Source organism: Aethalodelphis obliquidens, unplaced genomic scaffold (genome assembly GCF_003676395.1).
Source record: "Aethalodelphis obliquidens isolate GAN/ISIS:26980383/991018 unplaced genomic scaffold, ASM367639v1 scaffold8, whole genome shotgun sequence".
Lineage (NCBI taxonomy): Eukaryota > Metazoa > Chordata > Mammalia > Artiodactyla > Delphinidae > Aethalodelphis > Aethalodelphis obliquidens.
The window spans coordinates 56107831-56222503 of record NW_020837952.1 but is presented as its reverse complement, the minus strand read 5'-3'; the positions used below and the strand labels follow the sequence as shown (position 1 = coordinate 56222503).

The following is a 114673-nucleotide window of genomic DNA, read 5'->3' as shown; positions in this document are numbered from 1 at the left end:
TAAAATCCCAGAAAAAAGAAAATGCTTTCTTAGTGAACTCAGCCCATAATATTACCCTTAAGAAAAGACAGAAGAAAAACTTACGCCAGGACGAGTTCTAACCCCAGCTTTGCCACAGTCAGGTGTGAGCTGGGGCTTGTTACTTAGATTTGGGGGATTTGATTTTCTCCTGAGTAGGTTGGACTAAAATATTTCTGGGATTTGAAGATTTTTCACGACCTAACGTTTTTGTCACCTTCAACTTCCTTAGCTCTTACCTTCAAATTTATAGCCAGCTCTCTTCTTTAAGCTCCTTCCTCCCATACCAAGTGTAACTTGCGAAGGCCTCTTCCTCTGTCTTTGCCCTTGTTAGAAAACGGATTGCCAACGTTGCATATTTTGCACAAAATTAGAGACATTGCTACGTGCTAAGTGGCACCGTTCAGCGTTGGGTGAACAGACCCAAGATAAAGAGGGAAGTACTGGCTGACAAGATGTTCCCAGTGTGAATCCCTTAAAGGCTAAGAAGGATGGTATCAGATAAGACAACTTGGGAGTCTCTGATTTAAACTTATTCTCCATTGTGAAATGGTATCCTTTTCTATCTCTTTGCCCCTTTATACCTAAACTTTGCTCAAGATTTTCTTTTTTGGGGGGGAATTTCTCCTTGGTTATGATCACTCAACATTTTTATTGAAATAGAAAAGAATCTGGTGTGGAGTCACTAGAGTACTTGGTCATAGTGGGTGCTCAGTAAATGATTGGTCAAATGACTTAAAGGAAGGAATTTGCTCCTCTTACGTCTGTAATAAAGAACTTTCTTTTTATTAATGCAAGTTTGTCAAATGTTCTTAAATCCAAATTGCATCTGAATAGGGTCCCCACTACTTCCACATGTTATAAAGACAGACTTTTCAAGATAACAACGATTTTAAAACAGCATCTCCATGTTGACCTCAGTGTTCTTCAGTCTCCAGATTCTAAGGGCCTTCTTGGTGGGATCACCCGACAGCTCCATCGCTAGTTTTCAAACACTGAAATCCTCTGGCCACAGTCCTTATCCCGAGCCAGTGGCTTTCAAGTGGGAAGGAAGGGGACTGTTGACTAGGGCTGTACAGGAAGTGCCGTGGTGTTCTGAGCACCAGTGGGGAAGCTGCTTTTCCACAGGGCAATGCCCCCAGGGAGCAGAATACAACCCTTTCCCCTCCAAGTATGGCGCCGACGGCAGAACAGGAAGATCTCACAGAGAAGTTATTTTGGTAGTAATGATCTGCAGACATGTTACAGAGCATATTGGGGGGGAAGCAAGGCCCCTTTAGTGGTTAATTTCATAGCAGCTCTGTAACTGAACTGGTGCAAAGGCAGAAACTGAGAATAAAAACCCTCATGTAAGATGCCAGCAACTCAGTCCTCACCATCACAGGACGCTCATAAAAATATAAGCAAAATCAGGAGGATTAAGACATATATGAAATCTGGACTTATCCACCATGGAGAAATTTTCATTTAAAACCATACTTGTTTAAAATTTTCCAGCAATTCCTTTTGACAGGTCATTGTTACTATCAGAACTTCTTATTTATAATTATGTTTAATTTAAGTAAAATGTGGTAAAATGTGTACTTTTCATCTAATAGTATGGATTCAGACATTCTGTTTTTATTCATTCAATAGATACTGTTTGAACACCTACTCCTCGTTAGGCCTGTTCCAGGTACTGGGAATGTATCAGTGAACAAAACATAGTCCCTGACCTCCTGGATTTCACATTCTGGTAGAGGAAGGAATAATACATACATCAGATGGCTGTACTGCCACAGAGAATTATAAAATGGAGCAAGAGTCATAGACAGTGTGACTGAAGCAGGGGTTGTGATTTCATTAGGGGATCAAAGGATATTTGAGCAAAGTCCAGAGCAAAGTGAGGGATCCGGCCTGATGGTTCTTTGGGGAAACAGCTTTTGCAGGTATTGAGACTCGCAGGGGCAAAGCCTGAAGGTGGAAGCAAGCTTGATGCAGTGAGTGAGGTGGCGAGGAGTCGAGATGGACGTCAGAGAGGGAGCAGGGGCCGAAACACGTAGGGCCTCACTGGCTGTTGCAAGGTCTTTGGATTTTATTCTTGAGTGAGATGAGAGCCAATGGAAGATTTTGAACTAGAGAATGATATGATCTGACTTGTGTTTTAAGTTTTTCAAGTCTCATGCTGATCACTGTGTTGATAATAGATTGTACAGTAAGAAAGCAAGAGAAAAAGCAGAGAGAGCAGGTGGGAGGCTACTGCAACGATCCTGGCAAGAGATGACAGTGACTTAGGACAGATGTTGGAGAGTGATTGAATTCTGAATATACAGGGTGACCATAAAGTCTGGAGCCATAGATATTATTATTATTTTATGTGTATTAGAAATGTGGCATTGATAAACCGTTTATTATCTATGGAGCACATGTAACCCAGACTTGGTAGCCACCCTGTGGCACAGGTGCACTCACGGACACGATGTGCAGTGTGAGAGACAAAGAGATACGTCAGCGGTGACCCCAAGGTTCGTGGCCCGAGAAACTAGCAGCAAGGATGTGTCATTTCCTGACACAGGAGTGACTGTGGGGTAGCAGGTCTGAATTCCAGATCAGGAGTTAGATTTCGGACATATTAAATTTGAGATGTCTATGAGACATGCCAGTGGGGCCGACAAGGGAGTTAGACATATGAGTCTGGAGGTCGAGAGAGGTTAGGGCTGGCGATGAAACCTTGACTGTTGTTGAGAGACGGAAGGGTGTTGAAAACTATGAGACTGGATAAAAACACCCAGGAAATGAATACAGACAGAGAGCCGACTCCTCCAAAGTCGAGAGGTCAGAGAAATAAGAGGAAAACTGCCAAGGAGATGAAAAGAAGTGATGTCCTGGAAACCAAGTGAAGAAAGCTTTGTTCTCTTTTATAGAACTCTGAGTTCAGGGAAAAAAAACAAAACAAACCCACACCAAGTTATCGTGGTAAAATGATGTCTGTATTTGGTGGATGCTACAGTATTGTAACTAAATTATGGTGCCCCCAAATGGAGGAAAGCAGACAAGAAGAATGTCTTTACACAATGTTTCTCTAGTGGAGTTAAATCCATAGGTTGGTAGCACGTGAGCCATTAGCCTGCCTGATCCACTCCGTCACTGTTACTGGCCTCTCCACCTGCATGGGGACCACCGTCTTCAAGTTTGCTCTGCCCCTTCAATCAACTCCTATATGCTGGCTACTCTCAAGTCTGTGAGCCCAGCCCAGAACCTTCTCCTTTATTCCAGTTATTTCTACTCAGCTGTCTCCTGGGCATCTTCCCATGGTCGCCCCCAGACACCTCGCATTCAAAATGTCCAAAACAGAATTCAACATCTTTCCTGCCAAATCTGTTCCTCAGAACGTGTACATATCTAGGTGAACTAGCGACAACCATTCACACGAAACAGAAACTTGAGAGTCACTGTAGACTCCTTCTTCTCCCTCACTCCCACATGTATCTGGAGCCAAGTCCAGTAAATACTACGCTTTAACGTCATATGCAAAAGTCCGCGTGTCAGAGAAGAATGAGCAGAGCGGAGTATGGCACCAGGCTGCTTTGGTTACGGCTTTCATCACTTATTGCCAGAACTATTATAAACTTCTATTCTATTTCCAATCCCTCTGTTCCTGCTTCCAATCTATTTTTCTGAACACACTGGGAGATTTGTTCTAAAAGGAGAAAATGAATGGGTTTAAAAAGAAAAAATTGGGGTCTCTGACCTCAAAATATAACAGGTAGACCTGTGACTGAGAAGGTCAATGAACCTCAACATCAAGGACAAAGGTTGGTTCTCAGCATAGGGGAAAGAGCATAGGATTGCATGCAGGAGATCTGGGTTCAAGTTCCAGGTAAATCCTTGCTAGTTGAATATTACTGGGGAAGTCATATAACCTATTTGTTCCTGCAAACTCAGCTCAGGTTCACTTCCTCCAGGAAGCCTTCCCTAACTGTGTGGTTTGGACAAATTCCTTTTTGACTCCCATAGCAATCTATACTTGCCTTTATCATGGTAATTTGTCACATTTACTGATGTATTCCTGTTTATTAGACTATTAGATTATAACTTCCTTATATTCTCATGGCTCAGAATAGTGCCTGGCTCTAATGTAGAATGATGGCATGTGCCTCAAACTTAGCACTATTATCTGTAAAATGGGATAATAACACCTACATTTCAGACTTCCTTTGAAATTTACATAAGATATGCATATAAAAAGTCTTCATAAACTATAACTCTAGGTAAAAAATACTTTTGGTTTATTCCTCACTCCTTTATAAGTCCAACACCTTACCATGGCATTCAAAGTCCTGAACCACCCATTTCCAGGTCATCTTTTCAATTTCCCTCTGGCTCCTACCCCCACCACTCTATATTACAGCCAGCTAAGTTGGTTATAATGTACCAACTTCTTTCATATCTCCTATCTTTTTAAAATATATTTATTTTTTTAATTTATTTTTGGCTGTGCTGGGCCTTCGTTGCTGTGCGCGGGCTTTCTCTAGTTGTGGCGAGTGGGGGCTACTCTTCGTTGTGGTGTACGGGCTTCTCATTGCGGCGGCTTCTCTTGTTGTTGGGCACTGGCTCTAGGTGTGCAGGTTTCAGTAGTTGCAGCACGCAGGCTCAGTAGTTGTGGCTCACAGGCTTAGTTGCTCCACGGCATGTGGGATCTTCCCAGACCAGGGTTCGAACCCGTGTCCCCTGCATTGGCAGGCGGACTCCCAACCACTGAACCACCAGGGAAGCCCCATATCTCCTATCATTTTGTATTACACTTACCTATCTACATGTCAGTATCAATAATGCAGGCTGTTATTATAATAATTATGATTGAAGCAGTAGGAACCAAAAACAAAGGTAACTTTCATTTACTAAGCATTTTCCTATTCTCTAAATCTCTTTCCTTCCATTCCAGTCAGTATTCCACTCAGCCACCACGGTTCTTTAAAACATGGGTTTGATTACATTTTCAATGTCTACTGGATAAAATCACCTGGTTGTACAGACAAGGTTCTTCATGATCTGAATTTCCTCTGGCACTTCATCTCCCTGTGCTGTTTCACTAATAGTCTGTGACAGCCATGGTAACTACAGTGCTTGTAGTTTTACCAAGATAATAGGCTCTCTCAGCTGTCAAGCCGTTACTTATGATGTGCCCTTTGCCTCTAATGGCTTCCTCTACTTTGCCTATCTAGAGAACTCCTGTCATCCTTTAAGATTCAATTCAGATGTAAGCTGTTCTCTGAAAACGGCCCTCAAATACTCCTTGGTAGAATTAGATGCTCTCTCTTCTCCCATTATGCTATACACATCTTGTCGCAATCTTCTGGGATGGTGCCTGTCACCTCCAATAGCCTCGAAACTCACCCAGCATCGAACTCTGTCCTATCTGAGTCCTTGCTGCTTTCGGGGGTGCCTGACACATAGTAGGTGCCCAGTGAAGGTCAGTCGAATATTTCAAGGACTACCCATCAGTGGTACCTAAGGCCCTCATCGGAGGCACTCCATCACTGCCCATCACACACACTTTTCATCTCTAGTAATCTACTACTAGAGATTACATTCTTTGTCCTTTGAGATGAAAATCAGCTGTGGACGTGGACGGTGTTTCCAGTCAGTTAAAATTACACTAGTAACACAAATTGTAAAATTTATTATTTGAATGAAGGATTAGGGCAGTGCCACAGCCCAACAGATCATGAAATGAAGGCATTTGCCGTCAAGCCGCGGGCAAGCGGGGCTTATTTTAACCCTCGAGATCCCTCTCCTCCGAAGCCCTGGGAGCGGCAGACTTTGCCTCTGGGAAAGGCCGGCAGCGAGGGGTCGGAAGTGAGGAAGCGGAAGTGGGAACAGGCGTGGGCGCTCTGGCCCGGTTGGAGGAGGCGGGGCTTGTGTTGAGTAGGGAAAAGCCCGGAACCCGGCGGCTGGACGTTCTCCTCCGGTAGGAGCCCCTAGTGTGGGGGTGGGGAGGGACGGGGCCTGGAGGGGACTGGAGGGGGTGCTATCCCGCTGCCCATCCCGTGCTGCTTCCCTGCTCCGGCCGGAGGCAGGCGGGAGGGCGACGAGGCCCGCAGGTCTGCGTGAGGGAAGGTTATTATTGTGTGACGCCATCACGTCACTCCCTTCTTCTAGAAGCTTCTCCAAGCCTCCCACTCGCAGTAAATTCCCTGAGGGCAGTCGCTGGGCTGAGTCGTCTGTGTGACCCAGTGCCCTCCACAGGGCCTGCCTGGAGCACAGTGGTCATTCTGAAAAGATTGTTGAATGAATGAAGCGAATGCCAAGGAACGACCCTGGCTACAGGCAGTTGATTCTCCCTCTGCCCTTCACGTTAGAAGTTCTTTACAGGACATCTCATGTCTTCCCCTCAACAGTCTTCACTAGGTGATTATTCCTTCTGCTGCAGACGGGGAAATTGAGGCTCAGAGAAGTCCTTAAGCCCTAATTAGGAAATGGCAGAGCAGGACCTCAAATCCGTGTCTCTGGAATCCTAATTAAAGTAATGAGATGAGGTACTGAGTGCCTAGGTGTGAACACGTTGTGAGCATTCAGTAAAGAGTAGCCATTTACTCCAGAGGGTGGGGACTGTGTCTTGTGCATCTGTTTCTCCATTTCTTGGAAATGGGGTCTGTCACATGGTAACTTCTGGAAAATTAATAGTTGAGTGATTTAATGAACACACAGGAGGGACTCAAGTTAGTTTGACTCTTGCAATGTTCTTTCCATCAAAACAGCAACACCTTCTAATGCTGAGATATTCTCTGTAATCCTTCTTCTATAATGATCTTGGCCAGAGCTTATTTTCTCCTGAGTTGATCTCATGTCTACAGGCAGAACCTGTATAAACACAAGAGCTGTGCTGTCCTCATAGCACTACCCTAAATGTGTCTTTCCAGAGATGCGTCTTGGTACTCAGCCTCTTAGATGCTGTTGTCATTGTCGTCCTAAATCTTTGGAAAACGTCAGTTTAGCTCCGCAATCTTTTATTCTCAATTCTGACATCCAGAAAGTTTGAAAACCAATTTTTTCCCCTAACTTATCTGGCCACAAGATCTGAACTGAAACAGCCATTTGTCTTTACTTATTCCAAATATTTGCAAATTATTTTTGCAGTCATGTTAATGTGTTTGATTGTTCAGACCTTGCTTAATTTACCCCAGATCTCACTGTGCGTATCATGTAATATGTGGTTGTAGGCATGGCATTACCCTTCAAAAGTTACCCCCCCAAAATTGAGTTTGAATTCCATGACTCATTTGGCCTCAAAAGATTAGATAAGAGATTGTGGACCCATATTTTAATGTCACTTGACAACTTAAATGCTCTCCTGTTATGATTCAGGTAAAGTTGGGGGAGAAAACAGCCTTTGCCAAAGAATTGTGGAAGTGGGTAAATGTAATAAGAAAATTAAGAGATCTTTTTATACCTCATCATTTGTTTATTTTAGAATCATTTAAGGGAGAAAGCTCCTTAACTAAATGATGTTTTTGAATGTAAGGAGCATGTTTTATATTTCTTATATCCTCCGCAAAGCCATATAAATGGTAGGTACTCAAGAAATACTTGTTGATTGATTTGAAAATGTTTGCTCAAAACTCTAGAGTTTTACTTGACAATTACAAGAGCTAGATTATATATTTTAAGTGTCATGTTTATAATTAAAAGCTGTAGAATCAATTCAGGTTTATCCCAAAGCAGTATCACTCCACCACTTGGTCATTCACTCAATGACCTGTTTCTTGAGTGCCTGCTATGTGCTAGGTACCTGTTTACACAGTAGGATTACACTGGTAAATAAGACAGTCATGGTCCCTGCTCTCAAGGAATTTCCAGTTTGGTGGTGAAGAAAGCCAAGAGAAAATAACAGACACATAACTACTCATCCTGATAAGTGTCATGAAGGAAGTAAACTGGGTGCTGAAAAGAGCATGATGGGTAGACCTAAGTAGTAAGTGTGGTGGGTGAAGGCCTGTCAGAGGGGGCAACCCAGGTTTATGATATGAAATATCTTACTTCTCTCCATTTCTAAATATTACAGGGATTTGGGTAGCCAGACAACCAAAATTCAGGTGTGAAAATTTACCCTCTTGGGCACTACTTTTGTCTGAGATGTCACATCACTGTATTTATTGATATAATCTCAAAATTTTGAAGGACTGAGTAAACTGAGCATTTGCATATAGTCAGGTGTCTAAAACACATAGTAAAACAACATATAATTTACAACTAACACCAATTTATTGAACACCTTGTTAGCTTGAAAAGATTTCATTAGTAGAATGGTGTCTTACATATTCTTTGTTCATGTCACAAAGTACTGTACGTTAGTAAATGATATTAATTCACTTATCCAGACATTTTTCCTTGTGGTTTTTCGAATGGTTAGGAATATGTTTAATTTTGGTATGATGTCCAGCACATCCATTTTAAACTACTCTATTGGATGGAAAGCTATTATGTAGATAGTTTTCTTGGGCAGAAAGTTCATTTATGAAAACATTTTTAAAAATTGTAAAATGAGGGTTAGAGAATAGAGGAAAACCTAAAAATTATTTTGTCCCTCCAAAATATACATAGGTATATGTATGGGTATATTTTCTGGATAGGTAGTTAATCCAGAAAAGAAAAAGAGGGTTTTAAAAACTGTTGTTTAATTCCAGCAAGTTATGATTCTAACAGGGTTTTGTTTTTGTTTTTGTTTTAATAGACTTGTGGAGAAACAGATCAATATTCGTTGCTCTAAGCCAGTGTCACCGTGTATCTCTGCATTGAGTGAGCTTGGTAGAGGGGGAGAAAAGGACAATAGAAAAAGAAAACCCTTGTGATTGAAAATTTTAATAGCTTATTGAAACACATTGTAAATCGAGTTTTCACTGCAGGATTGAGTCAGATAAAAATGTCTGTGTTTGAAGTGCAAACAAGAGAGAAAATCAGAAAATTGTAAAAACACATAAGTTCTCTTTTTCTTCCTAAGGTTGATGATAGTCTCTTCTGGAGAAATCTTAATTAAACAGATAGATTTTCTATCTTGTTTATTTGAGGATGTGTTGGACTTTTACCAAAAAAGATTACTTATCCCCGTCTCTTATTTTTTAAAAAAGAAGGGATAGTTTATTTAGGATGCTTCTGAAAATTTATGTCTTCCTTAAATACATACACAGAAATTAATCAGGCCTGAGCTAGGAATTGAGAAGGTCAAGGAAGAGAAACAAAACTAAAAATAACAGACAAATTTGTTATGGATTGTAACATTTTTCTTTTGTGTGTGTGCAGCGTCTCTAGTAAAATCTGATTATGGATTGTTGAGGCTTCAGTGGGTCTGGATGCTCATCAGGGCATCTTTTTCTAAAGCTGAGTAAAGAAAGTAATTTAACCTTTTCCTTAAAGTTACCAGCCTTACGAGGACTAAAATATTGGTTTAGGGTGCCATGAGTTAGCTGTGGAGTCCACTAAGGACAATTACTTGTCTTAATAGTTGATGACCCTCCCCTCTTTTAGATTAACAAGAAAACAGACTATATTTCGTTCTGATTCTAATGACTTGTAAGTTCTAAAAGGGATGCAACCATAGGGTCAGTTGATGATTCTAAGACTCAGTTTTCACTTAATTACTCTCAGGACATAATATTTTTATACATAACAACAAATCTTAAGCAAGAGATGTCACAGTGCAAGTTCCATTTTCTTATAGTAACTTGTCCACTCTCCATGTAGTGCTTTATAATAATTTTATTTCTGGCCAAAGAGGTTCAGTGATACTTTCAATGGAAACTTTTAGGTCTAGAAAGACCACCTATATTTCTTTAAATAACATAGGCCAGTCCCTTGTGAGAGATTTTCCCATATCAATCCTAGGAACATGTATATGGTACCCTCAATTCTGGCTGATGTAAGTGAGGCACTGATTTGGAAACTAAAGCTAGCTTTTTCAGACTGAATTGATCTTCTGTAGACATTTAAAAAAATATTTAACTTACCTATTGTTTGTGCCTTCCTTTGCAGGAAATTGATACCTTGTCAAGGTGGAGATTAATCATTTGTATTTGGGAGCAGCAGACCTGGGGACCAACTACCTCTCAAAGGTTTTATAAATCAATCACATAAACTCCTAGTCCATGGCTCTCAACCCCCATCTCACCTTCAAATTTGTCTTACCTATGGCATTCAGGAGGCAACTAAAAAACTTTGTGAAAAATTACTCAGATGCAGAAATAAAAGTCAGGGAAGCAACTTCTAATGACCCTTGGGGTCCTTCTAGTTCTCTGATGTTAGATATCAGTGACCTGACTTTCAACACAGTTTCTCTCTCAGAGATTATGAGTATGTTATGGCAGAGACTCAAAGACCGTGGGAAGAACTGGCGCCATGTGTATAAATCCCTTACCCTAATGGATTATCTCATCAAGAATGGATCAAAGAAAGTTATTCAGCATTGCAGAGAGGGGTTCTGTAACCTTCAAACACTGAAAGATTTTCAACACATAGATGAAGCTGGAAAAGATCAAGGTACCCGTTGAAGTTTATACATTGTGCCAGTAAAGATTAAGAGTTTGGGAGGGGATCATTTTAAAGCAGGAGCTGGGGGAAAGTTGTTCTTAAATGTACTAGCTGCCTTTCCTCTAGGACAGTTATGGTTTTCAGTTTAATCCTTTGTGTTGACTCTTGAGTGCCTTAGAGAACAATATTTTGTTTTTCAAAAGGATGTGTGAAACTAACACACTTATGTATCTGATAAAATGATGTCTTATAGATGATGACCATATAAGAGAGATCATATGGTATTTGTCTTTCTGTCTGACTTATTTCACTTAGCATAATGCCCTCGAGGTCTATCCATGTTGTTGCACAAGGCAAGATTTCATTCTTTTGGACCTGGAGGGCATTATGCAAAGTGAAATAAGTCAGACAGAGAAAGGCAAATACTATATGATTTCTCTTATATGTGGAGTTGAAAAAAAGCTCATAGAGAGAACAGATTAGTGGTTGTCAGAGGTGGAGGTTTGGGCGGGGAGAAATGGGTGAACTGATTTGTTTTTGTCTAAATAAATTGAATTTAAAAATAAAGTGAAAAAGAATACATATACCAAAAAAGTTAAAAAGTTGGACTTGAGATCCTACTAAATTTAAGTATAGCAAAAATAGTAATGAATAATTTTCCATGAACAAACTTCATGATTGAAGTCAAGGAACTATGTCCTTGGAGTTAATATGTTATTTTGGGGAGCTAATCCAACCTTTACCCCCAGTACCATTTTGTAAAGATCAGTATATCATACTAAGATATATATCTCTTTTATAAGTTAAAAGCTTAGGAGTCTGTCATCATAGAGTGTTGTCATTCAACCTGGGGTTGAATCCTGACTCTGCTACTGCCTAGCTGTGTATCCTCAGGCAATTTACTAGATTACTTGAGGCCTCAGTTTAGCTCTCTGTAAATTGGGATAACAACAGTATCTGTCTCATAGGATGGTTGTGAGGAGTGCAAATATGTTTGCCTATTTTTCCCCAATAGATGTCAGCTCCATGAGGGCAGGGACTTTGTCTACCTTGCCCATTGCTGGGTCTTGGCAGGAGAGGAGCCATCGACATTGGTTGAGTGAGAGAATAAATGAAAGAAAGAGAGTGAATATGCAAAATGGTCCAATTTTGTTTAAAAACTTATGTTTATGTATTTAAGATAAGAGTTTAGCAAGTGATACTGGTAGTATTAGAGATGATTTCTATTTTGTTTTATATAAACTTGTATATTTTAAAAAACATTTTATAATTAGACCAAATAAAACCAAGGTGGCAATGTGAAAAAGAAAGAACAGAATGAATAAAATAGGAAGCATGGTAATTTGATATAATAATGTCACTGTAATTATAATTAGACTGGAATTTAGTCATAAATGTAAGTGTTTCTAAAGACTATGGAATCTTCAAAAACTATGAAGGAAGTAGTTTTATGAATACGGAAATTTAGGTCATTAAGTAATTTTGTTGGGGGTGGAAGAGGAGAAGTAGGGAAAGGCTGTACAGGATACTGAACTGAGAAGATTCAGTAGTGCCTGATATTCTGCAATGGTAAAAGAATCAGCACTTCCTCCCCATCTAATGTAAAATTATAGTTTGTTAAAGTGAATAGTCTTATGAATTATGAGAAGAGGATAAAATTCAGTGCAATCTCTGTGTTAAGTATACATTTTTAAAATAGTCTTTTTTAGAGCAGTTTTAGGTTTACAGAAAAATTATGCAGAAAGTACAGAGTTCCTACATACCCTTCCCCACCCACACATGGTTTCTCCTATTAATATCTTGCATTAGTGTGGTACGTTTGTTACAATTAAACCAGTATTGATACATTATTATTAACTAAAGTCCTTAGTTTACACAAAGGGTTCACGCTTTGTGTTCTGCAGTTCTATGGGTCTTGAAAAATGCAGTGTGTGTGTCTACCATTCCAGTATCATGCAGAGCAGTTTCACTGCCTTGAAAGTGCCCTGTGCCCCACCTATCCATCCTTTCTCCCCTGCCCTGAACTCTTGGCAACCACTGATCTTTTTATTGTTTTTATAGTTTTGCCTTTTCTGGACTGTTATATAGTTGGAATCATTCCGTACATAGCTTTTTCAGAACGGTTTCTTTCACTTAGCAATATGCATTTAAGATTCTTCCATAAGATTCTTTTTACAGCTCGAGAGCTCATTTCTTCTTCTTTTTTTTTTTTTTTTGTGTTACGCGGGCCTCTCACTGTTGCGGCCTCTCCTGTCGCGGAGCACAGGCTCTGGACGCGCAGGCTCAGCGGCCATGGCTCATGGGCCCAGCCGCTCCGCAGCATGTGGGATCCTCCCGGACCAGGCCACGAATCCGTGTCCCCTTCATCGGCAGGCGGACTCTCAACCACTGCGCCATCAGGGAAGCCCTCATTTCTTCTTTTTTTTTCCTTGACTTAAAAAAAAAAAAAAGCTTTATTGAGATGTAATTCATATATCATACAGTTCACCCATTTAAAGTGCACAATCCTATGGGTTTTGGTGTATTATTTTTAAAATTATGATAAAATAAACATAACATAAAAATTGCCATTTTAAGTGTATAGTTCAGTCACATTCATTACATTCACACTGTGGCACAACCATTACCACTGTTTATTTCCAGAACTTTTTCATCACCCCAAACAGGAGCTCTGTAACCATCAGTAACTCCGTGGCTTGATCTAATCTACTTCCTGTCTCTATAAATTTGTCTGTTCTGGGTACTGGATATAAGTGGCATCATGTAGTATTTGTCCTTTTGTGACTGACTTATTTAACTTACCATAAAGTCCTCTAGGTTCAGCCATGTTAGAGGATGTATCAGAACTTCATTCTTTTTATAGCTGAATAACATTCCTTTGTATGTACTTACTACATTTTGTTTATCTATTCTGTTGATGGGTTCCTGGGTTGGTTTCACCTTTTAGCTATTGTGAATAATGCTGCAGTGAACGTTAGGGTACAAGTATCAGTTTGAGTCCCTGCTTTCAATTCCTTTGGGGGTATACTTAGGAGTGGAATTGCTGGGTCATATGTTAAGTCAATGTTTAGCTTTTTGAGGAACCACTAAACTGTTTTCCTTAGCAACTGTACCATTTTACGTTCCCACCAGCAGTGTAGGAGGATTGCTGTTTCTTCACATCCTTGCTAATCCTGTTATTGTCCATCTTTTTTTTTTTTTTATTATAGCCATTTTACCAGATGTGAGTAGTATCTTATTCTGGGTTTGATTTATGGTTCCCTACAGACTAATTATGTTGAACATCTTTTCATGAACTTGTTTGGCCATTTATATGTCTTCTTTGGAGAAATGTCTATTCAAATCCTTCGTCCATTTTTAACTGTTTTGTGTTTTTTTTTTTTAATTTTAAAGTTCTTTATATATTCTGGATACAAGACCCTTATCAGATAGGTGATTTGCAGATATCTTCTCCCATTCTATATAGGTTGTCTTTTTACTTTCTTGATTAAATTTTGAAGAAGTCCATTTTATCTGTTTTTCCTTTGTTTGCTTGTGCTTTAAGTGTCATATGTAAGAACTCATTGCCTAGTCTAAAGTCATAAGGATTTATACCTATGTTTTCTTCTAAGAGTTTTGTAGTTTTAGCTATTACATTTATCCTGGGTCCATTTTGAATTAATTTTTACATATGGTGTAAGGTAGAGGTCCAGCCTCATTCTTTTGCATGCAGATATCCAGTTGTTCCACTACTACTTGTTGAAAAATCTGTTCTTTCCCCCATTGAATTATATTGGCACCTTTACAGAAATCAACCATAGATATATGGGCTGATTTCTGTACTCTTAATTCATTCCATTGACGTATATATCTAGTCTTATGCCTGTGCCACACTATTTTTAGTAAGTATTTTGTAGTAAGTTTGAAATAAAGGAAAGTGACTTTATTTGCAACTTCAGCTTTGTTCTTTTTCAATATTGTTTTGGCTGTTCTGGGTGCCTTGCATTTCCATATCAAGTTTAGCATCAGCTTATCAATTTCTGCAAAAAAGGCAGCTAGAATTTTTCGAGATTGCATTGAATCTGTAGATCAATTTCAGGAATATTGCCATCTAAATAATATTATTTCCTCAAATCCGTGAACATAAGAAATCTTTCCTTTTATTTAAGTCATCTTTCATAAGTGTTTTGTAGTATTCATTGTACAAGTTTTATACTTCTTTTGTTGAATTTATTCCTAAGTTTTTTTTCTTTTTTTGGTACTATAAATGAAATTGTTTTCTTAATTTCATTTTCATATTTTTCATTGCTGATGTATAGAAATTCACCTGGTCATCTGAATTTTATATATTGATCTTGTATTCTACTACTTTGCTGTAATATTTTCTGTAATAATTATTAGCTGTAATAGTTTTTTTTGTTTGTTTGTTTAGATTCCTTTGGATTTCCTACATACCAGATTATGTCATCTGCAAATAGAGATACTTTTACTTCTTCCTTTCCAATCTGGATGAATATTATTTCTTTTTCTTGCTTAGTTGTCCTGGCTAAAACCTCCTGTACAGTGTTGAATAGAAGTGGTTAGAACAGACATCCTTGTCTTGTTCCTGATCTTAAGAGCATTCAGTCTTTCACCATTAAGTATGATGTCAGGGATGGGTTTTTCATAGATACCTTTTATCAGGTTGACAGAGTTCTCTCCTATTCCTAGTTTGCTGAGTGTCCTTATCACGATAGCGTGCTGACTTTTTGTCAGATGCCTTTTCTGCATCTGTTGATGTTATGTGTTTTTCCCCATTTATTCTATTACTTGGTGTATTACATTGATCTTCATAGGTGAACCAACCTTGCATTCTTAGCATAAATCCCACTTGGCCATGGTGTATATCCATCCTCTCTTTTTTTATGTGTTTTTTTAGGTCAGGTTTGAGGCTTAATGATGAAATTGGAGAATATCTTCTTGGGTTTTGAGCATGCTATGCTTCTTAATCCAGAAATTGTAAAGACATCAACTTCCGTTAGGGTTAAATTTATTATTAAAATTAAATATTAATTAAAATTTTCCATGCCCAAGAGTTAGGTTGTAAAAATGCATAATTTTTTGGATAATAGTGAATGAAATATAATCATTTTTGTACTTTACAGAACAGCTGTTTTATCACTGTACTGAGCAGAGCACTATGATAATTTCTTTTTAAGTAGAAAGAAAGGGTCAGCCCCTGCTTTAAAGAGTTTATGAGCTATTTTGAGCATAAAATAGATAAGCATGCAATTATAAATATACAGAAAAACCTATTTATTCATTTATACCTTTTATATGTACAGGTATGGTATATATGGGTATGTCTGAATACACTATCATAAAGGTCTTTCAGATTCCCTAATGGTTGAGCTTAGGATTAAAGAAGTACAACTATGCTGTGTTGGACTTTATAAATACTCTTGATGATTTGTTAGCATCGAGAGAGAGGAAAAAAAAAAGCAAGTTAGAACTGAATTGTCAACAGAAGCGTAGTACAGTTGACCTTTGAGTAATGTCGGGATTAGGGGTACTGACACCGCCCCCTCCCCCACAATGCACAGTGGAAAATCTTCATATAACTTTACAGTCCACAGTTCCACATCCTCGGATTCACCCAGGCACAGATTGTGTAGTACCGTAGTACATATTTATTGAAAAAAATCCACATATAAGTGAACCCTTGCAGTTAAAACCCATGTTGTTCAACGGTCAACTGTATATTCATTTGTTGATTATGGAAGGTTGATTGATAACATTGGCGCACACTATTAATTTAATAAATATTAATTAACGAAAAATGATTCCATTGGGGAAAATATTACTCATTTTATTTTTATCTTTTATACACTTCTCTTTTTATGTTTGTTCCCTAATGAGTGTAACATATTAGAATAGTAGCTCTTGACATAATTTAATTTATACATAAATAAATGTATATATATATTTGGGGGTGGATGCATGCACAAAAATTTGTTACTGATGGTGTGTTCAGTTGAAATAGTTCAAAACCACTGGTTCTCAGGACTTCCCTGGTGGCGCAGTGGTTAAGAATCCGCCTGCCAATGCAGGGGACACAGGTTCAATCCCTGGTTTGGGGAGATCCCACATGTCGCGGAGCAGCTAATCCTGTGTGCCACAACTACTGAGCCTGTGTTCTAGAGCCCATGAGACACAACTACTGAGCCCGCGCACCTAGAGCCTGTGGCATAGCACAAAAAAGAGTAGCCCCCGCTCACCGCAACTAGAGAAAGCCCACGCACAGCAACGAAGACCCAAAGCAGCCAAAAAATAATTAAATTAAATTTTTAAAAATTGTATAAAAAAAACCCCATTGGTTCTCGTGATAGAGTCAAGACTCTTAGTGTGTTCCCAATCTACCTTTCTACTCTTATTTCCTTAGTCTTCAATCTAGGACATTGCATCACCAAGCATTCTTAATATATTATTTGCTTATACATCGCTGTGCTTGTATTTAAGATGTTTCTTCTTCCCTGTAATATTCTTTCCTTGCTATCTGCTTTCTGAACTCCTATTTAGTCTTCAAATCCTAGCTCAGAGGCCTTTTCCTTTGTACCCCCAACTCTCGTCTTTTCTTCGCTGGGCAGAATTAATTGCTGCAACACTTTATTCATAATATAAGAGTGGTATTTTTTACAGTGTATCTTATCTACTATATATATCTCTCCTTAGCTAAATTCTGAGGGTGTATACCATATGTTAATCATCTTTTTACCATCAGGCCTTGGCACATAATAGATAATCAATAAATTTTTACTAATGGAAATCATAAAAACAATAAGGGACTTGAAGAAAGGAATGTGATCATTGAAAAACTAATCAGTAAGAATGATTTTGTTCAGTCCAAGAAGAAAAAAAGCAGAGAGTGAAGTCTGTAATGGGAAATTAATCGAAGAGAAATTGTAGTGATCCAAGTAATCAACAGCTGGATCCTACCCTAGAAACAGGTTATCAAGAAGAGATACAGAAAAGATAAAAGTAGAAAATATTATAGAAGAAAGTCTTTTTTTTCTCCATTGGTCTTTACACTTGCTGTTCCCTTTGCCTGGAGTCCCCAGATACCTGCAGTGCTTTCTGCATCCTCCGGATCTCTGCTCAAAAAGTCCTCTTGTTAGTGCGGCCTTCTAGATGTACCTTATTTATAAGAAAGCAGCCCCACCCATTCTTTGTACTGATATGCCCTAGCCACCTTCTCTGTTTTCTTTCTCTTCATAGTATTTCTTATCTGACGTAGGGTATGATTTATCTTATTATTTGTTTATTGTCTGTCTCCTCCTACCAGAAAGTAAGTTTCATGAGTGCAGGAACATTTTATGTCTGCTTCGTCCATGCTCCATCTCCAACATTATAACAGTGCCTATCATATAGAACATGATCAATAATTAATAATAGTGATACTACAGGGGAAAAAATTCAGAAAACAAGTCACAGTAGTTGGGAAACAGGAGAAATTTATTTTCAAATAGTACATTAGTTAACATTTTCAAATAATGTTTTCAATATGTTTTTCTTCAACTTCCAGACAGCTTTTCAGGTGAAGTAAATTTAAAGCAATGAATAATCTCAAAAAATTTACAATAAATACATGATTTCCCCTATGTTTTCAGACTTTTGGGACACTGTATTATACTTATTGTAGTTCTTTTTAAGGTTAACAGTTGGACACATTACTTTATATTTCACGATATTTCACCTGAAATACTGGAGGTATATTGTGAGGTAAAGTTCTTTCTTTCCTGTATGGTAATCTAGTTGTTTGAGCATTTTTAGATTTTAATAATAGAGCATTTCCATGTATGGTATCTCATTTGATCCTTACAACATCTTATGAGGAACGTAGGATATGTCTTATCTTTCTTACAGAGATGATGAGTTAACACTCAGATTAAGTTTTTTAGGTAAGGTTGCACAGCTAATTAATGGCTGAACATGATTAAAACATATATATCCTAATACTGTTTAGTTCTATTCTATTATTATGCTACACAGCCTCTCTTAATTTTTAAGGAGTTCTTAAAAATATCCTAATAGTTTCATTGAACTACCAGAATGAACTTAATTAAAATTGTCTGAAAAATACCTGGTTGAATGTTTCGTACTACTAAACAATTTATTTAAACAAATTATAGTATTCTTTTTATAAAACCAATTCAGATTCTCAGAAATGCATATTTATAACTTTATGTACTGTTTTATTCTCAATTAGGTAAGTCATGAAATTGTGGTTAATTTCACTTAAATGGGCCATTTTACATTTATATAAAGTAAATATATTTTATACACATATATTTAAACTAAAGGTAGATTTTTAAAAGGTACATTTTAAAAAACAAATTTTCAGTGTTGTTAAAAAGTTACATTAAGCTATTTTACTAGAAGTAGCATGCCTTGATGACATTACTGCCATTTTAGTTTTCTGCTGTCATTATCAGTCATCTAATTTAGGAAATTAGACAGTTCACATTTATGTTGATGGCTGATTTTGTATAGGCTGCTTCTCTGTGTGTCTTCCAAAACTTGAGGATGAACCCTTACCATTCACCTACCCATTTGCTCACTGAAGTCGTAATGTCTTGGGGTAAGAACAAAGCCTTTTAAGCCGTAGTTAAGAAATTAAAATGTGAAAGGTAAATTTTCTGGAATATGTAATACATTTCTTTATATTTACACTAGCTTATAAGTGATTAAAATCAACGTTTTTTGAGAGGGAGTTTGTTTTTTGAGTTCAGGTACTCGTAGACGGAGAGAAAAACTCAGGTATTTAGGCTTAGAGAAAAAGGGAGCCTGGGCAAATAGGAGAAAAAAGGAATGATAGGGATTTTCTTTTCAAGGCGACTGAAATAAACTGAATAGAGACAAGATACCTGGAAAGAGAAAGTTCAAGAAAAAGAAAACATTTCAAAGTAAAAATATTATTTTAGATCTTGGTTAGCTGTGTTAAGGCTCTAAAAGTCAAAAAACTAAAATTTGGAGGTATTACTTCTCTTACAGGAGGGACTGGATGTGGAGAGTAGGAAGCAACAGTTCCTAGGCAGTGTGATGTAGTGACTGAACACTGTGGAAAAAACTCTAGCTTCAAAGGGCTTAATTTTTTTCTACAGCTGTCAGACAGCAGTAGTCAGAATTCTCTAACCATTGAACTCACCTGCTAGATGTTGGTGGCTTGACTAATTAATGCAATGTAGGTGTGCTGATCTATCGAGAGGCTGGTTACTTAACACAATGCTGCTGAGTTCATTTATAGCTTACGTGAGCAAATGTGATTTCCTGTAACAAACATTTTTGTAGTCTTGATGAACAAATGAATTTCCTTTAACAACCATATTATAGACTTTTGGGTCACGATAAGCCTGTTCTGTTATTGTTAAAAGTTATATTACTGTGAGTTTAAACAAAACCTTTATACCTAGTTGAATATTTTGGATCGTCTTTCGCTCCTTTTCAACAAATAAAGTCATACTGATAATCATAGTAGCAAGAAGCAAATCATGAATTTATATAAAGTTAACTGTTCCCGTCCAGCCAGTCTTCCCACAGTGCTCTTTGTTTATTGTACTCATATGGACAGCAGACAGTAAACACAAAAGGGCCAGTAACCAGGTTAGGACTTCAGTGCTGTGTCAGCAGAATCATTCTCTTCTCAGATTCTCATCAAATAAAATAGCTTGCATTTGTATACTAAAGTCAGTCAAATTAAAGTCTATATTTTGTTATTTTTATAGAGCCAATCTATATTTTCTAGTTTATCAACTTTATGACTTTGGGAAAGTTTCTTACCCACCCTAAACTTTCTTTTCTCATCTGTAAAATGTACTTCATAAACTCTGAGGGTGGTTGTGAGGATTAGAGATAATGTCTGAAAGTCAGGCACATAGTAAGTCATAAGTCAATGTTAGGTAAAAATATTAGCCATTGACATATTTTTACTTTTATTATTTCCTGCAGTGTATATTCACGTTCAAGTAAAGCTTCATGCAAAATGCACCAGAAGTGCTTTCCCACTGCCTGTGGAGTTCACCCATCCGTAGTGCTTTGTCCACACGTCCGTGGTAGCACGCATGGCTCTGCTGTAATGACTTATTTTACCTCAGTCCCTTCACTGGACTGTGGGCGTGTGGAGGGCTGAGATTACTTTAGTTGTATCTCTGTTTCTTCACCTAGTTTGTGGAGGTGTCGAATAAATGTTTGCTGACTGAGTGGCCAGTGGGCTCTTGTAGGCCCAAAGAAGGGATTGGTAGCTTTGAGTTTATCTTACATGTTCTTCTGTTTTTCTACAGTGTTGCTAGGTATTGTTTTATTTTTATTTTTATTTATCCTGCTTGGTGTTTGGAGATCATTTTTGACGTGAGGATTCTATGGCTTTTCTGTAAAATTCCCAGCTCTTTCTGAATATTGCTTTTTTTTGTGTGTGTGATTACTGTATTCTTCTTTTGAAACTTCTGAGTGACTATTGGGGTCTTGTAATCTGTCCCTTATGACTTTTAGTTAATCTTTTTAATCTTGTTGCCTCTCTGTGCTGTATTTTGGAAGAGTTCCTTAGTACTATTCTTTGATTACCAATTCTCTCTTCAACTGTTAGATTTTGGAGTTTGCCTTGGGTATTGAGGGTTTTTTCTTTTTAATCCCAGTGACTATAGCTTTCATTTCTAGGATTTTAAGTTGGCTCTTTTCATATCTATCTGTTCTTGTTTCATTTCTGCCTATTTTTGTTTTGTTTCATAATTTCATATTCCTTGTTGTGAATGTGATTCCTGTGTTAATCTTTATTTAGTATTTATATAAGTTCTGTCTTAATACTTATTTAAAATCTTTGTTGTTAGATTTTTAAATCTTACAATAATATAGAATATTGATTTATAGAAGATCCTATAGAATCCTATAGAACATTGATTTCTTTTGGAGTGAATATATGTTTTTTTGTTTTTTTAAAAAATTTATTTATTTATGACTGTGTTGGGTCTTCGTTTCTTTGCGAGGGCTTTCTCTAGGTGTGGCAAGCGGAGGCCACTCTTCATCGCGGTGCGCGGGCCTCTCACTATCACGGCCTCTCTTGTTGCGGAGCACAGGCTCCAGATGCGCAGGCTCAGTAATTGTGGCTCACGGGCCCAGTCACTCCGCGGCATGTGGGATCCTCCCAGACCAGGGCATGAACCTGTATCCCCTGCGTTGGCAGGCAGACTCTCAACCACTGCGCCACCAGGGAAGCCCGAATATATGTTTTAATTGCTGCATTTCCTGGCCATCTTAAGATTTTTTAAAATCTATTTTGGAATTTTAGTTTTCAGGCTTATTTTGGGTGAGAGGTTCTTCCCCAGCTAACCATGTTCACTTTTCCATTTATGCTGATTTTTCAGTTTCCACCTCCAGTACAGCGTTATAAAGGTAGCTCAGGGGTCATGCCCTGTGATGATATGAGGGTGCCACAGATTCAGTTGCTGAGCCAGGGGGTGGCTTAGTTGAGTTCCAGGCCTTACGGCTGCATTGTGTCCTTCTATTCCCACAGCTACAAATATGTTACAGCCCAGGAACCAATTAGTGGCTGTTTATTTTTTTTCCTTTTCCTTTTTCTTTTCTTTCCAGCCTTCTCTCACAAGCATGGATACCCCCTAACATCAAAGAGTGAGACCACCTCTGGTTCCCTAACACCTGAGGGGCTGAACTCCTGGCCTCCAGATCAAGAGCCCAGCAGCCCTGTGGCTTGAGCCCTGTTCAGTGCTTTTTCATTTCTCTGATATTTCTGGTTCTCGGAGGTTTTTATCTTGTTTTTCAGAACCGGTGATGTCTATTATTGCTGTGCATTTGGAATAGAGCAGAAGGGTACTTTGAAGCATGAACTTACTGTGCCAACTTGACTGAAGGTTTTTTATGAAAATAACTTGATCAGCTATACCGTTTGGGATACTTCTCCTCTTCCTCCGCACTCCACCCCATCCCCACCCCTGAAGGCACTGTGGAGGGTAGATCGGAAAGGAGACTGCAGATGAATAAATAATTTACAACATCACAGGCCTGAACTAAGAGAAATGGAGAGGAAAGCATAGAATTAGAAGATGGTTAGTAGGTGCAATCAACAGACATGGATTACTGAGTCTGGGGAAGTGAATGTTCATACTTCTGGCTTAGAACGGAAGTAAAACTCACTGAGAAAGGAATATAGGAAGAAGAGTAGATCTTGGCAGGTCAGTGGGTCAGGAACGGAGAGAGGAGTATTATGATGTTTTATAACAAGAAGCCCAATATGTGTTTTTTGGTTTTAAGTCTGGTATGTGTCTTTCTTGCTGATGCATCTCAGTGCCCAATATCTTTGAATTTACCATATTTCCAAACCTTGTTACATGACATTCGGTTGTGAATTTATATAGACTCCTCCCCTGCATTTAGGAAATCTGTCCTCAGCATATTATTTAACAAACGTTTCTTAAGTATCTCTTAAGTGAACAAGTACACTTCTGGCATTCGTGGATGTTATACTCTAAAGGAGAAAAAAATATTTATCACATAGGCAGTTAAAAACTGTGGAAGCACTCTGAAAGACAAGTGTAGGTGCTGTGAGAGTGTGTGAAAGCAGAGCCTGGCCATCGAGGCCCTGACGTACATGTAGGGCGAGGCGGAAGAGCGGTTGTTATCTCTCAGTAGAAGGCTTTCCTGAAGAAGTGGAATCTGGGCTGTTCCCTCTGCCTGTATGTCTGCACAGCTGGCTTTTTCTTGCTGTTTAAGACTCAGCTGATATGTTACTTCCTCAGTAAGACTTTCCTTGACTGCACCCTGAATTGATGTTAGCATGTCCCTCTGCTTTATTTCCTTTAGAGCATTAATTTTTATCTGAAATTATCTTCATTAGGAACCTTGTCTCTTTTTTCCTCACCTGTGCCCCTACTACTTAGAACATTTCCTGAAACTTAAGTGTTCAGGAAATGATTAAATGACTGTAAAAGTTAACATCCTTGGAACTGGTCTGTTGCATAGTTGATCTAGTGATTTGTATGTCCTTGTCCTTTCAGTTTGGGAGGATTGCTCAAATTGGCTTTTTCCTCATTCATTTTTCTATCTTGTTGACCCTCCCTCACTCCATTGTGTCTTTCTAATGGGGGTTGCCAATGGTAGCATTCCACCCTCTGGCCACGGTGATGAGTATATGACTTTCAAGCTGGGCCACTCAGTGTCATTCTCCTGGATGTTTCAGATTTGAATAAATGAAGAGGGGGACTTTTCAGGTGGCAGCGTGTGAGATGAGAATCTGGAGCTGTCTGTGGTAAATATCTACATTCAGATTGAAGAAGTCGACCTGCGAAAGGAGAAAATAAAGGCATTACACAGGGAGAAACAGAGGTGGGAGGCGGAGGGTCCTGGTAGTTTTCCAGTCTCGGCTTCATTTGTATTTGAGGCCCAGTTGCAGCCCCTGGTTTTCCCACGGCCCGTTCAAATTGAGTTTCTGTCACTTATAACCAAAACATTCACAATTAAACAGTATATAGCTTTATTTTTATTTTAACCTTTACCTCAACCAACAAGCTTTTCATCTTGATGTGTTTTACATAGTGTCTTTGGATATTGATCTCTTAACATAGTTTAATTTCTTATTTCAGAGAATCTGTTTTCTCCCTCCCGCCCTCTCCTCTCTTTGTCTGTCTCCCTCTCCTTGCCTCCTTTTCTCCCTCTCCCCCTTCCCAGTTCCCTTCCCTAGCCCCCCTTTTTTCAAACACAAAGCAGTTGTTGCCTAAGTTTATTCTATTTTCGGTACTATTCTATTTTAGTACTATGTATTCATTCTTTTTTGAAACGTATTGGTAAGAAGTAAGTAGATGCCATCTTATTGCTATTGTTATTTCATATCTCATCTCTGTTATTTATCTCAAGCAGGTTTATTGGGCTCTTAGATTTTTTTCACTTTCAACTTTGACGCTTTAAAACATCCAGGTTCCCGCTCTCCAGCATCTCGAGGGTGGTGGGAGGTAGCTAGGGCAGCGGGCAGCTTTGAATGGGAAGTTCACTTCTGGGTGATTTCTCCTCTGTTTTCTGTAAACTCCCGTGGCCCCACCGTCCTGATGCTGCAGGGAGGAGCCCTCCATCATTGACTGGCATTCTGCTTGACATACCTGCTCATCCCTTGAACTACTGCAGCTGTCCTCAAATTCCACCAATCCATGCAGACTCCAAGTAGAATATTCCACATCTGTCCCATAATTTCTAGTTGTAACCTTTTCTAATTAGGAGTGTTGTAAGAAATTATTTCAGGCCAAGCAACTTTCTCAGGCAGCTAAGTTATAAATTGTCAATTAGTATTTTTCATCTATCTGGCTCCACTTGTATTATGTCAAGGAGAAAACTGAGACTTTTTTGGTCATTTGCTCCTTTATTGATTCATTCACTCAGTAAATGTTTATTGAGCATTTACTATGTGCCAATCACTCTTCTAGACACTAAAGAGTCTCTGCCTTCATGGAGCTTGTATTCTAGGCGAGAAAAGAATAAACACATAAACAGATAACTATATAGAACAGTATTAGGTAGTGATCAGTGCCAGGTTGAAGAGTAAAACAGGGTAAGGGAATAGAGAGTGATGGGGGTGAGGCTGTTTTAGAGAGGATGGACAGAAGGAAAGCTTCTCTGAGGAGGTGACATGTGAGTAGAGACCTGAATGAATCAGGGGTCTAGTCATGCCAAGAGTCCCTGGCAGAAGCAACGGCCAGCACACAGCTCTAAGGAGGTAAAGAGTGTGGTGAGACTGCAGAATAAGGTGGCCAAGGTGGCTGGAGTAGAGGGAGTGAGGGGGAAAGTGGAAGGAGATGAGTCATGAAGCAAAGAATGGGAAGGCAAGTCCCCCCACCAAATCAAGCTATGTTAATTATCCGGGAGAAGGTAGTATCTGGTGTGTTGTCCCCAAAGACTGATAGTCACAGCAGGCTTCTATCATGCAGCAGAGTGGTAACCCAAAACACGTGGGATTTTTTGGTTATTGACTGCAAGCCAATCATAGGAAATTAAGAGTGCTGAGTATGATGTGGTTTAAAGCAGTTATCAGAGAAGTTTGGAAGGAAAAAATGGCTAAGAAGTGAGATTAGATAAAATAATCTTGGAAAAGATGGCAACTTGAGCAAAGGTTTTTGACATTGTCCATATCAATCTTAATGAAATGACTGGCACTTAGAGAACATTGGTGGCCCCTGCCGTCTAAATATACCCTGAATTTGACTATTTCTCACTACTTCCACTACTGGTAAATTATAGCTGGAAATATTAACACTTTAATTCATCACACTTGGAGCCCAAAATGAGCATAGTAGTGAATCTTTAGGGACTTTCAGTTTACTTCTGGAAGACATGAGATGTTAATATGAGTTGGTCCCAAGATGTGGAGAGGTATTTCCTTTATCATTTCTCATGGGAGATGGTTGAGAATAGTACTAGTAATACTATATATTTGAATGAGTATAATTTTATATCTGTGAATTAACCTGAAGAGGTATACAGTTTTCAGATAGGAAACTCAGGCTTAGACAGACCACCTAACTGGCTCAGAGTCACTCCGATGGTTAAGGACGACAGCAGCATTATTAGAATTCTGGTCTTAGACTGTCCTCTGGCACTCTATTAATGGCATCATGTTATTTTGATAGGATGTTATGTCAGAGACAAGCCAATTGCCCTCCCTTGTCCTACCCTAATTGTATCCCTAAGTTATACACAATGTTGATTGTGTATATACACAATGTTGTGGGTACACCTGCCCATCCATCATCCATCCATCCATCCATCCACCCATCTTTGTATTTCTCTATCTGCTTCTCTCTTCTATCTATAACGGTTTATTTTCCCCTATGCTTTACAAATTTGGATCATGCTATGCATATTACTTTAAATCTTTAGCCATATGTCATGGTCATACGTACATACAGTATGTCATACATACATGACATACTGACCTAGAAGGTCAGTACATCTAGATCTGATTCATTCCTCTGTATGCCTGTATTGTTTGATTTATTGAAGAGTATATATTGCTTTCAAAAGGAAAATCCAATACCATATTTAAGGTGAAAAATGTAATGTCAGTGTGTGATATGATTTCATCATATGATTATTTACTTCTTAGAGCATGAGAAAAGGAGTACAGTTATTGACAATTTAATGAAACTTAAATTTCCCTCTACATTTGCTAGAGAATATTTTGCTTTGCTTACATTTTCATTTTTTCCTAATTTTCTTTAGAATAAAACTTAATTGTAGCCTTAATTAATATTTTCTTTTCTAACCCAATTAATGTATTTTTCAGGTTATTATATCCGGGAAAAGTCTAAGCAAGTTATAACGTTGCTGACGAATGAACAGTTGCTGCATAGAGAGAGGAGAGTAGCATGTCGGACTAGACAGCGTACCTCCTACTCTGTGACATTTCCTAAAAGATTACCTGGTACGGGTAACTCACCAACAGCATGTGCTTCTGCTCCCGCACCAGAAATCCCTGCTTCAGAGAAGAAGTGTAAGCTTCTTAAGGCGGCAAGGCTACATAATAAAAGTGCGTATAATGGGCATTGGCCTAGAGTGCAATAGGTATCATTTAAGAACAGCTAAAACATATAAAACATTAGGTTTTAGTACTGAAGCATTAATACTGTATTAGTACTACTATTACTGTATTAGACATTATACTGCAGAGAACAATGATGAAAGATACTATTCAGTAGAAAATTTTATGACTATTTTCTGAATGTGTTTATCTGGGATTCAAATAAAATGTTTTTGAGCTTTAAAGGTATGAAACTAGTGACTACCCTATTTGGCATCGTGATTCAGTTTTAAGATGTTAATCATAACTGGAGAGTGAAGAACTGTTTTCTGAGACTAGGGGTCTGGTTGTGTGTGCATTTGCACTATTTGATCCTCCAAATGAAGAAATTGACATTTTAAAAAATGTGCCTCAAAATTCTGAAAGTGCTCTAAAACTCTTCGAGGACAATACCCTGTGTTATATAACCCTTTCCTTTGCCTAAAACTTTAAATCTGGACTACTGAACCTGAAAAAGAAGGCACTTATTTATAATGTTATAATAGAAATCAGCAGGAAAATGCAGTTATCTTTTCTACTGAATTTGCTAAAACATAAAGGAAAGTCATTTTGCTCTAACTTCTCTAGTACAAACCCTGTTATTAAATTGTGTGTAAAGAATGGACAGTTTGAGGAAGCAAAAACATTAATGAAATGTGACTTACGTAGCTGTCCCTTGAAAGGAACTACACTTTGTGCCGTAAGTGAGGGGCATAGTAGGAGTAAAGTAGAGTTAAAAGCATTTTCAAAGGCCTGCCTCCCAGCTTTATCATGTAATTCTATTAAGCAACATCTTGAAAGAGAGATATTCCAAGTGTCAGTTAAATATTGAAATTTTAAAATGTTAATAGTAATACCAACACAAACCCATCCTGCTAAAAATCATTAAAGTACTACTGTAAGTCAGAAGTTCTCAAATGTTCACTCAATTTGTACTTGTGTGGACTGGGGCAGTTGAAAGATAGTAAAAGAGGTGGGCATTGTAATTACAATAGTAAATACCAACCAAATGCTTCTGAAAGTCACGGAACCTCTTTCTTTAGGGTACCCAGTACTTTGAAATAAATCTCGAAAGAGACACATTCTGAAATTTTCTCATAGAAGCCTTAAATTCAAACTGATACTAGAAAAAAGTAACAGAGTAAAATAACCAATTATGACTCATCTAGAGTTTCTTCACCTCTTTTGCTACTTCTCTGTTACCTTTCTTGTTCTTCCTTCCTCCATTTCTTTTCCTATTCTTTTCTTTCATTATAAACATATTTATTAAATTTATAATTTGAAATTTGGATATCTAGCAGAAATTTGGAGCTATAGCAGTGAGTAAAACAAAGTCCCTTTCATCATGGAGCAAATATTCTAGTGACAGAGATGGATATTAAACACACATAAACAAAATAGATATAAAATATTATGTCAGGTAGTGTCAAGTCCTATAAAGAGAAGAAAAGCAGTGACAGGACAGAGAGTGACAGGGATGCTTTATTTTAGGTCAGGTAGGGAGGGAAGGCCTTTTGGAGGAGGCAGATATTTAAACAGAGACTTGTATGAAGTGAGGGAACAATCCAGGTATATCTGGGGTGTTCCGGCAGAGGGAACAGCAGGTGCAGACGCTCTGAAACGGGAGCAAGCTTGGCTCACTTCACTGTAAGCTTAGGAAATGAGTCCCTAAATTGCTACAGAACTAGCTCAACTCTGAGCCATTATTATGATCCATATAAGAAAATCTAGCTTATTGCTTTATAGTCACTGCTTTTAAAAAACCCAAAATGGTATTTCCCCACTTGGTAACAGCTTCTTATTCACTAGGCTGAGCTCTGTATATCTTTTGACTATTTAAAAAAAAATCAATCTACTTGCAAATGAAGAAGTTTTGCTGCAATTAATTTTTTTTCATACCACAAACATGTACTGAGTACCTACTTACTATATGCCAGACACTGTTCTAGGCCTGGTAAGCAAACTGGGTGTATTTCTGCTCTCATAGAGGTTATATCTAGTGATGGGCTTTCAGTCTGTTTCAAAAACGGTGTTCGAAAAGAGTTTTGGTGAGTGAGAGCATCGTTGAAGTGCATCTGTAGTAAGATTTAAAGTGAGTAGTGAATGTTTGGATATAAAACTGTAGTAAGTTTGTTAAAAATCTGTTACATTATTTTAAATTTTCATTTATGCATTACTGTGTATAATACACATACATAGTAGACATATAGATGTGCGTGTTTGTGTTCAAAAAAGAGAAATTAGAGTAAGTAAGTTTGGCAGTACTAACCATATCCACGTAGGCATTTGAATCGGAAACTGTATTTTAAAAGAAGAAAGAAAACTGACAGTTTGGTTGGGTGGGGGGAAAATAAGAAAATTTACTAGGTGGGCATTATTAATGGGTTAGAAGAAGTAGCAAATGAAAATTTGAAGGTGGGTAGATCAGTTAAAGTTAGGTGCACCCACAAGTGACAGTATTAGGCCACAAAATTGGTAGTGGTGTAAACATAATAGGAATTTTGCTCTTCTAAAATAATCCAGAACTAGGTATTCTAGGATTGATGTGGCTCTCCATGATGTTAGGCCTCTTTCTGTCTTGTTGCTCCACCAAACTCAGCATGTAGCTTCCACTTTAGGTGGAAGGTGGCTGCTTGACTCCAGCCATCACATCTGCCTTCTAGCCAGTAGGAAGGAGGAGGGGTTGAAAATATGAATGCCCTTTCCCTTTAAGGACATTAATGGAAGTTGCCCGTGACATTTTGGCTTACATGCTACTGTTTAGCACTTAGTTACATGGACGCTCCCAGCTTTAAGAGAGGCTGAGAAATGTAGTCTTTATACGAACCAACATGTGCCCAGATGAAAGAAAATCTATTGTTAAGGAAGAAGGAGAGAATAAATATAGGAGACAACAAATGGTCCCTACCATAGTAGGAAAGAATACAAGAAATGAATTAATCGTGGTAACGTATGGTTGTCAGATTAAAAGGCATAGAGAATATAAATTTTAATATGTAGAAAAATGTGGGCAGATAGTTGAGAGTACTCAGTCAGCACAGTTTATAAAGGACATAATGAACAGTATTTGGAAATTTCAATTTGATATGACTTGCAACTAGGATCCATTGTAGGCCTTGGAGAACAGAAGGGATGTTTAGCTTAGTCACAGAACTTAGCTTTCTTATTACTGAAAACAGCTGTTGGTGGGAGATAATTCTTACTGCTTTGTGTAGACATGAAGGAGATACAAATTTGAGGGAAGCTTTATAAGAGACAGTTATTTCAATCCAGGTATCCAGGACCTGATCTAGGGTTATGGAAATGAGGGACAGGTAATGTTTAAAGACAGAATTTAGAAAGGAAATGGGTGGGTAGATGATGTATTGGAGAAGAAAGGGAGAAATTGAAAATGACTCTAACATTTGAGTTAGAGAAAATGGAGGCAAGTGATGGTATCATACAGGTAAATTTCCATCAGAAGGAATTTAAAGACTCCTCTAAATAATTTAGTTATAATGAAATGTAAAATTGAATGCATTGCTAGAAATCTGATACCCTGGCTTTAGGATCCAGAGCTGAAACAGCTGTGCCTCACTTCTTTGTGGTGAATTAGCAAGGGAAAAAAAGATACTTTAGGGAAGGTGTTATACACACATCACTACTTCTACTTCTTTTTACCTGTTCCTGGTTGTTTCCCCCATGTTAATTAATTCTGGTAGATAGCTTGGGTAGTTTTTGTTTAAATGATTTTGTTGTTCGAAGGAAGAGATGAGCTGAAGGATAATTGCAGCTTGATTGGTAAGGCAGAAAGCTATATAAAGCACAGTGGTAACTCAGCTTCTCTGAGCTGTAAGCATCAGACTTAGGTCCTTTCCTTAGAGGTAATAATTATAAAAACTATCACCAGAGACATTGCTTACAACTAGACTAGCAAAGCATGACCTCTGTGGATCATCCAATCTTCCATAAAGAGCTCTTTACTGGCATTATTCTTTGCAATGGAACTTTACCTGTATTAGAGAAGGATTACTCTGGCCTATGGTAAATGTAATAACATTCTACATCATGGAAGTATTTCCCTAAAAATGGTATATGATTTCTGTTGGACCAAAAGTTAAACTTCAAAGTAGTTGTCATACTTTTTTAAAAACTTTTTCATTGATTTTAATATCATATTAGTTGGAAAGGATACCTCACAGAGAGCAACATACACAATAAACTCATGGGAGAGGTTCAATAATGATATGAGATAGAGACCTGTATTTCAATTAGTCTCTTTAATATTACTGATTGGAGGACAGGGCTGACCTCTTTTCATATCCGCTTAGCTTTCCCTTATTTTGAACCCCATGATGTGGCTGATCAACAGCTTCTACTGTGGCTAGAAGTGTAGACTCTGCCATTTTCTTGTTCATTGCTGTGGCATTTTGGCATTATTTTCAATCCGGCATCATTTCACTATGTGAATCTCTAAACCACTTGTCCATCGCTGAAGATTATTTCAGCTAAAACTAGATCATATAATCCATAATGTCCTTTAATCAAGCACATGCATATGATCCTCCATCTTAAAACAAAACCTTCTCTTAACCCCATATTCCCCTCCAATTATTACCCCATTTCTCTGTGCCCCTTTTCATCTCAACTCTCAAAAAAAGCCTGCTATGCTCAATTTCTCTTTTTCTGTTCGTTCTTGAACCCAGTCAGGCTTGAGTTCTTACCATCCTACCAAAATAACATGTGTCAAGATCACCATCTTACTGGAGAAGTATCACACAGCTGCTAATCAGTTGTCATACTTTTATAAGGAAAACACCAGTGTTGATAGTACTTCCCACAGTGAACTTTGTACTTAGAGACTTGATGTAGAGTCGTACTTGGTTGCCTTGTCACATACAGTCTCAATGGCAGGGCTTATGGTATACAAATGGTGGTTGCTACTAAAACATTTACGTTGGTGAATGTTCAAGCAGTGATTTTTTTTAAATTTAAAAACAAATGTATAAAAAAGAAAATAATAATAACTTATACCCCTACCCACCCTAAACCAACTGCTGTTAACATCTTAGAATATTTGCTTCTAGTCTGCTTATTTTTCTTCTTTTGTTTTTGTTTCAGAAAAATCCCTCTTGTAAAAAAAAAAAATACAGGCCCATTGTAAAGAATTAGTCACTTCCAATCCCATCGCTGAGAAATAGCCATAATTAATATCAGATGAACATAAATTCTAGGCATCTTTCTATCCATTCATACATATAGGTATAAAGATGAATAACTAGAAAGAAATTGTTTTTATAAAAATGGAATTGTACTAGATGCTAAGTTTCACTACAAATATTTCAGGTCTACTTCTGGCAATAACACTTAACTAGGAGCTCCAAGAAACTCATTTATTGCACAACAATCAAAGACTAGAAATGATACACTGAGACATTTCTGGCCTCACCAGAGGTATGGGAAGTCCCTAAGGATCTCTTCTTCTAAAATTTTTAATTAATTAATTAAATTAAATAAATGAAATAAGAACAGGACACGTGAGCTCAGGTGAAAGTGACTTGGAGCTGGTGCCTGTGGGACACTGCAGGTGACTGCAGAGGTTGAGTTGCTTAAGGGCAGTTATTAGTAGTTAAGAAAATGAATTTTGGGCCTGCCTTTAGCATTGGGAAGGAAAGCATGGGATTACTGTGCTGAACCCAGACCCTCAAGAGGGGGCTGAATTGATTCTGGGTAGTTCTCTCTGCAAGAAGAAAACGTGTTCAATTCACAAGTTAGGTCCATAGGATTCACACCAATTAAAGTCAGGCAATGAGCTCACAATCTGTTTCACCAAACACAGGAGAAAGTAATTAGCAAAGAACATATCTAGTCCCCCACAGACTGTAGATATTAGAAAGGTTGAATACATAATGTAGAAGAACTATGTATTTAAATATTTAAATAAATAAAGGATGTAATCACAGTGTTGATAATGGGGGAGGCTATCCACGTGTGGAGCAGGAGGTATATGGGAAATGTCTGTACCTCCCTCTCAATTTTGTTCTAAACCTAAAACTGTTCTAAAAAATAAAATGTTTAAAAAAGAAATATACAAAAGCACAACTGTCAAAACCAGACTTGCACTTTTCTAAATTAATGCAATTATTCAAATGTCAGTTATGTCTCTCACAGCCTGGGTTCTTGGGCTGAACTAAACTCTTAAGAATTAAAACTGTTTTACTTCAAAAAAAAAAAGATTATTAGGATGAATGTATGAATTTGAAAAATGGGTACTTACAGAAATGAGAAATACCATCGAAATAAAAAACTTAATTTAGTGAACTAGAGGATATATCCAATGTAAATAGAAAATATGAAAGCAATGTTTAGACATAGAGGATACATCTACAGAGGAATGACAATTACCATGCCAGTAAAAGTAAACTCTTCTCCTCCATTACAATGGAGGCCAAAGGACAGTGATACAATATATTCACAGTGCAGAGAGAAAATAACAGCCTATATTTGTGTACTCAGCAAAACTATCATTCAAGGCTGAGAGTGAAATAGTCATTCTCAGATAAGTACAAAAACAGAGTTTACCACCATGAGACCTATAATTAAAGAATATACTTCAAAGAGAAGGAAAATTATTCCAGAAGAATGGTTGGAGATGTAAGGGGGTGTGATTAACAAATAGTCAACATGTATATAGAATAAAATAAACACTTTCTGTGTAAAATAATAATGTCTAACTTTCGAGTTTAAAAAAAAGACAGCTAAAATAGTGGATAACCATGGGAGTGGGTCTACAGAATTATAGTATTCTAAGTTCCTTGTATATTTTGAGAAATGGGTAAGGATATTATTTGATGTTAAACATTCAAAGGTAAATGTGCATGATAAACTTTCAAGGGTAAATGCTAAAAGAAGAGAAGTAGGGTGTGTAAATTCCAAAGTAGCAAGAAAAAAACGGAATGAAAAATATTTTTTAATTTTATAAAGGGTAAGAAGCGTAGATAAAGTGGGGCAAATGGAAATAAAAAAGTAAAATGGTAGAAATTAGTCCAAATATATTAATAATCACAATAAATATCAGTGGGTTAAATTCATCTGTTAAAAGGCAGAGATTATCAAATTGGGGGAAAATAAATCCAGATATGTATATATGCTGCAAGCATAAGTTCACATAAAGGTTGAAAGCAAGTGGGTGGAAGAAGATAAACCAGGCATTATACTAAGGAAGCTAGTATAGCTACATTAATATCAGACAAAGTAGAATTTAAAGCCAAGAGCATTATTAACGAGAATGATAAAAGGTTTAATTCCCCAGGAAGACATAACATTTCTAAATGTGAATATAACCAATAAAATAACTTCAAAGTATATAAAGCAAAAATTGGTAGAACTACAGGAAGAAATGGAAACATCTACCATTATAGTAGATGATTTCAAAATCTCTCAATTTTTGATAAGTAAATAAAACATTTTTTAAAGTATGGATTTTATAATTGATTATATGTTATAAAGAAAGTCTTAACATTTCAAAGAATCTGTATCACGCAGAGCACTTTTTCTAGCAAAAATGCAATTTAGTTTGAGTATTAAAAACGTAAATAAAAAATTTTCATACGTTTGAATGTGGAGGTATTCTATTTAGAATCAGGTAGAAGAAAAAGTTCCCATTCTCCTTCTGTTCAGTTTTATACTGGAGGTTCTAGCCATGACAATAAAACAAGTAAGTGAAATTTAAAACATAAGTATTGAAATGGAAGAAATAAATTTATTTGCAGATGAAAAGATTTTCATACAGAAAACTTGAAAAGATCTACAGACATATTAGAAATAATAAGAGAGTTTTAGCAAAATGGCTGGCTGTAAGGTCAAAATAAATTGTTTATTGAAATAATCAAAAATATTAAGTATCAGTTGTCTCCAAATTGCATAAATTTAGTGGAGGGTTTCTCAAGCTTGGTACTATTGACATTTTAAGTCAGATAATTCTTTGATGTGAGGACTGTCCTGTGCAGTGTAGGATGTTCAGCATTACCTCTGGCCTCTACCCACTAGATGCTATTAGCACACATCCCTTCCTCTTGTGAGAACCAGAAGTGTCTGCAGACATTGTCAAATGTCCCCTGGGGGCCAAAATTGCCCCCAGTTGAGAATCACTGATTCAGTGCATTTACAATCAAAGTCCCAAAGGATTCAAAAATTGAATTTGATCAGCTGATTCCAAAAATTTATCTGAAAGGATCAGAAGCTCAAGCATATCCAAAATGTTCCTGAAGAAGAATAAGGTGGAGAGCTTGCCTTTCTAGATAACAAGAATAAAGCAACAGTAATCATGGTAGTGTGGTATTGATGCAGGGATGGGTGCATGGCCAATGGAACAAACTATAGAGCCCTGAAAACAGACCTGGGCAACTGTGTTATCTTAGTGTATGACAGAGGTGGCGTTTCACATTGGTGGGGAAAGGATGAACTGCTTAATAAATAATACCAGGGAAATTATTTATCCATATTGAAAAAAATGAAATTAGGTCTCTACCTCATATCATGCACAAGAACAAATCCTGGAGGAATTAAGAACTTAAAAGTGAAAAAATAAAACTTCAAAATGTTAGAAGAAAATATAGGAGAATATCTTTTTCACATTGGGATAGGGAAGAATTTCTTAAACATAACCAAAAATGATCAAACTATTATAAAAAAAGTATTTGTAACTTTGACTATTGTGGTAGGCAGAATTCTGTGAATAAACCCCAATGACCCTCACCTTTATTTAATGCCTTCCCCTTTGAATGTGAGCATAACCTGTGAAGTATGATGAATTATCACTCCCATGATTATGTTACATTATATGTCAAAAAGGGAGTATCCAGGTGGACTTAATGTAACCACATGAACCCTTTAAAGGCAGAGTTTTCTCGAGCTGGTGTTAGAAGAAGTCAGAGAGATTCTAAGAGTGAGAAGGATTTGATGCACCCTTACTGGCTTGAAGATGTAGTGATGAGGAATGTAAATGGTTTCTAGAAGCTGAGAGTGATCCCTGGTGCCACCCAGCAAGGAAATGGGAACCTCAGTCCTACAACCATGAGAAACTGAATTCTGCCAACCACCTGAATGCTCCTGGAAGTGTTTTCTTCCCCTGAGTCTCCAGATGAAAGTCCAGCTTGGCTGACACATTGATTTTGGCCTTGTGAGACTCAAAGCAGAGAACCCAGTCAAGCCTGCCTGGGCTTCTGACCTACAGAACTGTGACATAATAAATAGGTGTTGTTTTGAGCCACTAAGTTTGTGGTAATTTTTGGCAGCAATAGAAAACTAATAAAACTATATTAAATTTAAGAATTTTCTCCTCATCAAAAAACACCATATAAAAAAGTGAAAAAGATAGTCACAAACTAGGAGAAAATTTTCTGACACGTATAACTGACAAGGATTAGTTTCCAGAATATATAAAGAATTTCTATAAAACAAGAAGAACAGGGCTTCCCTGGTGGTGCAGTGGTTGAGAGTCCGCCTGACGATGCAGGAGACGCGGGTTCGTGCCCCAGTCTGGGAAGATCCCACATGCCGCGGAGCGGCTGGGCCCGTGAGCCATGGCCGCTGAGCCTGTGCTCCGCAACGGGAGAGGCCACAACAGTGAGAGACCCGTGTACTGCAAAAAAAAAAAAAAAAAAAAACAAGAAGAACAGCCCATTTGAAAAATAGGAAGGAGATATGGAAAGCATTTCCTAAAAGAGAGGAGGAAATATGTAAGGCCAGGAAACATATTTTTTTAATGCTTAACGCTGTGATGTTATATAGTACCAACAAACAATTATAAAATGAAATATATGAAAACACACAATTTACAATAATTTCAGAAACCATCTAATGCCATATTGTGAGGAATTTCCTTCTGTTCCTTGTGCTACATTTTCTTCTACATTTGGAATCTTTTTTTTTTTTTTTTTGCATACCATCTCTCGCTCTCTTACTCCTCGTCTCTTTTCTTTTTTTCTACTGGAATGTATTTGTTTAGTTGCCAGGTCATTTCTTTACATCTGATGATGCTCAGGCAGCTCTGACTAGGCACTGTTTTGAAAGCAATAGAGAATCCTGGTTAAGCACTCAGGTTCTGGAGTCCTACTGCCTGGATTGGAATCCTGATTCAGATTGTGTGGATTGTATGACCTTGGACATGCTACTTAAAACTTCATGCTGCAATTTCATCTTCTGTAAAATGGGGATAATACAGCTCCTATTACAGAGTTCTTGTAAGAAGTAAATGGGTTAATAGAGGTACTGTATAGCACAATAGACTTTGTTGGTTATTTGCTCAGGTGTGATTTCTTGACTCTTGGTACCATATCTGAGGCCAGTTTGTTTTCTCCACCAAGTTGCAGTTTGTGGGCTATTTATTTTATCCACTTTTCTGGAGCAAGGAGGAATGGGGGCCTTCATTAGACCATATGCAACCTTGTTTAGAATATGGGATTTCCGAGTCTTTTGTACAAGATCCTGCTCATTCTATCAAGTTGGGAAATGTGCCCCATTCCCATCAGGTGGGGAGAGACCCTCAACTTCAGATCCTTCACCCAATTCAATGTGAAACTATGGCTTTCACTTTCATTTAAGTGTCAGCATCTTTATTTACTAACTCTGTTACACCTATTTTTTTTCTTTAGCTGTTTCCACCTCTTTTCAGTCATAAGGAAGGAAAATAGCATTGTCCATTCAGTTCCTTTTTTTTTCCAGATATGAGAATATTGATGAGAAATCTCAGAATCTTGTCAACTCATCGGTATCACCTTTGGGAGAGAGGGGATGTCCTAGATTTTGTTTCTTTCCTTGGCCACCAGTTATTTATTTTTTTCTTTTAAAATTACCTTTAGGTACATCTGTTTCCATGTCAGATTGCTACTGTAAATTTTTTGGATTAGCTTTTTTTTTTTTCTTTTTTCATCTTTATTGGAGTATAATCACTTTACAATGTTGTGTTAGTTTCTGCTGTACAACAAAGTGAATCAGTTATATGTATACATATATCCCAATATCCCCTCCCCCCCCCCCCCCCCTTTCCCCCTGAGGGTGTTTTTCCCCGAAGGCTCTTAAAAAAGGGCAAAATCCCTTGATAAAGCAGTTTTGATGGTTTCTAATATATTTTTTTAAATAGATCTTTATTGGAGTATAATTGCTTCACAATACTGTGTTAGTTTCTGTTGCACAACAAAGCACATTAGCCATATGCGTACACATGTCCCTATGTCCCCTCCCTCTTGAGCCTCCCTCTCATCCTCCCTATCCCACCTCTCTAGGTCGTCACAAAGCACCCAGCTGATCTCCCTGTGCTATGCAGCTGATTCCCCCAACTCTATTTTTCTTTCTCAGCATTGCTTTGGCTATTCAGAGTCTTTTGTGTTTCCATACGAATTGTAAAATTTTTTGTTCTAGTTCTGTGAAGAATGCCGTTGGTAGCTTGATAGGGATTGCATTGAATCTGTAAATTGCTTTGGGTAGTATATTCATTTTCACAATATTAGTTCTTCCAGCCCAAGAACATGATATATTTCTCCATCTGTTTATGTCATTTTTGATTTCTTTCATCAGTGTTTTATAGTTTTCTGAGTACAAATCTTTTGCCTTCTTAGGCAGGTTTATTCCTAGGTATTTTATTCTTTTTGTTGCAGTGGTAAATGGGAGTGTTTCCTTAATTTCTCTTTCTGAGTTTTCGTTGTTGGTGTATAGGAATGCCAGAGATTTCTGTGCATTAATTTTGTATCCTGCCACCTTACCAAATTCATTGATTAGTTCTAGTAGTTTTCTGGTGGCATCTTTAGGATTTTCTATGTATAGTGTCATGTCATTGGCAAACAGTGACAGTTTTACTTCTTTTCCAATTGGTATTCCTTTTATTTCTTTTTCTACTTTGATTGCTGTGGCTAGGACTTCCAAACTGTGTTGAATAAGAGTGGCAAGAGTGGACATCCTTGTATTGTTTCTGATCTTAGTGGAAATGCTTTCAGTTTTTCACCATTGAGTATGATGCTTGCTGTGGGTTTGTCATATATGGCCTTTATTATGTTGAGGTAGGTTCCCTCTATGCCCATTTTCTGGAGAGTTTTTATCATAAATGGGTGTTGAATTTTGTCAAAAGCTTTTTCTGCATCTATTGAGATGATCATATGGTTTTTATTCCTTAATATGTTAATGTGGTGTATCACATTGATTAATTTGCATATATTGAATCCTTGCACCCCTGGGATAAATCCCAGTTGATCATGGTGTATGATCCTTTTAATGTGCTGTTGGATTCTGTTTGCTAGTATTTTGTTCAGGATTTTTGCATCTATGTTCATCAGTAATATTGGCCTATAGTTTTCTTTTTTTGTGATATCTTTTTCTGGTTTTGGTATCAGGTGGCTTCGTAGAATGAATTTGGGAGTGTTTCTCCCTCTGCAATTTTATGGAAGAGTTTGAGAAGGATCAGTGTTAGCTCTTCTCTAAATGTTTGATAGAGAATTTGCCTGTGAAGCCATCTGGTCCGGGACTTTAGTTTGTTGGAAGATTTTTAATTACGGTTTCAATTTCATTACTTGTGATAGGTCTGTTTATATTTTCTAATTCTTCCTGGTTCAGTCTTGGAAAATTGTACCTTTCCAATAATTTGTCCATTTCTTCGTGGTTGTCCGTTTTATTGGCATAGAGTTGTTTGTAGTAGTCTGTTATAATCCTTTGTATTTCTGCAGTGTCAGTTGTGGTTTCTCCTTTTTCATTTCTAATTTTATTGATTTGTGTCCTCTCCCTTTTTTCTTGATGAGTCTGGCTAAGGGTTTATCAATTTTGTTTATCTTCTCAAAGAACCAGCTTTTAGTTTTATTGATCTTTGCTATTGTTTTCTTCGTTTCTAGTTCATTTATTTCTGCTCTGATCTTTATGATTTCTTTCCTTCTACTGACTTAGGGTTTTCTTTGTTCTTCTTTCTCTAGTTGCTTTAAGTGTAGGGTTAGATTGTTTATTTGAGATTTTTCTTGTTTCTTGAGGTGAGATTGAATTGCTATAAACTCACTTCTTAGAACTGCTTTTGCTGCACCCAATAGGTTTGGGGCCGTCGTGTTTTCGTTGTCATGTGTTTCTATGTGTTTTTTAATTTCTTCTTTGATGTCTTCAGTGATCTCTTGGTTATTTAGTAGCACACTGTTTAGCCTCCATGTATTTGTGTTTTTTACAGTTTTTTTCCTGTAACCGATTTCCAATCTCATAGCTGTGGTCAGAAAAGATGCTTGATACGATTTCAATTTTCTTAAATTTTCTGAGGCTTGATTCGTGACCCAGGATGTGATCTATCCTGGGGAATGTTCTGTGTGCACTTGAGAAGAAAGTGTATTCTGCCAGTTTTGGGTGGAATGTTCTGTAAATATCAATTAGATCTATCTGGTCTATTGTGTCATTTAAAGCTTGTGTTTCCTTATTTATTTTCTGTTTGGATGACCTGTCCATTGGTGTAAGTGGGGTGTTAAAGTCCCCTACTATTATTGTATTACTGTCAATTTCTCCTTTCATGGTTGTTAGCATTTGCCTTATGTATTGAGGTGCTCCTATATTGGTACATAAACATTTATAATTGTTATATCTTCTTCTTGGATTGATCATTTGATCATTATGTAGTGTCCCTCCTTAACTTTTGTAACATTCTTTATTTTAAAGTCTATTTTATCTGATACGAGTATTGCTACTCCAGCTTTCTTTTGATTTCCATTTGCATGCAATATCTTTTTCCATCCCTTCACTTTCAGTCTGTATGTGTCCCTAGGTCTGAAGTGGGTGTCTTGTAGACAGCATATATATGGGTCTTGTTTTTGTATCCATTCAGTCAGTCTGTGCCTTTTCGTAGAGGCATTTAGTCCATTTACATTCAAGTTTATTATCGATATCTATGTTCCTATTACCATTTTCTTAATTGTTTTGGGTTTGTTTTTGTGGGTCTTTTTCTCTTTTGTTTCCTGCCTAGAGAGTTTTCTTTAACATTTGTTGTAAAGCTGGTTTGGTGGTGCTGAATTCTCTTAGCTTCTGCTTGTCTCAAAAGCTTTTGACTTCTCCATCGTATCTGAATGAGATCCTTGCTAGGTAGAGTAATCTTGGTTGTAAGTTTTTCTCTTTCATCACTTTAAGTATATCCTGCCACTCCCTTCTGGCCTGTGGAGTTTCCACTGAAAAATCAGCTGATAACCTTATGGGGACTACTTTATATGTTATTTTTGGTTTTTCCCTTGATGCTTTTAATATTTTTTCTTTGAATTTAATTTTTGTTAGTTTGATTAACATGTGTCTTGGTGTGTTTTTTCTAGGGTTTATCCTGTATGGGACTCTGTGCTTCCTGGACTTGGGTGACTATTTCCTTTCCCATGTTAGGGAAGTTTTTGACTGTGATCTCTTGAAATATTTTCTCAGACCCTGTCTTTTCCTCTTCTTCTTCTGGGACCCCTATAATTTGAATGTTGATGCATTTAGTGTTGTCCCAGAGGTCTCTGGGATTGTCTTCAATTCTCTTCATTCTTTTTTCTTTATTCTGCTCCTTGGCAGTTATTTCCACCATTTTGTCTTCCAGCTCACTTATTTGTTCTTCTACCTCCGTTATTCTATTATTGATTCCTTCTAGTGTATTTTTCATTTCAGTTATTGTGTTGTTCATCTCTGTTTGTTCTTTAGTTCTTCTAGATCTTTGTTAAACATTTCTTCTATTTTCTCAATCCATGCCTCCATTCTATTTCTGAGATTCTGGATCATCTTTACTATCATTACTCTGAATTCTTTTTCAGGTAGATTGCCTATTTCCTCTTCATTTATTTGGTCTTATAGGTTTTTACCTTGCTCCTTCATCTGTGACATATTTTTTTGCTGTCTTTTTTTTTTTTTTTTTTTTATGAATGGGATTGTGTTCCTGTCTTACTGGTTGTTTGGCTCGAGGCTTCTAACACTGGAGTTTGTACGCTATTGGGTAGAGCTGGGTCTTGGTGCTGAGATGAGGAACTTCGTGAGACCTCACTCCAATGAATATTCCCTGGGGTCTGAGGTTCTCTGTTAGTCCAGTGGTTCAGATTCAGAGCTCCCACTGCAACAGTTTTGGCCTAACCCCCAGCTCATGAACCAAGATCCCACAAGCCATGTGGGGCGGCAAAAAAAAAAAAAAAAAAAAAAAAAGAACAATAACAAAGTAAAAAAATTAGACTAGGAAACTACCAGATATGTTAGAAAGAATATAAAAATAAAAATATAGATGAATCAACAACTGGAACGTACATCAGTACCACAATAGTAAAAAAGAGGAGGAGGGAAAAGAAAAAAAGGGGGAGAGGCCTTGACTGTGGAGGGTGGGGCCTAAGCAAGGGCGAGATTTGCGTGGTGGCTGGGGCCTATGCTTAGGACCCACAGGGCTGGAAAAGGCCCTGAGGGGTGTGGGAGGTGGGGCTTAGGCTCAAGGAACAGAAGGGGCTGAGGCGTGCCCCTCACCCCTGGTCTCAGAGGGCAGGAGACCTCACCTGGGAGCCCAGCAGGCTTCCTGGACTCGAGTGGGCAGGGCAATCGCCCTCCACTTCTCTCCCGTTCCTCCTGGAGGGCCCTCCCGCCTGCCTCTCCTGATCTCCCCAGCCTCAGGGGTGCCGACCCTGTCTGGCCTCCACTTCTCCTCCCCCCTGAGTCCCCCCCATGTCCTGCCGGTTCACTCTGGGGTTCCTCCCGTCTCCTTGGGCGTCAGAGTTCCCCACCAGCGGCTGGCAGTCGCCCTAGTTGTGGGGAGATGCTAACTCTGGATTAGTTTTGACTTTTAAGAAAAACATCTCATTAAGTATTCAATATTTTGTGATGGAAACTCTGTATTGCAGCTTCACTCTGTTACCTTAACTCAGGAGTCAGCTACTGAATGTTTAGACTTGCTTTTGTAGGGACTGTTCATTTCTTCTTGTCCCTGTAGCTGAGTATATAATACAGTTGTGGGTTTTCCTGTTTACCATTATTATTGAGTAAGAACTACTGGCAGTGTCTCAAATTTTGTATGCTATTGTTAGCAAAATGCTGAAATAAAATTGCCTCAACTCCCTTTTTAAGATCTCCTGAAACATACAAAACGGCAGCCATAGAGTTTGGAGTGCTGAGGTCCTGCAAGACTAAGGCTTTCTTGCTCCTGGGCATCGTGGCCTGAGTCCCTCCTGACCCTGTGTTGCTTCTTTGAGGGTCCGGCAAGCAGAGCCTGGCTCTGGGGTGAGGCGCAGGGCGGGGTGGCCCTGGACGCAGCTGCAGCTGCTCAGCCACAGGCTTTCGGGTGCTCCCTGCGCACACACCGGCCTCCACAGCTGCGGCCCCTCCCTCCGCCCAGAGCCTCAGGGCATCAAGGGAGTGAGGAATGGCAGCAGAACCGGGGCTCCGATCCAGAGGAGGAAAGTGGCGCCGTCTGAGCTCAGGCCTGGGGGAGTGTGCCTTTCCCCTACTGCTTTCTCTCCGTGTACAACTCAGATTTTCACAACTGAAGACCTGATTTCTACACATACTCATCCACCCTTCATTTTTCCCAGAATAATATGACTCAAGAAAGAGGTTATACTTTCAAAGGAACTTTTAATTACCGTTATTAGGAAGTTTGTCATTAGGCCAGTGTCCATGGGGAGATTTTTAGCTCATGGAATGTGTTTTCTGGCAAAGATCCAGTTAGAAAATAAAATGCTACTTTGCAAAAACAAAAACAAACAAACAAACAAAAAGATCTGCTGAAACAAAAGTTTGTCCTTTCTCATTATTTATTAGCTACCTATTTCCAATTTAATTTAAAAAATCTACTTAAACATCTCTGCTTTCTTATTCTTTATCCTTTCTCTGTTTTCATTTTTTAAAAAAACATGCTTTTCTCCACTAATTTCAAAATTCACCTTTCAAAAAAGATTTATCAGACTCGCATCCTATCTCCTGTGCCTCTGAAGTATTTGTCATGAGTAAATAGGAGCAGAGTAATAAAGCGGAATAATAGAGGTGCCGTATGTAGTGGATGCTGTGGCGTTTCCCACATTCCCACTTCAAGATCAAGGCAATTATTCCCTCGGCAGCTGGGAGACTTGGTGCCCGAGGGGTCTCAGCTGAGTTCTTCTCTTCAAATTCCCAACAGCTGAAGAAAGCCTCTTTACCTAAGATCATGCCCTGTCCCTGAGAGAACCTACTTTCAATGACTTATGGAAGTGGGCCGTCCCCTTTGCTTCAAGGCAGGACAACGGGGAAGAGCCATTCCAGCCCCAGAGCTCCTAGTAGGACTGGCTGAGGCCTCTGCTGCAAACGCATCCCAGCTGAATTTCTCCCTTGGCCCAGTCCTGCCTCCCTCCCTACTCCCAGATGTGGTTTCTGAGAGTACTCCCTAATGAATCCCCTCGTACAAATCTGGGTCTCGGAGTCTGTTTCCTGGGGAATCCAACCTACAACAATGGCTTTGCCTCAAGATTTATGATATAGGACAAAGATACGTACATAAATGAGGAGAGAATTATAAAGCAAATGGGACAAAATGTTAACAATTGGTGGATCTGGATGAGAATTCTTTGTGCTATTCTTGCATCTTTTCTGTAAGTTTGCTCCAAGATAATGAAATTGTTAAGGTTCTAAACTCATGATTCTGCAAAAGTTAAATATAAACTTAATCACTATGAGGCTTTGAAATCTTATCAGTTCTTCATTAGCCCATGAATGTTTTCTATGATAGATATACTTGTTCATTTTTAAAAGTTAATTTTGTTAGGTAAATGACTTAGTTTACTTCAATTACACCTGAAAGGACACTGTCAATACATAGCAACAATGTCTAGTAGATGCTAAATAATACATAGAACAGTTTGGGTATTTATGGAGGGTTTCAACTCCAAAATGTGCTGTCACATTGTTAATGTCTGATAGTTTGAACGTCAGTTTGGTATCTCATCTGAGAAATATCAGAGGGTTCACCAGTTCTGCTTTGTGGTATTATCTAGTGATACAGGCTCAATGAAATCTATAGCTTCTCTCCAGATAGCTTCTGCCAAGTACCTACAGCCGTGGTATCTAAGCACTCATCTTCGAATGACTCAATAGCATTGTTTCCTGCAGCATCTTCGCTTTTTCCTTTGAGGTTTCTCGTTCACATCCTAGTACTCCTTGACTGTGACTTCACAGTCTTGATTGATAACTAGCTTGTGATACACAGGGTGCTTCATTTCCACTAAGGAACTAAATGTGTGAAGTGTGTTCTCCCCCTCCACTCGCTTGTGAAAACCCAGAAAGCAATGTTGTGTAATCACCTAATTTAATTAAGCACACCTCACTTCCAGTGTTGCGCTGATGCTAAAATAAATTTCTAAATGAATTTCTGTACACTCAGTATATTCTAACTGCCTTCCTGCTTGCTCCATAAGATAATTTATTATAGGCTTAAAACATTTTAGCTATTCTAGGCTAAAATGCATCTCCAAATATGCAAGATATTTTTTTCTTTCACAATCCTTACTATTCTTCAGTTTTCCTCACACTTTACTTCACAATTGACTTCCTGAAATTTTTATTAATCTACTTCTGTGATGTCTAAAACTTAAGTCCATATCATTTCAAGGATAATTTGTTGCTGAATGCTCAAAGAGTGATAATAAAGATAGTTCCTCATTAAATCACTTGAAAGTACATAGATGATCTAAGCCTCAAACTACTGCTGTTTGCCGGTATTACTTATAAAATCTCCAAGTCCAAAATAAGCTCACTTTAATTATTCATTTTCATGTGAAGTTACAAGAAAATGAAAAGTTAGAGCCATAAATGCAAAGTTCTTATTCTTCAGCATCTTTGTCTTATATCATACTTGCTCCTTTTGCCCATGTAGTTCCTTCTGCTTGGAATAATTTCTCCCTCTATATTTATCAGGATCCTAGCCATCCTTCAAAGCCTTCTTCACATTTTACTTCCTGTTTGAGGCTCTTTCTGATTACTCTGGTACACATTGATTTTTTTTCCTCCTTAGAATTTCTATTCCTAAAGTTAGTTATTTTAAGAAAGTTTGACCTGTAATTGTTCTCTTCTAATTTTTTCCCATAAGTCTCTGTATGTTAGACTTATCTCACTAGTCAGGCTATAAACTTTTTGAAGGCAAGGACCAGGCTATTTTTCTTGTATAATTCCTAAAATGATTTTGAAAAATTATATGCCTCCTAATATGTTTTTAACTGACATGTGAAATTTTGTCTTAAGTATAGTAAATGCAAAGGATATAATTCAAAATATTGACATTAAAGACAAAAGAAAAGAAAACAAGCAAAACTTTCATGAGTCTTTTAAGAGCATCTAAAGGAATATAAATACTATTGTGATTCATATCTGTAGTCATTCATTTGAAACAATACATGGTCTTCTTTAATTATTGACATTGTACATCATTCCCTTTTCTCCTTGAAGTCATATATCTATTCCACATCCCTCACAGAATTTTATCCTGATAGAAAGTATGTTTATGCTTGAAAGTTGTCTCTACATAAAATATGTATATAAATTGAAATTATTTTTCTAAGTTGTCTGTGACAAGAGGCTTTAAGTGGCAAAGTAGTTCTTCTAGATTGACTTACTGTTACAATTATTTTTAGTACAAAGTCGATCAAAACCACATAAATGGGGGCTTCCCTTGTGGCACAGTGGTTAAGAATCTGCCTGCCAATACAGGGGATATGGGTTCGAGCCCTGGTCCGGGAAGATCCCACATGCCATGGAGCAACTAAGCCCGTGCGCCACAACTACTGAGCCTGTGCTCTAGAGCCCACGTGCCACAACTACGGAGCCCACGTGCCACAACTATTGAAGCCTGCTCGCCTAGAGCCCGTGCTCCGCAACAAGAGAAGCCACCGCAATGAGATGCCCATGCACTGCAACGAAGAGTAGCCCCCGCTTGATGCAACTAAAGGAAGCCCGTGCGCAGCAACGAAGACCCAATGCAGCCAAAAATAAATAAATAAATAAAATTTTAAAAAAGAAACAACCACATAAATGTGGTTAAGTACTTATTAAACATAAAGAATAAAATTTTATTGGAAAGACATATTTTTATGAGCTACATGGAACTGTTCATTTACCCATATATGAATATTACTTAGTCCTTGAAATAAACAGGGTTTAGCATAAATTCTGTTTCTGTTTTACATTTTTAGAGATGTAAATGCTGAGAAGATTTGTTCACCTAAAATTGGGTGGGGAATAGAAGGTGTTTTATTATAGCAATGTCAATTAATTTTATGAATTCTTTCCAAATAATATGCCAAAAATTATATAGTGATTTATTATAAAAATGTTTTTCATCTCTTGTCAACTGTTAACTTGATTAGATCTTTCTTTAATGTTGTTGAAAGCAAAAGATTGGAAACACCCCACTTAGAAAAAGATTTGTTAAACAGTCATTGGGAGCAATTTATGTTCTCAATTTCTGGAAATAATACCAAAAACCTTTTGCTAAAATTTATCAAATGACTATTAATTATTCTGGTTACATTTTAATTTAACCCAATATACTCAGAATGTGTGGGAAAAATAAAAACACTAATTGCAGTGTACCCGTCAATACAAAATTTTTTGAGAAAGTGATTTTGTGTCATATGCTTTAAATGAATTTTCATCAAGTCTTCAGAACTGCAGATTTGTTTCATTCAATTATTGGAGAATATTTACCATATTTACCTAGTTGTCAAAGTCGGCCCTCATTGTGAAAACAACCAGTAGAATCAGATTTAAAGTTTCTTTCAGAAAACATCTAACATTATTTAAATAAACATGTAACCAGACATCACTCTGGTTGTATTCACACTCCTTAGTTTTCTTAAGATAAATAGCTAAGGCATGAAGACTTGCCCTGAGTATGTTGCGTTGGTGAAATAAGGTGCCCCTGCCTCTGATGCTTTCTGTGCTCTTCTGTTATGGGACTCTTACTCAGGAGCGATGCATTCTTCGACAGTACTGAGGAATGGAAAGCACAAGGACATTAGATGAGACTTATCAACTGTCCTGCTCCTCCACACTGTGATATATCTGAGTACCACACATCCTGGTGTGGACCAAAAGAACTGTTGCTTGTGCCATGCTTTGCGATTAAAAGAAATATGTATAAGACAGGACAAACTTTGAAGCTCTACTTTGGGTTTTTCATGCCTTGATTAAAGGAAACTTCCCTATACCAGTCGTTTTTACTATTGTTTGGTGCCTTAGAGACAATTATGCTTGTATCTTAAGGGAAGATGCACCATAATAATATGGGTAAAGAAAATGTCTTTCTTTGTAAAGTGGGAGAAAATTGATTATGAAAGGGAAAGGGGAAAGAACCAGCCAGATGCTTCTACACAGTTGCATTCTCAGGCAGATCAGTTTTTGGTAAGAATATATATAGAACTTGTGCATCTGGAAATTGAGTCCTTTAAAGCTATCTATGCCCATAAAGCTATCTATGTACTTAGACTTGGGAAGTCTTCAGGCACCCCCAGAGGTGTGCGTATACCAGTTTGAAGATAGATTTCTTATGCTTTTTGTGGTCTCCAATAATATGCTGAAATATAGTTACTGCTAATACTTTTGTTTACATAGTAATTAACATAGGAAGGAAAGTGATATTAAGACTACAAAAACATTAAATTCAGCAAATATATATAAACAGATATATCAGCTTATCTTCATTGGCATTTCTTTTTTGTTTAAATTTTGTTTCAATTTTCTTTTTATAAAATAATCTATACATTTCTGACTAATTTTGCCTAGAACACATGAAATTCACACTGCAGGAATAAAGTTCTTTTAAATATTATTAGAATAATTATAATTGTCATTCCTGCTTTGCTAAAATTTCATTTGAGTAATTTTCATTTTCAAACTCTATTTTCTACACTATATTATACTTTATTTTAAAAAATGTTTCAAATAATAAAACTTAAAATTGAATCATTGATGGGAGAAAGGGCTAGAATTGAATTTGTATTTTTAAAATCTGTCTGAACTTGTCAATTATGATAAAGGAATATATTAAATGATTAATATTCATAGGTAACCATTGGTACATGATGTATATTTTGTAGACAAAATGGATCTTCAGAAGTGATTAACTTAAAAATTGTGAGCTGATGTGAAAACATTACTATTTCCTGTCAAAGTAAAATCTTAGCTTTATGTTGTTGACAGAAAACACTTCCAAGGCAGGATTGAAACAAGAGCAGTGTCAAGACATTCAGTTGCCTAGCAGAAGTGTGTCATCCCAGGAAATACTACCCCTCAAGATTAATGCTTGGAAATCAGCAGAGGTAAGTCATTATAGTAGTTTCCTATGGCTGCTCTAACAAATTACCACAAACTTAGTGCCTTAAATCAACACAAATGTAGTATTTTAGAGTTCTATGTGTTAGAAGTCTGACCCAGGTCTCACTGTCCCGGAATCCAGGTGTCTGCAAGGCTGTATTCCTTTCTGGAGGCCCTATGGGAGAATTTGTTTTCTTGCTTTTTCCAGCTTCGTGTGTTCTAAAAGAAACTGTGCTTGTCTTTTAACTTTGTTTTTGATGTCTTCTGTTACACAGAATTTTGAATAAGAATAAGGTTAAATTAAAGTTTTCCTTTATAGTTCATGCTTTTTAAAATCTTATTTAAGAAATTCTTTTTTTTAATCCTAATATAATAAAGGTGTCTTATTTTTTCTTCCAATGTTCAAATTTTATGCCCTCTGGAATTTTACTGTATAGTGTAATATAGGGGTCTTATTTATCCCCCTGTGGATAAGCAATATTTAATTTTTTGAACAGTCCATCTTACTCTACGCATTTAAAAAAGGTTTTTATTGCGAAATAATTATAGACTTATAGGATGTTGCAGAAACAGTACAGAGTCCCATGTACCCTTCACCCAGCTTTCCCCTGTGTTGACTTCTATATAGCTATAGTAGTACAATATCAAAATCAGGAAATAAACATTGGCATGTTATGCTAACTAGACTACAGACCTTACTCAGTTTTCACATTTTCAATTCAGTATTCATTTTTTTAACCTGCATTGTGTGTGTATGTGTTCTATGTAATTCATCCTAAGTATAGATTCCTATAACCAGCACCAAAATCAAGATACAGAACTGTTCTATCACTACAAAAGAAGTTCCTCATGCTATTCACCCCATCCCACTCCTCCCAACCCCGTATATGGGCAACCACTAATCTTTTCTCCATCTCTGTTGTTTTGTTATTTCTAGAATGTTGTGTAAATGGACACAGACTATACGTAACTTTTTGAGATAGATTTTATTTTTCACTCAGCATAATGCTCTTGAGATCCACTCAGGTTGTTGCATGAATCAATAATTCATGCCTTTTTATTGTTAAGTAGCATCCCATAGTATAGATGTACCAGAGTTTATTCAACCATTCACCCACTGAAGGATAGTTGAGTGTTTCCAGTTTGGGGCTGTTTATGAATAAAGCTGCTGTGAACATCTGTGTACAGGTTTTTGTATGTGAAGTTTTCATATATCTGGGATAACTGTCCAAGAGTGCGCTTGCTGGATTGCATGATAAGTGCATACTAAGTTTTTTAAGAAACTGTCAGACGGTTTTCCAGTGTGGCTGTACCGTCTTACATCCACCAGCAGTGTATGAGAGATCCAGTTTCTCTGCATCCTCACCCACTTTTGGTATTACCACTATTTTAATTTTAGTTATTCTACTAGGTTTCTGGTGAGATCTCATTGTGGTTTTAATTGGTGTTTCCCAAATGGCTAATGATATTGAACATCTTTTTATGTGCTTATTTGTGCCATCATAACTTCTCTTTGGTTAAATATATATATTCATATTTTTTGCCCATTTTCTAACTAGGTTGTTTTTTACCATTGAGTTTTGAGAATTCGTCATTTATTCTGGATTCAAGTCCTTTGTCAGAGAGGTGACCTGCATATATTTTCTTCCAGTCTGTGGCTTGTCTTTTCTTTTTAACAGTATCTTAACAGAGCAACAGTTTTAAATTTTGGTGAAGTCCAATTTATCAATTTTGTGAATCGTGCTTTTGGTGTCATATCTAAGAACTCTTTGTCTAACCCAAGGTTGTGTAGATTTTCTCCTAAAAGCTTTATCGTTTCATGCTTTCCATTTAGGTCTGTGATCTTTTTTTTTTTTTTTTTTTTTTTTTTTGCGGTACGTGGGCCTCTCACTGCCGTGGCCTCTCCCGTTGCGGAGAACAGGCTCCGGACGCGCAGGCTCAGCGGCCATGGCTCACGGGCCCAGCTGCTCCGCGGCACGCGGGATCCTCCCGAACCGGGGCACGAACCCATGTCCCCTGCATCGGCAGGCGGACTCTCAACCACTGCGCCACCAGGGAAGCCCTGTGATCTATTTTGATTTAACTTTTGTATAAGGTGTGAAGTACAGGTTGAGGTTTTAAAAAAAAAAAAAATTTCTTTTCCCTACAGATATCCAATTGTTTCAACACCATTGTTGAAAAGACTTAAATTTTACTCTAATATGCTTAAGTGTGATTTTCCTTCTCTTTCTTCTTTGTCACCCAATGAGACTTTCCAGTGGAAGGTCTTTCATCTTTATTTAATTCTGAGACAGTTATCTCTGGTTCAAATATTTCTTACTTTATTTTCATTTTCTCTCTTTCTTATATGGGCTCTTCTTATCTGGATATTAGTAATTCCCTTTCTATCTTCATATCTCTTAACTTTTCTTTATAGTTCCTATTTATTGTTTTCTTTTTTCTTTCTCTAGAGTTTCTCAATCTGATCTTCCAGTTTAATAATTTGTTCTCAGCTATGTTCATTCCACTGTTTATCCCATCTGTGTTCTCCATTTCAACATTCTGTTTTTACATTTGATATTTAATATTTCTATTTCATTCTTTTTATTGTGTTTTTTCCTGTTTCATATTGCTTATCCCTTTCCTTATTTATTTTAGTATGTGTATTAAGTTTATTTTAAATTCTTGGTCCATCTTTTCTAATATCTGTGCTTCTGAAAAAACCTGTAATTCGGTTTTTTTTTTTTAATAGTTTTGATCCCCAAATGACTGGTTACCCCTCCGGGTTATGGCTGCTCTGTCTAGGATTGCTAGAGGTTGCACCTTAGTCTGTGTCAGCCCTATCAGCTTAAGTGGAACGTAGGGGAAGTGGACTCTACGGTGGAGAGCACCTCTCTCCCCTCCCCGTTCCCTCCAAGAATACCAGAGTTAATCATTCCTCACTCTGAGGATCAATGCCTCAAATTAGATCTTTATCCTTAGCACCCCAAGAAGAAGCAGATTTAGAGGGAGACACTCCTTAAATTGTAAACCACCTGCCCTGGGGGATTGGAAAAGGAAGTGTGAAGAAGCATCTTCTCAAGCCTACCTAGTCAGTCCCCACTGAGTGTTCTTACCTCCTCAGGGCTTCTGCACTCACCAGAAGCACTCCCTCCCGAGTTTAGCTCTCTGACTCACAGCAGGTGCGCAGGCAGGTTCCAAGGCATTGAGTGGGCAGTAATTCCACCAACTCCTTCCTTATTTTGTTCAACCATTGCACAGGCCACCTTCTGCCCCAGGCTAAAGCCAACTAGACACCCTCACACCCCTCACACACAAACATACCAGTTCAGAATAGCCACGCCATCTCTCCTGCGGCCCCTCACGGTTTTCTTCTCATTTTAAAAAACTTTTTTTATTGGGGTATAGTTGATTTACAATGTTGTATTAGTTTCAGGTATACAGCAAAGTGAATCTGTTATACATATACATGTATCCAACTCTCTTTTAGATTCTTTTCCCATATAGACCATTACAGAGTATTGAGTAGAGCTCCCTGTGCTATACAGTAGGTCCTTATTCATTATCTATTTTATATATAGTAGTGTGTGTGTGTGTCAATCTCAGTCTTCCAATTTACTCTTCCCCCCTTCCCCCCCAGTTAACCATAAGTTTATTTTCTACATCTGTAACTCTGTTTCTGTTTTGTAGATAAGTTCATTTGTAGCCTTTTTGTTTAGATTCCACATATAAGCGATATCATATGATATTTGCCTTCCTCTGTCTGACTTCACTCAGTATGACAATCTTTAGGTCCATCCATGTTGCTGCAAATGGCATTACTTTGTTCTTTTTTATGGCTGAGTAATATTCCATTGTACTGTATATATGTACGACATCTTCTTTATCCATTCCTCTGTTGATGGACATTTAGGTTGCTTCCATGTCCTGGCTATTGTACATAGTGCTGCAATGAACATTGGGGTGCATGTATCTTTTCAAATTATGGTTTTCTCTGGATAAATGCCCAGGAGTGGGATTTCAGGGTCATATGGTTTTAGTTTTAGTTTTTTAAGGAAACTCCATACTGTTCTCCCTGGTGACTGTATCAGTGTAGGAGTACACTGTAGCATAGGAGGGTTCCCTATTCTCCACCCCCTCTCCAGCATTTATTGTTTGTAGATTTTTGATGATTGTCATTCTGACCAGTGTGAGATGATACCTCATTGTAGTTTTGATTTGCATTTCTCTAATAATTAGTGATGTTGAGCATCTTTTCATGTGCTTTTTAACCATCTGTATGTCTTCTTTGGCTAAATGTCTATTTAGATCTTCCTCCCATATACCTAGGAATAAACCTACCTAAGGAGGCAAAAGACCTATACTCAGAAAACTATAAGATACTGATGAAAGAAATAAAAGATGGCACAAACAGATGGAGAGATATACCATGTTCTTGGATTGGAAGAATCAATATTGTGAAAATGACTGTACTACCCAAAGCAATCTACAGATTCAATGCAATCCTTATCAAATTACCAACGTCATTTTTCACAGAATTAGAACAAAAAATTCTTCTCATTTTGATGTCATCCCCTTATAGGATCTCCAAGCTTGATCCTGAGGGAGGGGGCCACTGAATCAGAACTGGAACCTGCTCTGTTCTTCAGTGTTCTCTGACCTTCCCAGACATGCACCTACTTACTTCTATTTGTACTTTCACATAAGAACACACATCTTTAATTCTGGCATATATAACTCCTCAAATAATATTTTTTTCTCTATTTCCTTGACATTTTTTTTTTCTGATTAATTTCTTTTAGGTATATATTGGGCCACTTAATCTCTCATTTTCTATGTCTTTCAACTGCTTTATTTTATTAAAATTTTTATTGAAATATAGTTAATGTGCAATATTATGTTAGTTTCAGGTATACTACATAGTGATTTGACATTTGCATACATTATGAAATAGTCATTGTGTTAAGTCTAGGAACCGTCTGTCCCCAACAACTGCTTTTAAAAGTAGATTTTTGTAAAAAAAATAAAAAAGAAAAATGGTCATGAAGAACCTAGGGGCAGGACGGGAATAAAGATGCAGACCTACTAGAGAATGGACTCGAGAATATGGGGAGGGGGAAGGGTAAGCTGGAACAAAGTGAGAGAGTGGCATGTACATATATACACTACCAAACGTAAAACCATAAAACCGATAGCTAGTGGGAAGCAGCCGCAGAGCACAGGGAGATCAGCTCAGTGCTTTGTGACCACCTAGAGGGGTGGGATAGGGAGGGTGGGAGGGAGGGAGACACAAGAGGGAAGAGATATGGGGATACATGTATATGTATAGCTGATTCACTTTGTTAAAAAGCAGAAACTAACACACCATTGTAAAGCAATTATACTCCAATAAAGATGTTAAAAAAAAAAACTTAAAAAAAAAAAGTAGTTTTTTGTTTCATTATGTCTCCATGCTGCATTTTAGGTAATTAATCAGAACCATCTTCCAGTTCATTTTCTTCTCCTTTCACCTCTGTCCACTCTAGAATTTTCCCTGTCCATTAAGTGTTTTATTTCGATAGCTATTGCATTGCTTTTTTACAGGATATTCATTTGTACTCATTTCATCTCTGCCTGTTTTGGCTTCTTGTTTTTTTTATTTCTTTAAATTAATGCTATCCTTTCCATTTTCTTTTTGAGAACTAAATATACTTAGTTTTATATGCTTTTTAGATTTCTTAGTTTCATTTTGTCAGGAGTGGGTTCAGTTTTCTTTCTGTGTTTTGGAAAACTGGTTTGTAAGCTCTCCTTGAGTGGCTCAAGTTTTTTATCTTTCTTATTCTCTGAGTGTCCTTAACCTTTCCTGCCTAACAGTTTTTCATTTGCCTCCTCCTGACACCTGGGACTACGTAGCACATTCAGAACCTACCCAGGCAGCTTGGGGCTCCTTTCTTTTGCTCATGTCAGAGATATTGCAGATCCGGTCCCCAGACCACAGGATGCTGTGGCTCAGTTGCTAGTGAAGTTTAGTTCTCACCTGCTTGTATACTACTTTTAGAAGCCATAGTCCCAGGCTGTGACTGATGCCAGGTTATTTCAGCTTCCTTTGTAAGTAGTGAAGCTCAATGCCCGGCGTAGTTTCAAGCAGTGAGCCCATATTCAGCACTCCTATCTTGGATGGTCAGAAACTAACACACCACAGTGGTAAATCTGTGTTTACCACTCTGGAATTGAGCTTCTGGTTTTCTCTGCTTTTTTCTGGACCCAAAGTCCCAAAGGTCCACAGCTTCAGCCTCCTTACCATCATGTGTTTTGTGTTCGTGCTCTCATCCATGAAGATGTTCATCTTGTCTTTTAGCATGACTGTACCTTTAATTCTCACCTTTGTATTTTCTCTTTCATTACTATGTGTTTGGAGAACACATATTCCTGAAATATGAACACATAGAACCATCTTGACTGGAAACCTGTTCCACTCAAGACTGTATGAAATTATCTCATTGATTCATTCTTCTGTTTTATGTGTGTTTCTCCTACTAAAAGGAAAGATCCTCTTCAGGTGCTTTAGAGACCTTTCTAGTCTTATTCATTATTGAATCTTCAGTTGTCAAATTCTTGTTAATGAAAAGTGAAATGAATGAATGAGTAGACACTCAGTATTAGCTCCCTTCCCCTCTTTTCCTGTGATACAGGCTTGTTTGGCCTTCTGCTCAGAATGCTTTGTTTAGTGTTCTGCCACAGTTCCTGTGAGGGAGGGTTGAAATTATTTCTTGGCCTTCTGTTCCCAGCCCTTTTCCCCAACCAACTAGGTATTGGATTTACAAGATTTTCTAGCAGCTCAGAAAAGTACATAAAATTAAAATTTCACTGTTTCTTAATTGCATAATAGTCCACAGATTGAAAATACATAGGTTATTTTCAAAGATATGACATTAAGTCAAAATGATTTTAAAATCTGTGATCAGTTTATTTGCTCCTGATGGCTTTTAAAGAAGAGAATAGACTTGAATAATCTTATGTGCTTTAGAGGGTAACAAAGACATAAAATATCACCTAGTGGTTTTTTTTTTTTTAATCAGTCTTTAAATTCTCATTATTATTGTTTTTTCTTACTTTAGAAGAACCCACCGTAATTGGCTTACATCATTTCACGTCTTATATCTGTGAGCAGAAAATGGTGCCCTTATCTCAAAAGAAGTTTAAAGCTAGATTTTCCTTTTTCAGAGCATTACTATATCAGGACACTATTCCATCATCCTACTGACAAGCATTATTGTTATTACTGTCATGAACATTTGATGCAATCCAATATGTCCTCTTCAGTAATCTGCTTTTGTAGCATAAGACAAAACCTACCAAGTTGAGTAGTAAATCTAATTGTTGTTGCCAAATGTACTGCATCTACGTTAAAATTTTCATGTTTTTAATACAGAATGAGAAAGAAATGATATCGTTGATTGCTTAGGAAAAACGAGGAGTGCTTAAAAAAATCTTTTAAAAACTTTAAATGGAAACTTCTTTTAACTATTTTCTTTCTACAAATGTGAAAATGATCTAAAAGCAGTAAATAAAATTCTTAACAGAATAGGGCTTTCAAAAGCAGAATAGTACTTGCCTCTGATACCGTCAAAACTAAGGAAAGCCTTTAAATTTATGACACTTGGATGAGTTTTCTCTCTGTGTACTGTCCAGAATTTTTATTATTAAATTTGCTAATTAATAAGACTATTTGTAGCTTTTCACCAGCTCAAAAGACCTTCCTCTTTTCTTGCTTGAGGAGATTCAACAATGAGGTTATGATTTTTTTGGTCTCAGTTGTTTCCATAGCAACAGTTAGGGATGCTATAAATTGGTTCACACAAAAGTAAATCTGACCGAAGCCTTCAGTGTAGTTGTGCATTACTAAATCGCTAGTGACAGAAGATAACTGTTTACGTCTTACTGCCTCTGTTTATTATTTGTTAGGTGAAGAGTAAACAGTTTTTATCCTTGGATCTATTAGCATATAATTTATTATATTTGCAAAAATTTGAACTCATCAAAGCTGTTAGAGAAATGGAAATTATACTTATTCTAATTATGTTAATTCACCATCCTTTTACCGCTTTTCTGCATCATTGCTTTGTGCTTAAAAGTCCTTTGTTTTCATGTTTGGGCTTTTATTCTTTTTAAGTTAGAAAATACTTGTTGAAAAAAGTTTAAACAATATAAAAGGGTAAAGAGTGAAAAACAAAGTTTCTTCTTACTTCTCTATACTCTTTCAGTTCCCTTCCTCAGAGGCAATCATTACAAAGATTTTTATGAATTTTGGGGGGGAAATTTTCTGTGTCCATACATTTTTTACCTAAATGGATTCATTCAAGATATACTGCTCATTCATTCAAGATATGCATACTTTTAACTAAATAATATATCTTCATCTTTCTCTATAATAAATGCAATCATTCGATGTAAATTGTTCCAAAATACGCTTTTTTCACTAAACTATATATTATGGACATATTTCTATATTAGTACATATAGATTGCTGTATTCTTTTTTCATTATCACCATTATTATTAATTTTTCAAAAAAGATTTAAACACAAGGAGGGAAAGAACAGGGGACTAATTCACACACTTAATAGAAGTCTCAATAATCAACCTACTGTTCGCAAATATTACAACTTCCCTAAGGTAGCTACTAGACACATGTGACTATTTAAATTTAAATTAATAAAATTAAATGAAAACTTTAGTTTCTCAGGCACACTAGCCACGTTTCAAATGCTCAACAGTCACATATGGCTGGAGGCTACCATGTTGGATGGTGCAGATGAGAACATTTCTAGTATTGAAGAAAACGCTGTTGGACAGTGAGGGTACCACCCTTGCTGCTTTAAGGCCTGGAGGTAGAGAACTTGCAGAGACAGAGGCCAAGATGTCAAGGGTATGTGGTTTTCCTTTAAAATTGTAAGGGATTTCCAATGCAGCATCAAAAAATGGACATTTAAAAAAATCTCTTTATCAACAGTAAACATAAAAATTAGTTCTTATCACAACTTCAAATAGAATGCATAGCTGCCAGGAATTTTTCTGTTTCTTTTCTTTTTACATCATGAAATGATTACCACGGTTAAGTTTAGTAAACATCCATCATTTCATATAGATACAAAATAAAAGAAAAAAACGTTTTTCCTTGTGATGAGAATTCTTAGGATTTACTTTCTTAACAACTTTCATATATAATATACAGCAGTGTTAATTATATTTATCATGTTATACATTACATCCCTAGTACTTATTTATCTTGTGCTGTATTCTTTTTTTTTTTTTTTTTGCGGTACGCGGGCCTCTTACTGTTGTGGCCTCTCCCGTTGCGGAGCACAGGCTCCGGACGCGCAGGCTCAGCGGCCATGGCTCACGGGCCCAGCCACTGCACGGCATGTGGGATCTTCCCGGACCGGGGCACGAACCTGTGTCCCCTGCATTGGCAGGCAGACTCTCAACCACTGTGCCACCAGGGAAGCCCCAAATGTGCCTTTTTTTTAACAGCTTCTAGATATTAAGTCATTTCTAAAACGACTTTCTCTAGCCTAAGACTTTATAAAATGTCACCTTGGCTTTTTATTTTAACAGACTATTATTTAGATCAGTTTTAGATTCAGCAAAATTGAGAAGAAGGTACAGAGATTTCCCTATATACGCCCATCCCCACCCCACACCCCACTATCAGTATCCCTCATCAGAGTGGTACATTTGTTATCATCAGTGAACCTAAATTAACACTTCAATATCACCCAAAGACCATAGTTTACATTAGGGTTCACTCCTGGTGTTGTATAGTCTAAAGATTTTGACAAATGTATAATGTTATGTATCTGCCATTATTATATAGAGAATAGTTTCATTGCACTAAAAACCCTCTGTGCTCCACCTATTCACTCCTTCCTTCCCACTAACCCCTGGCAACCAATTATTCTTTTACACTCTCCATAATTTTACCTTTTCCAGGAAGTCATATACTTGGAATTATACAGTGTGAAGTCTTTTCAGATTGACTTCTTTTACTTAGTAATATGCATTTAAGATTTCTCCATATCTTTTCATGACTTGATAGCTCATTTCTTTTTAGTGCTGAATAACATGCCATTGTTTCGATATACCACAGTTTATTAATCCATTCACCTACTGAAGGACATCTTGCTTGCTTCCAACCTTTGGCAATTATGAATAAAGCTACTATAAACAATGATGTGTAGGTTTTTGTGTGGACATAAATTTTTAACTCCTTTGGGTATATACCAAGGAGCGCAGTTGCTGAGCTCTGTGGTAATAGCATGTTTATTTTTGTAAGAAACTATCCCAGTCTTTTTATGCTTTAATTTTAAAACTGTATTTAAATGCTATCTATCAAGAATTTGTTTTGATAGATGGAGAGTGTTAGAGATCCACTTTAAAAAGAAAAAATTTATTCAGTTGGTTGTTCCGGGGCTTAGTTGTTGCACATGGGCTCCTTAGGTGTGGCATGTGAACTCTTAGTTGTGGCATGCCTATGGGATCTAGTTCCCTGACCAGGGATCAAACCCAGGCCCCCTGCATTGGGAGCATGGAGCCTTATCCACTGTGCCACCAGGGAAGTCCCTAGAGATCCACTTTAAAAATTTTATTTTTACAAATGATAATCAGTTGTCTCAGCATCATTTGTTGAATAGTCTATCTTTTCCCCATTGATTTGAAATGTGGCTTCAATCACATAATAAATTCCCATTTATATTTGGCCCCATTCCTGGATTTTCCATTTGTTTATATTAAAGAAGTAACATGTAAAGATAAACCATAACATTAAAAAAGAAAGAAATACAGAAAAAGAAAAAAAAGAAAAGGAAGGAAGGTAGGGGACAGAAGGAACAAGGTAGAGAGGGGAAATAGCTAGATTTCTTTGATTATACCTTGTTTTTAGATTTGTCATTGGAACCCTGGAAATATTTTGCACAATTATAAGACAAAAGTGAACTAAAGAAAATAATCCCTAAAAATGTAAAATAAAATTTACCTTTCATTCAGTTGGTATTTTTATTCTGAGATGTTGGTACTTTTTATCTGAGATTATGTGAGTATCATGTGGCGTGAATCAAATAATAATCATGTGGTACTTTATTTGCTTCATCTTTGGTGTCCTTGACACCTGGGATTCTGAGTATCAGAGAAAGAACATAGGGATGTAAATGAGAAGAGATTGCCGGAACCCAACAGATCAGAATTGAATTGGGTGAATTTTACCTTAAAATTTTTTTGGTAATTGAAAAACTTCTAAATTATCCATAGGTCAAAGAGGAAGCTCAGAGGAAATTTTAGAATACATAGAGCTAAATGAGAAGGCAACACAACATATCAAAATATATGAGACACAACTAAAGTAGAGGTGAGAAGGAAGGTTATAGCCCTAAACGCTTAAATTAGAAAAGAGGAATATAATTTTTAAAAAAAGAGAGAAAAGGTCTAAAATCAATAATCTAAGTTCCTTCTTCAAAAAATCTAAGAAAAGCAAAATAAACCTATAGGAAACAGAAGAAAGGGAATAGTAAGGAGCAGAAATCAGTGAAATTGAGAACAGGAAAGCGGTTAACAGAGAAAATGAATGATACAGAAAGCCAGTTCTTTGAAAAATATGTAATTGATGAACCTGTAGTAACACTGACAAAGATAAACAGAAAAGATCCAAATCACCAATATCAGGATGGAATGGGATATCACTGCAGTTCTTGTAGCCATAAAAGGACAATAAAGTATTACTACCAATTTTATGCTCATAAAATTGACAACTTAGAAGAAATAGAACAATTTCTAAGAAAGTACAAACTACTAAAACTCAAACAAGATGAACCACAACCTGCAGCTCTTACAAAAATTGAATTTATAAGTGTCCTGAAAAAAAAAAGTCTCTGGACCCAGATGGTTTTACTGGAGAATTATATCAAACTTTTTTTTTTGTTTTGGTCACACTGTGAGGCTTGTGGGATCTTAGTTCCCTGACCAGGGATTGAATCCATGCCCCCTGCAGTGGAAGCTCAGAGTCCTAACCACTGGACTGCCAGGGAATTCCCTACCAAACTTTTAAAGAAGGATTAGCATGAGTTTTACATCCAGAAAATAGGAGGGAACCCTTCCCAATTCATTTTATGAGGTATTACCCTGATACCAACACCAGACAAAAACAATATGAGGGGCTTCCCTGGTGGCGTAGTGGTTGAGAATATGCCTGCCAATGCAGGGGACATGGGTTCGAGCCCTGGTCTGGGAAGATCCTGCATGCTACAGAGCAGCTAGGCCCGTGAGCCACAATTACTGAGCCTGCACGTCTGGAGCCTGTGCTCCGCAACAAGAGAGGCTGCGATAGTGAGAGGCCCGTGGACCGCGATGAAGAGTGGCCCCCACTTGCCACAACTAGAGAAAGCCCTCGCACAGAAACGAAGACCCAACACAGCCATAAATAAATAAATAAAAATTTTTAAAAATATATGAAAAAAGAAAATACAGACTATTACCTCTCATGAAATTATACAGAAACCCTCAAAAAGACTTATCCAGTTGAATCCAACAACGTATAAAAAGAATTATATACCATGACCAAGTGGGATTTGATCTAGGTATGGAAGGCTGGTTCAACATTTGAAAATCAGTCAATGTAGTTCATCATATCTACAGATTAAAGAAGAAAAAATCAGGATTATGTCAAGTGATGCAGAAAAGCATTTGACATAATTCAACACCCATTTAAGATAAAAACTCTTAACAAATTATAAATAGAAGGGAATTTCCTTAAATTGATAAAGATCATCTATACAAAACCTACAGCTAGTATAATGGAACAGGACCCTATGGTCTATGCCCTCCATGTCCTCAGCCTGCCTTTTGTCTGTGGAAAAGCTTTAGCCAAAGAATAAGTTTAATCAGAGAAGTGAGAAAATGCAGAAACAAAGGAAAACAGTCAAAGAAGACCAAATAATAATAGTTTAGTCATCGAGCATAGTCAAGGACCTTTAAGCTCCTTCTCAAGGGCTATAGATAATATTCTGAGCCGTATCCTGTGAAGTGTCTTATAGGTACTGAAACCCCCACCAGGTGGAAGAGGTTAACTACATGATGACCAGACTGTAGCCATGACATAAGCTGGTACAACTCCAAGAATTGGCCCCAAGGAAATGGGAACAAACTGATCCTGGAACTGAAGATTAACTGTACTTAAAACAATCAAGATGACGCTGATCAGACCACCAATGACCAATTTCAAGATGACTGTCAGAGTTGACTGTGCTGTTTCTGCATGTAGCCCCCTCCCTAAGCCTATAAAAGCTCCTGCTCACTGATTGCCAGTGGGGGGGAGTCGACCTTTGGACAGACGTCCACCCTCCCCTCCCCAGTTGCTGGTATCCAAAATAAAGCAAACTTTCCTCTTCACCAGTATGGCCTCTTTATTGGCTTTTGAGCGGCAGCTGGACCCCACTTTTGGTTACACTGACATCATAAATAAGGGTGAATGCTTTCCCTCTAAGATAAGGAACAAGGCAAGGACTCTTATTCAACATAGTATAGGAAGTTCTAGCCACTGTAATAAGGCAAGAAAAAGAAAGAAAAAGCATGCAGAATTTAAAGGAAGAAATAAAATTGTCCTTATTTACAGGTGACATGATTGTTTGCATAGAAAATCTCAAGGAAACGATACAACAAACCTCATAGAACCAGTAAGTGAATTCAACAAGGTTGTAGGATATAAGATCAACATACATAAATCAATTGCATTTTTATATACTAACAGTGAACATATACTAACAGTAACTGAAATTAAGACATATGCCATTTATAATCACTTCCCTGGAATGAAGTCCTTAGGTATAATTATAACAAAACCTGTACAGGATCAGTATACTGAAAATTATAAAATACTGATGAAAGAAATTAAAACCACCCAATTAAACACCTACCATGTTCATGGATTGGAAGACTCCACAAAGTAAAGATATCATAGTAAAACTGCCCCTAATTACTCTATAGGTTTGATGCACTTCCTGTTAAAATTTCAGCAAAGTTTTTGTAGACATAGATAATAAGCTTATTCTAAAATTTGTATGGAGGGACTTCTCTGGTGGTCCAGTGGTTAAGACTCTGTGCTTCCAATGCAGGGGGCATGGGTTTGATCCCTGGTTGGGAACTAAGATCCCACATGCTGCACAGCATGGCCAAAAGATTTTTAAAAATAAATAAATAAATAAATTTTGTATGTAAAGGCACAGGGCCTAGAATAGCTTAAACCATCTTGGGAAAAAAAAAAAAAAAAAGTGGGAGTAATCACTCTGCCTGATATTAAAGCCTACTGCATAGCTACTGTAATCAAGGGAGTGTGGTATTGATAGAGAGACACTTAGGTCAGTGGAACAGAATTGAGAACCAAGAAATAGACCCACACAAATATAGCCAACTGATTTTTGACAAAGTGCAAAAGAAATTCAAAGGAGAAGGATAACTTTTTCATCAAATGATATTGGAGCAGCTAGACATTCATAGGCAAAACCATGAAACTCAACTTAAACCTTATACAGAAATTCACTCCAAATGGATCACAGATTTAACTGTAAAATGAGACGCTATAAAACTTTAAGAAAAATATTTGAGAAAAGTCTTGGGGTCTAGGGCTGGCCAAAAGCATGATCCATAAAAGAAAACAAAAATGATGTCAGACCTCATCACAATTTGAAAAATTTTGCTCTGTGAAAGACTCTGTTAAGAGGATGTAAAGGCAAACCACAAACTGGGAGAAAACATTTGCAAACCACATAACCAGCACAGAACTAATACCTGGAGTATATAAAGAAGTCTCAAGACCCAACAGTTAAAAAACAAACAATCCAATTAGAAAATGGGCAAATGATATAAACAGTCATTTCAGCAAATACAGGTAACAGATAAACAGATGGAAAGATCAACATCATTAGCCTTTAGGAATATATAATTTTGAAATATGAAATATCAAAATAGCTAAAATAAAAAACAGTGACAACACCAAATGCTGGTGATCATGCAGAGATACTGGATCCCTCATGTATCACTGGTGGGAATGTAAAATTGTACAGCTACTCTGGAAAACAGTTTGACAGTTTCTTATAAAACTAAATATGTAGCTACCATAAGACCCAGCATTTTCACTGTTAGGCATTTATCTCAGAGATATGAAAACTTATTTTCATACACTGTACACTGTGTTCACAGCAGCTTTATTATAGCACAATTCTGGAAACAATCTAGATGGCCTATAACAGGTTAAACCAACTGTGATACATCTATACCATGGACACTACTTGACAATAAAAAGGAACAAGTTACTGATACATGCAACAACTTGGATGAATCTCCGGGAATTATGCTAGGTGAAAAAAGCCAATCCCAAAAGGTTACATCCTGTATGATTCCATTTATGTAACATTCTTCAAATGTCAAAATTACAGAAATGAAGAATAAATTAGTAGTTGTGGGGAGCAGAGCATGGTAATAAAAAGGCATCAGGAAGGAGCCTTATGGTGATAGAAATGTTCTGTATTTCGATCATATCAATGTCAATATCCTAGATATGATATTGTACTATAATTTTGCAAGATGTTGCCTTTAAGGGAAACTGGATAAAGGATACACAAGATCTCTCTGTATTATTTCTTACAACTGGATATGAATCTACAATGACTTCAGAATAAAAGCTGAATTATGAAAAGTGGCAAATCACTTGGAAAGTGGTTTGACAGTTTCTAATGAAGTTAAAAATAAACCTATCCTATGACCTAGTCATCCTACTCCTGTGTAAATATCCAGGATTAATGAGTGCATTTGGCCCCAAAAAGATTTGTGCAAGAATATTCATAGTAGCTTTATTCATAATAGCTGAAATATGGAAACACCCCAAATGTCCATATGCAGGAGAATGGATAAACAAATTGAGATATTTTCATGCAATGGAATACTTCTTACAGAAAAACAAGCTACCGATACACACAAAATATGGATGAATCTCACAAATATTATGTTAAGCAGTGGGAATCAGATACAAAAGAATATATAGGGTATGATGACATTTATATGAAGTTCAAGAACAGGCAAACTTATTGATGGTGATAGAAGGTAGAATACTGTTTACTGGTGGCGGGGGTATGGTATCAACTGGAAAGTAGCTTGATGGAACTTTCTGGAGTCAAGGAAATGTGGTTATGTAAATATACACATAATGCTAAAAGTTACTGAGCTTTACACTTAAGGTTTTGCATTTACTATATGTTAATTATACCTCAATAAAGTACGGCAAAAAGAATTATCCCCCATTCATGGGGGAAGAAAGACAGGTCAACCCATTCATGGGGGAAGAAAGACAGGTCAACCAGTCCCACTGTGTAGACTTTGTTTGGATCCGTTTCCAGACTAGCTGTAGAAAAACCTGTTTATGATACTTAGGTTAAATTGAAAATCTGAACAGTTTATAATTGATGACATTAAGGAATTACTGTAAAGTTTACAGGTGTAAAATAATTATTATTGTTAAAGAGTTCTTATCGTTTAGAGGTACATGTTGAAATAAGTGATATATCTAAGATTTGCTTCAAAAGAAAACACATGAGTGGTAAACAAAACAAGACTGGCTGTGAGTTGATTGTTGTTTAACCTACATGATTGGATTATTGTCTACTTTTTACTCCGTGATAAAAAGTTTAAAATTTTAAATATGGATAAAAGATACACACAGGTAGCTTTGTTATTACCAATAAAACAGAATAATTGGCCTCTGAGATAGTACGTTATAAGGATGCTCAAGGAGTGGTAGGGAAAGTTAATGCCCCAAACAAAATCATTGCTTGTCTGTACCAGGTGTCTTTAGCAAGGAGTGAGAATCTTTTTTTATACTTGGAAGGTATAGTTTTTTATTATTTATTTATTTATTTCAATTGAAGTATAGTTGATTTACAATATTATGTTAATTTCAGGTGTTCAGCATAGTGGTTCAGTATTTTTACAGATACACTCCATTAAAAGTTATTACAAGATAATGACTATAATTCCCTGTCCTATACAGTATATCCTTGTTGTTTATCTATTTTATACATGGTAGTTTGTATCTCTTAATCCCATACCCCTAATTTGCCCCTCCCCCTTGCCTCTCCCCTTTGGTAACCACTAGTTTGTTTTCTATATATATGTCTGTTTCTGTTTTGAATATATGTTCATTTGCATTATTTTTTAGATTCCATATATAAGTGATTTCACTAAGCATAATATTCTCTAGGTCCATCCATGTTGCTGCAAAGGGAGTGGGGATTCTTAAGGGCAGAATACCACCCAACACCAAGTGGACACCCATGTGTGGATAACTTACGTGCAAGTTCTTTCAGTCAAAATGTATTTACGACGATGTTAGCACATAGAGGCACATTGTATCTCTATAAATTGTCCATTCGTTGTAACATATTGAAGCAGTGGGGTTAATTATTTTTCTACTTTCATGTGTGTTCTCTTGTTTTCCATAAGGACCTGATGTTATTTTATGAGGATGATCCAAAGCCAGTTTTGCCGACAATTCCTACTTCCATTATCTCGTCAACTACATGGTTGTCAGAAGGGCAAACAGATGTCTGTAACCTCTGGGATGCAGGTAAATTAGGTAAAGAATAAAATTTTTACTCAGAAACATGAATAAGAAACACTGGACAGGAATTGTTTTTCATCAGATTTTATTTTGTTAAATATAGCAACAGTGGCTTTAATTTAACTTTGGTCATGAGGGACCGGGTTAGCATGGATAAATTCAACCCACACAGGATCAAGATCCTGTAACCTTATTTTACCATTTGTTTCAATGTTTTTTTCTCTTTCATTGTTTTATTGCAAAAATTATTAACTACAAGGCTTAAATCTTTTATAAATTTTTTTAAAGCAGAAAATTTCATTTTAGTTCCTTCTCTTGTTTGTATTAATCTTCTCTTTGATGAAGAGTTTAAATTATGATATTTTTCAGAAGCAAGCATTAGATGAAAATATGAAAAAGCATGATGCATGGTATACCACAAATTGGTTAATCATCTCTTGAGTAATTAACATTAGAGAATGGCACAGTACAAAATTATCCAAAACTGGCCTCCAATAAATTACGGTATCAAATTCCAACTGGGCTCTACTGCTGCTCAAGGTCTGATTGATCCACTGTCGAGCCACTCCATCCCATCTATCCTCCATGAACTCTCAGTTTTCAATACATTCTTCCTCTTGATTTTCTCAGAAAATAGGATGAAAGATCTGCCAGGATGAGAACAAAACGTTCTCAGTAGCTTTTATTCCCTTGTATATCTTTGCTTTTATATCCATCCAGGCATCCTTTTCCTTTTCACAGAGTTGGCTCCTTACATTCTGAGTTACATCTTCTCCCTCATCTTTGGACCATGCACCTCAATTTTCCCCTTATATAGCACCCTGATATCCAAAATATTAAAACTGAAGTTTATTAGTATAGGTTTATATTACAAGTTCATATGTATATAGTTCACGTATATGTATATAGTTCATGGCTTTCTTATAAAGCCATTTGTGAGAATGATGAGGATATTTTAAATAGACCCCAAAACAAGAAATTGTGGGTTATGGTGATATCTGTAGTACAAGGTTGGCATTATTCACATGAATAATTGGTTATAAGTGGTTACAATACACTGATCCAGATCCAGAAGTTTGAAAGAAGAACAGTAAGGAAAATGTTTTTGTATTTTAATATCTCCTAACATTTCCACCCCCTAATATTTTTGAATAGACTTTATTTTTTAGAGCAGTTTTAGGTTCACAGCAAAATTGAAGGAAAGTACCAAGATTTCCCCATATAACCCTTGTCCCCAAACGAGCACAGCTTCCCCACTATCAGCATCCCGCACCAGAGTGGTACGTTTGCTGCAATCAGTGAACCTACTTTAACACTTTTTTTAATCACCCAAAGACCATACTTTTCATTTTGGTTCATTCTCAGTGGAGTACATTTTATGGGTTTTGACAAATGTATAAGACATGTATCTACCATTATAGTATTGTACAGAGTATTTCTTTGCTCTAAAAATCCTCTGTGTTCTGCCTATTCATTCCTCCCTCCCCTCTAACCCCTGGAAACCACTGTTATTTTAACTGTCTTCATAGTTTTGCCTTTTCCAGAAAGTCATATAGTTAGAATCATGCAGTATGTAACCTTTTCACATTGGCTTCTTTCACTTAGTAGTGTGCATTTAAGGTACCTCCTTGTCTTTTCATGGCTTAATAACTCGTTTCTTTTTAGTGCTGAATAAGATATACTAGAGTATTTATCTGTTTACCTACTGAAGAACATCTTGGTTGTGTCCAAGTTTTGGCAATTATAAATAAAGCTGCCGTACATATCCTTGTGCAGGTTTTTGTGTTACATGTTTCTCTCTGCCAGCATTTTAATACAAGTGAATTTGAGTATAAATGAGCATCAGAGGCAACCCTTAAGAGGAAGAAGTTCACAAAACATGTCACTTGAGGGATGATTCCACCATTTTACTTGTTTAGGACTCATCTTAATTGGAGGAGGTTTTCCTACTTTTGAGTCTTTCTTTTTTCCAGTCTTTCCTTCACACTGATCTCAGAGATATCTTGCAAATGTAGATCTTAGCATTTCATTTTCCAGCTTAAAAACTTTCAACAATTCTCCACTGCCCATAAGTCTGTTTTTTTATACTGTCATGTATGACTTTTCATAGTCTGGTCCCAGCCCACCTTTTTTGGCCTCATCACCCAGTACTGTCAGTATTCACAATACTTTATGACATTCTATTACTTTCTCTTTAGAATGTCTTTGTTCCAGTTACTTCAGCTGTGTAACACATTGCTCTAAAACTTTTATGGCACAAAATAACCATTTATTCCGCTCATGGATTCTCTGGGTCAAGAATTAGGACAGGGCACAGTGGGGATGACTTGTCTCTGTTCTGTGACATTATGTCTGGGCTTCAACCCGAGAACACAAATGCTGGGGACAGGAATCATCTGAAGCCTCATTCACTTACGTGTCTGGTAGTTGATGCTTTGCTGTGTCAGCTGGGGCCCTCAGTTTCTCTCCACATGCACCTCTTTATGTAAATCTCTCCACGTGGGTTAGTTTGGGCTTCCTCATAGCATGGTGGCTGGGTTCCAAGGTTGAACATCCTGTGAAAGAAAGGACCAGGCAGGAGCTGAGTAATCTCAAAGTCATGCTGTGAACTTCCTCCCCATTCAGTTTATCAAGGCAATAGAAAAGACTTGCCAAAGTTCAAAGGGAGGGTACGTAGATGCCTACCCCTCCATGGACAACTGTCAATGGCATATTGAAAGAAAAGCATATGGGATGGGATGTGTATTAGCACGGTCATCTTTGGAATATACAGTCTGCCACAGTTCTCCATCAAATAATGTTTAACAAAATCCTATTCAAACAGCAAGGCCCAGCTTCTTTCTCAAGATTATTTTGGCTATTCAACATCTTTTGTGTCTTCAAACAAATTTTAAAATATTTTGTTCTAGTTCTGTGAAAAATGCCATCAGTAATTTGATAGGGATTGCATTGAATCTGTAGATTGCCTTGGCTAGTATGGTCATTTTAACAATATTGACTCTTCCAATCCAAGAACACAGTATATCTTTCCATTTGTGTCATCTTCAGTTTCTTTCATCAGTGTCTTATAGTTTTTGGAGTACAGGTGTTTTGCCTCCTTAAGTAGGTTTATTCCTAGGTATTTTATTCTTTTTGATGCAATAGTAAATGGAATTGTTTCCTTAATTTCTCTTTCTGATATTTCAGAAAGTGTATAGTTAGTGTATATTATTAGTGTATAGAAATGCAACAGATCTCTGTACGTTAATTTTGTATCCAGCAACTTTACTGAATTCAGTGATGAGCTCTAGTAATTTTCTGGTAGCAGAAGTTCTCAGTTTTAATGAGGTAGAATTTTAGTCTTTATAGTTCGTACTTTTTTGTATCTTGTGATTTTTAAAAATTCTTTCTTATCTCAAGATCATAAGATATTTATATGTAGGCTAAAATTTTCATAGTTTTGCTTTCCACAACTCAACGCAGCTGGAGTTGGGTTTCGTGTATGATTGAAGCAAGAGTTCATTTTTACTTCTAGATGGATAACCAGCTGTCCCAGCATCATTTATTGCAAAGTCTGCCCTTTCCCCTGATGAACTGAAATATACCATCTATAGCCTAAAGCAAGTTTACACATATGCATGGATTTGCTTCTGGGCCCTCTATTCTGTTCCATAAGTTATTTGGTTATCCCTGCACCAACAGATAGTTTTAATTACTCTACCTTTATAATAATTCTTGATGACTTTTCACTTATTAGTGTTTTGTCTTTTTTTGACCCTTTGCTTTCCCACAAAAAACTTGTCAAGTTCCTCGAAAAAAACCTGTTAGAGTTTTTATTGGCACTACCAATCTTTAAATCAATTTGGAGAAGTGACCTCTTTACGATATCAAATTATTCTGTTTATTTAAGTCTTCTTCAATGTATTATATTTTATAGTTTTTTTTTCCCATACAACTCTTATATAGCTTTTGTTAAATTTAGTCCTCGGTACTTTATATATTTTTTGTTGCTACTGTAAAATATATAATTTTATAAACTGTATTTTCTAGCAGTTTGTTGATTGTGAAAATGAGTGGAACTAATTTTTGTATATTGATTTTATAACCAGTAACCTTGCTTAACTAACTCTTATCAATTTTCCTAATTTATTTGTAGATTCGTCTAGATTTCTTATGTTGAAAATCATATCATCTGTGAATGATGGCAGATTTGTTTCACATTTGTAAACCATACTTTGTATTTTATTTTCTTACCTTGCCATGCTAGGCAGAACCACTCAGGCAGTGCTGAATAGAAAGTGTGATTGTGGCCTTCCTAGATTTGGTCTGAATCTTAAAGAGAATGATTTCAGCATTTGCCATTAAGACGGGTTTACTGTATGTTTTTTGCAGATCTCAATTTATAATTTGTTAACAGTTTTATCATGAATACATCAATATGTTGAATTTTATCCATTTTTAATATCTATATTGATGGTTATAGGTTTTTCTCCTTTAAGCTGTTAATTTTGTAAGTTAGTTGATTTCCAAATATTAAAACAACCTTGAATTTCTGGAATAAACTCAATTTGGTGATGATATATTATCTTTTATATATATTGCTGGGTTTGATTTGCTAATGTTATATTTAGGAGTTTTGCATCTGTATCTGCGAGTGAAATTAACCAGGACTGTCTTTTCTCATATTTTCTTTGTTATGTTTTGATACTGAGATGTTGCCAGACTCATAAAAAGATTTGGAAGGTGTTTGCTCTTTTTTAATACTCTGGAATAGTTTGTGTAGGGTTGTTTGTGAGATGATGTGAAAGTAGATAAGGTATTCTGTATGTTCACTAATGGTGCTGGCAGAAGGGCTGCAGGCAGGGAAGACAAATCTGCACCCGGAATATGTGTGTCTCCTTATGAAGACAAAGGACTACTCCCTTTATAATGGAGGAGTCCAATATAATCAACCTGACACCAGGTAATTAATTTGCTGTTTTCCCTGGGAAAGGGTGCCATGCTAGGGATGTAGCATTAACCTCTACTCTTAGCAGGTTGGGCATTTCAGAAGTTGTGGCAGCCCCTGCATAGTCTCCACCCCTGCCACACTGCAAAAGCCCATTGTATAACCACTAGAGTGACTAAGGAAAGAGGATGGTTGACATCCATTAAACAGAGCATCTTGCCCATCTGATTTTTGAGAACCTCTTCTGCAGTGAAATGTCGTCTGGCAACCATTTATATGGGACATGAGCATCTTCACACAGTGTGCACATACATCCTGAAGGTTCATCCACATATTTCTTTGTCACCAGTGTTCCAATCTTATTCTTTCCAAGTCCCTGATAGCACCCTCAGCCATGGATTGCATCTTGCCTTCCATGTGCAGTGTGCGTCTGTTTGCAATTCTGTCTACTAGGAAGATCTTCCTACTGTCTTTTAGGGCACTTCTGAGTGAGGCTCTGATTTAGCAGTTAACCACTTCTGGCTAGTGCCAGCATTCCTTGCAGATATACCTGTAAACCAGTCCTATACTTTTCTCTCTTAACTGGCAGTTCTCCATGGAGCTATAGGTGTAAGTTGAAGGGGAAGCAGTAAAAGAATGGGAGCAGGTTCCATGGAGTCTGAGACATCTGCTTGAATAGTTTACATGGGCCTTCTGGCTTGGTCTGGTCTCATCTATTCTGTTTGATTTTACAATAGAATGATGCTGTGTGTTCTGTGGACCAGATAACACCCATTACATGATGGGCACATAGTCATTTGGTGTCCTGTGGTGTAGGCAAAAGAAGATATGGCTTTACTCCAAAGCCCTAGAGGTCAGCTTTGTGATTTTCCTATTGGGGCTCATGAGAGACTCTGCTTAACATCTTTCTCTGCCTTGGGCACTAGCACTGGTTCTAGGTTATAAGGTCCACCTGGCAGGGCAGCTTATACAGTGGCCTGGGCCTGTTGCAGAACCTTTTCTTGCTTTGATCTCCACTAAAAAATGGCAGGAAATGGTCAGAGCATCACACCCAAATGTGGTATACGTTGCCTCCAAAATTCCAAGACACCCATGTTACTGTGTTTTTTTTTCTTTGTGTTGGACAGTTCGAGGGGCAACAGCTTGTCTCTCACTTCCAGGGGGGTATCCTGACACACTCCAGACCATTGAATACTCTGAAAACTCCACAGATGTGGCAGCCCTAGAACTTTCCTAGGGTTTCTCTCCCACCTTCTGCATGCATGTAGCACCAAGAGGGTTTGTTACTTCCTGCTTAATATGTTCAGTTAGCATTGTGTCATCAATGCAATGGACCAGTGTGATGTTCTATGGGATATCAAGAAAATCCAGGTCTGTCTGGTCTCTGTTAAAAGACACTGTGAGGCAAGACAGTAAAGGTTTACTGTGTCCCTGCCACACGAAGCCTGATTCTAATTATCTTTATTAATAGAGATTTTTAAAGGAACATATCTAGACCAATAACTGGACATTAGATGCCAGGGGCTGTGTTGATTTGCTCTAGTAAAGATACCACAGCTGGAATTGCAGCTGTTACTGGCTGATCACCACCTGATTATATTTGCAATAATCTCTGGTCATTCTCCACAAACCATCTGGCTCTTCAGAAAAACAAGAATCACCACCCCTACAACTTTCAAGTCTTTGATGGTAGCGCTAATGTCTGCAGTTTCCCCCAAAATATTTTTTGGAGTGAGGAGGTGTAATTAATTCTAGGGGTTTCTATCTAGTCCTTCTAAACGTAATAGCCTGAACTCCATGGGTTGTGGAACTAATGGGATTCTGCCAGTTACTAAGTATATCTATTCCCATTATACATTCTGAGACCATGGAAATAACTAGAGGTAGGTCTGTGGTTTTACTGGACCCATTGTGACTTGGAGCCTAGGCAGAGACTTCATGTGCCACCGGATTTCCATAAATCCCCACTTAGTAGAGGATAACGGCATTGTTGGATCTCCAGAGATTAGTGTCAGTTAAGAGCCAGTATCTAACAAGACCAGAAAATTCTGTGTATTTCCCTTTCCAAGGACAGTCATTGTTGTAAATGGCTTCAGGTCCTCTAGGGAAGGCTTAGGGGAAGATTTACCATATATACCTGTGGTGGGCATTTCAGGATTCTTTCTCAAAGGGATCTGACCTTCCCCTCAATCAGGAGGTTCTGGCTCTGTGAACTGGCTTCAGTTTAGGAATTGAGTAAGAGGCCGTGACTCCTCCCATGATGACACTAATTAGGTTTTCCACCTATATATATCAAGCAACACTTAGTAGGCTGCCCACCTATTTTGTATCCATCTTGTGATTCGTTAACCATTACTATACATCCCTGAAAGTAAAAAACATCAAACAAACAAAAAACTGATGTCATTGCATCCCTGTGTCTACTATGGTTGTCGTGCCTAGCTTGTCTCTACGAGTTAAGCGGTAGCATCTGACTATTACCACTCCAGGACGCCATTATTCCCACTGACATCAGAGAACCCAGTCCCACTGCATCATCCCTATGGTCATCTCTAGCCCACAGATGATAAGCACTACAGGCTCTTCAATAATGCTTGTGCCCCATCACAATACATTTTTTAGCGCGTTGGTGAAGAGCGTATATTCCAAGGCAATTAGAAGGTATCTGAGCATGCTGTACATAATAATAGGATCGTTCCAATGGTCCCATCTCCTGGAGCCTTTAAACTTCCTTTTACAGCATGCCAAGGAAGTGCCTTTTTTCTGAAGGCCACTTCTGAGTCCCACACACATGGTGTTCTCTCTCTCACTCTCTGGCTCTCACTGTCACTCTTTTCAGGTCCTGCTGAAATGTTACAGCCTAGGGAGGCTTTCCTGAACACAGTGTTACAAATTGGCACTTCATCACTTCCACTGGCGCCCCCTCTCTCTCTTCCCTGCTTTATTTTCCCTGTAACACTTATCATCTGATGTGCTATATTACTTATGTGTCTATTTGATTTAGTAAGAGGATTGTTTGATCCAGGGGTTCTGCAGACCACCCACAGGTACCATAGTGACTCTGCCACTACCTTAGCTCTGACTTTGAGCTCTGCTCTTTGCCACTTCTAGGTGTGTATGATGCTGTTCAAGCAGGTGCTCATGAGTTGGGTGCATTACATTAAGGGCTTCCATTTTGAGGGCAGTTGCTATATGCTTTCTCATTTCCCTGAAAGTATCTTTCTATCAGTCATCAGAGCATTGCAAAGCATGTTTTTAATTAGAGAACTGACTACAGAAATTTGAGAGGTTATCAACATAGTAACTGTGTATTATATGGTTGGTGAAGAAATCCAATTAAAATCTTTTCTTAAATTTAATTGTTCCCACTTTTTTACTTCAAAAATATGGAAAACATGATTTGTGTGTGAAAAACAGACATAAATGAAACTATTAAATGGGTTTTTCTTGAAATAAATAGGGCAAAGCCACAATCATTTGCAGAAGTCAGTTAAATAATTAAAAGACTAGAAGGATGGTAACTACATTTAAAGATGCCACCTTTTATTTGCCATGCAGTAGCCAACTTTTTTCATCATTTTGATGATTAAAAGAGACACTGACTTTTGAATTATTTATGCATTTTAGGTCAAGAAGCCATCCCACCTAAATCTTTTTCTATGTTACTAATGAGTGTGTGTATTATAAAAAATATGGTATAACCCTTAGACATTTCAAATTAGGAGAATCAAGCTCAATGTAAACTAAGGTGACAAGTTCTTCATCAAATGACTGTGACATCTCAGGTGTATAAGTCCCAATTTGACTTTATTTGAGTGAAACAAATGGCTATATATCTATTTCCAAGAGTGAGCAAATTATGCATCCTACAGCTATTTACTGAATACCTACTATGTGCCAGGCACTGTGCTAACTGCTGGATATCCAGTGATGACAAGATCCCTGCCTTTATGTAGGATGGGGTAAGAGGAAGCTGGGCAGGTTTAAAGAACTGAAATAAATTTAGGAGGGCCTTAGGATTAAGTGGATGATAGGAGAGGTGCCAGATGAAACCAGAGAGGTAAGCAGAGTCTTATCAATAAAGGTGACCATTATAATTTTTTTGTCCAAACCAGGATACTTTTGAGAGTGAAAGGAGGCACAACTAATAATTATGCCAGAATAATAGATGTAAATCCAGAGCTTCCTGGGCAAGGTGGTCTTGCTATGGTCTGAATGTTTGTGTCCATCCCCAGTCATATGTTGAAAACCTAATGTCCAAGTTGATGGTATTAGGAGTGTTAACCTAAAGCAGTAAAACAGCCGGTTATTTTATTGGCAAAGCAAGTTAGTCAAGAAAGCAAAGAATTGCAATTTGGACATGCAACATGCAATTTGGACATGCAACATGCAATTTGGACAAGCCATATGCAAGTCTAGTAAAGCAAAGCAGAGGAAACTCTTTTATAGAGGGGAAGGGGAAGTTGGGAGGGACTGTTACAAACAAAAAGTGCATTGGAGGAAACTGGAAGTTCAAAGTGTAGTGGCTTTTCACTGGCTGAGTTGTGACAGTCTCTCACTGGCTGAGCTGCTGCCAGGCAAGGAGAAATTCTTTCTTCCTCCTGCTGACTCTAGTAAAGTGGTGTCACTTCCTGTGGAAGATTCAAGGTACGTTCCTTTCCTCTAAAACGACTTTGGCCTTTGGGAGGTAATTATGTCACGAGGATGGAGGTGAATGGAATTGTTGATCTTATACAATACAAAAGACCTCACAGAGCTCCCCAGCCCCTTCCACCGGCTGAGTACACAGTGAGAAGTCAGCAGCCTGTTACCAGGAAGAGCACCTTCACCAGAACCCGACTATGCTGGCACCTTGATCTCAGACTTCAGCCTCCAGAACTGTGAGAAAGAAATTGCTGTTGTTCATAATCTCCCCAGTCTGTGGTACTTTGTTACAGCAGCCCTAACAGACTAAGACCGGCATGTGTGCCCGGTCTCCTTATAAGCCATGCTGAGGAGTTTCAGTTGTGTCTGGAGAACGATGGGGAGCCTTTGAAGTGTTTTAAGCAAGGACATGATACAACCAGATCCTTGCTTTAGGAAGACGACTGCGGATGCGGTGTAAAGAAAGGATTGGAGGAGGGCAAGTTAGGAAGAGCAGTCAGGGGTCAGAACAGAACTAGAGACTAAGAACATTTCTAAAATGCAACTCTGATGTGGTCAGAGTGCCGAGGAGCTCCCCTTAGGATGAAGTCTAACGCCTTAGCCTGGCGGATAAGCTCCTTCTGGCATTGGCCTCTGCTCTCCTCTCCAGTCTACCTTTCACCTCCTTCCTCCTCCATCACACGCGGTGGTCTAGCTATGGATGCTGAACCACTTGCCGTAAAGGCTGTGTTCTCTCACACTTTGCATATGCTCATTCCTCTGTTCTCCATTCCTATTCATATGAATCCTTGGGGTTCAGCTAAGATGTGGCTTCTCCCAGGAAGCCTTTTCTGACGTGCTGGAGGCAGGGTTATTGCTCCTCATCCGGGATCTCATGGCACTCTGCGTGTGCTCCAGATCCGCACTGATTCTGCTGTATTGTCACTACCCATTATTTCCTCTGTCATCAAACCAACTAGACTATGATTTTTTTTTTTTTGAGAGAAGGTCTGTGTCTTGTGTGCTCTGCCTCTGATCCAGTGCTTAGTCCATAGTAAGTGCTCCACTAAATAATTGTTGGCTAAAAAAGTATCATTTGAAATGCCCCTAAATTGAGTATCGTCATCCTCTTGCTCTTTCTGTATTTTTTGCATATGCTTTTAAAAGTGTCTTCAGAGAAGATTCATCACAGTTTTTTTTTAACATCTTTATTGGAGTATAATTGCTTTACAATAGTGTGTTAGTTTATGCTTTATAACAAAGTGAATCAGCTATACATATACATGTATCCCCATATCTCCTCCCTCTTGCGTCTCCCTCCCACCCTCCCTACCCCACCCCTCTAGGTGGTCACAAAGCACCGAGCTGATCTCCCTGCATCACAGTTTTTTAAAAGAAGAGCAGCATAATGTGTGTTTTCCAAGTTTACCAGTGAGGTTCGCTACCAGCAGTTACCTTCTGAAAATTTGTGGGATTTCCCTCATCCCTCATTGACACTTGATAGTTATATTAGCTTTAAAAGTCTATTTAAAAGGAGGAAACACATACAATTTAAAATAATGTTCATGGATTTAGAGAGGGAATGCATGTGGGCATTGGTGTTGGTCCAGATATTATTTATGTAGCTTTTCCTTTCATATCATTTCAAATCTGATCTGAAAGCAGGATCTGTCTGTGGTGTGGCAGGAACCCAGAGACACAGCATGGACGATCCTCCCCCACGCCCCCCCCACGCCCCCGCCCCCCCCACCCCCGTTTCCTAGATGTTGTTACTCAAGTTAGTGAGTTTTAGAGGGAGGAGGGTCTGGAGGGCAGAGAGAGTGCCGAGGGGCTATCTTAGCGGTGAAGAAAGACAAGGGGCTGTCAGAGAGATGGAAGAGCCCTCAAAGGCAGAGGTGGCATCTTAACTCGTGCTTGAGTCGCCGGCATATTTTCAAGCCATGACGTCAAGTGTGCCAAAAGGAGTAGCTGTATTTTTTTTTTTTTTTTTGTAATTCAAGATAATCTTAAATTTCCCGATGGCAGAGCATATAACCTCTCACGCAGTGGGAGATTCTGAGTGGCTGACTCAGATGCCCTCTTCCCAGACCCCCTACTTGCATTTCTGTTCTTCTGCTTCCATCCTCTTCTGCTGGTGTGAGGTGAAGATGGGTGGGCATTCCAAAATGTTGCTTACTTTTCCAGGCTCCACCTGGGAAACAAACAGAAATCCTCTTCACCCTCAGAGTGAAAGCAGCATGAGGGAAAGAATTTTTCTCTGTTTTGTTCATTGCTGAATGCTCAGTTCCAAAAAGAGCTAGCTAATGGTAGGTGCTTGTTGGATAGATGGATGACTGGCCCTTCCTTGGTTTCCCCAACTCCCAAGACGGCCCTGGACAGGCTCAGGATGCAAGAGCTCCCTCTCCAGTACCTAAGTCTTGCTTCCTCTGTTTATCTCCCCTCTCAGAAGATCTTTAGTCTCAGGTAGATGCTTGGGAGGAGGGGGGAAAACAAGCTAAACCAATATTCTCCCCATATTCCCTCTGTTACAAGTTAATCTGGCTTTTGTTTGTTTTCAACTCAAGTCTTTCATCTCCAGACCCACCATGAAACTTCCTGCTGGGCAATGGCAGCTTCATATTTAGGTGACTGTGCTTGGGGAAGGGGCCTTGGGGATTCAGTATGTGTGGGACTTGTGGGGAGGAAGACCATGTCTGTTAGCACTTCACTCATCATCCTTTCACCCTTGTAACCCCAGTTTCTAGCACAATGCCCAGCACATAGTAGGCTCTCAATTAATCTTTATTGAATTCAATAATGGATGAGTCAGAATTGGTAAGATATTGAAGAGAAAAGAGCAGAAGCTTGGGGATGTGCTCAGGGTAAATGTGGAATGAAATAGATATAGAGGGAGGAATACTCAGTATTGTTGATTCTTTATTGAAACAGAATTCTATTCAATAGAGCCACATATTTTGTTAATTTTGATACTAATAAGGAGTGTTGCTGTTATTTTTATTGTTTGTAATGGTATGTGCTCTCTAGAGTTCAGCCCTCAGGATCTCCTGACGGTTGGTTGTCAGCATGAGGAAAAGGATGGAAACAAAGATGATTACTAGTTTTCTGCCTTTGGGAAGTGAATATGTGATGGTGCCATTTACTGAGAAGGGCAGGACAGGAGAGAACAGGTTTGAGGATATATTAAGAGTTACATTTTGGATATGTTACACTTGAGGTGCCTATGAGACATACATTGAAAGTTCTGTATTTGTTCTGGAAATATTGAATATCAGGACACTAAAATAACTGAATTCGAACTTAGACGATTGTTTTTCCTGTTTCTTTAATCAGTCTCTCTTTCCTTGAGACACCTAATTAAAGATTCTAACTGCTTTCTGGATGGTGGTTATGTCTGCTGTGCATTTCAGAGATCTGAGAATTTTATTACTATTTCAAAAAAGCACAACAAACCTTGAATGTAAGTCATCGTCAGACACGCCTGATCCCTTAATAAAACTCAGAGAGAAATCTAGTAGTTAATCTTTTTGCCATTCTTGTTGATCACAGTCCAGCGTGTCTAACATGTTCAAGCTACAGTTTTGTTTCCCTGAAGTTAGCAGTTTTAACAAAATGGAAATAGTGGTGCTTGATTTTCCCTCTTCATGTTACTACCTTCTGTAAACAGGGTATATGGGCACTTTAGAGGACTGGATGAAGTAGATAGTGAATGACCTCGTGCGTAATATGATAGCACTATTGTACTGCGAAGGCACTCTGTAAGTGCCTTAGAGTTCTGTAGCAGGTGTTTCTTTTGGACCAGCATGCAGTGTGGCCTTGAGACAAGATAAGCAAAGGGCTACAGCAGTTACAAATCTTGATAGCTGAGTTGTGGCTCATGCCAAGGTCAAATGTTTTGAATAAATATGGATTTAAAAAGGTGTTTTGCTTCCTGGAGGTATTTGACTCAATTAATTTAGAAAAGAAAAACCCAGAAAGGAGCACTTAATACTTTGATACTAATAGTTACCAATCCTTTGCTACCCATAAACTTGGGAAAAGATTGATTATTCAGAAATATTCAATCACTAAATTGCGTCAGTTCTATGATAATCTTAGGAAAACTTGGGAAAAGATTGATTATTCAGAAATATTCAATCACTAAATTGTGACAGTTCTATGATGATCATATCTTAACGGTTATCTCTGCCCCTACTGTGTGGGCTCTTGTCATCTGTTACCTGCACTGTTAGAACACCTTTGTCAGTGATCTCTTTGCCTAAATCTCACTCCTGTCTATCTTCCACATAGTCTCCACAGCCATCTGTATAGCACACAAATCCTCAAAACAGCCTTTAATGGCTTTTCATTATCTACAGGGTAAAAACTGTACTCCTGACTTACTTCATTTTCAGCAGTGTGGTGGACTAGACACTCTGAAGGTCCTCTTGCAACAAACAAACAAACAAAACCTCTAGATTCTGGAATAAAAGATACTTTTTAATGCACTGTTGGGTTCATGGGAGCTAAAGGAAATCTCTAAGGGCAAAACAGAACAAAAATGCAAAAACCAAATGAACCCGAGAACTGAAACCTGATTAGAGTGGGGAGCTGAGAGTTTAAAGGAATCAAAGACAGTTTTCCCTGAAGGCAAATGCTGATATCAGCATCCACAATCAGAAAACTAAGGCTTGAATGAGTCTGTGGCAAGGGAGGGAGTGGAGCGGAACCTCAGACTTCTGCATTAGCTCGGGGGCTAAAGTGCTTGAGGTCTGTTGTCCCGGCTCCCGACAAAAACGCAGATCCTTTCTGGAGGAAAGCAGGCCCAGTTTAGACCCCACTCTTACAGATTAACCTTGGCCAAACACGATGTCATCATCAGTGACCACCAGAACACAAGGAATAAGCCTGCATGACTGAGAGTCAACAAAGTCGCGAACAGCAGATTTAGTTTCCAAGGATTTCAGACATGAGCTGAGTATGAAATGTTTAAGAAAAAAAAAAATGAAATCAGTAAGGGACAGATGACTAGACAGATTTGGGAAATAACCAAATAAAACTTGCAGAAAGGAAAAATAAAATTATTTCCGAGTAAAAACCCAGTGGATGTGGATGGATTAAACAATAGATCAGATAAAACTGACATGAGAATTACTGAATTGGAGTGTGTATTAGAAGATATTCCCTAGAATGCAGCAAGGAGGCAAAGAAGATGGAAAATATTAAAGAAAACTTAAGACACAAATGATAAATGAAATTTAATATAGCCAATTACAGTCCCAGAGGGAGAGAAGATATATGTAGAAAGAGAGACAAAGTTTGATAAGATATGGGAGATAATTTTTCCAGAACTGATGAAAGACATGAATCCAAAGATACAGGAAGCATAATATATACCAAATAGGATAAATAATTTAAAAAAATTTTCAAACTCTCATATCATAGTGAACCTGTGGAACACCAAAGAAAGAAAGAAAGACAAATTATTTATGAAACAATACCAAAGCAGACTTTTCAACAGCAACATTAGAAGCCAGAAGACAGGGAATAATACTGTCTCTATTCTCTGAGAAAATATCTGTCAACGTAAAGTGTGTAATCATTTAAGAACAAGAGTGAAATAAATTCCTTTTCAAAAAAAAAAAAAAAGACACTTCAAATAAACAAAAACTGAGTTTACCACCACAGACCCTCAGTAAAGGAACTTATAAACATATATTTCAGGAAGAAGGAAATGATTCCAAAAGGAAAGTCTGAAGTTTAAGAAGGAATGGTGAGCAAAGACATTGGTAAACATATAGGTCAATCTAAACAAATACCGTTTTTAAAAAATAATTATAACATTTAATTTGTGGTGTTAGAAGAAGAACCGAAATGCTAGCTGTAACAATAGCACATAACTGAGGAGAGGGGCAAGTTAGAGTTACAGGGTTCTAAAGTCTCTGAATAATGATTCAGAAGGTGGGTTAATATTAACTTTGGACTCTGCCAGACTACGTATGTGTATTCGGATGTTAAAATGGACTCTTTCTGACTCTCTTTTTCCTTAGGAGCTAATAATAAAATAGATATCATATACCAAATCCATATGTGGAAGTATTTATTTATTTATTTATTTATTTAATTTCTTTTTGGCTGCATTGGGTCTTCGTTGCTGTGCGTGGGCCTTCTCTAGTTGCAGTGAGTGGGGGCTACTTTTCATTGCAGTGCACGGGCTTCTCATTGCAGTGGCTTCTCTTGTTGCGGAGCATGGGCTCTAGGCACACGGGCTTCAGTAGTTGTGGCACATGGGCTCAGTAGTTGTGGTTTACGGGCTCTAGAGAGCAGGCTCACTAGCTGTGGCACAGGGGCTTAGTTGCTCTGCGGCATGTGGAATCTTCCTGGACTCATATATATATATATATATATATGCGGAGAGCTATAAGAACAAGGACCATCCCCCTTTGCTGGGGGGAGAGAAAAGGTACCTGTCATCAGGTATTCAGTAAGGTGTTTTCCAAAAGGACATAGATTATATAATACTTGAAGTTTTAATAGGTCAGGGTTTTGTGTATGCTTATTTTGAGTAATGGAGCACTCATGCTTCATGAGAAATAGCACTTCACTTGAATTCACAATTTAAATGATATTTAAAGGTTCGTTGCAGTATTGCAGACTTAGACATGATTTATAATCAGTACTGAGGTAAAAAAGTTTATTATTGTTCTGTACATCTAATGGGGAAAATGTTTGAGAACTGTAGTTCCTCACCTCATCGTCATCTTTCCACAGCACACCAGGTCTCTTGGTCTCAGATACCAAGAACCAGTGGGTACAAAGAGCATGCGTCGTGCTTGTGGTCTGTGAATACAGAAATTTCTGGGGAGAAGGGAGAGTACTGGTGTGTTCGGGTTCCAGTCTGCTTCCAGGCAGGGCCATGGTGGGGACTCCCTCGTAATGCCAGCTCTTTAGACTGTCCCAAAATACAGTACCTGTTTATTCGTTTACTGTGGGCCGGATACCATTTCAAACATCTCATATATTCAATTCATGTCAGAATTAAACGTCTGACCCAATTTAGCTTAATATTTTACTCTCCTGGAGTCACCTGTAGGGTTTTATTGTCATTACAAGATTTGGTTGGATGGTCACAAACACTTCAGGCACCTGCCCATCTTGGTCAGCCTAGAGTGTGCCCTGTAGCACGTGGAGACCTTAGCATGCCAGAGACCAGATCCACTTAAACTCTAGCCTAAAAAACAGAAAAATGGACATAGGTAATGATCACCAGCTTCCCGAAGACATTTCCAGCTTCAGTTTTGATAACGATAATCTATTGAGGGAAATTATAGTTTTTATTATTGTTGGAACCATAACTATGGTGTAGAATTTAATAATGAGCATCCTGTATCTGCCTATTTTATAATCCATTCATTGTGATCCATTTTCGTGGCCTGAAAGTCTTCAGCCGTCCCACTTGAAGATTTTTAAAGAAAAGCACCTTAATTTTAAATGTGTCCATATTTTTCTGTGAGACGCTAAACCATTATCTCAAATTTATATCAAAAGTAGTAAATATACTTCGCATATTTCATAGCTGTATTTTCCAAATATGTTTTCTTATGTTAATACTTGGATATAATATATACTACAGTTAAATATAATGATATACGATAAAAAATTCTCAGAACCTACAACTGTGTGTATATACACCCACACATACACATATGGCATACACACACTTATCATAGATCATATAGAGAGTATAGCTATTCTAACTTATTATGATTATTTGGGGCTTTATATATATATTGTAAGGTAAATATAAAGATTTTCATGTCAAACATGTTATTTAACGTTCACATTAAATATCCATTTTAAATTAATGGCCTGTCTACTTTAAACCAATATATTAATGAGCAATTCAAATCACCCCTCCATGTTAATAATTTATAACTCTGGCCTCGTAGCAAAATGGCCTTATTATCTTTTTTTTTTTAACATCTTTATTGGAGTATAATTGCTTTACAATGGTGTGTTAGTTTCTGCTTTATAACAAAGTGAATCAGCTATACATATATCCCCATATCTCCTCCCTCTTGCATCTCCCTCCCACCCTCCCTATCCCACTCCTCTAGGGGGACACAAAGCACTGAGCTGATCTCCCTGTGCTATGCGGCTGCTTCCCACTAGCTGTCTGTTTTACATTTGGTAGTGTATATATGTCAATGCCACTCTCTCACTTCATCCCGGCTTACCCTTCCCCCTCCCCGTGTCCTCAAGTCCATTCTCTACGTCTGCGTCTTTATTCCTGTCCTGCCCCTAGGTTCTTCGGAACCATTTTTTTTTTTTTAGATTCCATATATATCTGTTAGCATATGGTATTTGTTTTCCTCTTTCTGACTTGCTTCACTCTGTTTGACAGACTCTAGGTCCATCCACCTCACTACAAATAGCTCAGTTTTCTTTCTTTTTATGGCTGAGTAATATTCCATTGTATATATGCCTTATTATCTTCAGGTCCTATTTCCTTTGGTTAACATAATTACTAAAGTAGAAGCTCCTTCAGTTACAGTTTTAAACTACAGAAGGACGTATTTTGGCATCCACCTCTTGTCATGCATGCCCACTCTCTGCTTTGTAGCTGTAATTGGATACTGTGTATCAGACTAACAGGAGAACTGATCACAGCAATAGCTCTGCTGCAATATAACACCCATTATTAGATTCACAATATAATAGAATATAAAATAATTTGCAGTGATTATAGTACCTGAAACAAGGCAGTGGAATTCTTGAAAAATGAAAAAGTGTTACCAGTATGGGAATGTTCCTATCTGTAGGCAAAGTCTCTCAACTCAGAATTAAATCTGATGTTCTCTTTTAAAAATGATTTCATCATTGTCTCCGAACTAGCAAAAACATTTTCAGTACCTTCGACAGCCTAGCTATTTCTCTTTTGTCCTTAGGCTCAAAGCGTGGAGGTGTGTTGGTGGTGGGTTTTTTTTTTTTCCTTGCTTCAGGCATTTCGGTGATAAGTCTGCATTTAAATATGCTGTCTGATGTCTTGCATAGGGAACAAGCTTCTTCCTAAAGATAACTGTCAAGAATATCCAAACCAGCTTTAATATGACTGACATTTCAAGGTCCTATTTTGCATTAATCAAGTATATTAGCAGGTGTAAATCACTGTACAATAAAGAGACGGGGTACAGTCTCATAATTTAATACTGGGCTTCCCATCCAGGAGTCTGCTGGATATATACTTGAGAATAAAGCTTTTTGACATTCAGGTTTAAATTGAAAGAAAATGAGAAACCAGAGAAAGCAAGCCAACCAGATTAGTTCACTCTGTGCTCCTCTCTGCCTTTCCAGTGGAATTCAGAGAAATTCTCTCCCAGAGAAAGCTGGGAGGCCCTCACGAAACAAACCCTTTAGTGTTTACAGAGTATCCATTTATGCGCTTTGTGTTCAAACAAAAAGACATTTTGCTGTTCTCAATCAAATCCCCACAGGTTCTCCTGGGCTTCAGAAAATTCTCCATAAATGCTGTTCATTCTTTATATGAATCCAAGAAAAAATCTACGCCATATCCCTTCCTGGGAGAAGACAAACAGGCACAGATACACAGGCCAGCTTAACTCTGTCCCCCTCTGCAAGGCCCCGCATCCCTAAAGGCAGCCCCAGGGACAAATGGCCTGAACCCAGTCGCTTCACAGTTATGCACCATTACAACAACTGTGGTAAAGAAGTACTTGGTGCAGCTGGTTCTACCACACTCTTTAGTCCTTCTTTTACTCCCCTAAAAAGAGCATTGGTTTAGAATTCAGGAATCTGGGGTTCTAGTCCTACTTCTGCCCTTTAATCATTATGTGATCCTGGCAAGTCACCTAATCTCTGGAAGTCTCAGGTTGTCCTGTGTATCACGAAGGGACTGAATTAGAATGTCCTCTAAGACTTCTCCTGTCCTATAGTCAAGTTTCTTTTAGTGACTAGATCATCCAGATAATGATTCCTTGAACAAACATTTATCAAGTGACTGTTTAGATACTCCACCGGTCAGTTACAGGTTGAACAAGTTGAACAGGATGTGTGCCCTGAGCGGGTGTTCAGCCTCCAGGGGTGCCAGAGCTGTCAACAAGCTCTAACAGGTCGTCAACCACAGATTTGTTTATTGCTGATACCAGAGCTTATTGCCTGCCACATACTAATACGTAATAAATATTTGTCAAATGAATGAATAAAATTTGAAATAATAAGTGAAAATATGAATATTCACATTGTAGTATGCAAAAGCAAAGAAAAGAGGGATTCATTTTAACTTTGAGGATATAGAAAAGACTTTACAAAGGAGGTAGTATTTGAATTGAGTTTAGAAGAGTGAAATCGTTTTTGATAGAGAAGGGTAAGGATGAGGATATTCTGGACTGAGGGAAGAGCATGAGCAAAACCAGAGAGATGTGAAAGTGTATGTCCGCCTAATGGCCATCGCGCTGGAAGCTGGAGTCAGGTATAAAGAGGCACAAGAGCATTTCAGGCAGGAGGAACAGTGTGGGTGAAGACTTGGTGCCTGGAAGGAGCATGGTAAATGTGAAGAACCGGGAGAAGTTAAGCATAGCAGAATCATATGGTTTTAGGAAAAGGAGTACAAAACGAGACGAGAGGTAAATGGGGACTGATTTATGAAGAGCCTTGTAAACCATATTAAATAGTTTGAAGAAGTATTGGAAAGAAAATGATCAGATTTTCAGTTTGGAAATGTCACTCTGGCTGTGCTATGCCGATTGAACTGAGGGGACAGGGCGGGGAGACCTTTTAGAGGCTGTGGGAGCAGCTATGCTCCAAAATAACCTGTGTGACTGGGAGGTTCATGGTCATATTAATAGAGGTAGAACAAACACCCAAGGATGAGAAGGCTGGAGGGTAGTGAGACTGCCCTGTGCAGAGGCATGACTATGTATTTAGGGCTGAAACTCAGCAGAAGTCAGAGCTGAGAATTAAAATGTGTGAATTACTTGCTTACAGGTGATAGATCTCATCCTCCTTTAAGTATGGTAATAGATGACGTCACCCTGGGGTATTGCAGAGGCAGAAAAGAAAGGGGGCAAGGATAGACTGTCTACATTTTAGAGGAAACAGAGCCAGGGAAGAACATTGAAAAGATTGCTTAGTGAGATGGAGGAGCCAGCAGAGTTCAGCTGAAGCAACCACAGAGGAATGAGTTTCAAGGAGTGTCTTGAGATTTCAATTTCCTTCTTCCTCATCACTCCTGCCTGTCAGTCATGAGGCCCCCTGGCCTGGCTCCTTCCTTTCCCTCCAGATTTCACTCCTCCCCTCTGCCACACACTTTGCTCTAGTACCACCGAATGGTTTGTATCTGCCCTGCTTTCCCCCGCCCCACGCTGTCTGTAACCTTCATTGCTTTGCTGAGGTTGTCCCATCTACTTGGACACCCTTCCCATCTTTCTCATCTTGGTTGACTTCTCCTCCTTTCAGCTCGGCTCAAACACTACCTCTTTCAGAAGACTTCCTTGAACCTCTTTGACATATTTGTACCTCTAAACCTCACACAGTGCCTGAATGTGTAGTTTCGTGGTACTTGTTTTGGTATTAAATTAACCTTAGAATCTGAATTCCTCTGGTCTCCTGGTTGCTTTTCCTTATTTCTATTCTCTCCCAGCCCTAGAGAATTTAATTTAAAGATATAGCAATAATTTACCTAAAGTACTGTATCAGCCCGAATCCAGTAAAGAGACAAAACGGTGTACCAGTTATGGTTCTGGCAGCTTTACTGAAGTATAATTATCATACAATCAATGTAAATATTTAAAGTGTATAATTTGATAAGTTTTGACATATGTATATACCCATGAAATGACAACCACAATCAAGATAATACTCATCATCCCCCAAAGTTTCCTTGTGCCCTTGGCAATCCTTACACCTGCCCTTCCCTGCCTTGCCCCTTCCCTGTTCCTGTGTAATCACCAATCTACTTCCTGTCATTATAGATTTTATGGATTTTCTAGAATTTATATAAATGGATTCATACAGTAGGTGCTTTTTTGTCTGTCTTATTTCACTGTCTGGCCTAATTATTTTGAAGTTGTGTGCATCAATAATTCACTCATTTTTATTGTTGAGTGATATTTCATTGTATGGGTATACCATAATTTGTTTATCCGCTCACCTATTGAGGGACATTTGGGTTGTTTTCAGATTTTGTCTGTCAGAAGTCTTGGGAATTCCCTGGCGGTCCAGTGGTTAAGGATCCACGCTTCCAGTGCAGAGGGTGCGGGTTTGATCCCTGGTCGGGGAACTAAGATCCCACGTGCCATGCGGCTCAGCCAGAAAATTAAAACAACAACAACAAAAAAACCCCAACCAACCAAACAGAAAAACATTCATGAAGAAGTCTTTGTGAGGACTTAAACTTTGTTTGCTATTGGCAAATACCTAGGAGTGGAATGCTGCGTCAGCCAAACTGTTTCCCAAAGTAATTGCACCCTCTTACATTCCCACCAGCAATGTGTGTTACTCTAACCAGTGTCCTGTGAATGATGAGGTCTCCCACTGGCTAGTGGATGTGTGAACTCCCCACCCGTGTGAGCTCTGAAGATCACACCTACTGTTCCTTTCAGGAGGCGCGTGCCCCGGCTTCAGGTAGCTTCCTCACCTGCCTGCACTGATCAGCAGATCTCCAGAGGTCTCTCTGGTACTCTGCCCTACACACTCCTATCATCTTGGCCTCCACAGATGCCCAGCTCCATCTCCTCAATTTGGATACTACTGCACTCCCCCTGGGTTCCCACTTCCTTCTCTGTGGCCTGGAAACTCTCTCCAGGCAGTACACTGGGAAAATTCTTAGGGCTCACCTTCTTTATTTCCTTCTTTCAGGATTCACTGTCCTGTATTGCCTGAAGTTCACAGTCTGGCAACACTGTTTCATTAATTTTGTCCAGTTTCTCAGTTGTTTTAAGCAGTAGGTTAAGTCCAGTCTCTGTTCCATCTTAGCCAGAAGAGGAAGTCTAATCAGCACCAGTTATGTTAGCAGAGTTTCCTCTTTGGCCTGTGGGCATTTGAAGTGTGTTTTTATTTAGTTATTTATTTGGCTGTGCCACACGGCTTGTGGGATCTTAGTTCCTTGACCAGGGATTGAACTCGCACCCTAGGCAGTGAAAGCGTGGAGTCCTAACCACTGGACACCAGGGAATTCCCTGAAATGTGTTTTTAAATCTCTAAATATTGGGGAGTTTTTTCTGGGTATATTATTATTTATTTCTAATTCAGTTCCACTGGCCAGAGAAGTTAATACAAGATTTCAAGCTTTTAAAGTCTATTGAGATTGTTTCATGGCTCAGCATATAGTTTATCTTGGGAAACATACCATGTAAACTTGCAAATTTACCAAAAAATGTGTATTCCGCAGTGGTTAGGTGTGGTGCTTTATAGATGTGATTAAGTCAAGATAGTTGATAGTGTTGTTTATGTCTTCTGTATCCTGAGATGTTGTGTATTCTGTCACTTGCTGAGAGAGGGGTATCAAAATTGCCAACTGTGATTTGGTTGGATTTGTCTAATTCTCTCTTCAATTTTATCAGATTTTGCTTCATTTAGTTTGAAACTCTGTTATACATCTACATACACATATTATGTTTATATCTTCCAGATGATGGACTCTTTTGTCATTGTGAACTGTCCCTTTTATTCTCTAATAATACCCTTTGTCTTGAAGCCTGTTTTATCTGATCTTAATATAGCCACTCAGCTTTTTAATGCTTATTGTTACATGGTATGTCTTTTAAAATCCTTTTACTTTCAATTTACTTGTGACTTTGTTTTTAAACTGTGTCTCTTGTATATGGCATATAATTGGATCTTGTTTTTTATCCAGTCTGGAAAATATGACTGAAAAAAACACTGGTATGGTTGGATTTAGGTCTACTATTTTATTTTCTGCTTGTCCCATCTGTGTTTTGTTCCTCTGTTCTTTCCTTGCTGCCTTCTTTTGGGCTAATTCAATACTTTTTAGAATTCCATTTTAATTTATCAATTGGATTTTTAGTTATACCTCTTTGTATTAATTTTAGTGGTTTCTCTAGGGATTAATTTATATATCCTGAACCTTGTGCAGTCCCATTGCATCACCACTTCGCATAAAATGTAAGAGTCTTGCAACAATATAGGTCTAATTTACTACCCCATCATTTATGCCATAATTGTAGTATAAATTATATTTACATTTGTTGTACTACTTCACACTGTGTTATAATCTTTTAAACAGTCACATATATTTTAAAGAAGTTAAGATAAAAAATAATATTCTATATTTACCTTAATATTTCCCATTTCTAGCACTCCTTATCCTTCCCAAAGATCCAGCTTCCCATCTGGTATAATAATTTTTCTTCAGCCTGAAGTACTTCCTTTAGCATTTCTTGTTATAAAGGCCTGCTGGCCATTAATTCTCTTAGTTTTTGTTCATCTGAATATGTTTTTATTTTGCCTTCAATTTTAAAGGACATTATTGCTGAATATAGAATTCTGCATTGACAGTTTTCGTTTCCTCTCAGCACAATATATATGTGTATGTGTGTGTGTGTGTGTGTGTGTGTATATATATATATATATAAAATAATCTGGTAATTAATACAGTTTATTGGCTTTTGCCCTTTTTCGTTTTACCTTTCCTACTCCCTCACTTGTGCTCTTGGGATCACCAGCCAAATCAACTACGTGCATCTAAGTCTTTTTTTCAGAGTCTGCTTTTGGGGGAACCCAAACTGAAACATGTTCAATTTACGTTATGTAAATCTGTATACAAATATACAAACACTTTCTTTTTTTTCCATGAAAAAGACCATTTGCTAAACAAATGTATTCTTTATATTCACTCATTTATTGAGAAGCTGCAGTCTCCTATACATTGTGAAATTGAACTGGTAACTTGTATTATTAGTTATTTTTATGTCTTTGGCACTTAGTGTGTATATGCATGCAAGTATGTATATATATTCTTTCCTTCTACCTATCTACTTATCTATCTCAATAAAATACACACTTGCTCTTAAGTTCATTGACAATTAGAACTATGACTTCTTCTTAAGTATGTCTCTAAAATCTAATAGAGTTCAGTGCAAACAGTAGGTGCTCAACAAGCGTTTCCTGATTGATCATTCTTATTTTTAGGCTTCACATACACTATGCATTGTTATACACAAAGTCAACATATAAAATTGATATTAGATAATTTACAAATTAAGGAATTATTAAATTTAACAAATATTTGCACACCTCCTATAGGCAAAAGCATGGTGGAGGCTGTGAAGTCAGAATGCAGGAACATAATATGGTGTGTGATAGGCTCTATACAGCAAATAATTCAGTGAAAAAATGAGTTTACAGAAATAAATACTATTTCATAGAAGGGAAGGATTAGGATTGAGTGATAGACATGACTGGAAATAGCTTCCAGAAATAATTATTTGAGAAGGACCTTGAGGAATAGGTAGGGTTTAAATAGACAGAGAACGGGGAGGGTGTTCCAGTGTTGGAGTGCAGGGTAAGAAATCAATGGTAATAAAGCTAAAGAAAGATGAAATAACACGGAGAATGAGGATGAAGGGACCTGAATGAACATGGGGTGTGTGAGTAACCAAGAGAATGGCCTGACTGAGGGTTAGTTTCCTATTGAGTAACGATAGAAAATAAGCAATGAAGGGCCTTTAAACCCAAGGCATGTAGACTGTCACTAAAACAAGAGGGAATTTTTGCAGGATTTTTTTAACGTGAACTATAAATAACTAAAGTAGAGATTGAATTGAAGAGGATCAGTTTGGCATGTTGCACAGAAAGAGCAGGGATGAAACACGGCTGATGGCATAGAAACCCAGTACAACTTGCTGTCTAGAATCTTCAGGCCTCTTTAGCTTTCCGTTTAAGTGAAGATTTTTCTCTTTTAGGTAATCTGTGCATTTAAAATCATTATTTTCCATTTGTCATCATGCTTTCTCTTTTAGATCATAGTATTTTATTCATTTTAAAAGGTTATCAGTTTTTTAAAAAGTCTAAGTAACCAGAAGATTGCATTCTGTTCTTTCTGGACTATTGAGAAAGGGGCCTGATAGAAACATAATGACTCCAGTCTGGTTTTTTTCGTTGAATTTTAATATTTTTTTTTTGTTCTTTTGTAATTTTAAACTTTTGTACTAAACTTTAAAATTATGGTTATACAGATGACTTCATACATCCCAATTCTGAGATTTAGATGGAGTGTTGTTATGAATATTGTCATCAGAAAGTCATTGTCACTCTGAATTATCTTAGTTTACATATTGCTAAATTTCAAGATGCTTTCATTACTTATAGAAAGACTTTCCTCCTAAGAAAAATTAAAGTCAATGGAAAAATATTTAACTAAAATTCACTTTTTAGGAATGCTTTTATGTCAGTCTGGTGATGTACACATGCACTTTGGGATACCATTGATCTCGTATTCTACTAAGAATATATTAATTTTTTAAAGAACGTTTATCAGCTAGGTATATAACTTGATCATATGCACATCAGGAATATTCTAGAAGTTATTAAGTAGTTAAACTATATTCAATTTAAAAAACAAAGGCATTACCTTTTTTTATTCTTGTGCTTCAGTTTGGCTTTTCACTCAACAAGCACTTATCAAACACATCCTATGGGAATGGCACCGTTGTGTGCTGCGGTATAAAGAAAACTCCTAGTGAGTCCTCCTCAAGGAGCCTGTTTTCAGGTAGGCGGCCAGACTTGTAGTTAACAAGGTGAAGTGTTACAGCTGCTCACAGGGCTCCAAACAGGATATGGTAAGGGAAACAATAATAGGATTAGGCGAGGAAAAAAAATCAGGGCAAGCTTTATAGAGAAGGTGAGAGTTGAATTGAGTTTTAAAAGATGAAAAAGTTTGGAGATGAGAGGTCTGGGAAAAAATGGAATTCCTGGTAGAGGTAATGATTCCGGTTTCTTGAACCGTCTGATTCTGTGGTGAACTAGCAGCACTTTTGCCCAGGTTAGCCTCCAACTGTGGATGAAAATGGAAAGGAAGGTTAGAGTCAAAGAGAATTTGTTTTTCTTTATAATAACTCAGAGCCTGCACGTGATGATAATAAGCATCTCACTGCACACTGTGAGGTATGTTGTGATGCACATTGTGATATGTTAACACGTGATAGCAACTTACTTAATTCCTGTTGCCTCCTCTCTTTTGGGAGCTCAGATGAGACAGTCTTCCTTCCTCTTGCCCTCTCTCAGTTTTCTTTCTTTCCATATCCAATTTCAGATGAAACTATCTGAGAGCAAGTCCCTAGCACTGACAGTGTTGATAACAATTTGCATCTAGAAACTTGGACCAGGCTCATAATTCATATTCAGTAATATTTCCATATCAGACCCACCCTAAATTCCAGATCCTCTCCATTCTTTCAATTCCTTCAATTTGTAATAAATATTATTTGTCTGTTGTATTCCAGGTACTTTGTCTGTTATATTCTAGGTACTTTGGTAATATTAATGAATAAAAGGGACAAAGATCCCTGACCTGATGGAACTTACATTTTAGTAATCATCACAACTGCTCTGGAAAATTGCTTTTTTTCTCCCACAGAGATTTATCATGAAAATTAGGTTGCTATCTAAGAGAGTGATTTTCTTTTACGGGCTTTGTATAGACACTGGGGTGGGAAGACATTTTTTATTTCTGGGGAAAAAGGCTTTTTTGTAGCTGGGGGTTCTGTAAGGCTAGACCAGTATGATGTGGCATATTTTCTCTAGTTTATCTTGTAAGAGATGAAGGTTTGAAGGCACTAAAAATATAGTGGTTTCAGAGACAGATAAGTGGGTGAAGGGAGAAATATTTAAAGACAAGTTATTTGAAGCTTTCCTTGACTTGGCTTCAGTGAGGAGAAAGAGAGAGAAGACAGCCACCAAATGACTAGTGCATCAATTATAGCTTGGGTATACTTTATACAGACAGAATAGAAACATAGTAAGAAAGTAGAAACGACTAAATAGGAGAGAATTCTGTTATGGCATAAAAAAATCCAATTATTAAAAATGCAGTAAATTTGAAATAGAGTATTTTCAGTTTCATTTTTTGTTTACAGTTCTTATTTGTTACTTCACAGATGCTGTGCCTGTTCCCTCAGAAGAAAGCCCATCTCTGCAGACAAGTGTGAGTTTCGACAAGAAATCAGACAGTACCATTACAGATACTGTAATAGAAAACCCTCTGCAAATGTCTCTAGAAAAGCAGCCAGCTGCAAAAAGTTTTGAAACATTGACAACTTTACCAGCATTTTGGCCATCTAGCAAAGAAGAGTTCATCAACCCTAATTTAAGGATATCAAAGTCGGATTCTACTTTCTATAACCAGGGCTCTGTGGAGACACTCTCTGTCTCTCCCTCATTCAAGACACTTGACCCAGTGAAACAGACTGTAATAATCAGTAAGGACCATCAGAAACGAACAGAATCCGGCCTGGTTCAGGTGGAGGATGAAAACCTCAAGACCTTAACCACATGGGGTGAGTCTACAAAAGACCTCTTTTGAAGTACTCTTCTTTTACTTTTCTCTGCTTTCTGTCTCCTGTTTTTGTTCCCTCCTTTTACTCTCCATCCATTGGTATTAAGAGACGAACTTGAGCTGGGGAAGTCCCCGTTTATTAAAGGGCTAATAGCAGTTCATCTCTGTGGGTTACAAGTGCTGGATTGAAGCACACGTTCTGAACAGTTCTGATGCAGAACAAATTAGAAAGAACTAGCATTAAAGAAGAGCTTCCTGTTAAACATTTAGGCTAGTTATTAAAAAACTATATGAAAAAATTGTTTAGTATGCATATCAGTATGTATACACACACACACACACACACACACACACACACACACATATATGGGAACACATGCATATGTGTGTGTGTGTTTTCCCTTTTTAAAAAGAGTTGTGTACTGATTCCAAAAACAGGTGGAGAATCTCTTCCTTTTCTGTCTTACAAAACATTAAGAGGGTTGCAGTATTCTTCAGACTGGATTATAAAGGATAAAGCCAGTTGAGATTCCAGGTCGTTGGCCATCAGATATTAAATCCTACATTTTTATAATTTCTTCTGTAAAGTTAATTAGTAAAAGAATAACTTGTTTGCTGGTGCATTTTTCAAAGACTAAGTAGTTTGTTCTTATATATGATAATGCTAACTAACTCATATAAATATAAAGTTTTTAATATAAATCTTATAAACTGCCTCAAATTCAGGTCACAAGTACAATATAAATACAAACAATGGAAGCCAAAATGTTGAGGTTAAAGAAATTTATCTTGGTGCTAGTAAGGCCAGTGAATAACAAAAGACTCTTCTTACTGCTCTTTCCAGAATGTTTTGAATTGAGTAGCCTAAAAATAAGACTAATTCTTAGTTTTGTCACCAGATCAACTTTTCTGCTGAGACTGCTGATGGAGAACCCAGTTAGTACTGGTTATGATGGCCGTGTTAGTTTATGTGCATGGCTGTCCCCTGGGAAGTTATTTTGATTCATTTCTTTCACAAATACCACAAAAAGAAAATTGAAAATAAATTTTGGTCACTGCTTGTGTATCAAGTACATTTAATTATAAAAATTAGCAAGAAGTTCCTCTAAAACCAGTGAACAAGGAAGACTTCTTCTCCTACTTAAAATGAAGTAGATAGCATTAGTCTAATCCTCCCCCAAAAATACTGGTTAAAGCTGGAAAACTATTAGAAGTCATCGTAAAACAACCAAGGTAGAAAACACATGATGGGTCAGGATCCTAGGAAAAAGGATTGTGATATTGTGATATAATAGAAATATATATTTGGTCTTCATCACTGATTTCTGGCACAGAGCTCCTGAAACTCTTGTAATTTCCTGAGTGATAGGAGAGAGAGGAGCATCTTTTGTTATTCATAATAAGCCCTTTCAAGCCCACCCCTGACCTGTGGGGAGAGGAGAGGGGGTGGATGCTGAGTTAATCATCAGGGGACAGTGATTTGGTCAATCATGCCTCCGTATTGGAACTTCTATAAAAACCCTAAACAACGGGGTTTAGAGTGCTTCCTGGTTGGGGAACACATAAAGGTTCTGGGAGGATGGCACACCTGGAGAAGACACGGCAGCTCTGTGCCCCTATCCCATACCTTGCCCTATGCATTTCTTCCATTTGGCTGTTTCCTTATAAACCAGTAATAGTAAGTAAAGCATGTTCCTGAGTTTTGCGAGCCATTGTAGCAAATTATCAAACCCAAGGAGGGGACCATGGGATCCTTCAACTTATAGTCAACAGATCAGAAATAGAGGAGGCCTGAACTTGCAATTGGCATCTGAAATGGGGGGCAGTCTTGAGGGTTTAAGCCCTTAATCTCTGGGATCTGCACTAACTCTGGGTAGTTAGTGCCAGAATTGAATTAAATTGTAGGACACCCAATTGGGTGTCCACAGAGCACAGGAGAAATCCTTCGTGTGGAAAGCCCACACGTTTGGTGTCAGAAGTGATGTGAGAAGAGTAGGAAACTCACCACATTTAGTTGGTCCCACATTCACCTCAGTTTTCCCTGCTTGCATCATTTGCTTATTAGCAGAGCAGGATGATAGAAGCTGAGGGAAAATTAGAGGCCTGGGCTTTCCACAGTCTCACTGAGCTTGGGAGGTAGGGTTGGAGTTTTGGACTTCCAAGGTGTCAGGGACTCAAGGGGCCAGTATTCCAGAGGGGAGAGAATCACAGAGAAAAAGTCCATAAGTCTTTGTGTAATTTCTTACTGTTACATTTGCCTGCTGCTAAACTGCTCATGTTCTGGATAAGATGCCAAGAAACGAAATGGGAAGCAGCCAACCCGTTCAGCCAGCCTAAATGGGAAGAGGCTGACGAGCTAATCAGAGATTCTCATAATCTTGTGGCACTGAGACAGAGGTTGGAGTTCAGGATATGCCAGATTGCAGGGGCTCTGGTAAATACTCTGTGCTTTCAGCTGGGCTCTCTAACAGGCTACACCCTAAGCATCAGAAGTACACTCTAGGAGTAAGGACAAGCCAGAAATAGAACAGCCCTCCCAAATGCTGAAACCGAACTTCAACTACAGCAAAGTGTCTGGAAGACAATGAAATCCTTTCTTGAGAGCTGCTACAATTTTTCATGCATAATGTTTGGCATTCAACAAAAAATTACCAGGCATACCAGGAAATGACCAAATGACCAGAAATACAGGAGAGAACAGACAACAGAAAGAGACTCACAAATAATGGAGATCCTGAAGTTATAAGATAGGTACTTTAAAATAATTATGATTAATATAATCAAGAAAACAGAGGAAAAGATGGGGATTTCATCAGAATAGAATACTACTCTCTATAAAAAAAGAATCAAGTGAATTCATGAATTCCAAAGCTGAAAAATATAGTAACTGAAATTAATACCTTGAGGGTACTGTTCAGTGCACATGGCCTGAGATGTCAAAAGAGAGAGTTCAGCACTGGCAGAGAAGCTGAAAATTTATGAGGGAAACCCTGAAAGGGAGGGAGACTCAGATGGAGTCTCAGATCCCATTTATAAACTCTGCCCAAATCCTTGACTGACTGCTAAACTGTATGTGTAAGGGAAGACCCCAGTGACTCGTGGAAAAAAAAAAGAACACTGGAAATTATAAATATGTGGGTAAATATAAAATACTATATATTTTTTTTAATTCTAATTTGAAAAGTAACATACAACTCTTCAAAGCAAAAAATTTTAATACTGTATTTTGGGTTTTAAAACTTATGTAAATGTAATTACATCACAACATAGCACAAAGAATGGCTGAATTGCATAGTTGTTAATGGCACAGGTTCTGGAGTCAGACTGCCTGGGTTCATAATCTCAGTTCAACCACTAATTGTGTGACCTTAGGCAAGGCCCTTGACCTCTCTGCATGTCAGTATCTCCATTTATAGGAAGAAGTCGTGATGGCACTGCCACATGGAACACAGAGGCCGTTATAGGAAAGGATTCGAGGTGAGAGAAAGGAGACAAGAGCCGGTGGGTGAGGTGGGGGAGAGATCCCAAGATGGAGCATGATGTGGGGAAGGCAGACAAGAATCCAGACCAGAAGGAGAGTCACCTCATGCTGCGGGCCTGTAAGGAAAGAGGAGAAAGGCTGTACCAGATGTGAGGGAAGGGTTTTGTTGTTTTTAATAATTTAAATGCGTTGAGCCTTCGTGGGCCACACTCTATGTGTCATGGCCTCAGTATCTTATTGTCTGAGGTCACCTACCAAGCCCGAGGGTTTGGAGTGGCAAAAGGGCTGTGAAGAGACTGGAGATTTAGAACAGCCCATCTAGAGAGTGGAGGAGGGAGCTGATAAGACACTGAGAAGACGGAGGAGGCGTAATTTGTAGTCCAGATTTGCAGCCGCCTGTGCTTTTCTCCTGTAGTGCTGAGCATCCCAGGGATAGGAACGAAGAGGGTAGATATTTAAATTGAAATAGGATTAGGACAGGGATTGGGGAACTGCAGCCTCTTGGGCCACAGCCTGTTTTTGTAAATAAAGTTTTATTGGAAAACAGCCACACTACTCAGCTCGCATATTGTCTTTGGCTGCTTTTGTGCTACATCAGCAGACCTGAGTAGTTCAAACAGAGACTGTATGTACCACAAAGCCTATAAGATTTACTCTCTGGTCCTTTATATAAAAGGTTTGCTGACTCCTGAATTAGGAATTAGTAGGAGGTAAGGCAGAAGATGTGTTGGCAAGGGGGTAGCTAGAAAATGGCTGAAGTGATGGATCCTGGGATTCTAGACTGGACAAGAAAGGAGCCAGAACTAGGAGGCACTGATCGAGAGAAAATAGAAGGATCGTTGCATCTATTGTCTCAATGAGGCCAAAGTGTAGATGTATTAAAAGGAATGTAAAAGGAATCTAAAAGGCTGGAAGTAATTGAGAAGAAAAGTAATCTTGGAAAACAAGATTTCAGAGTAGGGCAGTTGTGAGTGATGATATATTCTAGGGAATACTCAGAGGAATGGCTGAAGGTCATTGTGGTTGAGGAATTCAAGAAATGATGAGGCTAGGATGGATGGCTAGTCTCAGATGATGGAGGATAAAGAAGATAGTACCTATTTCCTGGTTTTCTTTTAAGAAATATTTGTTTACATGAAGGCTCCAGGTCTGATGTTATAAACTCTTTGGAGATAATGAGCTGGGCAAATTAAAAAATACTTGCACACTCGTATTTTAGCAGTTCGCAAATATCAGGGAGGCTGTTGAGGCAGCCACCTAATACACTTCAGTGTCTTTACTGAATGAGAGGGATGGATTTGCTGCAGCGACCTCCTTTGACCCTTTGATGATAAATAACTGTTCCTAGAACAGCCCATTCCTTCTGCTCCTCTGTTTATTTGGAGCTCAAACTATTGTTTTAGGTCGTTAGTTTATCATGCACGCTAAAAAGGAAGCAGGAGCTAGTAAGTACTTAGAAGCCAGGTCTGGTGGCAGGCAGCTTTCATTATAGTCTCATAAGCCACAGTTAGGGTAAGTGTGTTAGACGCATTGGATTTTACTTTCTAATTTGAGGGAGGAAAAGAAAAATCTATACATTCTCATGTTGGGATAGTTGTGAGCATTCTCACTGGCTTCGTCCTTTCTTTCTGTCTCATCGGTTCCGTTTTCTTACTCTGAATTTCAGCAGTAGTTGTTCTTTGTAGCTGTGTTTCAGTTCACCTTTGCTGGGGAAAGAAACCAAACATGACACACACACAAAAGACTCATTAACCATACCTCTTTCTTTTGGGCTATAAAAGCCTTCAGAGCTAGAACAATTAACAATTTCCCTAACAAATGGGGAAAATGATAGAAAACAGTTCTGCAGACCATCGCAGCTAACTCTGAGCTCCTGGTCAGGCTGATTCAGAAGCACCGTGCAGAGCAGAGCATTGAAGGGAGAGGGGAGTCTTATCACCTGCCAGGGAAGTCACAGCGCACATGCTCCCTGTACCCCAGACACGGCCTGACAACGCTCCCAGCTGTGCAGCCCCTGCCTGCTTTTGTACAGACAAAAAGACACACTGATTTGATTTTTTTAATTTAGTGAACCAAACTTATACTTCATAGGTAAGTGAGTAAACTCACCTTTAATCCAGTAATCCAGTTTTCCTAATACAAATGTAGCGTAAGTGATTTATAATCACTTATAATGAGGCAGACTTATTAGCATTTCTCTGTGTTACTCCTAAATCTGGTTCTTTTGTGTAGCTTATTTATAGTAATGGCATTAAAAATAAAATTTCAAATATTACATTAAAAGAATTGAGATCTAATTCATGTACCATAAAATGCACCGTTTTAAAATGGACAATTTAGTGGTTTTCAGTATATTCTTAGAGTTGTACAGCCGTCACTACTGATTCCAGAACGTTTCCATGACCCTCAAAAGTCCTGTGCAGGGACTTCCCTGGCAGCGCAGTGGTTAAGAATCACCTGCCAAGGCAGGGCACATGGGTTTGAGCCCTGGTCCGGGAATACCCCACATGCCACGGAGCAACTAAGCCCGTGCGCCACAACTCCTGAGCCTGCGCTCTAGAGCCCGCAAGACACAGCTACTGAACCCTCATGCCACAACTACTGAAGCCCGCGTGCCTAGAGCCCATGCTCCGCAACAAGAGAGGCCACCGTGATGAGAAGCCTGCACACCACAACAAAGAGTAGCCCCTGCTCGCTGCAACTAGAGAAAGCCTGCGAGCAGCAATGAAGACCCAACACAGCCAAAAACTCAATCAATCAATTAATTAATTCATTAATTAAAAAAAAAAGTCCTTGTACACATGAGCGGTCACTCCCAGTCCCCCTCACCCCAGCCCCTGGCAACCACTATCTACTTTCTGTCTCTCTGGATTTGTCTATTCTGGACATTTCATATGATGGAGTCATGCAATATGTGGCCTTCTGTGACTGATTTCTTTCACTGAGCATCATGTTTTCAAGGTTTATCCATGTTGTAACAAATCAGTACTTCATTCCTTTTTATGGCTGAATAATATTCCAATGTATAGATAAACACATTTTATTTATCCCTTCATCAGTTGATGGACATTTGAGTTGTTTCCACTTTTTGGCTGTTAGGAAGATTTTTGTAAATGTCTCATTTTTTTAACCATAGAACAAAATCAGAATAGTTTAATTCACGTGTGTAGGTAACTTGACAGCCATTATATATCAGTGAGGAAGACTGAAAGAGATGAATTGGAGAATGACAAAAAAAAAATCCCTCTGTTGTACAGTGAACTGTTTAGTTGACCAAAGACCTGCTGCTAGCAGAAAAATTTCCATTTACTGCTAAAGAGAGTTTTTAAATATTTCCAGAAGTGTATTTGTCATTTTACGTTTGCAGCCCAGTACTTCCAAATGCTTTTTAAGTTTAAAATTGTAATATGATAATTAACAGACCCAATGTTATTCGTGAGTATAAAAAGTTAGAGATAACACATCAGCATTTGGAATAATTTTGTCAGTGCTATATTCAAGTGAGTGCAGCATTCATTAGCATGCATGTATCACACAGTGAGATTTTTATAACCAGCCATTTACAGCAGCTTATTTGCAATATTCTCTGCATTTCAGCTCTGGGGGGTGGACTGTATGAAGAGGATGCTTGTGAACAAATAACCTCCTTAGTGAGCCAGAGAAGGGTCACTAAACAGGCAGGGAGATGCACCCTGAAGTGCAGTGTGCAGTGTCTGGTACAGCTGCAGCGTGTTTGGAAACAAAAGTAAATTGGCCTGCAGCAATTAGAGATGAAGTGGCTTTTTATGAGCAAAAGGATCCTGTAGCCTATGAATCAAAGCTGCAGAACTGTAAACAGTGAGAAGCTATTTACTCAGCAGTTGTAGCTAGGAAGCAGAAGAAAGGTGGGCATACAGTAAAAAGCAGTGATTCTCAAACCTGAGCATGCAACAGAAACTCAGGTTTGTTAAATCTCCTGAGCCCAACCTATCCTCGCAAGTGTCTGATTCAGTTGGTCCGGGGTGGGGCCCAAGAAGTTCATCTCTAACAAATAACCAGGTGATGTTGCTGCTGCTCCTGGTTCAGGAATCACACTCTGAGAAACACTACACATAAAGTGGAATACCAGATACTCATCACGTCATACACGTGTGACTATCATAACTGTGTTGTCTTTACATATATAACATTATATTAATATTTGACTCAAATATTATTTTCTTCCTGGCCTTCTTAAATGTTCCTTATGAAATCATTCTTCCTGACCAGAGTGAATTATTTCTAGAATAGTTTCTTAGTACTCTTAACATATGTGTTTTGGGTCCTAGAATCTTAGAATCTCACCAAGGATATATAGTTCTGTCACATGATGTGTTGATCTTGCCTGAAACATTCCTGCCAAATGGTCATTCAGGCTGTGCATGAGCTCCATGAGTACCAAGAAACTCACCACTTCCCAAAGCAGCTCATTTCATGTGTGGAAAACCATGACTATTAAAAAGTTGTCTTTTTTAAATTGGGCTGAAATCTCTTTTCCTATTACCTTCACCTGTTAACCCCAGTTCCAACTTGTGCACAATATGAGAAAAGGGAGATAAATATTACTAAGATGTTGTGACTATTTTCCAGTAACCAAATATAGCCTCTTACCCTTTGTCCTCCTATCCCTTTTTGAATAAAGATGTGCATATCCATCAACCATTCCTTATGTATCTTTATATAAGGAATGGTTTTCATATTCCCTCATCATCCTGGTTGCCTGCCTTCTCAATTTTATATCCAGAATTTAACATAATTCTCTAATACTGTAAAAATAATTATAATATAGTAGAATGGTGTGGACTTAGAGCTTAGTGGGTTAGATTATATGGTTTAACATCAGAGACTAGAATTTGAGTCTCATCTCTGCCCCTTTTTAGTCCTGTGATCTTGGGAAAGTTTATTTGCCTCTTTGAGATACCTTTGCCTCATGTTTTAAATGGGGTTATAGGGACTTCGCTGGTGGTGCAGTGGTTAAGCATCCGCCTGCCAGTGCAGGGGACACAGGTTCAAGCCCTGGTCCGGGAAGATCCCACGTGCCACAGAGCAGCTGAGCCCGTGTGCCACAATTGCCGAGCCTGCACTCTGGAGTCTGAGAGCCACTACTACTGAGCCCACGTGCCACAACTCCTGAAGCCTGCACGCCTGGAGCCCATGCTCTGCAACAAGAGAAGCCACCGCAATGAGAAGCCCGTGCACTGCAGCGAGGAGTGGCCCCCGCTCACCGCAACTAGAGAAAGCCCGTGTGCAGCGTGCAGCAACGAAGACCCAACAGGCCAAAAATAAATTTATTTAAAAATAAAATAAAATAAATGGGGCTTCCCTGGTGGCGCAGTAGTTGAGAGTCCACCTGCCGATGCAGGGGACGTGAGTTCGTGTCCCCGTCTGGGAGGATCCCACATGCCGCGGAGCGGCTGGGCCCGTGAGCCATGGCCGCTGAGCCTGCGCGTCCGGAGCCTGTGCTCCGCAGCGGGAGAGGCCACAGCAGGGAGAGGCCCGCGTACTGCAAAAAATAAAAATAATAAATAAATAAATAAAAATAAAATAACTGGGGTTATAAAGCTCACCCCACGTGCTGTTATTGGAGTGTGGTGCTGAATAAAGAGAATTAGAAACAGTTACTTGAAAAGCAATTTCAACCCTTAGACGTTCCCTCCGTGCCAAACAGATGGACAGTTGCCCTGAATATTCACCCACTCTCACAACCTCTGGCAGAAGTCTGGAGATGTGTTTTCTGGAGAAGGTGGGTGGAGGGTCTCTGAAATGAGAGATGCTAGGTAGAGTCGAGTGTGCAGGTCCTATAACAAACACTACAGGATGAAGTGACCATGTGCAAACCAAATGCTGAATGCCGAGAACCCCGTCTCCTTTCCCTGCTAGACTCCCAGCACACTGAGAGCCAGATCTTTACCTTCTAGGCAGGAGAGAGAAACTGTTCTCACAAGCACCTATAACCCTCAGGGGAAAGAACCAAAGATACTGACATTAGTCGTTCCCCAACAGATGACCCACTGAAATGACTATACACTGAAGCTCAGTGTTGACCAGTCTCACACTTACACTCAGAGCTTCCAATCAACTTTGTAATTTTTCACTCTAATCATAAGCAGACAGCAAGGTGTTCCAGACATCTGAAAGAAACTTCTAACGTGGAACATCGAAACAAGGGATAAGAGAATATGTGGCACCCATGAAACAAAAACAGGGTGGTACAAAAAGAATTTCTGAGAACCCCCAAATAATAGCTCTTGGAAATTAAAAATATAATAGCAGAAATTAACAACTCAGTGGTAGGATTGAAAGCTAAAGTTGACAAAACTCTCTGAGGAAGTAGAGCACAAAGACAAATGTAGGGAAGATGGGAGACAAGATTAGAGGACTAGTCCAGGAGATCTAACACCTGGACTAGTTAGAGGTTCAGAAAAAGAACACAGAGAAAACAGAGAGGAGAAAATAAATTATTAAAGCAGTAAAGAAAAGTTTCTAAAGCTGAAGGAAATGAGTTCCTGATTAAAAGTCAGTTGACTTTCAGTTGACCTCAATGAAGTCACCCTTGGGGCACACAGAGAAGCCTCCAAACACGGTGGACAAAGAGGAAATTCCATGAAACTTCAGAGATAAAACGGTTACATATAGTTATGTACAATGAATGGAGTGACTCCCACTCCAGAGCAGCAACACTGGAAGCAAGAAGACAGTGGAATTCTGCCTTCACAATTCTGAAAGAAAGGATTTCTGGCCCAGAATTTTATGCCTAACCAAATATCATTAAGCCTAAAAGTAGGACACAGACATTTTCAGACACGCGAGTTCTCAAAATTTTACTTCTCACGCATCCTTTTTCAGTGAACTAATGGAGAACGTGCTACTCCAGCACGAGAGTAGACCAAGAAAAAGAGAAAGACCTGGGATATAGAAAACAGGAGGATGGCGAAGGGACATGTCAGATGACAGCTGTGAGTGGAGCTCAGAGTGTCGCTGTGTGACTCAGAACACAGATATGCTGAGGCTTTCCTCATTGGCATGCCCATTACCACATACCCTCTTTTTAATCCAAGGATAGAATGTCTGGATAGGCCTGACCTAGAGTCCTAAGTGTGCTTGTCCTGTCTTGACCGTGTGTGCATGAAGTTCCTACTTTCCTTTTTGTGTCCTGCTGCTGCATCAGCTGAGAATACTCATTTCACCCCCCAAAAGTTTTGTGATGGGAATTCTTTCCTGAGAACTGGAGATAGGCCTCAGAGAGCTTTGAAGCAGAAAACAGAAGCTGCCTGCCCTGGCCACGTGTTCTACAGGAGGTCCAGTTTGGTTTAGAGGGGCATGAATATGTAAAATAAAATTACTATAGAGAGATAAGTGCTAAATGGTAAGCATTAATTCCCCTTTTCTATGACTTATAGTGAATACGTTTGTTTTGTTTTGTTTTTTAAGTAACAAGCACAGAGTTAGTTACAAAGACTTCAGCACTGGAATTTGCCAATTTTTACCACCTAAGACATAAGTGAATGTAAATAGACATTCCAAGGAGACAAGAAAAAGTTCTGTGCCCAAGAAAGTTTGGAAAACACTTGAATAAATTACAGGTGGCCCTGGAACAACATGGGTTTGAACTGCATGGGTCTACTTACACATGATTTTTTTCAATAAGCATGTAGTACAGTACCACAGGATCTGAGGTTGATTGAACCTGCTGATTCAGAACCTCGGGTATGGAGGGCCAACTGTAAAGTTATACAGGGATTTTCAAATGCGCAGAGGGCCAGCGCCCCTAACCCCCATGTTGTTCAAGGGCCAGCTGTACTGTCGATTTCTCAGAACCTTAAATATGCTGACGGACATTGTTAATCCCCTAACGGGAGGCACAGTATGCAACTGGCTAGTCTTGACTTTGAAGCCCTTTTCTCACAAAACATCTTTTTACATCTTAAGGAACACAGTGTTCCCCAGAACAGTTTGGGAAATAATGATTTGGAGTGAAGTGTGAAAGAAGAGATTTAATATGATTTTGCCTGAAGGGAAGTTTAAAACGTTATCAGATTTTTAATTTTATGGAAAATAGGCTTAGAATGCTTTTGATTTTACTTACAGTTTCTTGGTGGAAAAAAAAAAATTATATACATGTGCTGAAGTGTCCTGGATCTCAGATGGGTTGGACTCAGTCTTGACTATATTTGACCATTAAGAGAAAAAGACTGGTTTTATAACTGTGGGGTACTTGTAGTTGGTTGTTCATTTTGCCATAATATTTTCTGTCAAAAAAAAAAAAAAAAAAATGAAGGAATCTAAGTTACAGGTTTCTCACACTTTCTACTTTAAATGTCAACTTAAAATGCTGGCAGTGAGTAGAATACCGTGTAATACTTTACTTTTCTGCTGTCTCTGATAAGTGTAGTGTAAAAATATATTGGGCAACGTTTGAGAGTCAAGATGAATATTGATATTCCTATTTTAGTTTCATTTCCGTGGAATTATTGACACATAAACACAGCTTCAGATTTTCTCTATTTCTTGCTTTGGGTTTATTTGGGCTTATTATGACTATTTAACATATAAAATTCTAAGTAATTTATTTAAGTTGAGACCAGATAGGATTTTACATTGTAAAATTATTTTAGCTATTACTGTCATTTGTATGTTGCCTAATCTTTGTCTGTCATTTATACATTTTAGTTGCAACTGCCTCTAAGGGGGCATCCTCCTTTTCTACTTTATCCGTGTCATCTCCTGATTCAGCCTCTCCAAAGAAGTCTGTTCATCTCTCACCCCCAATTTTGGCCGGACCTTCCTTCTGGAGTTTGTCCCATCAACAATCTTCGCCTGCCTCTGTTAAAGATAAGACAGCCAGGGTTCATCACCCTTTTGCTCCTAGGGGCCCACTGTCCTCTGATGAAGAGGAAAATGACCACCTCAACCTACTGGAAATTCTTCCAGACAACTCTGATTCTGCCAAAAAGAAGACAAGTCCTATTTCTAGCAGTAATTGGGTAGCATCTTCCACCCAAAATGTAGACCATTTCACCTCTATGTCCTGTTCTAGTTTTCAGGCAACCAAAGACCTGCCTAGGGAGCCTGAAACAAATGATTCCACTAACGTTCTTCTAAGGGAGGTGAAAAATGCAATAGTTAAATTACATGAAGATCTGAGCATGGTGATACAAGAACTTAATGTCATCAATAACCATCTGGTAAGCATGAGTGGGAATAGTCCCCAAATAAACAAGTCTCTGCAGTCTCCCCAGTATTCTGAGGGGTGCTCACATCGAGTCTAACAATCTCAATAGCCATTTTTTTATAGAACTCATGTGGTGTCACTTCCCAAGGACTAAGAAATTAACCTTTTATAGTTTCTCATTACTATGGCAAAAATAGGTTGTTGGTTTGATTTTTCCTTGTCAGGTTTATTAAACAAGTATATTTCAAACCAATAAATTCATTTGGGTGGTTTATTTTTTACAGAGAGAAAGAATCACCTTTGATAATATTTTCAGATTTAGATATTAGTTCATTTGAAACTGAAGAGAATTTCATTCTTCCACGACCTGTACTTTACCTCAAAATACATTGAGCACTAGTGAAAGTTGTGGTCAGACTTCAAACTGCAAACGACTGTTCTAGAGCTTTTGGATAAATTGGTAGTAAGAAGCCCTTCATTTTCCATCTGTGTGGAGATTCATTGTTAACAGACCTCTGCCTTGATTTAGAAGAACTGAGTCTGGAGTGTACATTTCACATGTTCTAATGTCAAGTTTCAGGTTCTGCAAACCAAGGGCCAGAAATCTTTCCCTTCTTGCAAATGCCACTGTTGGTTGAGAGTTAAGTTGAGACAAGTAGGACATGGAACAGGTGGTTTGTTGTTGTTGTTGTTAATGTCTATTGCAAAGTGAATTTAAATGTGTACTCTTTTTCTTGTATTTTGGAAAATAAATTTGGTGTTTTTCATCTTACATGTATCTTTTAAATTCTTTAAGACTGCCTTTCAAGTAGAAATGTCTCAATTATTTATAGGGAAAATGCTCTGGTTTTGGGATTACAGACCGTTGTTTCTCAATCCTGCTGCAGATTAGAGTTACCAGAGGACTTCCCTGGCAGTCCAGTGGTTAAGACTGCGTGCTTCCACTGCAGGGCGAGTGGCCAGGGAACTAAGATTCCTCATGCCAAGCAGTGCAGCCAAAAAGAAAATAGAAAAAAAAAAAGTGGTAGAGTCACCAGAGAAGCTTTCATTTCATCTCATATTTATTTGAAAGAATAGTGTAAAGGGCTCCATGTACCTGTCACTCAGTTTCAACAATTACTAACCAAAGGGCAAAATAATATCTGATAATTTTGAAGAAGTATGAGACATTTAAAAAGTATTCTAATGCCCTGGGTGCCACTCCCAAATCAAAACTGATTTTCATCATGCAAACGCGGTTAGGAACTAGAGGGGACTGTTAGTGCAGGGACATGGGATGAGACAGGTAAGCCAATCAGAAGGCTGTTGAAGTTAGCCAGGTAAGAGCTGATGTGGCTCAAACCAGGGTGAGCACAGTAAAGGAAAGTGAGAAGTGATTCGTTTAGGGATTTGCCGATGGGTTGTACAAAATATATGAGAGAAAGAGAGGAGTCAAAGATGAACACAAGGTATTGGACTAAGCAACTAAAATTCAGGATGCAGTTGCCATCAACTGAGATGAGGAAAGTTGAAGACAGAAAAAAAATTGAGGCATCCATTTTGTTAAATATCAGATATCTATTAGATAACCAATTAAAGATATCAAGTAAACAGTTGGATATGAGAGTGAGTTTGAGAGACAGGTCTAGATTGGAATGGAGGCTGAGAGTTAGTAGTTGATTTTTATTGAGAGCTATGAGACTGGATGAAATCACCAAAGGAGTCCGTGTGAAAGTGGAAAAGAGTTGAAGGCCTGAGCCCTGGGGCATTCTAACATGAGATCAGGAAGAAGTTGGGGAACCAATGAAGGAGCTGAGAAAGAGCCACCACTGAAGTAAGAACAAAAAAAATACGGTGTGTAGTATTTGGAATCCAAGAGGGTTTTTCTATTCTTGGCTCTTTTGTCTTCTGTATGCATTACAGAACCATCTTGTCAAGTTCTTTCCAAAGCCCTATTAGATTTTGAACAAAGTTGCATTAAGTCTATTAATCAATTTGGGGGAATTTTTAAAAATTTAATCTTCTAATCCATGAACATGTTATATCTCTATGTCCATATAAATGTTCTCCTAATGTTTTTCGATAGGCTCATTATTTCCCCCACATAGGGCTTCTGTTTCTTTTTTAAAGACCTAATTCTTGTTCTTGACACTTTTATGCTATTGTAAGTGCTACCATTTTGCTAATTTACCATTTTTAAATTTTAGAATAGAATAGTTCATAAAAATGTTCAGTGTACAGTTGGACATTGCACATCCATATAGCCTTTATTCAGACTCACCAGTTTTTAACATGTTGCCATGTTTGCTTTATCTCCCTCTGCTGCTAAACACATGTATGTCTGTATACACATTATGTAGGTAGACACACACAAAAACATGTTTTGCTGAGCCCTTTGAAAGTAAGTTTCAGATATCATGACACTTTACAACAGAATACTTCAGCATACCTATTGCATGAATCAGGGTAATTATTTCCCAACCTACCTTCCAGTTAACTAATTCTCTCTTCAGCTATGTCTAATCTGTTGTTAAATCTTCCCATCGGATTTTTAATTGAGTTATTGTATTTTTCATTTCTAGAATTCTACTTGGTTCTTTTAAAATCTGCTTTATTGCTTTTCATAGGTCTATGTTTCTTGCAGATATTTTCAAGCATATCTTTGTCACTAGGAATGGCAAGCAAACTAGTATAGAATTCTTACTAGTAAAAATAGTAAGTAAACTAGAAAGTATTCTTGATAGGAACTATTAAGAATGGCTTAATACATGCATTTAAGGCTATACATTTTCCTTTACATAGCTGCAATCCACAGTTTTTTAAAATTGAGATATAATTCACATACCATAAAATTTACCCTTTTAAAGTGTGCAATTTAGTGGTTTTAGTTTATTCACAGGTTCCACTGTCCTATTCTAGAACATTTTTGTTACCACAAAAAAGACATCCATACCTGTTAGTAGCCACTCCTCATTTCCCCCTCCTCCAAGCCCCTGGCAACTACTAATCTACTTTCTGTCTCCATGAATTTGCCTATTCTGAATATCCCATATAAATGCAATATATAATACTTGGCTTTTTGTGTCTGGCTTCTTTCATTTATCATAATGTTTTTTAGGTTCATCCATGTTGTAACATATATCAGTACTTCATTCCTTTTTATGGCTGAATAATACTGCTTTATATGGATATATACCACATTTTGTTTAATCATTCATCATGGACACTTGGGTTGTTTGCATTTTTTGTCTGTTATGAATTTGTGTGAACATGTGTTTTCATTTCTCTTGGTCATATACCTAGGAGTTGAATTGCTGAGTCATATGGTAATTCTTTATGTTTAACTTTTTGAGGAATTGACAAACTATTTTCTGAAGTGGCTTCAGCACTGAACCACAAGTTTTGGTAGGTATTGATAATATTTTCATTGTCTTTTGGCTCACAATATAGTCTAATTCCTATCATGAAGAAATGTAGAAGTGTGTTTCTTAATTTCCCAGCATATTGTACTCTCTGGTAATTCTAGCACCTAAGGTTTTTGCAGGTCTGTTTTTGTTATCTATTGCCCTGCTGATTTGTGCTCATGATGTTATGTTTCTTGTGTACCTGATTTTTTTTTATATAAATGTATTTATTTATTGATTTTTGGCTGCATTGGGTCTTCGTTGCCACACACAGGCTTTCTGTAGTTGCAGAGAGAGGAGGCTACTCTTCGTTGTGGTGTGCAGGCTTCTCATTGTGGTGGCTTCTCTTGTTGTGGAGCACGGACTCTAGGCACGCAGGCTCAGTAGTTGTGGTTCGTGGGCTCTAGAGCGCAGGCTCAGTAGTTGTGGCGCAAGGGCTTAGTTGCTCCGCAGCATGTGGGATCTTCCCGGACCAGGGCTCAAACCCTGGTCCCCTGCATTGGCCAGGTGGATTCTTAACCACTGTGCCACCAGGGAAGTCCCAACGTACCTGATTATTTTTGACTATGTGCTGGTCATGACACTTGAAAATTTATTTGTACAGTTAACACAACAATTTGTTTGTTGCTTCTGCCAAGTGCCAGGTTCTATTGCACCACCATACTGGTTAGGTAAATCAAGGTCATGGCTTGAAGTTTTCTAGAATACCCAGGTTAATCTCAGACTTAAATTCCTCATAAGAGATGATTCATTTCTAATTCATTCTCAATGCATAGCCATTGGATTCCACTTTGTTGTAAGGAGTATCTCTTGTTAGATGCCCCACCTTGTGTGCAGTAATTTCTGTTCCTATCACCTTTCAAGGCCATCAAAATGAAAGTTGGAATTTGTTGAACTCAACAAGTGCTCTCAGGGAAAAGTGGCTTATGTGATCATTTGCCTGTCAGGTCTCTGTCTTTTTCAGTGCCTATTATTTATAAGATTCTGTACCAGGCCCTGGGGATACAGTGCTGAGCAAAATCAGATATAGTTCCTGTCCTCACACAGCTTGAGTTCTAGAATTCTGGAGAAATTTGATAGATTAATCAAATTGTTTTTTAAAATGTGAGAGGCTAATAGTTCTGGGAAAGAATATATAGGATTTGACCTGGTGAAAGAATTCTTTAAGGAAATAACTTTTGAGCTGAAATATGAATTCCAGTGTTATTGAAATAAATGCCACTAATGACATGTTGGGCAAATAAACTTCTTTATGAAATAAAGCAGAGCATAAAGTAAGTATGAAATCTTAAGACATCTTCTGTTGGCTTTCTTCATGCATCTGGGAGATCCACCAGTGGATTCTTAAGGGGCAGTAGGATACAATATCTCTTTTTTGTAGTGCCTGTAGAATTTCTTAGTTGTACACTGCCAACAGTTGAGAAGAAAATGTTTCCAGAGATAAAGCATTCTTCACTCCCCACCCCCCATCACCAAGAAGTACTACGTCAGACATCTTGAAATTTACTTGTTTAGAGAAACCCCACGAATAATTGAGGCAACAAAAACTATCCCTTTGAGAAACTACTTTACTTACTATGTGCTTGTCGCATGCACATAGTAACTTCAGATTTTTTTTTTTTTTTGCGGTACGCGGGCCTCTCACCGTTGTGGCCTCTCCCGTTGCGGAGCACAGGCTCCGGACGCGCAGGCCCAGTGGCCATGGCTCACGGGCCCAGCCGCTCCGTGGCATGTGGGATCCTCCCGGACCGGGGCACGAACCCGCGTCCCCTGCATCGGCAGGCGGACTCTCAACCACTGCGCCACCAGGGAAGCCCATAACTTCATATTTTAACTAGGTTTTACATAGCTCATATATTTTAATTCAAGCATTTGTTAATTAGCATAATTAACAAGCACTTATTTGAGTTTCTATTTAGCCAACTTCATTAAACGAATAGAACAAACTTGGCTTAAATTAGGAGTGGGTATATTCTGATTGACTTCGTAATTATCTCAGATTAAAAATACTTCATTAGATGTTATTCTCGTAAGCATTTTACTTGGAACTTGAGGATCTTGTTATAAGGCAGTTATAAAAATATTTTACAGTTTGTTTGCTGTCAAATTACTCATGTGTTCATTCTTTAAACATTTATTAAGTGCCCTTTATGAGTAGGCAGTTTGCTAGACATTGGGGATACAATGGTGAACAAGATGGATGCGGTCCTGTCTTCAGAGGCACGGTTTAGTGGAGACACAGACAGATAAATGGGCAATTAGAGTGTAATGTGTAAGTCCTGTGAATTTGGGAAGCACAGGACGGTGTGGGAGAGCCTGGTATAAAGCCACAACCAGCTCTGATCTGGGGGTCAGGGACTGCATCCCGAGGGAAATGAAGTCCAAACTGAATTCTGAAGGATAAGAAGGATTTAGTAAAGCAAAGAGGGTTAGGGTAGAGAGAGAATTTTCTAGGCAGAGAGAACAACATGTACAAAAGCTGGGATCCAGAACTAGGAGAATTTGAGGATAGGACTGCGAACTGGTGGGTCAGAAATGTGAGCACTTTAGCTTACCTTTATGCGTCGACACAGTAGGTTATGGGTAGGTAGCATTTATAGACTAAATAACAGAAAAGGACCGAGTGACAAGGAAATGGATCGTATTGAAAATAAAGTGTCATAGAAACGTGGGGGTTAAAGGGTTTCCAAAATCCATTCACAAATGGGTAAAAATAGCCTTTAAAAGGGGATTTTGGAGACCTTGGTGACTCATCTCCTCACCAAATGAGTTTGTGGTGACAGTGGTTTGCTCCTGGCTGCCCAAGGAGCCTCTTCTTTCATGTGCCTTCATTTCACAGAGAAAGGGAGCAGAGGACAACTTGGCAAATCAATTACGTACTCAGTATACTGGGGACTGTTGTTCTAGGTTTCACTTTAATAGAGTGGATTCTGAGATGTGATAAAAAAGGTTTAGGTATGTGGAACTGAGAGATTTTTATTTCTTGCAGAACACCAAGTAATTTGGGGAGGCCAGCCATATTATCGTTATGGCAGAATACATGTGCCACCTTTTAGCAGCAGGCAGGCTTAGAAAAGAGTCAGTTGGCTCAGAAGAAACTAGGTGTTTGCTGGTAATTTCAAATTGTCTTCTCACTGATGGTGCAGAAAGTTCTCAAAGATATGGTAATTACTGCAGAATTATGGCTTCGGGCATTCGTAGCTATTCAAACAGTAAAATGCCATTATAAAAGATGACAGTCTGTGTGTTCAGTTGTGCTGCAGTTGAGAGCTTGTCCCCTATAGTGTTACTGCATCATTCTTACGCCATAGAACAATGAAGCAAAATGCAAAAAGCGGTAGTTCTAGGACTTGGTGATTGATTAAAACTGGAGGATGTGAAATAGGAATGAATCAAGGATGAGCTCCAGAATTCTGGGGGGTGTGTGCATCAGCAACAACAATAAGAATGGTTGACATTCATTGACTGCTAACAATGTTCTAAGCACTTTTTAAATCTCTCAACAACTGTACCAGGAAGGGATTGCCACGTTGCTTATGAGAAAACAGAGGCTGAGAAAAGCTAAGGAAGTTGGTTGTTCAGGGTCACACAGGTAGTTGT

General features: G+C 38.2%; 1 protein-coding gene across 1 annotated transcript; it reads left to right on the top strand.

The window, feature by feature from the left end:
- The first annotated feature begins 10181 nt into the window (after positions 1-10181).
- On the top strand, positions 10182-108169 carry ENTHD1 (ENTH domain containing 1). The gene is made up of 6 exons (XM_027107712.1): positions 10182-10530; positions 26813-27055; positions 49232-49350; positions 66844-66967; positions 94622-95020; positions 107189-108169. The coding sequence occupies exons 1-6, from the start codon at positions 10182-10184 to the stop codon at positions 107785-107787; spliced, it is 1833 nt and encodes a 610-aa protein (XP_026963513.1). The 3' UTR covers positions 107788-108169.
- The last annotated feature ends 6504 nt before the right edge of the window (positions 108170-114673 follow it).

Bases quoted from the DNA above. Each gene is read 5' to 3' on its own strand.
- ENTHD1 (XM_027107712.1), top strand. From the start codon at position 10,182: ATGGCATTCAGGAGGCAACTAAAAAACTTTGTGAAAAATTACTCAGAT. The intron at 27,056-49,231 runs GTGCGTATAATG...TGTTGTTGACAG, and splicing joins GGCAAGGCTACATAATAAAA to AAAACACTTCCAAGGCAGGA. The intron at 66,968-94,621 runs GTAAATTAGGTA...GTTACTTCACAG, and splicing joins CTGTAACCTCTGGGATGCAG to ATGCTGTGCCTGTTCCCTCA.